The sequence below is a fragment of the Salvelinus fontinalis genome, chromosome 34 (genome assembly GCF_029448725.1).
Source record: "Salvelinus fontinalis isolate EN_2023a chromosome 34, ASM2944872v1, whole genome shotgun sequence".
In the NCBI taxonomy this organism is placed as follows: Eukaryota; Metazoa; Chordata; class Actinopteri; order Salmoniformes; family Salmonidae; genus Salvelinus; species Salvelinus fontinalis.
In genome coordinates this window covers 4,506,164-4,650,342 of record NC_074698.1, presented here as the reverse complement: position 1 = coordinate 4,650,342, position 144,179 = coordinate 4,506,164, and the positions used below count along the sequence as shown (strand labels likewise).

The 144,179-nt window shown below is 44.6% G+C and overlaps 4 protein-coding genes and 1 long non-coding RNA gene across 6 annotated transcripts; 3 read left to right on the top strand and 2 right to left on the bottom strand.

The window, feature by feature from the left end:
• The first annotated feature begins 19,012 nt into the window (after positions 1-19,012).
• On the top strand, positions 19,013-40,678 carry col1a1a (collagen, type I, alpha 1a). The gene is made up of 47 exons (XM_055896994.1): positions 19,013-19,229; positions 21,619-21,810; positions 22,333-22,355; positions 22,606-22,641; positions 23,805-23,897; positions 24,568-24,639; positions 25,191-25,235; positions 25,734-25,787; positions 26,326-26,379; positions 26,558-26,611; positions 26,807-26,860; positions 27,111-27,164; positions 27,269-27,313; positions 27,466-27,519; positions 28,108-28,152; positions 28,287-28,340; positions 28,904-29,002; positions 29,128-29,172; positions 29,342-29,440; positions 29,601-29,654; positions 29,851-29,958; positions 30,662-30,715; positions 30,985-31,083; positions 31,290-31,343; positions 31,486-31,584; positions 31,939-32,046; positions 32,336-32,389; positions 32,506-32,559; positions 32,761-32,805; positions 33,044-33,250; positions 33,483-33,644; positions 33,973-34,026; positions 34,252-34,359; positions 34,764-34,817; positions 34,950-35,003; positions 35,378-35,539; positions 35,726-35,833; positions 36,130-36,291; positions 36,481-36,588; positions 36,887-36,940; positions 37,060-37,167; positions 37,445-37,498; positions 37,637-37,744; positions 37,850-38,132; positions 38,381-38,571; positions 38,705-38,947; positions 39,357-40,678. Exons 1-47 carry the CDS (start codon positions 19,148-19,150, stop codon positions 39,501-39,503), a joined length of 4,350 nt encoding a protein of 1,449 aa, XP_055752969.1. The 5' UTR covers positions 19,013-19,147; the 3' UTR covers positions 39,504-40,678.
• An 8,180-nt stretch (positions 40,679-48,858) lies between these two features.
• Positions 48,859-110,067, top strand: LOC129832891 (neurabin-2-like). Its single transcript, XM_055896993.1, has 11 exons — positions 48,859-48,999; positions 51,816-53,340; positions 88,869-89,001; positions 92,542-92,662; positions 92,776-92,880; positions 96,465-96,600; positions 102,978-103,121; positions 103,287-103,340; positions 103,483-103,712; positions 106,113-106,209; positions 106,397-110,067. Exons 2-11 carry the CDS (start codon positions 51,883-51,885, stop codon positions 106,448-106,450), a joined length of 2,532 nt encoding a protein of 843 aa, XP_055752968.1. The 5' UTR covers positions 48,859-48,999; positions 51,816-51,882; the 3' UTR covers positions 106,451-110,067.
• Positions 110,068-122,460: 12,393 nt separating this feature from the next.
• On the bottom strand, positions 122,461-126,332 carry LOC129832890 (uncharacterized). Its single transcript, XM_055896991.1, has 4 exons — positions 125,932-126,332; positions 125,256-125,387; positions 123,692-123,829; positions 122,461-123,526 (listed from the first exon to the last, which is right to left on the bottom strand). Exons 1-4 carry the CDS (start codon positions 126,160-126,162, stop codon positions 123,332-123,334), a joined length of 696 nt encoding a protein of 231 aa, XP_055752966.1. The 5' UTR covers positions 126,163-126,332; the 3' UTR covers positions 122,461-123,331.
• Positions 126,333-128,550: 2,218 nt separating this feature from the next.
• On the top strand, positions 128,551-132,561 carry LOC129832889 (uncharacterized). Of its 2 annotated transcripts, XR_008756017.1 has the most exons (3): positions 128,554-128,755; positions 128,985-129,271; positions 130,171-132,561. It is a non-coding gene; the product is annotated as an uncharacterized LOC129832889 (long non-coding RNA). The 2 variants fall into 2 exon arrangements; XR_008756016.1 differs by having other exon boundaries at positions 128,551-128,755; positions 128,985-132,561.
• A 2,533-nt stretch (positions 132,562-135,094) lies between these two features.
• On the bottom strand, positions 135,095-141,418 carry LOC129832888 (26S proteasome non-ATPase regulatory subunit 3-like). Its single transcript, XM_055896990.1, has 12 exons — positions 141,312-141,418; positions 141,040-141,204; positions 140,197-140,387; positions 139,845-139,982; positions 139,518-139,654; positions 139,150-139,340; positions 138,766-138,869; positions 138,062-138,176; positions 137,861-137,980; positions 137,614-137,717; positions 135,961-136,167; positions 135,095-135,358 (listed from the first exon to the last, which is right to left on the bottom strand). The coding sequence occupies exons 2-12, from the start codon at positions 141,197-141,199 to the stop codon at positions 135,281-135,283; spliced, it is 1,545 nt and encodes a 514-aa protein (XP_055752965.1). The 5' UTR covers positions 141,200-141,204; positions 141,312-141,418; the 3' UTR covers positions 135,095-135,280.
• Positions 141,419-144,179: the final 2,761 nt, after the last annotated feature.

The following is a 144,179-nucleotide window of genomic DNA, read 5'->3' as shown; positions in this document are numbered from 1 at the left end:
CGTCATCAAATTGCTCTCTGTCGACGTGGCTGTCCCTGGGTTTGGCTTCATATTCTCCCTCTCCATGCTACTCCAGTGTCTTCCCTGACCAACAAAAACAAAAGGCAGAGAAGTACACTCAGAAATGATCCCGTTTGGGAACGTTGAAAACCTACTGTGTGGGGACAACGGTAGTTCGTAAAGCTACAGAGCTAAGGCTTACCTTACTTCAACCATGAGAGTTCTACAGTTCCCTAATAACAAATGACTGACAAAGGACTGTACCGTGGTAAAATGCATCCAAAGTTTTCAGGAAATGCAGTTAACTTGGGGCGCAGCTCAAGCAGGACTCAAATTCACAACCCTGCGTCTGAGAGAGACAGCGCTTACAGAGGCCACATAGGTCAACGAGCACCTAGCGCTGTGGTGTGAATGGTGCATGGTTGTTCACACCTCAAGCCGTATGTACTGTAGACACTGATGTTCATGTTTACAGACCTTGCTAATGGCATTGGATGCCACCATTTAATGCTCTACTTATAGAAGGTTAAGCTGCCCCCCCCCCCCCCCCTCTTCAGTGTTAGGTCCAAGCACATCTATACCTGTGGTTATACATTTTCCTTAAAAATCACCTTAATGCAGTTCTCTCTGTTAGTACTATGACCATGTTCGCTTTTGTACCCATTATTTCTCTTGGTGCTTTTCATGTCTGTCACGCCCTGACCTTAGTTATCTATGTTTTCTTTATTATTTTGGTTAGGTCAGGGTGGGACTAGGGTGGGTATGCTAGTTTTGTATTGTCTAGGGTTTTTGTAAGTCTAGGTGATGTAGGTTTATGGTGGCCTGATATGGTCCCCAATCAGAGGTAGCTGTTTATCGTTGTCTCTGATTGGGGATCATATTTAGGTAGCCATTTTCCCTTTTGTGTCCGTGGGTTCTTGTCTATGTGTAGTTGCCTGTTCAGCACTCATTTGTATAGCTTCACGGTTTTGTTTTGTTATTTTGTTAGTTTTGTTCAGTGTTCGTTCTTATAATAAAGAAGAATGTACGCATACCACGCTGCGCATTGGTCTCCTCCTTTTGACGGCCGTGACAATGTCACCTGAATATAGCCTACATAAAACCCTAATGTCTGAGTTTAGCTGCCTTAGCTGTGTTAGAACCAGCCTGAGGTGTGTATTTTATAAAGCTAGAAAAGTAACGGGGAATGCTATAGCTAACGAGCGAAGATGTAGTTGACCATTCATTCAGCCATTTGTCAACTGAATGGCGTCAACTCTGAGTTGCAATAGGACAAGCCCAAGTTTAATGATAGGGTAAGGATGTACAAGTCAAATCAAATCAAATCAAATTTTATTAGTCACATACTCATGGTTAGCAGATGTTAATGCGAGTGTAGCGAAATGCTTGTGCTTCTAGTTCCGACAATGCAGTAATAACAACAAGTAATCTAACCTAACAATTCCGCAACTACTACCTTATACACGCAAGTGTAAAGGGATAAAGAATATGTACATAGAGATATATGAATGAGTGATGGTACAGAACGGCATAGGCAAGATGCAGTAGATGGTATAGAGTACAGTTTATACATATGAGATGAGTAATGTAGGGTATGTAAACATAAAGTGGCATAGTTTAAAGTGGCTAGTGGTCCATGTATTACATAAGATGGCAAGATGCAGTAGATGATATAGAGTACAGTATATACATATACATAAGAGATGTGTAATGTAGGGTATGTAAACATTATATTAGGTGGCATTGTTTAAAGTGGCTGGTGGTACATTTTTACATAATTTCCATCAATTCCCATTTTTAAAGTGGCTGGAGTTGAGTCAGTATGTTGGCAGCGGCCGCTAAATGTTAGTGGTGGCTGTTTAACAGTCTGATGGCCTTGAGATAGAAGCTGTTTTTCAGTCTCTCGGTCCCTGCTTGGATGCACCTGTACTGACCTCGCCTTCTGGATGATCGCGGGGTGAACAGGCAGTGGCTTGGGTGGTTGTTGTCCTTGATGATCTTTGTGGCCTTCCTGTGACATCGGGTGGTGTAGGTGTCCTGGAGGGCAGGTAGTTTGCCCCGGGTGATGCGTTCTGCCGACCTCACTACCCTCTGGAGAGCCTTACGGTTGTGTGCAGAGCAGTTGCCGTACCAGGCGGTGATACAGCCCGACAGGATGCTCTCGATTGTGCATCTGTAGAAGTTTGTGAGTGCTTTTGGTGACAAGCCGAATTTCTTCAGCCTCCTGAGGTTGAAGAGGCGCTGCTGCGCCTTCTTCACAACGCTGTCTGTGTGGGTGGACCAATTCAGTTTGTCCGTGATGTGTACACCGAGGAACTTAAAACTTTCCACCTTCTCCACTACTGACCCGTCGATGTGGATAGGGGGGCTGCTCCCTCTGCTGTTTCCTGAAGTCCACGATCATCTCCTTTGTTTTGTTGACGTTGAGTGTGAGGTTGTTTTCCTGACACCACACTCCGAGGGCCCTCACCTCCTCCCTGTAGGCCGTCTCGTCGTTGTTGGTAATCAAGCCTACCACTGTAGTGTCGTCCGCAAACTTGATGATTGAGTTGGAGGCGTGCATGGCCACGCAGTCGTGGGTGAACAGGGAGTACAGGAGAGGGCTCAGAACGCACCCTTGTGGGGCCCCAGTGTTGAGGATCAGCGGGGTGGAGATGTTGTTACATTTACATTTACATTTAAGTCATTTAGCAGACGCTCTTATCCAGAGCGACTTACAAATGTAAGATGATGTTACCTACCCTCACCACCTGGGGGCGGCCCGTCAGGAAGTCCAGGACCCAGTTGCACAGGGCGGGGTCGAGACCCAGGGTCTCGAGCTTGATGACGAGTTTGGAGGGTACTATGGTGTTAAATGCTGAGCTGTAGTCGATGAACAGCATTCTCACATAGGTATTCCTCTTGTCCAGATGGGTTAGGGCAGTGTGCAGTGTGGTTGCGATTGCGTCGTCTGTGGACCTATTGGGTCGGTAAGCAAATTGGAGTGGGTCTAGGGTGTCCGGTAGGGTGGAGGTGATATGGTCCTTGACTAGTCTCTCAAAGCACTTCATGATGACGGAAGTGAGTGCTACGGGGCGGTAGTCGTTTAGCTCAGTTACCTTAGCTTTCTTGGGAACAGGAACAATGGTGGCCCTCTTGAAGCATGTGGGAACAGCAGACTGGGATAAGGATTGATTGAATATGTCCGTAAACACACCAGCCAGCTGGTCTGCGCATGCTCTGAGGACGCGGCTGGGAATGCCGTCTGGGCCTGCAGCCTTGCGAGGGTTAACACGTTTAAATGTTTTACTCACCTCGGCTGCAGTGAAGGAGAGCCCGCAGGTTTTGGAGGCGGGCCGTGTCAGTGGCACTGTATTGTCCTCAAAGCGGGCAAAAAAGGTATTTAGCCTGTCTGGGAGCAAGACATCCTGGTCCGCGACGGGGCTGGTTTTCTTTTTGTAATCCGTGATAGACTGTAGACCCTGCCACATACCTCTTGTGTCTGAGCTGTTGAATTGCGATTCAATTTTGTCTCTGTACTGGGACTTAGCCTGTTTGATAGCCTTGCGGAGAGAATAGCTACACTGTGTGTATCCGGTCATGTTTCCGGTCACCTTGCCCTGGTTAAAAGCAGTGGTTCGCGCTTTCAGTTTCACGCGAATGCTGCCGTCAATCCACGGTTTCTGGTTTGGGAATGTTTTAATCGTTGCTGTGGGTTCGACATCGTCAATGCACTTCCTAATTAACTCGCTCACCGAATCAGCATATTCTTCAATGTTGTTGTTGGACGCGGTGCGGAACATATTCCAATCCGCGTGATCGAAGCAGTCTTGAAGCGTGGAATCAGATTGGTCGGACCAGCGTTGAACAGACCTGAGCGCGGGAGCTTGTAGTTTAAATTTCTGTTTGTAGGCTGGAATCAACAAAATGGAGTCGTGGTCAGCTTTTCCGAAAGGAGGGCGGGGGAGGGCCTTATATGCGTCGCGGAAGTTAGTATAACAATGGTCCAGAGTTTTGCCAGCCCTGGTAGGACAATCGATGTGCTGATAGAATTTAGGGAGTTTTGTTTTTAGATTAGCCTTGTTAAAATCCCCAGCTACGATGAATGCAGCCTCAGGGTGTGTGGTTTCCAGTTTACAGAGAGTCAGATAGAGTTCGTTCAGGGCCATCGATGTGTCTGCTTGGGGGGGAATATATACGGCTGTGATTATGACCGAAGAGAATTCCCTTGGTAGATAATGTGGTCGATATTTGATTGTGAGGAGTTCTAGATCAGGTGAACAGAATGACTTGAGTTCCTGAGTGTTGTTATGATGGTCACACCACGTCTCGTTAATCATGACGCACACCCCCCCGCCCCTCTTCTTACCAGAAAGATGTTTGTTTCTGTCTGCGCGATGCGTGAAGAAACCAGCTGGCTGCACCGACTCCGTTAGCGTCTTTTGAGTTAGCCATGTTTCCGTGAAGCAGAGCACGTTGCAATCCCTGATGTCTCTCTGGAAAGTTACCCGTGCTCGGATTTCATCGACCTTATTGCCAAGAGACTGGACATTGGTGAGTAGTATGCTAGGGAGTGGAGCGCGATGTGCCCGTCTCCGAAGCCTGACCAGGAGACCGCTACGTTTTCCCCTTTTACGGCGTCGAGTAGCTTCGCCGGCTGGGATCAGGTCCATTTTATTGGGTGGAAGGCAAAACACTGGATCCGTTTCGGGAAAGTCATATTCCTGGTAGGAACGGTGGTTAGTTGACGTTAATCGTATATTCAGCAGTTCCTCCTGACTGTATGTAATGACATCTAAGATCACCTGGGGTACCAATGTAAGAAATAACACATAAAAAAACAGAATACTGCATATTTTCCAAGGAACGCGAAGCGAGGCAGCCATCTCGCTCGGCGCCCGGAAGTAAAAATGTTGGATGTTGTACATGACCTTATGTCCCATTTAGGTCATCTACTTCCATTTACCATGGCAACCAATGCAACCAATGCAAGAATCCTTTCTGGACATTTTTTTGGGACAACATAATGACATCATTGATCCAATTAAGACTCAAGACATCCAAGCTGCTTTGTGCAGACATCACCAACAGGAGTGCACAGAGTTCACCCTTTCTCTCTCCCTCATCCCCGTCCTAGTGTGTCTGTAACATTGGGAAAGACCGTGCCTGGTACCTGTAATTGGAGCAGATTATTTTTAACTCTGCGTTAATGACAGATGCTTTACAGTCTCCCAAATTGAAGTGGCTTGAAAGGGTGCGATTTCGCCCCCGTTCTCCCCACAGCCTATAATTTGTCTGGAACGTGAGGGCCTATCAAAGAGGATCCACAGGGATGAAAAACAGACAGTCTGTGAGAGGAAAACGGCTCTACCTCTACCTCACCTGATCATCCACTTCAGTTACTGACGGAACAAGGGATGGGATTTGATTCAGTGCTCGTGGCCCAGGAGGCCATATGCGACGCGGCAGAAAATGGTCAGTGCTGAGACGGGGACTTTTCCAAAGAATCGTATTGGCTTACATTGGGATTTAAACCAAAATCTAACAGGACAAGTTGAAAATAGTCAGCCAACATTAGGCTATAGGAGACAACTTTGTGCCTTGGAAACCAATTTGCAAAAATCTTATGTGTAACATGTGTAGGAGTGCTACTACAAATGTAGGAACCAGTTTACAGCACATTTAGTAGTTGTATGTTAAAGTCTGGTAGCGGTTCACTGTGCTTTGTGGAGTAGCGTAGAGTCCTGACACAGTAAAAATGGTGGCGTCTGGTAGTAGCCTAATCGCAGCCAGAACACCTGCTGTGTAACAGAAGCCCTCGTTGGAAGCAGGCGCCGAATGCCCGCGCCGAATGCCCGCCCCTTAACTCTTAACATAAGTTTGTGAAGTGTGTCTCACAGCTAGTATCTGCTGCCTGCCTGCCTGGAACATTAACCTCTGCAAAGCATACCCTGGTGCATCACTTTCACAAGTCCCTCACTTATTTCTCTGGGCACACTTCTAATATCGTCAAATGTGGTCAAATATTCCACTTCTGACACCGAAAAGGGAAATGGCGGGTGGGCCATTCAAACCAACAACCTGCGGACAGTTTCAGATGTTTTGGCTCTTGCGAGGTTGCTAAGCATTTCAGTAATGGTTGCTATAAAACATACCCGTATCTATGGGCAGACGGGCACTGAAAAGGCAAAGATGGGAAATCATTACTTGTGATGAATAGGCATGAGCACTCTATAGGTATTAAAGGCCTGATTGCTACATTTCAAATAGCTTTATTTCACCTGGCAAATAACAGGGATCCTGCCAACCAATGCTGTACATTTTCCCTTCAATGCCTTCTGTTCTCTAGACGAGGGCTCATGAGAGGCAACATAATTCATCAATGGATTTAAGGACCTTTCACGTCTTCATTACTGAGTGAAATGCAAGCGTTCCAATAGTCATAATTACCTTTCTTTCCCCATGTCCTTACCCGCATGAAAAAAATACTATAGTATACTATGGTATAAATACTGTAGTGTTTTTGTGATCGTTTTTATTTAAAAAATTACAAATGGGATGAGTGGAGAACATAAGAACCTGCACTGCACTAACGACGCGGGGTCATTACTGTGGTACGAAGGAAGCTCTACAGTAAGGTGCACCACACACTGTAAATGGAACTAGCAGGCCCCCAATGTGATGAAGGGGCTGCACAGCGTCCATTCTAAATTCACATTTTCCATACAGGGCCGCGTAACGGAAGTCATTCGTGTTCAAACATCTGCAACAAGTGACACTTGAAGGGTTTCTTTGCAGCAATATGACAATGAAGGCCTGATTCACACAGTCTCCTCTGAACAGTTGATGTAGAGATCTGTTCCTTGTACTCTGTGAAGCATTTATTTGGGCTGAAATTTCTGAGGCTAGTAACTCTAATGAACTTATCCTCTGCAGCAGAGGTAACTCTGGGTCTTCCTTTCCTGTGGCGGGCCTCATGAGAGCCAGTTTCATCGTAGTGCTTGATGTTATTTTTTCATCATAGTTCTTGAAATTTTACGGCTTGACTGACCTTCATGTCTTAAAGTAATGATGGACTGTCATTTCTCTTTGCTTATTTGAGCTGTGCCATAATATGGACTTGGTATTTTAGCAAATAGTGCGATCTTCTGTACACCACCCCTACCTTGTCACAACACAACTGATTGGCTCAAACGCATTAAGAAGGAAAGAAATTCTACAAATTAACAAGGCACACCTGTTAATTGAAATGCATTCCAGGGGACTACCTCATGAAGCTGGTTGAGAGAATGCCAAGACTGTGCAAAGCTGTTATCAAGACAACGGGAGGCTACTTTGAAGAATCTAAAATCTATTTTCATTTGTTGAACACTTTTTTGGTTATTCCATATGTGTTATTTCATAGTTTGTCTTCACCGTTATTCTACAATGTAGAAAATAGTAAAAATAAAGAAACACTTTTGAATGAGTAGATGTGTCCAAACTTTTGACTGGTACTGTGTGTGCGCACACACACACACTTCATAGATTGTTTTAACTGCTCATAGAAGTGTGGTAAATGTGTACATTTTCCTGTTTGTTCAAAATAAGCTGTTCAGTTACTTACTACTCTGCGCCTCAGTGACTGCCAGCAGCGCCGCAGGTGCATAAGCCATGCAAACATTGCTTGGATTGTTTTTCCAGCTATTTGCTATGAGGGGAACTGCCCCAAAGAAATCACAGGATTTCATAGCAAAAATTATAACAGCACAAAGTAAATGGATCGTCCTAGGGGCGCTCAAATGTGAGTCCCGTCAGAACTTCTAGGTCTGCTCTCCCTCCCAATAAGCCTCTTGCACCAAATGATGTGAGACTACATCTGCTCTATCAGGTACAGATGGCACTAAACCAAAAAGCAAATTGTAATTGACTTATAATCATAACAGTCATGGGAGCCTGGGACATGATAAACCGGACATCTACAACCGACAAGAGTCGAAGGACAGAGGGATACACTAGCTAGAACTTTCTCATCGCAGGTCTGTTAGGACAAAAAAGCATGATGGTGGCTGGCCAATTTGATTGTTCATCAGGTTCTACTGTGGGTGACAGTCGACACAACATGTCGACCTAAAACAGAATAAAAAACGGGTGTATCACAAAGCATGATCAAATTAATTAGCCAGCTAGAGTAATTTTGAGAAATAGTTTTGGGGTTAAATTTTGGGGTTAAATTAACCAGTTATCTACATTTGCTAGTTGGTAGCTTGCTAGCTAGTTAACTACCATGCCAATTTTAAGTCTTTCTAAACTCATATCTGATTAACTCCGACATTTTAAGTTATTTTAAAGTGAAAGTTAGCGCATCATGCTTTGTAACATTATGTTTTCAGTTAGGGATTATGTGTTTTAATTTATTGCATTGAAATGCTTGTTGCGTTCGTTCATTCGTGAGCTGGCTGCTTTTTCTAATTAGTAGGGTCGAATCTTTTTTTTTTTTAAACAAGTGCCATTTTGTGCCGCAGTGTTAATTCGGTTTTTGACATGCATAGGTGAAAAAACTGTATTTATGCTGTTGTAGAAATGCACACATGACTTCATACATCTTCTAGAAGAAACTACTGGTAGTTCAAACACTTGTATTATATTTCCGTCATGCTGCTTGGTTGACAACTCCAACCACCCCGCGCCCCGGATATTCAGCCAATCAGAGGCCGCCACTGTTCTGATGACACCTTTCATGTGGTTACTTCCCATCTTTTGAGAGATGAGAAAATGTTCCTCATTGGGTAATTACAGGTTCACATTACTGTACAGGTATGTTTCATTTTTCAACATTAGACAGTTAGCAGAAACTTCCAACTAGCCATTGACGTGGCGCTTGAACCCCTCCGCACAGACGCAAAGAAAAGAAAATCTTAGGTAACCTCGCTCCTCCAACAGACACAAAATGCCCTATTTACTGGTGCCCTGGTTCCTGTCTTGCAGATGTTCGTAAACTACATGTTGTGTGTTTAAACATATTATTATTAGCCCCCCAGTAAATGCGCATTTTCACCCCCCTCCTCCCCACTGACATCCACTCGCTGCTTTTGGCAAACATATGGCTCCTGCAAAACTTCAAACGGCAGGCTTCCGTTCATAAAAGCAACAGGCTTTGAAGAGAGGCACCTTTAGGGTTGTGGGTGCCGAGGGAAAAGCTGCATCAGTGTATTCATTAAAGGTCTCTTATGGAGGTAATGAAAAAGCAACAGTCCCATTTTCATCACTTGCTGTGCTGGCTTGCTCTGTTCTGCAAGTCTTTGGTCTCCCTCGTGGAAAATGGTACATAATTTAAAAAAATCTTTACCTCAAGCTTCTCTGAAGTGCAAGGTAGACTGAAAAGAAGCTACATTTGTGTGTTTTAATGGTAGCATGTAGCCGCTGTACGCTCATACAGTGCAGTCAACTCCTGATTAGCAAAGATAACCTTGTGCCTAAAATCTTGCCCTAGCCATGCTAATGTTATTGACATACCTGTAGCCTCTCTGCATTATTGCTTCATTCAAATGTGCTTGCTTACATACTTACTACATCAAATCTTTCACGAGTAAGACGCAAATAAGACGAAAGTGCTATGTTATAGAAGAGGCACTTGACAATCTTTATACTGTGCACGTGTACTTAAAAATGATATTTAAGTGGTGAATTTGGCTCGAAAACATTGTGCTGACCAAGAATCAGTCGGAGCAATATTAAGGAGTCACCCTCCTAGGTCTGAACAATGATTTGTCTTCAACTTTGGGGTAAATGGCAAACCATAGAAGGGTATGGTGTGTGTGTGTGTGCATATGGCAGTTGGCAAACTAAACCCCTAAGTTTGACTAGTAGCTTGGCATAACCAACCCTGCTCTTGTGCGCTGTCCTTAGAGGCCCCAAATGTAATCATCTGTCCTTCTTTAAAACCCGTTCCTGCAGTGAAATGACCTAGTGGCCTCATGGGTGGAATGTTAATATTTTTCATCATTTAATTTAATTAATAAACAGTATTTCAAAAAGGCTACCAAGAAAGACTCCAAGAAACACCTGTTTTTTCCCGCTGCAGTGAAAGGTTAATAATGTGAATAAATCAAATATCCCCTTGCCCTTTGTTTCTTTCTGTTGTAAAAACAAAGTATTTTCCCCCAATTAAGACTAATGCTAATCTTATGTGCTTCTCTGGCACTCATATGAATCCAGTCTCACAACTTTTCCACTATCTTGCGTCCAACTTAACTCAAGAGCCGGATCTCTATCGGTGGCTATTGTATCGTGTCAACTGCGTGAGGAGTACTAACCTTTCTGCAATGCAGTAGAAATGTACACAGCGACAGTTCATCCTCTCCCTCTTTCCAGCTCTCTAAGAGTCTGAGCCAACCCGACACAGTGGGACTCCACCCTTCTTAACCACCAGTATGAACGGTACAAGACACTGACCACGAAACAATAGATTACAAAGAGTCCTGTCAGGCTAGCCGGCCCTGTAAATGAATGTTTCTATTTCAGACGCTGGTTGCCCTTTGGCCAATGCAAGGCACCAGCAGTGCTCTCGGGATAGCTGAATCCCTTACAAATTGGGATGAGTGAGAGTAGGTGACTAACTGGTGTGTGACTTTGTGATACTGCAGTAATACACTGAATTAGTAATCCATTTAGCATATATGGCATTTTGCATAGTGACCTACTTTCAGCCATTTTGGCAAAAGGTAAAGGTGTTTGACCACTTGTGGCCTTCACTGCACTTTACATAAGCTCACTAAAGAATGAACGTGTTAAAATGGCCAAATAGTGGGAAATGCAGTATAACCTTTTGAATTCCACAGGCCCCTTGAGAGTAACGAAGCCAAAGAAATAAAAAGCAACAAAGCCAACAATCATAAATAGACAGGAAAGTTAAACGGGTTCTACAGTATCTTCTCCTTTCTTCCGAACTTCAATTCCTCCCTGATCCTGTGTTTGCATTCCAGTAATGCTCGCGGTTGATCTGCTGGCAGGGCCATGCTCAACAACAGAAAGTTTCTCTGCTCCATCTGGCATCAACCGGCACGTCAATCAACACTCACATACAGTACATTCAGCAAGTATTCAGGCCCCTTGACTTTTTCCACATTTCGTTACAGCTTTATTCTGAAATGTATTAAATGAATAAATACAAAATCTCAATCTACACACAGTACCCCATTTTTGGCAAATGTATTCTAAATAGAAAACAAATACCTTATTTACACACAGTTGAAGTCGGAAGTATACATACACCTTAGCCAAATACATTTATACTCAGTTTTTCACAATTCCTGACATTTAATCCTAGTAAGAATTACCTGTCTTAGGTCAGTTAAGATCACCACTTTATTTTAAGAGAGTTGAAATGTTAGAATAATAGTGATGAGAATGATTTATTTCAGCTTTGATTTCTTTCATCACATTCCCAGTGGGTCAGAAGTTTACATACATTCAATTAGTATTTGGTAGCATTGCCTTTAAATTATTTAACTTGGGTCAAACGTTTCAGGTAGCCTTCCACAAGCTTCCCACAATAAGTTGGGTGAATTTTGGCCCATTCCTCCTGACAGAGCTGGTGCAACTGAGTCAGGTTTGTAGGCCTCCTTGCTCGCACACGCCTTTTCAGTTCTGCCCGCAAATATAGGATTGAGGTCAGGGCTTTGTGATGGCCACTCCAATATCTTGACTTTGTTGTCCTTAAGCTATTTTGCCACAACTTTGGAAGTATGCTTGGGGTCATTGTCCATTTGCGACCAAACTTCCTGACTGATATGTCTTGAGATGTTGCTTCAATATATCCATATAATTTTCCCTCTCATGATGCCATCTATTTTGTGAAGTGCACAAGTCCCTCCTGCAGCAAAGCACCCCCACAACATGATGCTGCCACCCCTGTGCTTCACGTTTGTGATGGTGTTATTCGGCTTGCAAGCATCCCTCTTTTTTCCTCCAAACATAACGATGGTCATCATGGCCAAACAGTTCCATTTTTGTTTCATCAGACCAGAGGACATTTCTCCAAAAAGTACGATCTTTGTCTCCATGTGCAGTTGCAAACCGTAGTCTGGCTTTTTTTATGGCGGTATTGGAGCAGTGGCTTCTTCCTTGCTGAGCGGCCTTTCAGGATATGTTGATATAGGACTCGTTTTACTGTGGATATAGATACGTTTGTACCCGTTTCCTCCAGCATCTTCACAAGGTAATTTGCTGTTGTTCTGGGATTGATTTGAGCTTTTCGCACTAAAGTACGTTCATCTCTAGGAGACAGAATGCGTCTCCTTCCTGAGCGGCTTTTCGCACCAAAGTACGTTCATCTCTAGGAGACAGAATGCGTCTCCTTCCTGAGCGGTATGACGGCTGCGTGGTCCCATGGTGTTTATACTTGCATACTATTGTTTGTACAGATGAACGTGGTACCTTCAGGCGTTTGGAAATTTCTCCCAAGGATGAACCAGACTTGTGGAGGTCTACAATTTTTTTCTGAGGTCTTGGCTGATTTCCCTATGAGGTCAAGCAAAGAGGCACTGAGTTTGAAGGTAGGCTTTGAAATACATCCACAGGTACAACTCTAATTGACTCAAATTATGTCAATTAGCCCATCAGAAGCTTCTAAAGCCATGACATCATTTTCTGGAATTTTCCAAGCTGTTTAAAGGCACAGTCAACTTAGTGTATGTAAACTTCTGACCCACTGGAATTGTGATACAGTGAATTAAGTGAAATAATCTGTTCGTAAACAATTTTTGGAAAAATGACTTGTGTCATGCACAAAGTAGATGTCCTAACCGACTTGCCAAAACTATAGTTTGTTAACAAGAAATGTGTGGAGTGGTTGAAAAACGAGTTTTAATGACTCCAACCTAAGTGTATGTAAACTTCTGACTTCAACTGTAAGTATTCAGACCTTTTGCTATGAGACTCGAAATTGAGCACAGCTGCATCCTGTCCCCATTGGTCATCCTTGAGATGTGTCTACAACTTGATTGGAGTCCACCTGTGGTAAATTCAATTGATTGGACGTGATTTGGAAAGGGACACACCTGTCTATATAAAAGGTCCCACAGTTGACAGTGCATGTCAGAGAAAAACCATGAGGTCGAAATAATTGTCTGTAGAGAAACTACCGAAATACAGGTGTGCCAAGCTTGTAGTGTCATACCCAAGAAGACTCAAGGCTGTAATCGCTGCCAAAGATGCTTCAACAAAATGGGGGGGGGGGTGTCTGAAAAAGGGTCTGAATACTTATGTAAATGTGATTTTTCTGTAAAAACCTGTTTTTGCTTTGTCATTATGGGATATTGTGTGTAGATTGATGAGGGGGGAAAAAATATTTAATCTATTTTAGAATAAGGCTGTAACGTAACAAAATTTGGAAAATGTCAAGGGGTCTGAATACTTTCCGAATGCACTATATAATATTCAGCTTTATGCATCAATATAATGAAGATGTTCGAAGTACAGATGTAGGATCTTCATTTGAGCCAGTTTGCTAGAGCAGGAAAATAATCCTGCAGCACCAGAAAATGTGAATTTTTATGTGGATTATAATTTATTTAATGGAAATGTTTGTAGGGGTTGATACATTTTTTGTACGGGCAATTCAAGTATGAAATGACAGTGAAATGACAAACTTCAGAAGCATTTTTAAATCTCAACAAAAGTGATCAAATTAAGATCCGACATCTGTAGTAATACCTTAATTCTCGTTTTCATTGTATTCTTTGTTAATTATAGAATACCGTTTCACTGCAGACGATAAAAGTACAGTATTCAACTACAAATAATAGCATAACAGAGATTATACAGTGTGAGGCAATGAGTCATAGTAAGTCGTATTGGGTTGCATTCTTCCCCTACCAGGCCTACTGAAATGGTAACGACGTCATCATAAGAGTCAAGAGTTACAGCGTTGAAACACAATGAGAGAGATCTGAAGTCTCACATGTTGTATGTCAAGTTATTTATCATGAACTCGATGAAAACTGATCTTCACCCTTAGATGAATAGACAGTAGTGGTATGCAGTGTGTATGGGATGGACCCTCAAATGTCTTCCTATTTGTAGTCCAGATAGTTAAAAACCCTGAACTCAATATTTGTATGTCTCAGATTAGGTCAGTTCAGTCAAAGGGCTGATTTACTGATGATAATTGAGGTCTTGCAGTGCCATTGGGTCCATCTTGCATTCCTCTCCTTCTTTCCAGGTTTGCAGAGATTCCTACTCATTTTCGTTTTTTATGACGTTGCCGGGGACCACAAAGAGGATGGGACCCTTTCCAAGAGGGAACAGCTGCGGTGAAACACCAACCTGCGCGAAGCTGGTGTTTTCAGAGGCATCCCCTCAGTCTCTTGAAAGGGCAAGGAGGGTCCCATCACCTGCTTGCTCAAGACTGACACCCGCCCATCAACCAGTCTCCGTGTCGTTTCCTTCAACAACAGTACCAGTAGTTGATTAGATTCATTAAATGGAGCAACACGAGGGTACATGGCTGTGCTTCAAGGGTTAGGGAGCAAGGCTCGTCATGTTCTGCGTTTACATAGGTGGCCTAATTCTGATAGGTTGTCCCACTAATTGCTTTTTGATCAATTACAACAGCTCTTTTGACATTAGATATTTGTCAGAGCTCAAAAGACCAATTAGTGAAAAATAAGATCAGAATTGGGCTGCCTGTGTAAACCCAGCTTTAGAGGACCACGTGGCATAAAACAGCAAAGAATGGCACTCATAGGAATCTGATCATTAGTTTATTTGTAGATGGGAGTTCTACCTTGGATGGTTCACATATGGGTAATTCCAAGGTAACAGAGTGATGCTGAGACTCACTTTAAAACGTACTGCATGTCAAACTAAAACCAATGGTTGCAAAGTTAAACAAACCAACTCTACGCACACGGACAATTTGTATCAATTTCCATAGACATTTTTTACAAAAACACATTTACTTGAAGAACAGTGCAGATGCAAAGTTTGGCAACAGAATGATGACAAACAGCACAAACTGTCATTCTGTTATCAGATTTTGCATCTACACTGTGGAATTGCCCATATGTAAACTGGCATGCATGTGTAAACGGCCCTTTACTCAAATACTGTACTCCATTAATTAACCTCTTGAAGCTAGGGGGCAGAACTAACGTTCCCAATGTAAGCTGCCTATTTCTCAGGCCCAGATGCTAGAATATGCATATAATTGACAGATTAGGATAGAAAACACTCTAAAGTTTCCAAAACTGTCAAAATATTGTCTGTCAGTATAACAGAACTGATTTTGCAGGCGAAAACCTGAGGAAATCCAACCCGGAAGTGCCTTTTATTTTGAAAAATCCCTGTTCCATTGCCTGCCTTTCCTTAATTTAAAGGGATATGAACCAGATTCATTTTCCTATGGCTTCCTCAGGGTGTGAACTGTCTTTAGACATAGTTTCAAGCTTTTATTCTGAAAAAATGAGCGAGATTTATCAAAACGCGTCAGTGGATAGCTGAATGTCCTTCGATTAGTTCATGTGCGCGAAAGTTGTAGCTCGATATTTTCTTTATCTCTTTTATTGAATAGTTTACCGTCCGGTTGAAATATTACAACCTGAGGATTGATTATAAAAAAACGTTTGACATGTTTCTACGAACTTTACGGATACTATTTGGAATTTTTGTCTGCCCTTCATGACCGCTCGAGCCTGTTGATTTCTGAACGTAACGCACCAACCAAATGGAGGTTTTTGGATATAAAAATAATATTTATCGAACAAAAGGAACATTTATTGTGTAACTGGGAGTCTCGTGAGTGCAAACATCCGAAGATCATCAAAGGTAAGTGATTAATTTTATTGCTTTTCTGACTTTCGTGACCAATCTACATTGCTGCTAGCTGTTCGTAATGTTTTGTCTAGTGATCGATAAACTCACAAACGCTTGGATTGCTTTCGCTGTAAAGCATATTTTCAAAATCTGACACGATAGGTGGATTAACAACAAGCTAAGCTGTGTTTTGGTATATTTCACTTGTGATTTCATGAAAATAAATATTTGTAGTAATTTTTGGGGAATATGGCGCTCTGCAATTCAGCGGTTGTTTACGAAAATGATCCCGTTAAAGGGATCCGTGCGCCAATTAACATGCCATTTTTACCCAACGTGCTCCTCTGTGGTTTTTGACATTATCATGCAGGCTTGGGGTCAATGGCATCTCAATTCAATCACTGGCATTGCATATCTAAGTGAAGCTCTGCAGCTCTTACAAGTCACATGTGAGGTGTTTTGGTTGGCCAAGAGAGGAAGATCCATTTTTAATGCTGGTTCTTGACGATGGCGAGATCATTGAGGCCTCTGCATTCTCTCTGCCTCGCTCTCGCCCTCTGACTGAATGGTCAAAATCACAGCCCTTTTCGTTGCAGATTCCCATCGCTCTTCATGCCGTCTTTCAATTTTCAAGTTTCAATTTTAGGTGCTGATTCGATTTGGAGAGTTTGGGCGAAGATTATTCCAAAAAAAGAATAACGCCTCTCCGTATGGAAGCATAACCTCAATTTATGTCGTACATGACTTTTACACGACCCTGTGGTCTGTCATAAATAAACACTTTTGGTGGTCTAGGCCTAGACAAGCCAGTCAAGGAAAAGGTGCACTATACGTAATTGCAGTAACCAAATGCGTAGTTGCAGTTCAGTCTTTGTTGTTTAACATTCAACATATTCGGTCTTCCATCAAATTACGTTTATATTTTTTTCTGCTGATCGACAAGTGACGCTTACATTGCACCATCAAAAATAAAGCAAGAAGGCTTACATTTACACCATGTAGGGTATTTTACGCACGTAAAACAAAAATCACAAAACTACGATGAATTTCATTGGTCATTGTAGACGTACAGCCTATCAAACATGCGGTTGATCTGAATGAAATTATCTTTAGGAAGGATAATTTGGTCGTAACGGCCATCTCCTTCACACAATTGCCGGGTGGCTCGCCATTGGCCCTGTAGACTGTCATTGGACTGTACGGCAGTCCATCCTAAATGCCACATATCCAAATGGAGGGTTCATTCACGCAAAGCTAGCTCCCCTTTCTTACAGAATTTCCATCATTATGAGAAGCCAATCATGCCCCGTTCTGTTTTTAATAATGGTACAATGCACTTGTAATTTAATCCCACATACACCTGCTTCAGAACTCGAAATGATGAGGTGGCGCTTTCTATCTCAGAGAAAGCCTTCCATCGTCATCCTCGTAATTTAAAAAAAGACAGACGCATTTCTTGGATAATGTGAAGGCATGTGATGTGAGAGAGGTTCAGAAGTGAAGGGAAAGAGCCGGGATGGGATTGAGAAATTCTGCTCAAAGCTGCAACGTGTCGGCAGTGCAGAGAAAAGAATGTACTGATGCCAAAAAAAGAGGTTTTATTCTTAAAGGAAGATGTAGGCGCGTCTATGGAGAAGTGTCTGTCTTTCTGTGCGTAATAAATCCATTATGGGCGTTACGGAACAGTGCATCTGGCGACCTACAATTACACAGTAACTAATATCTCATTGTATTTATTTGCTATATGTGCATGGATGTTGTACGACACCTTCCGTCTGGGGAGTTCGGATGCTTTTTGACTCTTTATAGCAGGACTAACAACAAACTTGAGACAAAAGGTCCGAAATAATGACGTTCTTTTTCGTTTGTAAACGAATTCTTCCGTTGTTGAATTGCAGGGGAGTTTCCACATCTGTTTCAGTCATTATAACTTTTTTTTGTTGCGTGTTTATGTCTGTGCACAGACGTTCTGCAGCATGCACATGACCAGTAGACGTAGAAGAGTTGACGGTTTCCATCCAGAGAGAATCAGGTATATATTCTTCAAACAGGTTATAACCAGGAGTTAATTGACGGTATTCTCCTCAGGCGACCTGTGGTGGGAATGATGCCAAAATGAAAGATGCGCTGGCAATCCACAGGCATTCCATTTTCCGATCTCCCATTCCACGTATACCTTCCCGAAGCCGATCCCATATCGCATGAACTATACTATGAACAAATGTGAAATTAAAAACGTTAAATTCCAGCCCAAAAAATACTATTGCCTAAACGGTGAGTTTCCAATGTTCCAGCCCAAAAAATACTATTGCCTAAACGGTGAGTTTCCAATGTGCCAGATAGCGACAGTGCACACACTCTTCCCCTAAAATGTAGCTCAGTAAGGCCTAGCAGCCAACCTTTCATCAAATCAAGATCCGTATCGATACGATTGGCTACATGCAATAGGTTATCGAAAGCCTGCACACCTCTCCCAATATGATCGGTCATAGAACTTCAAACCACATTTACTTCAAAAACGAAAATAATCCTAGGAATTACATTCGATCTTGCCCCACATCTGGATTCAATCGATGAGCAATTTCACGTTAAACAAAAATGTAGGCAAACGTTTCCGATAACTACATTTCGATCAGAAATATCCTAGGCCTAGACACAGATGTACAGGCCTGCTAAGCAACAGCCAGTCCATCCTCACAGAATAATACAATTGCAACGAAACCACAGCTCCTGAGGGAACAGTGCATGCCCAATGTCGTGTCCACGTTGATGTGGCACCTTTAACTCGTGAAAGTAAGACTGTGCTACAACTGCAAAGCATTCAATATTGACAACAAAATAACATCTGCCTGGAAACACACAAGCGGGGTAAGGAACATCATTTAAGTCCCTTTCCTGTGCACAGCTCGTTTCTATTTAATTGCAACCCTGAAGAATCTACCGACAGTGAGCTAGCTATCCGGGCCCTCCTCGCCAATAGACTTTTGGAGATGCCATGGCCTGTCGTCTGTCTATGCCGGGATAGGGGATGTTTTATTTTTTATTACAAAACCTCCACCTTTTCTACAAAGATCAAGTTTCCTGAGACTTTAAGGTGAAAAATGTGCCTACGACACCCCCTTTGCACTGATGGAAGGAGGGACTTTTGTTTTATGAACATGAGCATGCTGGAGATTTCTGGTGTGGCCAGCACCTCCCCAAAAGTTTGGAATATAAAAGGCAGGGCAAAAAGTTTCTTTAGGCAGTAGGGACTTTTCTGCGGGGTCTGGATTGGAAATACAGAGGACCGGACCCTACTTGTATGATTGGAGTCTAACGGAAAAAAATAACTTCCCCCCTCGCCTCAAAGAGTCTACATGTCTAATATTTAGACATGTTCAGCTTTGTGGATATTCGGTTAGCGCTGTTGCTCAGCGCAACAGTGCTTTTGGCAAGAGGACAAGGCGAGGACGATCGTAAGTGTCTCTTTTTAGTCTCTCCTTGCCTCTGGTGTCTATTGTCTTAACGAAGTTGATATGGAAAGACGGGGTTGAAGGAGAACGGTGGTTTTAATAGAAAAAAGGTTTGGTTATGACTGAGCCATGCAGATACATGTCCATATTAGGATACCTTTCTGTTCTTTATCTGTGGTAAATGTTTATTGTCTGGTCAACAGTTTTTTTTGTGGGATTCATAAGGATAGCCTACCTCTTGCAGCTTGAGCAGAGTGTATGTGCATCATTGCTTGTGGGCCTTCTCGTGCTTGATTGCGCGTGCCTTTGGAACGAGTTGGTACAGGTTCCAAGGCTTTCCCTTCCACTCGTTATTTGATGCCCTGGAGGTACATTTTAACAGTTGGAAATATGTGAACGCATGTAAGGGATAGAGGGGAAGGCTACAAGGCATGCCAACTCTCTGCCCATTGGGTTGGGTGGGATTGAATGGGCCTATATGGCTCAACAGTCTGGAAATAAAGGGTAAATAATTCGTTGCCTGAGGCTAAATGTCAGCCATGTCAGCCATGTAGAAAAGGAACAGGGTCATTCCTGAACGATGGTAATCTTGAACCTCGAGTTTTTCTAAATGGAATATATCCTAGTATGCAGTCATTCATCACAGGTAGGCTATATTTTTACTTTTGTGGAAAGAATACAGTGACCTACACGTTGAAGGAGAGGGCAAAGCATCATCATGCGCAACTTCCTTTGAATAGTTTCAAGCTCAGTTATTTGGCATAGGTAGCTGCTTACAAAAAGTGTATTCAAAATAGAGATAAAGTATAAGAAACTAAATGCATTACCTATATACAAACTACATGATCCGTTTTAAGTTATTGGATGTATGGCGTCACCCTACACTTGAGTATAGGGTTTCTAGTTGCATCTGGGGCGTACAGATGTGCAAATTGGCTCTACGGTCCTGTACCGCCACCATGTGGTTCTGAAATGCAACTCCACCAACATTTAAATGTTTTCGATGCGCCCCCTACCATCCCCTTTTCATTTTTTTAAATAATTGAAAACACATTCAGACTTCGGAAACTTTCCACTGAGGTATAAACTCTGGTGGTTGCCAAACCGATAGTTTTCCGTTATTTCAGCAGCGTTTGGAGGACAGCATTGACGACGTGGACCTTTTCCACTGACTGTTTCGCCCGCTACAGTCAAATTGTAGCAACTCCCGTGGACCAACATTGTTGGTTTGGACACAGGTAGTCGGGCCCACGGCTAAACGAAGACCACAAATTCGCCATCAATACAATACAATATAATATTGGCTATTTAGGCCTAGTTCGAGCGCTAGCTGGGCATACTTTGGGAATGCAATGTCTGGTTGGATATCCAACAATAAATAAACAAGCTCAAAACTAATTTTCAGAGGTAATCAAGCCTGATGTCTATACTACAAAGCCGGATCAATTACTTAGCCATCTAACTTTAATAAAATAAACAAATACTTATGATTTTCTTAATGATGCAGAAAATCAATAAGTTATTTCAGAATTTTTTGGCAAGTTATCCGGGTAACTAATTGATCCGACTTTATAGTATACCCCCTCAGGGCTTACTATTTTGCGGGTGGGTATAATTTGTCGAACGTTATAACAGGAATCTGTTCCAAAAACGTCGTCATGTACAAGGATGCCAAAAGACAACGCATACAAAGTAGCATGATCAATTCACTTAGCTAACTAGCTGCCGAATAGGCATCAACTCACCATGTAGCTTATTCTTAATGTTCGTCCATAGGCTACCAGAGTGAGGACAGACATTTTTCGGAATAAACGTACTGAGTGAAAACGTTGTTTTTTTGGCAACCTTGTTATTTACGAAGTTTTTGTAACATATTCCTGTTGGAACGTACCACAAATTATACCCACCCTTATTTTACATTTCAACAATATTTGTCAACATAAATGTAGGAAATAGACCTTACCTTAATCGTTTCCCAGGCCTTCTGTCCTGTTGTTCATTCTAATCAAGGCATTACAAATACATTTGTGATTTAGCACAGCGTTTCTTAAATCCAGTCCTTGAGTAACACCGTCAGCACACATTTTTGTTGTTGCCGCTGACAAACTCACCCGAATGAATTTGATGAGGGCCTAATGATTAATGTTAGTTGACAAGTTGAATCAGATGAGCTTGTGTGGGGCTACAACAAAAAGTTGTACTGTGGGGGTAATCAAGGACTGGAGTTAGGAAACGCTGATTTAGCAGACACTCTTATCCAGAGCGACTTGGTGAGTACATACATTTTCGTATGCATCACCTGGTCAAAGCGTCATCACATGGGTATCCGTGCCTTCTAAGTCGACATTGGAGGCAAGCGTTCTAAACCATTTCATCTCTGCATCTTTCTCAGGCACCGCCGGCAGCTGTACGTTGGACGGTCAATTCTACAACGACAGAGATGTCTGGAAACCCGAGCCATGCCAGATCTGCGTGTGCGACAGCGGCACCGTCATGTGCGACGAAGTTATCTGCGAGGACACATCCGACTGCCCCAATCCAGTGATCCCCCATGACGAATGCTGCCCCATCTGCCCCGACGACGGTACGCCGATTTCCTTCCCGACGCAACGAAGTTTACGTTTACAGGCGCAGGCACTCTCAGAATCAGTTTTGACAAGTTTTTCGAGGCCTCAGGGGGACTGTTCGGCTTTTACTTTTAAGGGGTTGGACAGCATTTGATGGATGGCCAACGAGGAATTAACTTGGATTTACCTTTTATTCTAATCACACCAGTCATGTTTTTCCCTTTTCCTCCGAAATGGGATGGGATCCTATTCAGTGCTTCAGGCACATATAATGCGCATGTCCAGTCTGGTGCCACTGCCACCTCCTAACTACCCTTGGCCTTCCTTTCAACTTTGACCAAGTCTCAAATTGGGCATTTGTGTACACTTTCATTAGGCCTAGTTCAGACATTGTAGGCCCCTATTTGTTCTAAATCTAATAACATAGTCTTTATGTACAATTTAAATGCACCCTACAAATATTTAATTTGTTTACTGTTCAGATCATTTCAGATATTTCACATTTGAATCTAATTGTTGTTTTTCTGTTGCTACCATAGGCTTCCAGGAGCCAAAGGTTGAGGTAAATATGATATTATGATCCTTGTTGTTATTAACTATTAGATAAGGCTATTATAATTAAATATGCTATTATTGTTAACGTTTAAAGTGTACTTTACATGTATTTTTTGGATTGTTGATTCATTATAAACACATCATTGCAACAAAACTATTTTTTATCTTGCACTGCAAAACTAGTAAGGCCATAGCACAATAAGAACCACGTGTTAAATTACAACCATAACCTAATGCTGCTATTTCCCCATCAATAGGGACCCCAGGGTGATCGTGGAGCCAAGGGAGAGCCAGTACGTTTCACTTCCTTATTCCTATCATGCTTTGTATTCACTTCCTGGGGGCCAAAACCTAACAAACATGAGATTCATGCAGAACTTAAAGTCACAGTCTTTCACTAAATCCTCCATTTGATAGAGGTGTGTGGACGTTAAAGGTTTGCACCTATATCCCAAGTTAGGATTTGGCCCTCTGGTGTCTTTTTGTACTTGTGTGCCTCTTGTCTCAGTTTTAAAGGACAGGCCTAGCATCTTGCACATATCACTCATAATGACTGTTGTACTAGCTCGTAATACTCATAGCAGAGTTTTGGCCTGTAAGATATTAGCTATTAGGAGATTCTGTTTGTATGTTGGTAATGTCTGACATGAGGTTCGATTATAATCGAAGGCAATGGATAAACATGTACACCCAGAGTCTTTTGGAGTTTACTAGTGGAGCTAATTGGCTAAATAGTCGACCACTATCTTCATTAATTAAACATCAATTCATGTTTTTCAATGGGTATACATGTTTTACTTCATCCAAGCCCAACCTGTCTAGATACCCATTTGGTGACTAGTATTTTGAGATATGTGTGGATTTGCATATGCAGATATATTGTGCATTTATTGAACAAGACATACAATTTCTTATCTTGAATAGTTCTACTCCATTTCAAATTAATTTGAAGAATAATGTGGTTCTCACAATATCTGGGACAGTGACTGGTTGGCCCTAACCAAATACTTGAAGTGGGTACAGTGTAGTGTTACCATCTTTTATGACTTAAGGTACTTGGGATTGTCTTGTAAGTGAGACCATGCGTGTAATTTTATCTCTGATCAATTGGATGGATGGACAGACTGACTGACAGACAGACAGACTGGTAGATACTTATATAATTGGATGAACAAATAGCTTGATGTATGAAAGGACAGGTAGATAGCTCGACTAATGTCAAAGTAATCTGAAGGTATTACAGATGTGACCCATCAAGTTGCTTGTATTATACTAGGGGCCTATATGCCTTGAGTTCACCCCAAACCCTAGGCCTATGTTAGCCTTCCCCTTGTCACTCTTCACTGATGCCTTATCTCCCATAGATAATAACGAAGCCCTTTTCTATATTCAATGACTACTACGTCTCTGTGATAGTTCATCCCTAACCAGCTTCTCTCTCTCGTCTCTACTGCAGGGACCTGCTGGTTTCCCCGGCAACAATGGTATTCCCGGCCAGCCCGGCCTTCCTGGACCCCCAGGCCCCCCTGGACCCCCTGGTCTTGGCGGAGTAAGTATCTCAGGCCAAGATGGGCGTTTAGCCTACTTAGCACTGACCCAGAGTCAGCTTTGACCCAGGTTAAAAGGTTATGCGTTATACAGAGGAAACTGATCCTAGATCAGAGATTAGGGGCAGCTTCTGTTGGGGGTTAGTAACTTATATTTAAAAAAATGGGAGAAAGTGGCTAACTCTGACTGCTGGGTGGAGAACACACCAACACCCTCTTATGATGGCACATATCTTAACCTCACTGATCTCCTTATAGTCTGGACAGGCTCCAAATGCAGTGTTTGCACAGTGAATACAACAGGAACTATTGTGCTAGTCTATTCAGAATGGAAATCTCCAAATCACAATGATAAACCTCCCAAAAGAGTATGGGCAAGAGCACGGGAGGTGTGACACTAAGCTATTCTGGTTAGAGTGCAGTGCAGTCTGTATTTCAGCACCAGGGCAGGTGGACAGCGCCCAGCCAGGATTGGGCAGCTAGGAAACGCCAGAGAGGTAGTCACCCTGTGGATATGAACAGATCTGTCATTGATATGGACAGGCCTAGTGCCTTGCATTCTCTAGCCGTGCTAGGCCCATCCATATGCTGTATGTCGAGATCACTGTACTGTTCTCATGTTTCCCAATACTGACTGACTGTAACACATCTCTACCTTGTGTCTCCCTATAGAACTTCTCCCCCCAGATGTCTGGCGGTTTTGATGAGAAGAGCGGCGGTGGCATGTCCATGCCCGGCCCAATGGTACGGGCATACAACTACACAGAGCCTGTTGGCCTAGTAGCATCACTCACTCCTGGTATCTGTTTTGTGTATAGACACTACCAAAAAACTATGGCACATGAGAGACTTTTTCTCAGCAGAAGTCCTGCAAATTGGCCTCTGTGGTACTCCATATGTCACGACAAATACTATCCCATTAAAAAAATATATATTTTTTTTATGTCTTATGGTACTTCCATATTCCATAAATGACTAGCACCACGCAGTACATGTTTGAGATATCTGCATAACCTTTGACTCTTCCTACTTTGTCACTTCAATAACAGCATCAATTCCCCTGTTACCACTGTGTAGATGCCTTGAAAGGTTACTGATACCACGGCTCTAATATCACTCATCATGTTGCGACTGTTGGGCATTAGAATGTATACTTTGGGAGGACTTTAACCCTCGCCCATCCAACCTTTGGTTGATCCTTTGGTCAGTTGGCTCCTTCTCAAAGATATATTCAAATGGGAAGACTGTGACTGGTCAATCATTTACTGATCGTTTCTTTTCCTTTTGATTGACAGGGCCCCATGGGTCCCCGTGGTCCCCCAGGACCTCCTGGCTCAAGTGTAAGTATCCTTTCCCTTTGTGTTCTAGCTGTTTAAGTAACATATGTCACGTAGGGGGGACCCCGGGTCAAAGGTCCAAAAAGAGGTCAGTTTATGACTCTAGGTGAATTGCATGATGGGAGTTGAAGTCGCTCTCGAAGTTGTTTAATTGTAGGTGTGTTTTTTTGTTAAGCATATATGGCTGTATGTTAACTTAGTTTAATTTGATAGGTTCCTGACCATTTCTATTTAGTATCTGTTAAGTTCTTGTCATTTTATTTCCATTTTAGTAAGCTGCTAGTCTGTCATTGGCTTTACTTAGTTGACTATTTGTCCTGCTTTTTGTCCTCCTTTCTTTTTTTTTTAACATTCCGTTTCAGTCTTCGATAACTATAATGACCGTGGGAATGTTTTACCCACAGGACTTATTGGCCATTGTCAACAAAACTAAACTACGCTGTTTTTTGTTGGATGAATGAACATCAAAGTCTGACATGATCTCTTTGTCTCCCCCTACAGGGACCTCAGGGTTTCACTGGCCCCCCTGGTGAGCCTGGTGAGGCTGGTTCTTCTGTGAGTATCTCGTTCCGGGAATATTCCAGAAAATGACACGCCACCATCTCAACATCACCTCAGTATCTGAGTCCCTCGTAAACACACACTTTGAGCTAAATTCTACGCCATATTCTGCAGGGCAATACAATGCCAAAAAGCTGAAAAATAGCTCAACAAACAATAACTACGCTTAAAAAAGACTTCCAAACAACCTCCAGACTACTAAACCACCCATTACCTGCTGCATAGTTCTTGCTCTGTCCTGATGCTTGGAATGGAGTCAACTAAGGTCACAGGGTCACCAATGTATGTTAAAATACCCCCCCCCCACACACACACACACACACAACACAGACCCCCATCACCACCTTCCAATAGTATTTTGATTTAACTACCTATTAGGCAATCAAGTTTCTAGATGAATGACAAATGATCCTAGATTATTTCCATCACTGACAAATTGTAATGATATTTCTCATATCAAGATAACTCTCTCTCACACACACACACACACACACATACACAGCCTTCTCACCCAGTGGTTTATCTCTTACAGGGTCCCATGGGCCCCCGTGGTCCTGCTGGTCCCCCTGGCAAGAACGGAGATGATGTAAGTCACCAAGATATCCATAATTAAAATTGACCATTTACCATCTATGTCCCAGGACAATTTCTGGGTAAGATATTCATATAGGGGATGGATTTGGATCATCATTTATTCCTCACCTTGTCTCCTCCTCTCCATCCCACTCCTTCCTTCCTTCCTACCCTCCTCTACTCCCATCCAGGGTGAGTCTGGCAAGCCTGGTCGCCCCGGTGAGCGTGGAGCTTCCGGCCCACAGGTGAGTCGCAATGTCATTCAAATGTCACTCCGTACTCCATCCATACACTCACTCTAGAACATTAGTCTCAAGCGCAATAGCACCTAATAGTCAGACACCATGAGACATATCATGTACTTAAAGGAATATTAAGCCATCAACTGCACTGATAACATGTCCCGTTATCTTTTTCTCTCTTTCTTTCTCTCTTTCCAGGGAGCTCGTGGATTCCCCGGAACCCCCGGCCTTCCCGGCATCAAGGGACACAGAGTGAGTCACCGCACCCCCAAACTGTCTTGGTAGAGGTTACTCTCCAGAACAGATCCAGGATCCGCTAAACGTCCCTATGCCTAACCTTAATCATGAAGGGGATGCGCGCTAAACTGATCTTGGACCAGTGTCTGGTGGCAACATCAGCCTATACTTCCCAAATAGCAGCAATACAATCTGCCCTGTTTTCCTCTCGTCTAATATTGTCCTCCATCTCTCTCTCTCTCTCTCTCTCTCCTTCCTTCTCTAGGGATTCAGCGGTCTTGATGGAGCTAAGGGAGAGTCTGGCCCTGCTGGACCCAAGGTGAGACCCCTTCTCCTCCATCTCTCCTACTAATGTTGAAATCACACACAATTCCCCTCTCTCATCCCCCCCATTCACTGACCTGTCCGTTTGTCCTTCCTCAGGGAGAGGGTGGTGCATCCGGTGAGAACGGAGCCCCTGGAGCCATGGTGAGTCCCACCCTCCATTTTGTCAACAGTCCTACACGAGACAATGAGTGCAGAGAGAAGATCCCGCTGGTTTTTAGCATTCCGCAATACGGTGGCAATGTGAATGGCAGCCATGATTACTTACCGTGCCGATATCTGTCCCTCTCTTTTAGGGACCCCGTGGTCTGCCTGGTGAGAGAGGCCGCTCTGGTCCCAACGGAGCTGCTGTAAGTCAACCCCAAAACCACCCCCTGTAACCAGTGGTGGAACAAGTACCCAATTGTCAGACTTGAGTAAAAGTCAAGATACTTTAAAGTATTTTGACTTCAGTACTTTACACCACCCCCTGTAACCATAAACAAGGGGTGCACTATCACCATCACCACAGTTGCAAGAGACACTATTCCTGTAGCTCAAGGGTCATCACGTCTCCCAAGCGTTTTGCATATTTCAGATGTTTTACTGGTCAGTCCAGGGCTAATTTGTTGGAAACAACCACTCTTACTCTCAATCTACAAAAGACCTCACAACCTGATTTACGTGAATGTCCTATATTGTGGGACATAAGCTTTGTACTGCCTTGTATACTGGCCTCAGTGGGAAGCCATATTTCACATGTTCTTACAATTCAGTATATCAGTTACTTAGTTTTACAGTGTCATGTTGGATTCTGACATTGAAGGGTCAGCCATTTTGTTTGTTTACAATTGATGTTTATAGTTCAGCCGTATTGGTATTGGACTCTGAAGGGTGATAGCTAGTTGCACCTGACCCTGTTGTGCCTCTTTCTCTCTTTGTATCTTTCTCTCCTGCAGGGTGCTCGTGGTAACGATGGTGCCGCTGGTGCTGCTGGTCCTCCTGTAAGTACTAACGGCAGCTATCTATTCACGCATAGACAGTACACAACCACCAACAGAAACACAAGCACGCTTATGCAGTATTCATCATTTAGACTGTAACTCAATCCTCTCTCTCTTGTTTTCTTGTGTTCTAGGGCCCCACTGGCCCCGCTGGTGCCTCCGGTTTCCCCGGTGGCCCTGGAGCCAAGGTAAGATGTCAACTTGCACCTATCCATGTTCACACACCTGTATACCATCTCCCTGTCTATCCTCCACCCTCGACCCTCACCTCTAGCTCTTTCCCAGGGGGCAGTATTTGGAGAGGTAGATGAGATTTTAAAAAAACCATATGAACAGCTGTTGGGTTGGTGCTTATCTGAAGGATGGCTATGAGAAGAAAGAACCCTCTGACTGCAGGACAGTCTTGCTGTTGCTGTTATGTCTTCATGGATCACTGTAATGAGCTCGCGCTGCCAAGCTGTCCACTTTCAGATATTTAAACACATGACCCCCTACAGGGGTAATCTGGGGTCAGAGGTCACATTGATTAATATGGGGTCATGATGTGGACATCATTTAATTGAACGGCAGCATAGTACAGTACTACCATAAGGAAGTACTAGGGAGTAGGGTAGTACAGTACTAGTACAGTAGTACTTAACTTGGTAGCAGTAGTACTACTAGAGTAGTACTTGTGTAGGGTAGTACTTAGGGTAGTACTAGTACAATATTAGTTCCAGGTTCTTGCCCTGACCTATCTTTACCCCAACAGGGAGAGGTTGGTGCCCAGGGAGCTCGTGGTGGCGAGGGACCCCAGGGATCCCGTGGAGAGGCTGGTAACCCCGGACCCGCTGGCCCTGCTGGCCTTGCTGTGAGTCTCAGCTTTAGAAACCTCTAGTGAAATGCACCTCTGGACTGTGTTGGAGGCTTTAAGTTAAATGTGCTATCCTTGTGAGAGACGTTCCCCTCTAACCCGTTGGTTTGTGTCTCTTGTAGGGAAACAACGGTGCTGATGGAAACCCCGGTACCAAGGGTGCCCCTGTAAGTATACACCTCACCCCACTCATCAGTGAACTTTTGGTTGTCATTGGGTTGTCTTGGTATTTGTTAGTTCAACTTTGGAAATAACCAATATGGTTGTCACTGACTGGTCACTCAGTGATGATGAATCCAGGAAGTATAATGATTGTCTCTCTGCTGCCTCCTCCAGGGTTCTTCTGGTATTGCTGGCGCTCCTGGCTTCCCTGGACCCCGTGGACCCCCCGGACCCCAGGGTGCTGGTGGAGCTCCCGGACCCAAGGGTAACACTGTAAGTCCAGCTCTCACTGACTTCCATGACTAGATATTGTACAAAAAAATTAAAATAAATATATGTTATCTTAATTTATATTGATGTTGTAACTTGGTCAGAATGCACAGACCATGGAGTGTGGATTCTGATAATGATGTTTGTTATTTCTTCAACCTAGGGTGAGGTTGGTGCTAATGGAGCCAAGGGAGAGGCTGGCGCTAAGGGAGAGTCTGTAAGTACACCTTTTGACTTCCTCTTTGGTCAAATACGATCCACCAAGTCGCCCGTAGCACGTACTCTGTCCGCACATGCTCAGTCAGCAGTCCGCATGTGTCTGAACTCCACCACTGTGTACTGATCCACATCTCAGCACAATGCCTTGCCACCCTCCATTTCTCTGACCTTCATCTCGTTTCTCCATTACCCAGGGCCCCGCTGGAGTCCAGGGACCCGCCGGCCCTGCTGGTGAGGAAGGCAAGAGAGGAGGCCGTGGTGAGCCCGGTGCTGCTGGTGCCCGTGGAGCCCCCGGCGAGCGCGTAAGTACCCCAGATAGTCAGTATCCTCTCTTCATCATACTGTTCTCCTGTCCTTTACATGTAGGCGTCCTCCCCCCTTCCCCTTCTCTTTAGGAGAGAGAGAGGAGGAAAGTATGCTATAATAACGGAACTAGCCCGGCGTTAGAATCTGTTGACCAATATCTCCATTTCACTCTCCTCCTATCTCCTACTTTTAGAATAGCCTCCCCCCCCCCTCCGCCTCACTAAACTGTGTTGCAGTCCTCCAAATCCACAATACTCTTGCTCCACTGTTTTCCTATTGCGTTACTGCCTCATACCCATCAAAATGATATAATTTGAACCATCCAATATAATGCTTTAAATCAACTATAGGAACTGAGTCAGTAGGAGAGTGCTATACAAGAACTTGGACATTTGTCTTTTTATACATTGCTTACTTCCTCACAGTACAGCTAGTATTGGCACACGCATACACAACGATGACATCTATACCACTATTCCATCACATAAGCATTCATAAGTCAACGTGATTATTTACCTCTTTTTGGAACCAATGGCTAGCTCGTAACCTAATTTGGCCACCAGAGGGCTGTGATTGCTGAGCAGTAATGTTACTGAATGGTTGTGTTCTGGTACTGAGGTAGCAGGAATGTTGTGGTGCTGACGGAGTGACAGACGGTGTTGTGGTATTGACCTGTGTTGTGTTTGTCGCCCCCTACAGGGTGGCCCTGGAAGCCGTGGTTTCCCTGGTTCTGATGGAGCTTCTGGCCCCAAGGTGACTACACACACACACACATATACCTGGAACAGACACACACACACACATACACATATACCTGGAACAGACACACACACACACATATACCTGGAACAGACACACACACACACATGTTCAAATGTATATACCACAGTGCACCTCCAAACGTTGCTACATGCTATGGCCACTAGCTAAGTACAGCAAACTCCTCTCTCCACCCTTCTCTTTCCATCTCTCTCTCTCTCTCTCTCTCTCTCTCTCTCTCTCTCTCTCTCTCTCCATAATAGGGTGGCCCTGGCGAGCGTGGTGGTGCCGGAGTTGCTGGAGCTAAGGGTAACACTGGTGAGCCTGGCCGCAACGGCGAGCCTGGTATGCCTGGATCCAAGGTGAGTTAGACAGGGGACCGGTCTCAGATCCCAGGACATTTGTTCTACTCTATCATTGTTGGATAATTATTCAACAACTACGGTAATAGATACTATCAAAATGAAACCCACATATTCATGTTAATATGGCATGTCAAGATGTGTATGCTGCCTATGTTATGTGCCTGACCTTTGCCCCCCCCCCCCCCCCCCCCCCCCATCTCTAGGGTATGACTGGTAGCCCTGGCAGCCCTGGTCCCGATGGCAAGACTGGCCCCTCTGTAAGTTCCCCAGCTACAGATTCACCTGACTCTCACGACACCAATTCAACGACACTGAAAGACACTGATGCAGATGAAGACCTATGGCTACTTCCACCGATTATCACTGTGGTCACTGACTCTCTGCCCTCTCCTGTGACAGGGTGCCGGTGGTCAAGATGGTCGCCCCGGACCTCCCGGCCCCGTTGGAGCCAGAGGCCAGCCCGGAGTCATGGGATTCCCCGGACCTAAGGGAGCCGGAGTGAGTAACCCTTCTCTCTCGCGCTGCTCTTTTTCGGGCACAGTCATTATCGGGCTAATTCGAGAAATGAGATCTGAAATTGAGAGGTAACCCAATGTATACAGTGGAGGCTGTTGAGGGGAGGAAGGCTTCTAATAATGGGGGTGGAATGGGAGTCAATGGAATGGTATCAAACATATGTGGTTGATACCCTTCCATTGACTCCATTCCAGCCATTCCTGTGAGCCGTTCTCACCTCAGCCGCCTTCACTACAATGTATGACATGGTTGTCCATAGCCTAAAACCTAGGTTTCAGTGTACAGAATTGCTCTCTGATGGGAAATGAGCTAATGGGTATTTGTCTTTTCCTGTAGGGTGAGGGTGGCAAGCCTGGTGAGAGAGGAGTCATGGGACCCGTTGGTGCTGTTGGCGCTCCCGGCAAAGATGGTGATGTTGGTGCTCCTGGTGCCCCCGGTGTTGCCGTAAGTGCACTTCCACCCTCCAGCATCCCACAATGCTTCACTCCCATTCTCCCCAAAGCTTTGAGGACAACGTTCTTCAGCATTACCCGCACTGCGTCACACTGGCACACAAACGAACACTATCTCTAATACAAGCCAGCATGGAATCTCCTAGGAGACTGCAAAACCACTCTGTTTGTTTTTCCTTACATGATATGGGGGTAACCCCGTCCACTACAAAGGTGTAGCACCCACCATTATGCCGGTCACACTGATTTTCCTAACCGACTCTTCTCCTCCTCCTTCTCAGGGACCTTCTGGAGAACGAGGCGAGCAGGGAGCCGGTGGCCCCTCTGGATTCCAGGTACAGCACTGAACTATGGGAAATGATCAGCACCTGACCAATCACAGACCCTCCTCCTACTTCAGGACCTCTGACCCTTGCCTCACCTGTCTCTCACTTGTCTCTTTGTATAACAGGGACTTCCAGGACCCCAAGGTGCTATCGGTGAGACTGGCAAGCCCGGAGAGCAGGTAAGAATACTACAGGACTACAGCACCTTTGGTGTTGTCACTCACTGCCCCATGCCTTGTCCTTGCTACTCATCACTACATGGCACTTGACTTCCTGTCAAGATATGGGACTCGACGCAGCTGAGCATTGAGCATCACAAATGCAGATCTCAAATCTCTAGTCGTAATCTCTAATATCTTCTCCTCTCTCTCTCTCTCTAGGGTCTTCCCGGTGAGGGTGGTGCCCCTGGCTCCGCTGGATCCAGAGTGAGTATCCCAGAATAATAATGACATCACTTCCTGGGTGATGGACTGCCACAGCTACACTGTGGCCTAGCGACTTAGCCAAGCAAGACAACGGCTAACAGCTGTAGCAGCAACAGCCTAGCGCCCAGCTGACCCAGGCTAAAGACATTAGCATTGGCGTCGAATAGCATCCTTCACCTTATATACACGTGATGCTCCAGAACCAAAGCTGACGCCCTCTCTTCTCTCCGTACCCCAGGGTGACAGAGGTTTCCCCGGTGAGCGTGGTGCCCCCGGCCCATCTGGACCCGCTGGTGCCCGTGGCTCTCCAGGCTCTGCTGGTAACGATGGTGCTAAGGGAGAGGCTGGTGCTGCAGGTGCCCCCGGTGGCCAGGGACCCCCTGGCCTGCAGGGAATGCCCGGAGAGCGTGGTGCTGGTGGTCTGCCAGGTCTGAAGGGAGACAGAGTGAGTACCGGTGCCACCCTTCACTTATCATCCTCCATGCCTAAATGCATGTTCATCAGTGGGCCTTGACTTCATACTTCTGTGGCACTCGGTGGCATACCCTCCATCCATCCAAACGTACACTTGCATTACAGTGGACTTGACTTGAGTCCAAAAAAAGCTCTCATCCGTCTCTGTAATCTGCATAACCCACAACTTACAGTACTAATTCAGCTACTCTTGTGTTTGACAGGGTGACCAAGGAGTCAAGGGTGTTGATGGCGCCGGTGGTAAGGATGGCGTCCGTGGTATGACTGGCCCCATCGGACCCAACGGCCCTGCTGGCTCTCCTGGTGACAAGGGAGAGACTGGCGCTCCTGGACCTGGTGGACCTTCTGGTGCCCGTGGTGCACCTGTGAGTACCTCAGTCCCACCCGGTTACCACCTCACCACAGACATGACACAAAGACCTAAAAACATAGCTCCCCATGCATCCACACCACAGGCATCTCTCTATGGGTGTTAGTCTTGAAGCTTCAAATGGAGACCACGTCGACACAATGCACGAAGAAAAGCTCAACCGGTGCCTGAACGTACTGAGCACCAAAGCAAGCAGTAAAGAATGACACTTAAGTAGAAATGAAGGTGTATAGAAGAAAGAACTGACCCACACTCATATGATGCTAGTCCCCGACCTTTAACACACTCCTGACCTGACTAACCCTAACCTTCTCCTCTCCCAGGGTGAGCGTGGTGAGTCTGGTGCCCCTGGACCCGCTGGATTCGCTGGGCCTCCTGTAAGTACACACACACACACACACCTCTTTACCTGTCCTCATTTCACACAGAAATCAGTTGCCAGTTAAAACGGACATCAGTTGTCAATCAAGATGATGACTCGCAACATCTTGCACACTACTACGATTCTAAATGGATTTCATTGACATTAAAGGAGACAGGCTTATCTTACCAAAGCATCCGGTCTAGATGAACCTCCACACTTCTTCTCTCTTCTCCTTCAGGGTGGAGATGGTCAGCCTGGTGCTAAGGGAGAGGCTGGAGATAACGGTGCCAAGGGTGACGGTGGTGCCCAGGGACCCGCTGGACCTACTGGAGCCCCTGGACCTCAGGTATAACACGTGGGACTGACCACTGGGTACGCACCCTGGACCATCTTAAATGGTCCTCTGTAGCACAATTGGTAGAGCATGGCAGTTGCAACGCCAGGCTAGTGGGTTCGATTCCCGGGACCACCCATATGTCAAATGTATGTATGCACGCATGACTGTAAGTCGCTTTAGATTAAAGCATCTCCAAAATGGCATATACTGTCATATTATTATTATACAGTTCTTTATTGATATGCCGTAAAGTCATTACACAAATTAATGGCACTAGCATAGCCCTACAATGGTAATATCAGCGACTTCAGCTGTAGTGTTGTTTATATTGGTCTACCCGGTAAGACCACCGTATCACAGAGATGTTTGTATTGCTCTTGCTTACTGACGGAAGCACTGCTGTATCCACACAGGGTCCCGCTGGAAACACCGGAGCTAAGGGCGCCCGTGGTTCTGCTGGTCCCCCTGTAAGTAGCTGTGTATCTCATCCTCCCAACATCTCCCGTCTGTCTGACCGTAAAAGATGGCGTTTGTAAAGTAGTATCATGCTTCCCAATCTGATACACTAGGTTGACCAGTGCCTCTCTTTCTCTCCGTAGGGTGCCACTGGTTTCCCCGGTGCTGCTGGTAGAGTTGGACCTCCCGGCCCATCTGTAAGTTCTTCTATCTCTACCACCATTCCATTCACACTGCACCATCCTCCATCGGTATACCAGTCAATACCCTGGCTGTGGCCATAGGTTCCAGATTTAACCATAGGCTAACACTAAGCAAGCAAACGGCTCGATAATAGCTTAAAATGGCAATCCCACAATGCAACAGCACAACTATCAGTACAGCATATTATTGTGCAACCAACCCGAGACATAACGGCATTGCCTGATGCCCAAACAAGCAATCTAGCTAGGTGTTAGCTTAGCATTTAGCTGATCACAATACTGTCATTGATAACAGCCACTGATACTGGTGTATTCGGGTCAACCTCAGCCTCATCTCATACTCAACCATCCTCTCCTCTTTCTTTCAGGGCAACAACGGACCCCCCGGACCCGCAGGCCCTGGTGGAAAGGAAGGACAGAAGGGTAACCGTGGTGAGACTGGCCCCGCCGGTCGTCCTGGTGAGCTCGGCGCTGCCGGACCCCCTGGTGCCCAGGGAGAGAAGGGACAGCCTGGTGGAGATGGTCCCAATGTAAGTACCCCTTTTTTGGGGGGGCCGTCACCCTAACAAAGTAACACTCTGACCGCTACACTGACAAGCGAGAACAATACAAATACTCCTTTTGGAGTGCACCTGTAACACACGCCGCAGGAGTTTAGATCTGACGCTTTAGAAAAGGGACACCTCGATGACCTGTTCTCTCTATCTCTCCTACAGGGACCCCCTGGAACTCCCGGACCTCAGGGTATTGGTGGACAGCGTGGTATTGTTGGTCTGCCCGGACAGAGAGGCGAGCGCGGTTTCCCCGGCCTCGCCGGACAACTGGTCAGTGCTGTAGACAGCTACTTAGAGAACTTAAATGCCGTTAGGCTTTTGCTTAGAAGACACAGTTCATGGTGGATATCCCTAGTTTATCAATGAGGCATTGATTGGATAGTCTACAAGCCTGCCGCAATGATGCTAAAGGCCCTCTGTGCTATCTCTGCCAAGATGGCAGCCGACAAGTGCAGCGCTCTTGCAGTAGCTTATTCATACAGTTGATTCGTCATTGCTCTACTTCAGTAGTGGTTACTCTCGTGTTGTGGTTGAGGTCTAACCCGGTTCTCTGTTTCCTGCTTTAGGGAGAGCCTGGCAAGCAGGGACCTGGTGGCCCCTCTGGTGAGCGTGGACCCCCCGGACCCATGGGACCCCCTGGACTGGCTGGAGCACCTGGCGAGTCTGGTCGCGAGGGAACTCCTGGTAACGAGGGATCTTCTGGTCGCGATGGTGCTGCTGGACCCAAGGTGAGAGCTATGCTCATACACATGTCCTCAAGACAAATTCAACCCTTCACTTTGGGAACCCGCCTGTTTGGTATACTGTAGACAATCTACACCATTACACGACTACTTGCATGGCTGAAATAGGCATCACATACTGCAACGTATTGGGATCTCTTGACCCGTCTCTGTTCCTCTCTGTCCTGCCTATAGGGAGAGCGTGGTGAGTCTGGTGCTGCTGGTGCTTCCGGTGCCCCCGGACCCCCTGGCGCCCCTGGACCCGTCGGCCCTGCTGGAAAGTCTGGTGACCGTGGAGAGTCTGTAAGTGTCCAGATCCTCCACCATTACTCCCTTAGACTAACGAGGAATACATAACTAGGCGGCAATTCGAATTTGATAATGTTCAGAGACTGTGTGTTAAACTGTTGTAGCCTCAAAATGGCCGCCTATTGCAAACTAGTTAAGGCTGTAGAAGGGGGTTGAGGGCTTTGTTTGTAGTACTGTTAGAATACAGCAGATACTGGAGCTCCTAGTAGTTGAGCTACATAGCCTTTATGACATGCCAGTTGGGATTATCAATTGAATTGATTGTCATAATCTCTTTCTCTCTCTTCTTCAGGGTCCTGCTGGCCCCGCTGGTATTGCTGGCCCTGCTGGTCCCCGTGGTTCATCTGTACGTGTATACTCCATCACAGATTCATAAAACCATCACCATGACTACAATGTCTGCTCTTCCACTCTGAGTCTGAGGAGAAAGGGTATACTGAACACACCTGTCCTTTTCTCACCCAGGGACCCGCTGGAGCTCGTGGAGACAAGGGAGAGGCCGGCGAGGCTGGAGAGAGAGGCATGAAGGGACATAGAGGATTCACTGGCATGCAGGGCCCCTCTGGCCCCTCTGTGAGTACCCCTACTGATTACAAATCGACAATAATAACGACACACAAGTGACTCCAGCAGAAACAAGGGGAAATGGCTACCCTTTATCCACGTGCAGTACACAATAAATGGCTAGATTCGGACATGCCCGCAAAAGGCACAAGGAAGAGATATTTCTGCATGAAGCCGAGATATCACAAAACCTAGCAAGTGGGGTGGGGGCGGGGGGGTCAACCTTCTCCCTGTATCATTGTTGTTTGATATAATAGGCACCTAAATCGATTGTTTCTGCCCACAGGGACCATCTGGAGAGTCAGGACCTGCTGGAGCCTCTGGCCCCGCTGGACCTAGAGTGAGTATGACCCACATTATGACAACGGTCACACTACTATCAGCACAGCAACGTGCTGACTGTGGATCACTTCTCTGGTGACAACATGATGTGGATAGTCTCCACTGTCGTATTAAGCTATGGCTCTCCCTACACTAGGGACCTTCTGGATCTGCTGGTGCCGCCGGTAAAGATGGTATGAGCGGTCTGCCCGGCCCCATCGGACCTCCCGGACCCCGTGGTCGCTCTGGAGAGATGGGACCATCTGTAAGTCACATCAACCACTTCAAAATCAACATGTTTTGCTCCTTGTACTCCTCTTATTCTTCTTTACATCCTATCTTGGTTGTCCTTTGTTTCCTCCACATATAGGGACCCCCTGGCCCTCCCGGTCCCCCTGGCCCCCCCGGACCTCCCGGCGGTGGATTCGACATGGGCTTCATTGCTCAGCCCGCTCAGGAGAAGGCCCCCGATCCCTTCCGTCACTTCCGCGCCGACGACGCCAACGTGATGCGCGACCGCGACCTGGAGGTAGACACCACCCTCAAGAGCCTGAGCCAGCAGATTGAGAACATCCGCTCTCCCGAGGGCACCAAGAAGAACCCCGCCCGCACCTGCAGAGACCTCAAGATGTGCCACCCCGACTGGAAGAGCGGTGAGTTGGAGAGTCATAGACCCATTCTTGACTACGGTTGCTCGCTCCTTGTTAGTCACGAAATTGCCTGGATTTGAGGAAAGCATGGAGCTGCATTGGTTCTGTCACGCTTGAGCATAGGGTGTAAAGACGTCTTCAGTAGACACATGCTCTTTTAGTTTCTGGTGAGTCTTGCGGTCATTGTAGTATCGTAACAGCAACAATCACATCGGATGTTCTTGACGCGATCCACTCTCTTCTCCGTGCAGGCGAGTACTGGATCGACCCCGACCAGGGCTGCACCCAGGATGCCATCAAGGTTTACTGCAACATGGAGACCGGCGAGACCTGCGTCTACCCCACCGAGGCCGAAATCCCCAAGAAGAGCTGGTACACCAGCAAGAACATCAAGGAGAAGAAGCACGTCTGGTTCGGCGAGGCAATGACCGATGGCTTCCAGGTGAGAACCTCGGAGCGACAAACTGGGCTGTTTGAGAAAAGAGGACCATAATCGCACCGTTCTCTTGGGTGATGAGTCCTTGATGCTAACTCCAAACCATGCTAACTCCATCTCTTTCTCCTCTCCCCTACAGTTCGAGTATGGCAGTGAGGGTTCCAGCGCTCAGGATGTAAACATCCAGCTGACCTTCCTGCGCCTTATGGCCACTGAGGCCAGCCAGAACATCACATACCACTGCAAGAACAGCATCGCCTACATGGACCAGCAGTCCGGCAACCTCAAGAAGTCCCTGCTGCTCCAGGGCTCCAACGAGATCGAGATCAGAGCCGAGGGCAACAGCCGCTTCACATACAGCGTCACCGAGGACGGCTGCACGGTGAGTCCTCCTTCCTCCTGTTACATACTCTCTGCCGTATCTTAGCCTGTGTCCGCTCAGGAACTGTTCGAGAAAGAATCCTTCCTCTCAGGAATGGTTCAAGAGAGAATTCTCTCCTCTTGAAGGGGTAGTTGATGTAAGACTGTGGGTATGAGCAGCAGTAATCTTGTTAAGGTGAAAATGTAAAGGGCTTTTGAGATTATGGTGTTAGTATAGGACAAGGGTCACTAGTTGGAAGCAGATGAGGGGCTTTGTGATAGTATCTGAGATGTTGTTCCTCATAACTCGTGTATTTCCAGGAGGCATCTTTTGAAAGGGTAAAGGGGGAGGGCAGGGAATGATTTAAATTGATTAGGAAACGCAACTATGGATTCTGATTGTGCCGTTGTCCTCTTCTTTCTCATCACAGTCGCACACCGGTGCATGGGGCAAGACAGTCATCGACTACAAGACAACGAAAACATCCCGTCTGCCTATTATTGACATCGCTCCTATGGACGTTGGTGCACCCAATCAGGAATTTGGCATTGAAGTTGGCCCAGTCTGCTTCTTGTAAAAAAGTAAATCTGGACTTGAAATTGTTTGTGTGTATGTCGTTTTTTTTCTCTAGCAGTCATCCCTCTCAACCCTTTTTTCTATGCATTTAAAAAAAGAAAACTAGAGTTTCATTTGGCCGTTCGAATGGTCCACTTGCTTAAAACTGCACTTCTGAAGACAGTGGTTGTGTGTCATCAAGCTTTTTTGGGGACCACTATTACCACCACCATCAACACCGAGGATACTTTAGAAGACTCAATGGTTTTACTGGCAAAAAGAAAATAATATATACTTGTAAAGTGTAAAATCCCCCCTGGAGTTTGACAGAAAAAAACATCCCAGATACAGGTGACTTTTTTTTACCACTGCGGAAGGACAATGAAAAATAAAATGCTTTGTACCACTTTCAGGTGATGTCAAATAAATCTTAAAAATGACAGTGAAGTGTCTCGTTGTTGTACCCACCTGGTGAAGCAGTTGTTCCTTCTGAAGTCACACGAAAAGCAGCATGGGTTCAACTTCTTTTTTAATCTTATGGCTACCTCAAAAAGGAAATCCACGTTACCCAGTGTTGGTGAACCCCCAGGTTAGATTTTACACGGCAGAAGTATGTTTGAAAGTAACAGCTGCAAAAGGTGCTATTCTTCATGAGGTCCTGTCAATTTAGGGTGATCGAAATTGTGCTATTATGTTGTCGTTCTTGCTTGCAGGACCTTAGGTGCTAAATTAGCAGATTATCTTGATGTCAGTCATAAAAAGATGTGTTTCAAGTATTGGCTAAGATCTCTGCAACAGAGGCGTAGCAAGAGGTATACTGTAGTTACGATGCACACGGTCCTGTCTAGTGTAGAATGAGCAGGTGGATTTGTTGTCTGTTTTGTTTTTAACATCTTTTGACACTTTTTGGTTGTTGTTTAGTTTTTAAATCCCCCCTTTTGTTGTCCAATTGCTTCTAGCAGTACCCCTCTTTCACCCCCCCATTGTTATAGTTTATTGTTTTTTCTTATTTCATGGAAGGGTTTTGGAAAAAATTTAACACCGAAAAAAATGAAATATCAAATTATGAGAGAAGCAGACACACCGTTGGGGGATTAAAACAAGAGGATCTGTACCTATTTTGTATATGTATAAAAATTTGAGATGTTTTTAATTATTTTGGATGCTGAAATAAAGCATGTTAAGTGGTCTACCTTATGTTTGTCAGACATGATCTTGACTATTCCCTTGACTGCCCAATGGACTTGAATGCGGCACAGCTTGCACCTGTTACAGTTGTTTTGACTGAAAGGAAGATTAAAGAAAATCTCAGAAATGTTTGCCTCTGAAAATTCTATGCTTCTCAGAATCAGGTCACATTTAAGGTGGAACCATATCCAGGTCAACAATTAGTCTAAAGTAAAAACACATGGTGGCCATTGTTAGTATTAAAGACAGTTCAATAATACAAACACAGCACAGAAGCTGGATACTTCAATACTCTACCTTTACGACATATGCTAAATGGTTGAATCCTTTTTCTGACTTAAAACCGCTCAGTGCAAAATCCAGTTTGAAAATGCCCCACGCTGTTCATGTCCTTTCGACAGGGTTGATTTTAAATAGATATTCCATTCTGTCCTACCAGGGATGACCATAACCGTCCACATTGGCGCGCCCTTGGAGACAGCAGCGGTGCCCGAGACCTGTATGCAACAAAATCTATCGTGCCCACAGTTTGCGCATTGATGTTTACGCACGATCGGCAAAAGCAAAACCACTCCACAATTGAAATCCAATTTCTTTCAAGCATAGTTCATCCGAAATAGAAAAATAAATACAAAAGGATAATCATCCGTAAGACATTCTCTCTGATAGGCATTCAGTTGTGGAGACCCAGCACCGTAGTCTAACCGTCTCTGCCTTTCAGTGGCACACAATTCAGGAGGGCTCTACTCTACCAGTTAGCCCCGAGTTGGCTTTACAAAGGGCCCGTTTGTCCACCCTGTTGTGTCAGAAGGTAGCAGCATAGTAGGCGGCCACCCCCAAATTCCGGAGAGGGCTGGCTATAGGGGTTTGAATTCGTCTGTAAATTCCAACTTTTGGCCTCACATTTCTCGGATATGCAAGATAAATATTAAGCAAAAATAACGTATTTTTGGCGAAATATTCTAGGCTACAAAATACTTTTAGTACGGGTAGGCTAGTCTGTTGTTTTGTTTTTCCTGCTTATGTGCAGTTCTGGAGATGGGGTGGTGGCCTTGGGTAGGGGTAAATGGAGATTTTGAAAGAGAGGGGGTGAAGAATCATGAAAGAATATTCTGAAATTTGATAATTCATTCCACAAATGAATGTACTTGTAATTTCCCTCTAAAATTATCTTTATAACAATGTTATAACCATTGTTCAATTAAAAATAAGTAGGTTATTTTCTAAATATTAGTTTTCCTAACCCCTAACCGTAACCCCAAACCCCTGAACCTAACTCTGACTCTAACACCTAACCCTAAACCTAATTGTAACCCTAAACCTAACCCCTAAACCTAAAAATAGCCTTTTCCATGGGGGGACTAGCGAAATGTCCCCAAATTATTGTGAGGATTTCTGGTCCCCACAAGGATAGTAAAACCACGCACGGACGCACGCGCGCACACAACAGAGAGAGAGAGACAGATAATGTAATGTTTACTGTTAATTTGTATTGTTTATTTCACTTTTGTATAATATCTACCTCACTTGCTTTGACAATGTTAACACATGTTTCCCATGCCAATAAAGCCCCTTGAATTGAATTGAATTGACAGATAGTTAAAGCCACATTCTGCATGTGAAATTCCAGTCATTGGAATTGATGAGATTATTACTGTCTTGCTTTATCACAAAACGTGCTTGTTTTAGTAAAGTGTGTTGTTCTCATTACATGTCATTCCCCAGGCTCAGATTTTAATTTTTTGATTTAACCTTTATCTAACTAGGCAACTCAGTTAAGAAGAAATTCTTATTTACAATGACGGCCTACTGTATATTGGCTATAGAAATTAAGTAGGCCAACTATTTACATTGCATGCATTTGCCTTTGCTTTGTTGTTTCCATGTTTTGTTAGTGACCCACTCTTTGATTCATGGTGAGCATGTTGTTTTTGTGCTGTTTGGAGAGTGCACCTATGTTTTATGTCACTAGAGGGAATACTGCCATCTGGTGGAACCAGGTGGTTCAGGTCATTTGAGCTCGGCCGAGTAGCACTCTAAAAACAGTAGATGTATCCCTGAAACAATAGAAAACAAAGATCGTGGAATAGATAGAATGGGGACTTCTAGTCTTGCATCTGTATTTAGAGGTTATTGTTATCAGATATTAGAATATATTCGATTTTATTGCACCATCCTAGGTCCTTATAGCTCTTCTGACCCGAGCAAAGTATTGCCAGTCACTGTTTGGTCAGTTGCTTTTCAGAGGCCATTCATTTTCAATGGGAGTAAAGCGATGAGAAGCGATGTGAATGGGGGACCATTGGGCGATGCGATTAGGGCATGAACAGAGCGAGACTTGGGGATAGATACACTTTATGTATAAGACTCTGCGATATCGCAGCGCAATTGACCAATCGAAGCTCACTATAACTTCCAGACCCTACTGGATCGGCTGTTGATACCTAGGCTAGCACTATTGGGCATGCTGTCAGTTCGCTAGAAACGACATGACGAGCCAATCTGGACAAAGCTAGCGTGGCTAGGCAAAGCATCGCTGCTTGTGGATCACAGCCGTGAGAATAAACGTATTTTGGCTTGATGCCTGACAACATGTGCACCGCCACCCGCAGTAGCTATTGAGTCATTTTGGCTGTCACATGCATCACATGTTGCCTGCGGAGGCTCCAGTCGTTCACCACAGTGAGTCTCCAGACTGAGAGACAACAGGCAGCACACATCTGGGTCATTACTGCGCTGTGTGTGTGTGTGTGTGTGTGTGTGTGTGTGTGCAGCCACATTACCACAGGCAGGGGAGGCGTTGCCATGGAGACTCCTCCACAGCTGTGTGCGTGCGTGCGTGCGTGCGTGTGAAGGCCACACTTGAGTTGAGAGATTCAAGTCCTCAGCTGCAATGAATCTCCTTGAGAACGAGTGCCTGCTGTGAGCCAACCTGCTGCAGATGCAGTGGTCTGGACCCTACAGAATATGGTTCTGGTGGCACTTGGCTGCAGCGTGCTGCTTGCAACACCACCAGAATTGTGGGTTTGAATCTTGAATAGGGCCACATACACAGAATATGTTTGATAGCACAAGTAGCTTTGCAGCTAATACTCATTTTATTATACAATGTGGAGGGTGGATATTCCAATGATGGTACATAGAAATCATTTAAGCCCATCCATATTAATGATACATCTGTGCATCTTCTCACTGTCTCACACTGTGTGATTTTAAGAACCCAGCTCTCTTTTGTTATCCAAGCTGGAGAAGAGAAGGGGTGGCTGGTTTGTTGCTCTGCCATCTGCTGGCTGCAAATGGTCAGTAGCAATAAATCATTACATTTGAGCATGCTGAAGATATTCATATTACCACTACCATTATTACTACTACCATTATTACTGTTACCACTGGTCCTATTATCAATCGTTAGGAATGATGTTCATGGTATATAGTGAATGTGTTTATATATAGGGTTCAGTCAAGGCAACATCTCTTACCATCCTGCCTCTTCTGTCTGCAGTAAGTCAGCGGTGTTGAGTCATTGGTTTAGTGAGCTGGGGCTGCATCCCAAATGGCACACTATTCCCTAAATAGTGCCCTTCTTTTTCCAGAGCCCTATGAGCCCTGTTCAAAAGTAGTGTGCTTGTAGGGAATAGGGTGTCATTTGAGACTTTACTCTGCTGTATTGACCCATGGTTAACCCCAAAGGATGATCATTCTGTCACTGGCGATGGAGTGAAATGATCTCCATGTGTATTGTTTTCCAATGGCAAGTCAGTTAAGAACAAATTCTTATTTACAATGATGGGCTACTGGGTTAACTGCCTTGTTCAGGGGCAGATTTTTACCTTGTCAGCTCGGGATTCGATCCAGCAACCTTTCAGTTACTGGCCCAACACTCTAACCACTATGCTACCTGCCACCCCAGTGTAGACTAGACAGATGGAATCCCGTTATACACTGGAAGGTAAAACATGTACACAGGGTTATTTTAGAACATAGTTTTCTCACCATGTCTTCTTGAGGGCTCTGTGCCCATCAGGTCTGTTATTGGAGTGTTTTACATGCCCAAGGACCATTGTGGTGACACTGACAGGAAGAATCACCTAACCCTAACCGAACAGAAAGAAAGGCAAGGGCAACACGTATAAGAGGCTAGGGTAGGCCTTCTCAAAGTGAAATTATAATGGCTGAACATGAAGATGGTGTTTGTTCTTTAAATAAACAATAAAAAAGGATTGACAGCACTGCAATGCCTTTATAACTAAAGTCTTACCTGAAAAATACAGTATACAGTAAATTCGGGAAAGTATTCAGACCCCTTGACTTTTTCCACAGTTTGTTATGTTACAGCCTTATTCTAAAATGGATTCAATTGTTTTTCCCCCTCGCCAATCTACACACAATACCCCATAATGACAAAGCAAAAACAGATTTTTATACATTTTTGCTAATTTACTACAAATAAAAAAACGGAAAGATTACATTTACATAAGTATTCAGACCCTTTACTCAATATTTGTTGAAGCACCTTTAGCAGAGATTATAGCCTTAAGTATTCTTGGGTATGACGCTACAAGCTTGGCAGACCTCTATTTGGGGAGTTTCTCCTATTGTTCTCTGCAGATCCTCTCAAGCTCTGTCAGCTTGGATGGGGAGTGTCGCTGCAAAACTATTTTCAGGTCTCTCCAGAGATGTTCGATCGAGTCTGGGCCCTGGCTGGGCCACTCAAGGACGTTCAGAGACTTGTCTCAAAGCTACTCCTGTGTTGTCTTGGCTGTATTCTTTGGGTTGTTGTCCTGTTTGCCCCAGTCTGAGGTCCTGAGCGCTCTGGAGCAGGTTTTCAACAAGGATCTCTCTGTACTTTGCTCCGTTCATCTTTCCCTAGATCCTGACTAGTCTCCCTGTCCCTTCTGCTGAAAACCATTCCCTCAGCATGATGCTGCCACCACCATGCTTCACCATAGGGATGGTGCCAGGTTTCCTCCAGATTTGAAGCTTGGCATTCAGGCCAAAGAGTTCAATCTTGTTTTCTTCAGACCAGAGAATCTTGTTTCTCATGGTCTGGGAGTCCTTTAGGTGCCTTTTGGCAAACTCCATGCGGGCTGTCATGTGCCTTTTACTGAGGAGTGGCTTCTGTCTGGCCACTCTACTATAAAGGCCTGATTGGTGGAGTGCTGCAGAGATGGTTGTCCTTCTGGAAGGAACTCTGGAGCTCTGTCAAAGTGACTATTGGGTTCTTGGTTACCTCCTTGGCCAAGGCCCTTCTCCCCCGATTGCTCAGTTTGGCCGGGCGGCCAGCTAGGAATACTCTTGTTGGTTCCGAACTTCTTCCATTTAAGAATGATGGAGGCCACTGTGTTCTTGGAGACGTTCAATGCGGCAGACATTTGCTGGTACCCTTCCCCAGATCTGTGCCTAAGCACAATCCTGTCTCAGAGCTCTACTTTACTGTGCTCTGACATGCACTGTCAACTGTGGAACCTTATATAGACAAGTGTAAGCCTTTCCAAATCATGTCCAAACAATTGAATGTACCACACGTGGACTCCAACTAAGTTGTAGAAACATCTCAAGGACGATCAATGGAAACAGCATGCACCTGAGTTCAATTTTGAGTCTCATAGCAAAGGGTCTGAATACTTATGTAAATAAGTTTTTTTCATTTTAATACATTTGCAAAAATATCTAAAAACCTGGTTTCACTTTGGCATTATGGGGTATTATGTATTGACTGATGAGGAACCATTTAATTTAATCTATTTTAGAATAAGGCTGTAACGTAACAAAATGTAGAAAAAGTCAAGGGGTCTGCATACTTCCCAGATGCACTGTATAGCCTATGGTATTCTTTCTATAGAGGGTGAGTGAGCAAATCACAAGGGTAAGAGCCTATGAAAAGATGCCTATATTTTAGTCTCATAAAAATATCCATAACATTACAATTTCCAAAGTGTCTCCAAGTGCAAAATGATGACTCTATCAATTTATGAACCATAAAACAATGACATCCCTCATAGATTACAAGTTTCTCTCTAATCCTGCATGTTTTTATAATGTTCAGTGGGATAGGCCTGCATTTTAAGAGATGGCTTGGTTTATTCCTTATTTTTCATTCATTTTTACCAGGTTAGTCTCATTGAGATAAAAATACATTTTTCAAGAGAGACCTTCATTAAAATACATTAGGGCTCCCGAGTGGCGCTGCGGTCGAAGGCACTGCATCTCAGTGCTAGAGGTGTGACTACAGACCCTGGTTTGATTCCAGGCTGTATCACAACCGGCCATGATTGGGAGTCCCATAGGGTGGCGCACAATTGGCCCAGCGTTGTCCGGGTTACGGTTTGGCCGGGTTAGGCCATCATTGTAAATAAGAATTTGTTCTTAACTGACTTGCCAAGTTAAATAAAGGCAAAAAATAAAAAATAAGTCCATTTTTGCAAGTAGCCTGCACTCTTAGAAAAGATACACTGTCTAGAACCTTAAAGGGTTTCCCCATAGGATTCTACATGGAACCCAAAAGAGTTCTACTTGGAACCAAAAACGGTTCTACCTGGCCAGTTTTTTCACACAAAACAATGCCACAGATGTCTCAAGTTTTGGGGGAGCGTGCAATTGACATGATGACTGCAGGAATGTCCACCAGAGCTGTTGCTAGAGAATTTAATGTTAATTTGTCTACCAAAAGCCGCCTCCAATGTCATTTTAGAGAATTTGGCAGTATGTCCAACCGTCCTCAGAACCGCAGATGACATGTAACCATGCCAGCCCAGGACCTCCATATGTGGCTTCTTCACATGTGGGATCATCACACTGACAGCTGATGAAACTGAGGAGTATTTATGTCTGTAATAAAGCCCTTTGTAGGGAAAATAACAAATTCCGATTGGTTGGGCCTGGCTCCCCAGTGAGTGACTGCGCCCCTTCCCAGTCATGAGAAATCCATAGATTAGGGCCTAATGAAATTATTTAAATTGACTGATTAAAATCGTTGAAATTGTTGCATGTTGCATTTATATTTTTGTTCAGTATACATCAATAAAGGAAATGGACACACTTTTAGACAACATATGTTTCATGTAATGAAAATGCACTTTAACGCCTGATGCCTATCCGATAAAGATCTCATCTAGATTAGGCTTTCTTAGACCCCCTAAACCCATAAACGGCAAAGAGATTTTTGTTGTAATCTAGGAATAAGGTATTAGGCTCAAGAGAAATCCTATTTATCCCTGAATTTAAAAAGCAGCTGCCCGTGGCAAATGGTGCTTGCATGGAAGTGAGACATCCCTCAAAGGATTTGACTACAAACCAAGTGAACAGAAACTCGTCACATTTATCACCATCGCATAAACGATCTGACAAAAATTAATTCGGGGTGGATAATCCTATGATGAAGTGTCAAAATGAAAGTGGTGCCATTTGGAGGTGCCACTGTCTGTTGTTCACTGTGCACACATGCAAATAGTAATACAGGCCTAGCATACCATCCCGTCAAAATAGTTAATTGTGTTTTTGGAAGATGTGGTGATTGCTTTTGAATAGAGAGCATTAACCATTGTTCTTCTTGTGTGTTCACAGATTTCCTCACGAGGTCGCTGCCGACAGTCACATTTTTGTTGCATTACCAAGGAACAGCCTAACAACCAGTAAAAATGTTTACTGTTCTCTATAATACCGTTTTATGATGTGTGTAACGTTTCATTGGGCTATACTTTGATAAAATGTATTTCAGATCGACCTATTCGAAAGTGTAGCTTTTGACGTTTCGGTCACCAGTAGGCTTAATGGTCTTGCGCTATAAGGGGCTATAAACCCAATGACACACAACAATGTCACTTGTAATTATTTGTATGCTGAAATTAGTATTTATTTTTATAGAAACGTCATTTTATGTAACGTCGGAGCTCCAGTCCGCCCACACGAGTCGCCGCTCAACTCCATCATAAATCGTGGAGTTGAGTTTAATCGGCTATAAACCCATAGGTCTAGCAGTCGGTTCAGTGGGCTAATAAATAATCCATAGGTCTAACCGTTCAATTGTTGTCACGATTTTCTTTTGTCGCCAATAGGACTACGAGTGGCATGTCTCTTACAAGATAAAATAGGGGGGGAATCTAAAAGTGTATTTTGTTTTTGCTCTACATCAAGGGTTAATTAAGGGTGCCTGTGATGCCATATGCTGTTGGTGGGGAGGATGGAGGGGAGTGAGGAGGGGGGGGAGAGAGAAGGCATCAGTTCGCTACGCTCGCAAGGGAATGAGAAGCGAAAACAGAACGTGGACACAATGGATTCTCTAATAGACCGATCGTAACTTGAACCAACCTCTGTGAAACACGGCGAGCAAGGTACGGTAACCAAACCTAGTAAAGACTTAACGCCATTTCCTTTTTTGCTTTTATCTTGCTCGTTTTGTAGAGAAAGAGAACTGTTATTCCGACTGCAGAAGATGCAGGAAGCGACATACAGCCATCATGCAAGCGAGGTGTTCGAGGCCCCTAATTTCCGCAGGGTCCTAATGTTTTTGACAACACGGAGTTTTGACGGAAGCTCATATGCTATTGTCGGGGATGTTTAATGAAAGTGCATTCCACAATAAATGTCCTGTATAGACATAGTTTGTTGAGCAGTGCCAGCGTTTATAGCGAACAGACTAAACTAAAGCGCTCCGCAATCCTAACTGTCTGTCTCCCTGGTAGGCTATTCGTCACAGCAAAAACCTAGCATAACATGACAGTCCATGATGTGTTTATTTTAGATGCTCCGTTGCACATCAGACAAACTTTGCTACATTTGACAGAGTACCTATTTGGAACTTGTCGTTTCCTGATACAATGTATCGTACCGTTGTTGGACTGTAGCTGAGAAAATGGCTATTTTGTGTCAATATGACGGAATGGTCTATACGCCGAGAAGATGAGTCACTGACAAAATAGCATACTCTATGCCTAAAGAACTACGGGTAGATTTTGTTAGTGTTTTGTATAGGGTGACCTTTGTGCCATCAATCCATATAGGCTGTTGCAATAGGTTATGCCATTCATGGAAATAGCAATGATCAAATGCGGATATCCGGATTCTCCGTCCGATTTCAATTAGGCCTAATGTTGAATAGATTCTCATCGTAGGCATATTTAAATCCAACTGACATCATACATGACATGTAGGCTACAGCAGTCTGCATAACATAGTATCCTGCTACCATGTGTAGTGGTAGCAGGATACTGTGCTCTCTTTGTCAATAAAATTAGAAAATTAATGGGATAAGTTGTCGCTCTGGTAATATACAATAACAGGTAACTGGATCAATGCAGCGCTGCTGATTGAAGAATACAGGCATTGTGGCTGTTATTTGCATAGGCATGGTCCAGCTTGATATTTTTTACATGATTTGCAACAACAATTAGGCATATTTAGTCTTTTACATGGTTTGACTTACACTATATATACGAAAGTATGTGGAAACCTTTCAAATGAGTGGATTTGGCTATTTCAGCCACACCCGTTGCTGACAGGTGTATACAACCGGGCACACAACCATGTCATCTCCATAGACAAACATTGGCAGTAAAATGGCCTTACTGAAGAGCTCAGTGACTTTCAACTTGGCACTGTCATAGGATGCCACCTTTCCAACAAATTTCTGCCCTGCTAGAGCTGCCCCGGTCAACTGTAGGTGCTGTTATTGTGAAGTGGAAAAGTCTAGGAGCAACAACGGCTCAGCCGTGAAGTGGTAGGCCACATAAGCTCACAGATCTAAAGCGCATAGCGCGTAAAAATCGTCTGTCCTTGGTTGCAACACTCACTACCGAGTTTCGAACTGCCACTGGAAGCAACGTCAGCACAATAACTGTTTGTCAGGAGCTTCATGAATTGGGTTTCCATGGTCGAGCAGCCACACACAAGCGTCAGATCACCATGTGCAATTCCAAGCGTCGGCTGGAGTGGTGTAAAGCTCGCCGCCATTGGACTCTGGAGCAGTGGAAACGCGTTCTCTGGAGTGATGAATCACGCTTCACCATCTGGCAGTCCGATGAATGAATCTGGGTTTGGCGGTTGCCAGGAGAACACTGCCTGCCCCAATGCGTAGGAATGATGGTCTTGGGCTGTTTTTCATGGTTCAGGCTTAGTTCCAAGGAAAGGTAATCTTAACGCTACGACATACAATTACATTCTAAACAATTATGTGCTTCCAACTTTATGGCAACAGTTTGGGGAAGGCCCTCTCCAGTTTCAGCAAGACACTTGCCCCCATGCACAAAGAGAGGTCCATACAAAAATGGTTTGTCGAGATCGCTGTGGAAGAACTTGACTGGCCTGCACAGAGCCCTGACCTCAATCCCATCTAACACCTTTGGTAGGAATTGGAACGCCGACTGCGAGGCAAGCCTAATCGCTCAACATTAGTGCACAACCTCACTAATGCTCTTGTGGCTGAATGGAAGCAAGTGCCCGCAGCAATGTTCTAACATCTAATGGAAAGCCTTCCCAGAAGAGTGGAGGCTGTTGTAGCAGCAAAGGGGAAACCTACTCCATATTAATGCCCATGATTTTGGAATGAGATGTTCGACGAGCAGGTGTCTATATACTGTTGGTTAAATAGTGTATTTGAGTGAGCTTAAGGACATTGGATTTGTATTCCTCTCTCACCCAGACTCGTGGCTCTGATTGCATGAATGAGGATTATTGTAATACAGTTAACTTTAAAGTGGTGTCTTTCTACTTTGCAGCAGCTTTTGCTGTCGGTGGGGAGACCTGAAATCTTAAGGCAGCTGAGAAAAATCCTAGCAATCAAAATTATATAATGACTAAGGGATACAGCATAAGTTGGATTTCTGCCAGGCCTACTCCAATTTGCAATCTGGTGTTATTGTTGTAAACCCGAGACTAGGTATATAATATATATTTCATATCCTTCACTGCAATTCTCCTTCTTAAGTGTAGGTGAATAGATAGGGGATTTTCTGCGCCCCAGGCTATTCCCTATTTACGTCAGAGTAAACCTCCCTCACACCCACGTGTGTAGCTTTTTATTTTTTCACTAACCCGCTCTCTCTTCCCCACTATTGCTAAATGTGGTTCTTGCATTTGTGTCTGTCTACCCCATGTGCAAGCAGACTCCCTCAGTTGTAATTGAGTGGTTTTGTTTGTTTTTCTCATCCAGGGGGAGGAAGACCGACAGAGGAGCTATGCTGTTACTTCCAAGTCTCAGTGGCTCAGTTTGATTAACCATGATGAAGACTGAACCCCCATCGGCGGGCAGTGCCAGCTCCACCCTCCGGAGCCCGTCCCCCCACAGGAACGCCTACGAGGCGGGCATCCAGGCTCTGAAGCAGGCCCACGACGCCCTGAACAATGCCACCAATGGGGACGACGCTGTCAAGGATGGCAAGCCGCCCCGGCCTACCGGCAGGGGCCGCCGCCAGTATGGTTCTAATGTCCACCGCATCAAGAACATGTTCATGCAAATGCAGTCACCTGGCGACGAGGACGACCCGTCCAAGGCCAATGACCAGGCGGTGCGGCTGTCCCTGCCCAGGGCCAGCAGCCTCAACGAAGATGTGAACCACAGCGCCCTGCTCAAGCTGGGTGCCACGGTCTCCGAGCGTGTCAACCGCTTTGACCCCAAGGGCGGCGAAGTTGGCGGGTCCCGAGGGGCATCAGCAGGGTACTCCAAGTTGCAAGAGACAAGGAAGATCTTCGAGCAGCGCCAGCTGCAGGAGAAGCAGTCGGCCACCAACCGCATCCTGCTCAAGAAGGAGCGTCCAGTTTCGTCCGCTGTCCAGGACAGCCGGCTGGACGTGGTAGTGCGCTTCAACGGCAGCACTGAGTCTCTGGACTGCCTGGATACGGTGGGGGGAGCCGGTGAGGCGGTGTCGCCCACCGTAAGCCAGCTTAGCGCTGTCTTCGAGAAGGGGGACCTGAGGAACAACCTGCACCGGCCCTCCTCCACGTCCCCGTTGCCCTCCCGAGAAGAAAGCCCCACTCCGGTAAAAACAGCAGAATGCCTCAACTCTGAAATCATCGCCAGGAAGGTGCAAGTCTTGCCTCCAGGCAGTCAGGAGGATGGGACCAGCCAACACTTGGACCAGGAGGGTTCCCCCAGAAGCCCCAGGAACAGAGCAGCTCCCCAAAATGATGACGGCTCCTCAGGAAGTACACGAACAGGGGATAGGACCTCTTCTGCTTCTACCGAAGCCAAGTCTGAGAGGGAGAGAGGGAAGGAAGCCAGGGGCTCAAGTACCAGAGGCGAGCCTAGCAAAGAACCCATACCCGGGGACCAGGAGGACTCCTCTGCACCCGAGGCAGGAAGCCGGCTGGTGCAGGCCGAGGTCCATGCCTCACTGGAAAATGGAGAGGCCCCTGGGGGCCCCAGCGACCTGGCAGGGCGGCAGGAGGGAGAGAGGGGCCACAGGGAGGAGCCTGGGGAGGGGCCCCAGTGTGAGGGACAGGAAGAGGATGGCCTGGAGGAGGAGTCTCGTAAGGATGATTACTCGGAGGGAGACCTGGTGGACATCAGTGCGTACAGCGGCATCGGAGAGGACTCCGGCGGCAGCCAGCTGGATGAGGATGAGGAAGATGAGCCTTACGAGCCAGAGTCAAGCTGCTCTGAGGTCCCGGGACTGCCTGCCGAGGAGGAAGCACCGCCGGAGAACAGGAAGATCTGCTTTAGCACTGGACCAATAAAGGTGAGTCTCTGGTTCAGGTGGGCAGAAATGAGTAACAGTTTATCAAGAGATGATAAGGGAAGAGACATCAATACTGGTCTGAAGTGAAAATCAGAAGATGTCTGTAGTGGTAGACCATTATTTCTACCTGTAGGCATAGTACTTGAGTAGTTTTATTATTTGTTTTACAGGAGTATTCAGAAGACTAAGCTCTCTGATTTAATTTGTGTATAAGCCATAATAATGGTTGGTTGACACTGCCACATTTACCCCCACAGGTTACAGTGGCCTACATCTCTACACTGACACATTTGAATGACTTAGCATTTCCTGTATTGGTGAAAACAACTTGTGAAAGCCTGTGCAAAGATCAGCATCCGCATGCTTCCTTCCACCTTCAAATCAAATGTTATTAGTCACATGCTTCATAAACAGGTGTGTACTAACAGTGAAATGCTTACTTACATGCTGACTACACTGCTCGCGTCGCAAAATAACGAGCGTCTGCGTTTCCAAGGGTTAAAGTAGAAGTCAGTTCTATTTGTGACGCAGATCGCGGTGCAAGTCCTGCCTCTCCCATTTCCTCATTGGTTTAGAGAAGCAGATACCCACGTGCCATCTCCTCATTGGTTATATCCACGTGGGTGACTGAAATACGAATGAGGTCGGTGGCGGTAATGCACCTAACGCAATATAAAGTCAAGAGAAGAAAAAGTTAGCTAGCAACAGCAAGCTAGCTAAATAGGACAAATTAGCTAGCAAGTGCAAGCTAGCTAGCTAAATTGCCATAAATGTTTAATGCTTTTCGACCTGTCCCCAAATTGGTGTAATTGGTTCAGCATTTGTTTTGATATTTTAACCTGCGTGTCGTGATCGCGTTTGGTGTGGGGGGACAAAATACATTTATGCACGATGGCGCACGCGCGCAGCCTGTTTGGGTTCCGTGTTAGGGGCCCTTTCCAACAATGCAGAGAAAGAAAATAGAGAAATAATAAAGTAAAACATGTAATAATAGATACACAATGAGCAACAATAACTTGGCTATATACAGTTGAAGTCGGAAGTTTGCATACACCTTAACCAAATACATTTAAACTCAGTTTTTCACAATTCCTGACATTTAATCCTCGTAAAAATCCCTTGTCTTAGGTCAGTTAGGATCACCACTTTATTTTAAGAATGTGAAATGTCAGAATAATACGAGTGATTTATTTCAGCTTTTATTTCTTTCATCACATTGCCAGTGGGTCAGAAGTTTACATACATTCAATTAGTATTTGGTAGCATTGCCTTTAAATGGTTTAACTTGGGTCAAATGTTTTGAGTAGCCTTCCACTACCTTCCCACAATAAGTTGGGTGAATTTTGGCCCATTCCTCCTGACCGAGCTGGTGTAACTGAGTCAGGTTTGTAGGCCTACTTGCTCGCACATGCTTTTTCAGTTCTGCCCACAAATTTTCCATAGGTTTGAGGTCAGGGCTTTGTGATGGCCACTCCAATACCTTGACTTTGTTGTCCTTAAGCAATTTTGCCACAACTTTGGAAGTATGCTTAGGGTCATTGTCCATTTGGAAGACCCATTTGCAACCAAGCTTTAACTTTCTGACTGATGTCTTGAGATGTTGCTTCAATATATCCACATAATTTTACTTCCTCATGACGCCATCTATTTTGTGAAGTGCACAAGTCCCTCCTGCAGCAAAGCACCCTCACAACATGATGCTGCCACCCCCGTGCTTCATAGTTGGGATGGTGTTCTTTGGCTTGCTAGCCTCCCTTTTTTCCCTCCAAACATAACGATGGTCATTATGGCCAAACAGTGCTATTTTTGTTTCATCAGACCAGATGACATTTCTCCAAAAAGTACAATCTTTGTCCCCATGTGTAGTTGCAAAACGTAGTCTGGCTTTTTTATGGCGGTTTTGGAGCAGTGGCTTCTTCCTTGCTGAGCGGCCTTTCAGGTTATGTCGATATAGGACTCATTTTACTGTGGATATAGATACTTTTGTACCTGTTTCCTCCAGCATCATCACAAGGTCCTTTGCTGCTGTTCTGGGATTGATTTGCACTTTTTGCACCAAAGTACATTCATCTCTAGGAGACAGAACGCGTCTCCTTCCTGAGCGGTATAACGGCTGTGTGGTCCCATGGTGTTTATACTTGCGTACTATTGTTTGTACAGATGAATGTGGTACCTTCAGGTGTTTTGGAAATTGCTCCCAACGATGAGGTCTTGGCTGATTTCTTTTGATTTTTCCCATGATGTCAAGCATAGAGGCACTGAGTTTGAAGGTAGGCCTTGAAATACATCCACAGGTACACCTCCAATTGACTCAAATTATGTCAATTAGTCTATCAGAAGCTTCTAAAGCCATGACATAATTTCCTGGAATTTTCTAAGCTGTTTAAAGGCACAGTCAACTTAATGTATGTAAACTTCTGACCCAGTGGAATTGTGATACAGTGAATTATAAGTGAAATAATCTGTCTGTAAACAATTGTTTGAAAAATGACTTGTGTCATGCACAAAGTAGATGTCCTAACCGACTGGCCAAAACTATAGTTTGTTAACAAGAAATTTGTGTGGTTGAAAAGTGGTTGAAAAATGAGTTTTAATTAATGACTCCAACCTAAGTGTATGTAGGCTTCTGACTTCAAATGTACAAGGGGTAGCAGTACCTAGTCGGTGTGCAGGGGTACGAGGTAATTGAGGTAGATATGTACATATAACTATGAATAAAGTGACAGATGGTAAACAGTAGCAGCAGTGTATGTGATGAGTCAAAAAAGTTTGTGCAAAAAGCGTTAATGCAGTTAGTCCGGGTAGCTATTTGGTTAACTATGTAATTAATTATTTAAGAGAGGTGCAATAGAGGACAACAACACAGAGTTACACATGGAGTAAACAATAAACAAGTCAATAGCATGGTAGAAAAAAAGAGAATCTATATACAATGTGTGCAAAAGGCATGAGGAGGTAGGCAATAAATCGAATAATTACAATTTAGCAGATTAACACTGGAGTGATAAATCATCAGATGATCATGTGCAAGTAGAGATACTGGTGTGCAAAAGAGCAGAAAAGTAAATAAATAAAAGCAGTATGGGGGTGAGGTAGGTAAATTGGGTGGGCTATATACCGATGGACTATGTACAGCTGCAGCGATCGGTTAGCTGCTCAGATAGCAGATGTTTAAAGTTGTTGAGGGAAATAAAAGTCTCCAACTTCAGAGATTTTTGCAATTCGTTCCAGTCGCAGGCAGCAGAGAACTGGAAGGAAAGTGAGGTTTTGGCTTTAGGGATGATCAGTGAGATACACCTGCTGGAGCGCGTGCTACGGGTGGGTGTAGCCATCGTGACCAGTGAACTGAGATAAGGTGGCACTTTACCTAGCATAGCCTTGTAGATGACCTGGAGCCAGTGGGTCTGACGACGAACATGTAGCGAGGGCCAGCCGACTAGGGCATACAGGTCGCAGTGGTGGGTAGTATATGGGGCTTTGGTGACAAAACGGATGGCACTGTGATAAACTGCATCCAGTTTGCTGAGTAGAGTATTGGAAGCTATTTTGTAGATGACATCGCCGAAGTCGAGGATCGGTAGGATAGTCAGTTTTACTAGGGTAAGTTTCGCGGCGTGAGTGAAGGAGGCTTTGTTGCGAAATAGAAAGCCGACTCTAGATTTGATTTTGGATTGGAGCTGTTTGATATGAGTCTGGAAGGAGAGTTTGCAGTCTAGCCAGACACCTAGGTACTTATAGATGTCCACATATTCTAGGTCGGAACCGTCCAGGGTGGTGATGCTAGTCGGGCGTGCGGGTGCAGGCAGCGAACGGTTGAAAAGCATGTATTTGGTTTTACTAGCGTTTAAGAGCAGTTGGAGGCCACGGAAGGAGTGTTGTATGGCATTGAAGCTCGTTTTGGAGGTTAGATAGCACAGTGTCCAAGGAAGGGCCAGAAGTATACAGAAGGGTGTCGTCTGCGTAGAGGTGGATCAGGGAATCGCCCGCAGCAAGAGCAACATCATTGATATATACAGAGAAAAGAGTTGGCCCGAGAATTGAACCCTGTGGTACCCCCATAGAGACTGCCAGAGGACCGGACAACATGCCCTCCGATTTGACACACTGAACTCTATCTGAGAAGTAGTTGGTGAACCAGGCAAGGCAGTCATTAGAAAAACCGAGGCTACTGAGTCTGCCGATAAGAATATGGTGATTGACAGAGTCGAAAGCCTTGGCCAGGTCAATGAAGACGGCTGCACAGTACTGTCTTTTATCGATGGTGGTTATAATATCGTTTAGTACCTTGAGCGTGGCTGAGGTGCACCCGTGACCGGCTCGGAAACCGGATTGCACAGCGGAGAAGGTACGGTGGGATTCGAGATGGTCAGTGATCTGTTTGTTGACTTGACTTGGCCCCAATCCTTGGGGATCTCAGATGATACGAAGGAGAGGTTGAACAGGCTGGTAATAGGGGGTGCGACAATGGCGGCGGACAGTTTCAGAAATAGGGAGTCCAGATTGTCAAGCCCAGCTGATATGTATGGGTCCAGGTTTTGCAGCTCTTTCAGAACATCTGCTATCTGGATTTGGGTAAAGGAGAAGCTGGGGAGGCTTGGGCGAGTAGCAGCGGGGGGCGGAGCTGTTGGCCAAGGTTGGAGTCGCCAGGAGGAAGGCATGGCCAGCCGTTTAGAAATGCTTGTTGAAGTTTTCGATTATCACGGATTTATCGGTGGTGACCGTGTTACCTAGCCTCAGTGCAGTGGGCAGCTGGGAGGAGGTGCTCTTGTTCTCCATGGACTCCATGGACAGTATCCCAGAACTATTTGGAGTTAGAGCTACAGGATGCAAATTTCTGCTTGAAAAAGCTGGCCTTTGCTTTCCTGACTGACTGCGTATATTGGTTCCTGACTTCCCTGAACAGTTGCATATCGCGGGGACTCTTCGATGCTATTGCGGTTCGCCACAAGATGTTTTTGTGCTGGTTGAGGGCAGTCAGGTCTGGAGTGAACCAAGGGCTATATCTGTTCTTAGTTCTGCATTTTTTGAACGGAGCATGCTTGTCTAATATGGTGAGGAAGTAACTTTTAAAGAATGACCAGGCATCCTCAACTGACGGGATGAGGTCAATATCCTTCCAGGGTACCCGGGCCAGGTCGATTAGAAAGGCCTGCTCGCAGAAGTGTTTTAGGGAGCGTTTGACAGTGATGAGGGGTGGTCGTTTGACCGCGGACCCGTGGCGGATACAGGCAATGAGGCAGTGATCGCTGAGATCTTGATTGAAGACAGCAGAGGTGTATTTGGAGGGCAAGTTGGTCAGGATAATGTCTATTAGGGTGCCCATGTTTACGGATTTAGGGTTGTACCTGGTGGGTTCCTTGATGATTTGTGTGAGATTGAGGGCATCTAGCTTAGATTGTAGGACTGCCGGGGTGTTAAGCATATCCCAGTTTAGGTCACCTAACAGAACAAACTCTGAAGCTAGATGGGGGGCGATCAATTCACAGATGGTGTCCAGGGCACAGCTGGGAGCTGAGGGGGGTCGGTAGCAGGCGGCAACAGTGAGAGACTTATTTCTGGAGAGATTAATTTTTAAAATTAGAAGTTCGAACTGTTTGGGCTAAGACCTGGAAAGTATGACAGAACTTTGCAGGCTATCTCTGCAGTAGATTGCAACTCCTCCCCCTTTGGCAGTTCTATCTTGACGGAAAGTGTTATAGTTGGGTATGGAAATCTCAGAATTTTTGGTGGCCTTCCTAAGCCAGGATTCAGACACGGCAAGGACATCAGTGTTGGCAGAGTGTGCTAAAGCGGTGAGTGAGACAAACTTAGGGAGGAGGCTTCTGATGTTGACATGCATGAGACCAAGGCTTTTTCGATCACAGAAGTCAACAAATGAGGGTGCCTGGGGACATGCAGGGCCTGGGTTTACCTCCACATCACATGAGGAACAGAGGAGTAGTAGGATGAGGGTGCGGCTAAAGGCTATCAAAACTGGTCGCCTAGAGCGTTGGGGACAAGGAATAAAAGGAGCAGATTTATGGGCGTGGTAGAATAGATTCTGGGCATAATGTGCAGACAGGGGTATGGTGGGGCACGGGTACAGCGGAGGCAAGCCCAGGCACTGGGTGATGATAAGAGAGGTTGTATCTCTGGACATGTTGGTCTCAATGGGTGAGGTCGCCGCATGTGTGGGAGGTGGGACAAAGGAGGTATCAGAGGTACGGGGAGTGGAACTACGGGCTCCATTGCAAACCAAAACAATAACTAACCTGAACAACAGTATACAAGGCATATTGATATTTGAGAGAGACATACAGTAAGGCATAAAGTAATTGCAGGTCTTGATTGGGAGAGCTAGCTAAAACAACAGGTGAGATAACAGCAGCTAGTCAGCTAACACAGCAACAGCAGATAAAATGGCGATGACTAGGCAGAGAGGGTCGGATTAACTACACACAGAGCCTGAGTTAAAACACAGAGCCGACAGATAAAACACAAATAAACAGAATGGAGTACCGTGAATTAATGGACAGTCCAGCAGGCATCAGCTATGTAGCCAAGTGATCATAGTGTCCGGGGGGCAGCCGTAGATGGAGCAGGGAAGCCGCCACTACGCTAGCACGCGGCGTTTAAAGTTAGTAGCCCGGGGGTGGTCTGCTCAGACGGAGGTGGTCTGCTCAGACGGAGGCCGGTTGAGGCCACAGCGGATGGGGTATTCGTCGGCAGACCAGACGTGGTGGTGCGGCGGGGCGCCGTGTCGACAGAGAATCCAAGCCAGATGGCGAAAGAGGTATTGTAGAATTTTGTTTGCTAACTGGTGCTAGCTTCGTGGCAGTGGCGCTAGCTGCAAGCTAGCTGTGAGGATCAGAAGTAGTGGCTCATGGATTACGGAAGGAATCCGGCGTTGTTGTGGAGAGACAGTCCGATGCTGGTAAATTGGTGAGTAATATCCAGGCTAATAACAGGGCTGGTGTCTGTGCAGAAGGTAAAAGCTGCTAGCAGTGGCTAAAAATGACTAAATAGCTTGTAGCTGATTGCACTGTCTTGTGCACACATTATTTGTATGTCGCTCTGGATAAGAGCGTCTGCTAAATGACTTAAATGTAAAATGTAAATGTTGTGATCACTGCCGGTATAACCGTATACCCCGGTATGGTACAGAAACGGTATGAAAATCTGGATACTTCCCAACACTTCACGGAGTGCATCAGAGATAGAAGCTAATAGCTAGATGTTGTGGTTTGGATTTTGACTTCCGGATATCAGTCCCACTTATTGGTCTAGCTGTTTGAACACAGCAGCAGTATCCAGAACAGCGTTGTCAGCAGGTAGCCTAGTGGTTAGAGTGCTGGGCCAGTAACCGAAAGGTTGTTAGATCGAATCCCTGAGTTGACAAGGTCAAAATCTGTTGTTCCCCCCCTGAACAAGGCAGTTAACCCACTGTTCCTAGGTCATCATTGTAAATATGAATTTGTTCTTAAACTGACTTGCCTAGTTAAATAAAGCTTAAATAAGAAATACTGCAGAACACATTCAGCACTATTGTGTGAGCTGCTCTATGTATGACTAAGTGACTGACAACTTGTGAAATCTCTTTTTGGCTTGGTCAGCATTCAATCATTTGCTTGACACTGAGGGCCTACCCTGTAGTCCTGACAGCAGGATAGACTTGTTCCTCCTGCCTTGACACTAGACGGGTTCATCGTTCCATAGCTTAATTCCTCTAAGATCTGTATGTTATATCAAGGTATCTCAAAAAAGCCGGGCGTATGTAACGGATGTGAAATGGCTAGCTAGTTAGCAGTGGTGCGCGCTAATAGCGTATCAATCGGTTACGTCACTTGCTTTGCGGCCTTGAATTAGTGGTTCCCCTTGCTCTGCAAGGGCCGCGGCCTTTGTGGAGCGATGGGTAACGACGCTTCGTGGGTGACTGTTGTTGATGTGTGCAGAGGGTCCCTGGTTCGCGCCCGTGTCGGGGTGAGGGGACGGTCTAAAGTTAAACTGTTACACGTAGAAAACAGATTTTTAAATTCCTAATGCTGACTGCTGCTCCAATGATATGTAATTTCCGGCCAGGTGTTCTCATGGGCTTCAGTCTGAACCACAACTACATCGTTTACATAAAATTTGAAATGATGTAGGTAGGTAGATATTAGCTCTAGGCTACTGCATATTGTCATTATGAAATGTCAGATTAATATGCCAATGGCCTTTCTCTCCTGTCCCTTGGTGACTTGCCATTAAATGCCACCAGCAGGTAGTGTGGATTTCATCTCCCCACCATGCACAGCATGCTAACCAACCGGGTAACCACCGTATCACTGTACCTATATGTTATGTGAGAGGGATTTTCAGTAGCAATTTTTGCCTTTAAAATATATCTTCACCTCTTCTCAGTCAGTGAGTGTCTGAGATTTCATGTGATGGGGCACAATAGATTTGCTGCATAGCCTTGTAATCCTAGTAAAGGATTGACTGCTTCGCAGTAGGCCACCCTTAAGCACAGCCACTTGTGACACGTGTAGTGGCATGCCATGACTTTGCTGTCACAGCAAGCAATATCCCTTTATTCCTCAGTGGCGGAGGATAGAACGCTATCATATAGGCTAGTCCATCATAGTGTAGAGTGGAAGGTTTGATTCAGTTAAATCTACTAGACCTCCTAGCTCTGCAAAGCCATTGCTGTTGCACTTTTGAATATTACACTGAATTGATCTGACCTGTGTAAGAACAGATGACGACAGTTTGGCATCTTATTTGACCTTTCTGACCTATCGACCCTGTTATGGCTTTAACTCAACCAAGGGTGTGGCTTAACCATGACACATTTACTGCACCTGGGAGTTCAAGCTGCGGTCAGCTTCCATTGTTGATAAACTGTGCTGTATATGAGTGTCTTGTTTTGTCTGCAGTGGTGCCTGATACTTACGCATATTCCCATACCATGGGTGACTGACTGACTCCTTCTCTTAGCCAAGGTGAGGGCACTCCGTGAAGAAAATGAATTTCAGTTAGGCGTTCAGCAATCCATGGTGATGACTTGGTGTATCGCCCGTGTTGTCCTCTTTGCATAGATAAGGACAGAACAGGCAGGTCTATTCTCCTCTCAGTCAGCTCTAGAGTTTCTGGGTCACAGGAGGTCTGCATCCCAAATTGCACCATATTCCCTAGATAGTGCACTGACCTGGTCAAAAGTATTGCACTATAACAAATTAAATTCCGACATTGGGCCTCATTATGGGAAAAAATGCCATCGTTGATGCATTTAATCACCATTTGATTTCAGCGGGTATCTCTTTGAAATAACTTCTTGTAAGCCTATTCACAATGATATTGGGCGGGATGCTGATTGGGGAAACTTGCTGAATGATCAGAGAAAGTATAGTCGAAGCTTTTCTTTTAGGCTATTTACAGAAAATAAAGTCCTGGATGCTTTGCTAGCAATAGACAACAAGAAATCCACAGGGGCCGACCAATTGGATCCTGGGCTGCTTAAGTGTGCAGCGCACATCATTGTTGGCTTTTATTTTATTTATTTTTATTGTCAGGAAATATTCCAAAAGTATGGAAATCAGCTCTTGTGCTGCCACTTCATAAGGACGGGGATAGTAGTGATCTTAATCATTATTGCCCCATTTCAAGGCTTCATTGTCTAGCTAAGATTCTTGAATCCTTGGTAAATGTACAACTTTGCTCTTTTTTTATCTGAGAAATGTATTTACGAATGTAAACCAGTCAGGGTTTAGACCTGGGCAGAGCACTGTTACAGCAACCATATTAGTTGTTAATAATATTCTCAATGCTTTAGACACTAAAATGAAATGTGCTGCTTTGTTTGTGGACCTGCCCAAAGATTTTGATACTGTTGATCATGCTATTTTATTGAATAAGTTGTCCTCGATAGGCCTGAGCTCTGACGCCTGTTCATGGTTTCATGATTATCTTAGTGACAGAACTCAGGCTATTGTGATTGATGGGACTAAGTCTGAATTTCTTGAAGTACGTGAAGGTGTACCACAGGGGTCGATTTTGGGACCTGTTCTCTTCACTATTTATAAAAACACCATTGGTCAATCTGTATTTTTTTTTAAACTTAATCTATATGCGGATGATACTATTATCTATGCTATTGACTCGACTTTTGATCTGGCATTTTCAAAACTACAGTCAGATTTTATAGCTATGCAGGAATCCCTTGCTGATTTTAACTTAATACGGGCAAACTAAATACATGTTGTTTTTAATCTGAAACATTCTTACGGGAGTTTAACTACATGTTCACTCGTTAGATGGTTCTCCAATCGAACGTGTTCCCGCATTTCGATTGATATGGATTCTACATTTTTTTTAAACATATAAATGAGCTGGTTAAGAAGATAAGGCTGATTATTCAGTCAACCTTTTTATCTGTTCTTGATTATGGTGATATTATTTATCAATGTTCAGCTGCTACTACTCTTAAACCTTTGGATGCCATTTACCATAGTGCCCCTCATTTTGTTACAGGTGACAGTTTTGCTACTCAGCACTGCATCCTGTATCAAAAGGTTGGCTGGACTTCCCTGAAGACCGTAAATCTGTACATTACTCCCTTTTCATTTACAAGGCCCATATCCATCAACTTCCTTCTTATCTAACTTTGGTGTTGAAGTATAGATGACATAAAAATACATTTAATCTTGATGTTCTGGTGCCGTTCGGGCGTTTTTAAAGTATTGATTGAGAACTTATTGGTTGAGGATGTAACTGTTTTTCTGGGAGATTTGTGATGTTTTATTTATGGCCGTGATACAGCCTGGATACAGCCTGGACAGGGTGTCTGTAGTGACGCCTCAAGCACTGAGATGCAGTGCCTTAGTCCACTGCGCCACTCGGCAGCCCTAGGGCTGGGTGGGGGGGTATGTCGCCTCGCTTGGTAGATCTAGCTTATGCATTCCAAAGGAAATTACTTATCTTAACAAATTACCTTCTCATCAACATCTATCCATAGCATCGGGGTATAAGCGGTATAGAGTCCCATAACCTGGTCCATTGTCCTGTACAGTGCCACAGTCTAAGTAGTGAAACAGATTAGCGGAACGCCCTAGTGGTTATAAATAGAGGTCTACCGCTCTGAACGTTCCCATAATCCACTGCTTGATTCTTAGAGCCCCTGTACTGCCGTGCGGGGTTATTTAAAGACGTCTCCCTGTGTCAGGATGCTAGGGTGGCGCTGCAGGGGGGCAGGTCTGGAGGCCACTTAGGTTAGGTAGACATACTGTGCCATAGGCGTAACGCTGCCGTAACGTGGATCTTTTCTTCTGTTTCTCCCCGTTACGCAGAGGCCCTTATCTTTCCGATGCAGACTGCAGCCTTTCTGCAGCCTTTCTGTTCACATTTTGATCGTTATCAGTCAAAAGTTTCTGCATTCCATGACGGGCTTTTTATAGTCTTAAACGAGCAGCCTTGGTTACAATGTTGCCTAAGGCTAAGGAGGGGGGGAGGGCGTCAATAGTGTCAGTAGACAGGAAGTCTTAACGTCTACAGTTCCGGTCCCCTCGTCACCACCTGATGATGACACCGATAATGTAATTTGTATAAGAATGTCAAAAGGGTGAACCTCTCATGACTCATTGTTTGGGTTAAGCTAGTTAGTAGCCTATAAGACCAGTCACCAGACAGGACCAATGTACTGAAGTTCTGTGTTTGTGACATATAGAAGGCTATACTCAGAGTTCCAAATCCACAGCGTAGCCTAGGCTACAGTCTAAATGTCCTCTCAGGATGCTGTATATAGCATTTTTTACATATTAAAACACACATTTAGAGATATGTCCAGCATTTGCGGCTATGCTTGCAGATGTGCATAATATGCTGCAACCCTAATCAAAAAGTATTTAACTCCAAATAACAAAAACCTAGCTGTAAGTTGTTGTAACATTTAAACTTAAAACATGTTTTTCATTTTTTTGCACTGCATGGATTTTTTATTTTTTTTTATTTTACCAGGTAAGTTGACTGAGAACACGTTCTCATTTGCAGCAACAACCTAGGGAATAGTTACAGGGGAGAGGAGGGGGATGAATGAGCCAATTGTAAACAGGGGATTATTAGGTGACCATGATGGTTTGAGGGCCAGATTGGGAATTTAGCCAGGACACCGGGGTTAACACCCCTACTCTTACAATAAGTGCCATGGGATCTTTAATGACCTCAGAGAGTCAGGACACCCGTTTAACGTCCCATCCGAAAGACAGCACCCTACACAGGACAGTGTCCCCAATCACTGCCCTGGGGCATTGGGATATTTTTTAGACCAGAGGAAAGAGTGCCTCCTACTGGCCCTCCAACACCACTTCCAGCAGCATCTGGTCTCCCATCCAGGGACTGACCAGGACCAACCCTGCTTAGCTTCAGAAGCAAGCCAGCAGTGGTATGCAGGGTGGTATGCTGCTGGCTACCGGTGCGGTTGAATACAGCAGTGCTGTATGGTGCACTCAAAATGTACTGTAGGTGATTAGCCAGCGTAGGCTACTGCCCAAACGTTGCTCTAATAGACCTACATGTTTCTCCTTAGCATGGTGTTTTGTTGGAGGTTTTTGGGAGGGGGGATATTCATTGTAAAGCTTTAAAAACCGAAGCCAGACTGCAACATTTTAGAACCTTAGCTAGGACTGTGACGTGTCTGTACACTTTCCCTCCACTGCGAGCGGTAAACGGGACACACGATAGCAGCGCAATTGACGTTGAATTCACAGACGCGCGCGCATCAGGCTGTTATTTCATAAAGTAGATAACTCATTTATACTCGCTTGTGTGTCCTGTTGTAATTCATACCCACGTGTAAATCCTTTATCTTCTAACATTTTGAAAACCAAGATTACATTTTCTGTAGGCATGAACATTTAGCGACAACACCTTTAAACATTTCGGTCTGGTAGAAGATTTGGTCAGTGCGGTTAGTGATGATATGATACAGTGCACTGGCTGGCTCGTGTGTGTGTGTGTGTGTGGCAATGAACTGCCGTTTGGCGTTCAGCACGTTGGCAGTGCTTGCTATGACTTGTACTGCAGCGCAACGCGAGCCGTATTGAAGCGGCCCAAAATGAATTGACAACCTATATCATTGCGCGGGCCAAATAGTAATGTGTCACTGGCCGGATCCTGTCCACGGGCCTTGAGATTGACACGTGGTCCAACTCGATTGTCCATATGTCTATGGGTGGACTGTGTGATGGCGTTGAATGGTGAGCTGTGTGTGTTTTGTGTCAGTGAGTTTGGAGAAACTGGGTGTATAATATTAAAGAAAAGAAGGAGAACAATAGCATGCCTGAGCAGCACAGCAGACTTCCCTCGCCTCAGTCTGCCATTCCCCTCTCCCTGGAGAGAAGGATTATTTAAAAAATCTGTCTCTCTCTTTCTTTCTCCCAAATCCTCAACAGGAAATAGGCTATGCCGTGAGTCCCATTGTGCCAGTTCACACCCAATACACATCAGAATGACAGCATAGCCATTTCATTCTTTGTTTCCACAGTGTGTGGTATTTGTTTGGTTTGTTTCCCCAGACTTTGCCACAACAAACATTTGGTACCGCCGTCTGACATGTTTGCTCTTTTGCCGACAGCGGTTTGCATCCAAAAGGCAGGAGTTATTAGCAGAATTCTTGAAGACTGCTTCCGAGTTCCGAGTAGAACCTTCAAGAACAGGAATCGGATAGAGAGAATGTTCCATTTCTTCCAATTGTATTGCTCACAAACAGCCCATTATTATTCTCCACTATCCAGTCTGGTTTGTCTTTCACTCTTTCTATGCCACTTCTAGACTACCAATGGCCTTAACTCAATTTAAACAGATGCTATTGTATTTGTTCCGGTTCAGTTCCCTAACCTTGGGAGTCTCTCTCCAGTCTGCTAACAGTGTTCTGTCTGTGTGAATGATAGCTCCTAATGATCCTAATTATCTGCGAACCTCATTCCATCACTCCGATACTTTTTGAATTGCCTGCTGTTGTAATCCTCCATTAAAGAATTGGGAGGGGAGTCAGTGGAAGCTTTGGAACAAATGAGGATATAGCATGACTTCAACGTTACCCGTAAAAGCCAATGTAATTCGACACAGGTGTTAGTCTACTGTTTGTTTCTGCCCACTGGAAAACCACTGGTTTGTGACGCTCCTCATCCATTGTTACTTTATCGTCTTTGTCTTGTGCCTTCATGTTAGAGAGAGCCTACTCCTCTGCGGACGCTCACGCCCGACTAGACCCTGAACTGAAACATGCTTAGAATGAGGGAGGAAGAATGTTATTCCTGGCCGTGAGGCGGCCATCTTGGTAGTGGTGTAGGCCTATGCGACTTGCCCCATTTTATGGAAGTAGAGGCATTTTTACTGTACACTCACACAACCTCACAAACGCTCTGACTTCAGCGAAGTACTGTACCCCCCAGTCAGTGTATGGGGCCAAATGAACCGGTCTTGGCTGTGCTTCAGCACTCAATGTGATGATGAACATCCTACTTCTCCCCGGATTCATTACGCTGCTGACTGTAATGGTACAGTAACTCACCTGATTTTCAAAGCGGCGATCATTGAATATGGTGTTATGAAATATTAACTTGGGCTTGGTTAAATCACAACCCGAAACAGGAAGGCTTTGACAGCAAGCAGACTCTGTTTTTCCCCTCAGGACTTATTCTCCAGTTCTACATAGGCCTACTCCAATCTCTTCCACCTCCCGTATGTTCCCCACAAAACAAATCTACTTTCAGGTGCCGTCACAGAAGCCGGACACGAAGCCAGGTCACATGGAAACATTGTAAAGCGCACACAGCTTTTGTACATGTATCATGAGCAGTAGGTAGCCCAGTTGCTAAGGACTTGGACCGGTAGGCGAAAGGTGGCCGGATTGAACCCTGGGCCGGGCACTGCAAAAATGTGGGAATAGTTTGTGCAACTGGAGGGCTGCTGGGTTCAACACATGTTAAAAGACATCGGCCCTACCGTTATGCCCTTTTGAGCGAGGCTCTTAACATGCTCTCCATCCAGGTGTGCTGATCCTGTGCTTTAAAAAAAAAGCAATATAGGGTGTGTCTGAGTGCCTCGCCGTTGGGGTGAGATGGGAACAGCGTTTTAACCATATGACTGTGGACGTTCAATCCAAGGCTCTGTTTATTTTATAGCCCCAGGTATAGGCAGTGTTTTAAGCACTGACTGCCATAAGCCATGACTTGTTTTATCTTCATTTGAGTAACCTCCCATAGTGATCTCTTCTCAGTGTTCTCTCCCAGTTAGCAGAGTCTGACATTTAGAGGAGGAGGATGGGGAAAATGGATTGTTTGTGCCACATCGATTTAAAGAGGCTGGAGTGCCATTTTGGACGTTGCAGGGTCTGAATTGAGCTGGGATGTAAGTTTGTAACCCTTTACATCTCTGTCATCACAAAGTTACAATGAAACGATTGTGTAATAATGATCAATAGGCTACCCAGCGCCTCTTGGCTCTCATTGTAGCAAAAATAGTTATTCCCTGTAAAGTTTTTTTCCTATAATTTCTCCTTAAAATAGTTAGCCTTCAGGCCTCCCGAGTGGCTCAGTGGTCTAAGAGATTCTGGGTTCGAGTCCAGGCTGCGACCGGGAGGCTCATGGAGGGGATATCCTTGTCTCATCGCGCACTAGCGACTCCTGTGGCGGGCTGGGTGCAGTGCACGCTGACCAGGTCGCCAGGTGTACGGTGTTTCCTCCGACACCTTGGTGCGGCTGGCTTCCGGGTTGGATGGGCATTGTGTCAAGAAGCAGTGTGGCTTAGTTGGGTTGTGTTTCGGAGGACGCATGGCTCTCGACCTTCGCCTCTCCCGAGTCCGTACGGGAGTTGCAGCGATGAGACGAGACTGTAACTACTACCAATTGGATACCACAAAATTGGGGTGACAATACAAACAAAAAAAATACAAACAAAGAATAGTTAGCCTTCATCAAGCCTCAATATCTAGCAGCTTTCTCACATTTGAGTTAAATGTAACTGGTCAAGGAAGTATGACAATGTGTTTTGGCTCACGTTCACTCAAGTGGCCCACGAAAGCACCTAGCCTTATAGAAAACCTCCCCAGTGAGCTGTGTATGTTGGTTAATGATAAGCCCTTGTGTAACCCGTTCAACTTGAACCCCACACTTACCGTGGCACGACGTGAAGCTAGCCACATTACTGCTTACGTCTCTATTCCATAACGGCAACGCTTACTAGTGTATACAGGGAAGGGTGGCCATGTTGGAATCCGAGATTCAGAAATATACTTTGCAAGTGTAGATCAATAACCAAACGTTGTTATGGCGGTCTTTAAATAAACAACCTATTGTAGTTTGATGACCATGTGAACACGGTAAATCAAGCCATCAGTCTCGGGGAAGGCTTTGACCTTATTAACGGTTGTTGATGTGATTGTTGCCCAGGCAACACCGGTCGCTGCTGCCCTTCTTACTTTCTGTTTCAGGATCAGATTTCTACCAAAGGCCATGACCGTTATGAGCTAACAAGCAAAACAAATCTCTGCAAATGAATCTACTTCAATGACATTTTACACTGAATGTTCATAATGGTTTTGTTCTCTCTCTCTCTCCCGGAGAATGGCTTTCACCTGTCACTCTCTATAATGTGGCAACCTTCATTTTCATTTGTTTCTATTTCCCTCCCGATCTCTCTTTCCTACTCACACATTTATATTAAGAATTTCGTGTCTGTGGCGCATTCATGGGTTTTTCTTCCTCTCCCCTGTACGTGTACACACACACACACACACACACACACACACACACACACACACACACACACACACACACACACACACACACACACACACACACACAAACACCTTCTTTCTGACACCATATTTGTCTGCTAGGCTGTCTGACACAACACATTCAATGCATTCCTGCACAATACCCCCGTGCTTAATCTGCCTCTTTACCAAGATATCAACACCAATGCCATCTAAAACAGAACTTGCTTATGGCTCACATTTTAGTTTTTCTTCCTCAAAGAAACACGCAGGGTTGCCAGTACTGGACCTTTCAATCCACCATTTCTAAAGTGCTTGGGTTTGATTTAGCCTAGTTCTTATAGAGGCTGTCCAAGGATGGTCACAGTAGGGGAACAACTGGCAACTCCCTCACTAGTTATGACTCACACCCTGGTCTCTGTCTCAACATGCTCCAGAAACTTGATTCAACCCTGCTGCTTTCATTCATTCTTTGTTTTTCTAATGCTCTCTTTATTTTGCTCTCTTTTTTGTCCTTTCTTTCTAGCTCTGACTGACTGCTTTCTCTCTTTATCGTGTGTGTCTTTCTTTCTTACTCTTCCTCCCTCTTGAGTCAATTCAAACGCCATTTATTTTCTAGGGGAATTTGGAATTTCTATCCACACCATGAATTGACCGAATTGAAATGGAATCGAGTCCAACCCTGAAAGATGCGTATAGTCATTTCACTCCAATGTCACAGTTCATAAGAATCCAGTTTAATCGTTGCACCTGCAGAAATGCATTGTGAGGGAGGCTTTTAGCCCTTTGGATGCACGCTTAGCTAATGACTTTCTCAGACACACAAAGAAGCTAGGCTAGAGCATGCCATTAGTGTTATAGTGTTTTCTCTCCGACATGTTTTCCTGGTGTTTGGGAGAGACGCCTACGAGGGCACTTGGAAGTGTGAACCGCGCCAAGGAGGAAAGGCGAGGAGGATGGTGGAGTGGAAAGAGGAGGAAGGGAGGGAGGGAGGGCAATGGAGAGAATGTAGAGTGCAATTAACGGTGGATGAGTTTGGTGGGATGGAAGGAGGGAGAAGGGGCGAAGGACAGGGGGGGTTGATTCAGGATGTCTCTCCCAGACTGCAAAGTCTAATGAAGTGCACAGTGCATACTCACTCACGCACATAGCCAATCAATTTCTCCCTCTCTCTTTTACACCCATCCTTCTCTCAGACAGTTGATCACTTTATCTGAACCCCTGAAACATGTCTCTCTCTCTCTCTCTCATGTATTTATATATATATATACCCTCATTTCCTTTTCCAGCCTCTCTCAGCCCTCTTCAGCTCCCCTCCATAGATCGACTCTGGCGGAGAGGCTTTGTTGTGGTGGTGTGGCAGCCTGGAACTCCCACAGCCTCCATTTTTTTTTAGAAAGCGCTTATTATTTGCCTTCAAGCTGTCTGCACTGTCTCCTCGCCTGTCACTACAACTACTCTGCTCTTTCGGTCACGCTGTAGCTACGGATTAGCTGGTACCGCTGTTGATCAGTTTGTGCTCACTTTATTACTTATGCAACCCTGCAAATCTAGGCCTATAGTGCATCCCTTTTTAATAGGACTTTTAGGTTGAGATTTCTCTCAATCTTTAAAAAAAATTTTTTTGTTGAGGCAAGGTCTTTAATATCTAAACTAGAATAAATTCCATCCCTGTTGAACCCCACTTTTTGTAGTTTTTACGTATTTCTGCCTATTTGGCATGGCCTTAGTGAAGAGAGCCTTAGTATATTACAGACAAACCATGATTGTATTTGTCGCTGCTGGGGCTTCTATTGAAGTTTAAAGTGAACAGTAATATTTTTTTGTTTTATATTTTCATTTAAACTTTCCTTTTAAAAGTGTTCCCAACATCTCTGGTGGTATTCAAACAAAACTTAAGGAGAGTTGCTTGTTTGGTCTATGAGCTCACAGTAAAATTTTCAAATACATCTACTGTGACTGTATTTATCCAAGTGTGACTGGCTCTCGTTCTTACACAACCCTCTTAATTCAGCTTCCCTTCACTTAGATCTCCACTCTTGTGTAAGACATTTTGGGGGCATACTGTATGTGACACGTGTGCAAATGGTCAACGCGAGAAGGGATTCATTCTAGCTGATGCCCATTACAATGGATGGCTGTCATGTCAGTGTGATCACCTTGTAGATGAACACTGAATATGTATCAAACCTATTGTTGATCGTCTGATTTCTGCATGTCTAGTTTCCCAGGCCATCATCTCTAAAAAGCCTATGTACACTAAATGTAACTAAGACGTGATGAAAATGCTCCTGCATAAGTAATCAGGTCTATAAAAACATGTTGGGTCCTCCCATCCATCCTCCCACTGCCCAGGCAGCTCTGTTGCTTTTATGGTTCTGCAGTTTCCTTCCAGTTTCTCAGAAACAAGGAACACTAGTTAAACAAAAATGTTCTCTGGAAGTCAGCTAGCTAGACATGACAGCCGTTGTCACATCTTGTGCTGTGATTCCAATGTCGATGTCCCAAATGGCACCGTATTCCCTGTATAGTTTACTACTTTTGGCCAGAGCCCAGTGTGGAAAATGGTGATGATGGCGTGGAAACTGTCAATAAACAGTGAAGTGTTTGTTGTGAACTTTTAGAAGTGAGATTTTCACTGGGGCGGTTACTTTAACCATTTGTTACTAGTATCACCTTGTTACAGGTTGTGACGACACAACGGCCATTTCAAAAGCCAATCCAACAGGAACCTTTCGACGTCAAGGTCTAATCACATGACTTGTGAGGGCCGAGGTCATGAAAGACTTAGCAAAATGACCTTGTTTACGAGAGCCGAGGGCAGGCAGGAAGCAGCAGTTAGAGCTGAAGAGAGAGAGCTGTGTTCGTGTTGCACCGGTGACGCACAGCTAAGTTTTACTGTCACTTAGCTAGCTGAGCTACAAGAGGCCCGGGAGGAGGAGGAAGTGCACTGAAACCAAGGTGTTTCGGTTTTCGCACCAGGCAGCGCAAAACAGAGATGTATAGCTTGGGTATTACCGCAACCAAAGTGTGATAATTGTTTCTGTGTAGAAATAGCTCATTGACTCACCTCAGAGAGAGAGAGAATGAGTGTCTTATGCTAATTCTAAATGTCTGTCAATTTTCAAATTCAGTGCCCTGTTGTCACCCAACACTGTCTCTTCTTCAGACAATGTGGATCTGAAGTCGTGTTTTGTTCTTACTTCCTGATTGGTGTGGCAGTTCTGTTCTACAAATGCTAGAAATGTGTTACACTGAAAGTGAATTATGTTCAAGACCACTGTGCCTCCCGGGTGGCTCCTGCGCCACCAGAGTCTCTGGGTTCGTGCCCAGGCTCTGTCGCAGCCGGCCGCAACCGGGAGGTCCGTGGGGCGACGCACAATTGGCATAGCGTCGTCCGGGATAGGGAGGGTTTGGACGGTAGGGATATCCTTGTCTCCTTGTCTCAGTATGTAAAATGTAAAAAAAAATGTATGCACTCTACTGTAAGTCGCTCTGGATAAGAGCGTCTGCTAAATGACTAAAATGTAAATGTAAGTGAGCCTAGCTGACTTTCGCCTCATTCTTTTGACATTAGTGTAGATGTCTTTTCTTCTTCTTTTTACCCAGTAGCAGATAAATAGTGGATGTGCGCTCCACACACACTCCATTGTGACGTGTAAAGTCTGTGCCATAGCAATGATCCCCAGTAGCATTGGTAGACAAACTATTTCCCTGGCATTTAGTGTCTGTGCAACACTTTAAGACGGCCTCTGCCTGGCGAATGGCTTTTCTGGACGACGTTGTGACTGTTTGGCCCCAAAATGGCTTCCGTCAGCGAGGAATGTCACTCTGGCTCAGTCGCCTCCGGTGCTGTTTTTGCTCTCACACGCCATGGCTAAAAGACCCAGATGAGGAGAAAGAAGAGAAGAGGAGACAATGAAGAGACCCTTTTAAGATGAGCTTTAATCGTGTGTCCTGTTTTTCTACCTATCACATTCATCATTTCCACGAATGACCTCTTCTCCGATGACAGCCGAGCTTTGCCGTTTTAGTGTTGAGCTCTATTATGCTAACTATTTAGCATGAGTTGCATCTCTTCACGTGACGGGCAGACTTTGAATAGACTTTTGCAGTTCTTCTGGTTGTCTTGTTCTTGTTTTCTCTGCAGGATGGTCCCCGAGGGTTGTTTGGTCTCAGAGAGGAAGTACTAATGCTGCTGCCACAAAGGCTATTTTCCTCTCCTACTCCTCCTCCGCGTGGGAGAAAATGGCATCTGTCTTTGGCTGGAAACACAGGGAGTTGGTTGTGAAGAGAGGCACTCCGGGTCAGGCTAAGGTGGAAAGAGACAGAAAACGAGAGAGCGCTTTTCTGTCTTTCGCTCTCTCGCTTTCTCTTCACGTCCCTTTGATAGTCCTCCACTGGCTAGAAGCCTGTGGAACTGTTAGAAAGAAAGAGAGAGTGTGAGGGAGAGAGAGAGAGCGAGCACACTGCCATCTCTGTTCTCTTTCACTCTCGCCTTCCCTCTTTTTTTTTGCTCATGAGATTTGTGCCTCTCCCTGCCCTCTCTGCCACTCTCTCTTTTCCTTCCCTCATTCCATCTTTTCTTTTTCTTTCTCTGTCAACCTCCCTAGTTCTCTGTCAGTTGGTGCCACTGTCTCCCCTCTCGCTTTCTGTCACCCCCCCCCCTCTCTCTCTCCCCCTCGACACTCCTCCTTTTTACTCTGTCCTCCTCTCGCTTCTCCTCACTCAATCTCTCTCTTTCTCCTGCATCCACCTCACTGCGTATCCATTCAAAGAAACCATTTGAAAGAAATAGTCTCATTGGAACGGCCGCCACCCTGCCTCTGGGTGTCAAACTCATCAAGCCCAGAAAGCCTACTCGCTACTCCGGCATTATGTATGCGTCGTTGTGTATGCCTGGTGGGTCATGTTTTTCTTTGTTCATGTGTTGGTAATTTTGTTCCCGATCCACAGGGTACAGGAGGGACCATTTTTGCCACTGAGCGGGTGTGCGTGCGCTAGGTTAACTGTTTTCTAAATGGGATTCCTGGAGCTACACATTTAGCCACCAGCTGGGTGGTTGTGGAGGGGGAGAGGAAGGAGGGATGGGGGAGGGCAGTAGAGATGCAGTGGTTTTGGGAGAGATATCGTGATTGGTTGGTTTGTTGTAACTGGTAGATGCTTTTGGGGTGGGTCTTTCTCTCGCTCACTGGCATTTCACTAGTTCAGTTCAGTTAAAGTAGCTGTATGTTTGCTAGTAGCGGTATGCTAGAAGCACTGGCAGTTGTCTCACTAACATAATAGTAACGGCAGAGATTACAGTTAACACAACAGTAGTAGCTACTAGCAGCTGTGACCTCGGAGGCAGTAGCCAGTCTCAGTCAATGGGACAGAGAGGCTGAGACCGAGAAAGTGCCCGGGGGGGGGGGGGGTCATGGTGGGCGGCATGCCGTTGACCGTGACCCTTTTCCCTCCACGCCGTTATGGACAGTAACGCCCGCGATCGTCCTCGGTCCAGCAGCCAGAGAGAAGTAAAAGACCTGTGAGGATCGAAAGGGCCGCGGGCATAATCAGGCTTTTACAGCCGCTAAAGCTGAGATGGAAGTGTATACTGTATGGAAACACACACATACATGCATACATACATTGTAGTAACCCAATGTGTGGACAGTTCTACAGCTAGTGTTTCCCTGTGACATAATGTGCAGTAATAGTCCACTACCAGCAGACCACAGTGGATCATACTGCTGATAGGTAGATGGCACACTACAGTACACCAGCAGCAGGGTTATTTATGGGTGTTCATCTTTAAAAGGCTGCAGGCTGAGAAGGACATGACCTCTAAGAGAGAGAAAGAGCGAGAGGCAGAGCTCAATGGCTGCCCTGTTAGCGAGGGATTCACACACACAGCCCTGTCAGCAGAAGTGTGTGTGTGTGTGTGTAGGTCTGAGAGAGAAAGGGTAGACCATGTCTGTGTTCTTAATGTGTATCAGTGGCCGACTGGCCAGTGTGTGTGAGAGAGTCTTCGTATTTTTATGCAAGTGTGCGTGTAGTTATATATTTTGGTGTGTGTAAGTCCTCCTCCCTTCTCTCTAAGCTTATTGGACGACCAGGGTGCTCTGTGGCAGCAGTAGCAGAGCTGTTCTGTGATTGGTCCAGCTGCTCCAGCGGCGGGTGCTGTCTCCAGTGGCGGGGTGACGTCAGTACTGCTCACTGGGTCAGCATTGCGAGAAGGAAGGAGAGTAAGGGGGGGGGGGGTGATGAAGGAGGGAGGGGACACTGCAGTATTCAGAACCCTTCCAATGCAAGAACGCATGTTTCTTCTTCCCAGGTTGTTTCACTCTCAGAAAGGAGGGAAGATGGCGAGAAGAGAGGAGACGTTCATGTGAACTCTCTCTTCTGCGGTACCACTACTGCTGGTAGTAGTAGAAAGTCGAGGGCCTGCTATTTTGAATGGCAGAAGGAGTGGGGGACATTTTGTGTGGGGGGGGGGGGGTTGACTGTTGTGGCTTCTGCTGTGTTGAATTCTTGGTGGGCCAGGCTTGTCGTTTGAAACGATGCCATCAAGATAGAACGTGGTTAACTCGAAGGTGTTGGCCAGGCTCACACCGTTAGGAAGATGGATAACCGGCCTGCCAGTAAAACACTTAATTCCTTTACGTTTAAAAAAAAACTCTAAACGGATAGTGTTCAACTCTGCACGTTGACTTGGTGGGTGCTTCTGACCTGCAGTACTGTGTCCATTCATCATGGTGGAGGTGGAGGCTCAGGTACCTCACCGTTTACAGCCAGATTCTCGCTCTCATTGTATTTCTCTCCTTCCCCCTATCTACTACCCAGTTCTCTCTCTGTCTCTCTCTCTCTGTGTGTTTCTCATTTATATACAGGGCTAATAGCAGAAATAAAGAGTGCTCTATCCTTCTTCATTGTCTCCTTCCCTCACTCCTGGGGTGAGGTAGTGGGTTATTAGAACAGAAGGAACGCTGCATTCCTCTCTCTCTCTCAACATTGTTGATTAGCAGGGAGGAGAGCATCACTCCCTCTATTGCTCTCCTCTCTCTCCCTCCCTCCCTCATCAACCCCCCCCCCCACACCCCTGTCTTTCCTCACGCTCATTTTGTCTCTCCCTCAGCACATTTCTATAGGTCCAATCATTTCTAGTTGTCGTGTCTGTGTGCCCAAGCAGGGTTAAACAGATTGACAAGCGAGTCCCCTGTATTCTGTCTCTTGTGTGTCTTCCTGCAGAGATGAGAGGGAGCAGTGCAATGTGCTAACAGTGTAAAGCCCCATATCCACCATTTCAATACTGTTATATTGGATATAAGAGTCATGTTGATTGGACATGCGTTGATTATGTGACAGAGATGATGGTGATGATGGTGCTTGTCGGTATGATGACGAGTCTATGGTGGCTGATTTGTGACGGGCATGACCGTTGTCACGTGACGGTGATTGTGTTGCCGAATGACTCGCGTTACCGAGTGTCATGTTCAGCTGCATCACCTTATCCATCAACGGAGGGGTGCTCTTGTCAACCGACATGCAGTGTAATTACAGGGACATGATGAGGGGGTAGCTTCCACCCCCGCCGTCTCTCATCCTCGTACAGCTGGGGTGTAAGTAAGTAGCCTTGCATGAGCTTTGGTTTGTGCGCTCCAGGAATGCCTCATAGGCTCCTATCTCCTGTTTCTGTAGCGTGAGGAAGCTTGATGTGCAAGTACACCCCCTGGACAGGATGCTATACTACCATAGGGCCTTAACCTGAATCTATCTCCTTAATGCTGAGCGCCAAGCAGAGCCTCATCGGGTCCCATTTTTACAGTCTTTGTTAAGACTTGGTCGGGGATTGAACTCCCAACCTTCCAATCTCAGGGCGGACACTAAGCACAAGGCCACTGAGTTGGCTACAGCTGGGGTGTATACCGTCATTTTGGGGCGGCAGGTAGCCTAGTGGTTAGAGCGTTGGGCCAGTAACCGAAAGGTTGCTGGATCGAATCTCCGTGTTGACAAGGTAAAAATCTGTCGTTCTGCCCCTGAACAAGGCAGTTAATCCACTGTTCCCCGGTAGGCCGTCATTGTAAATAAGAACTTGTTCTTAACTGACTTGTCTAGTTAAATAAAGGTAAAAAAAAATCTAATGTGATTGGTTTATTGATTGGTGACCACTATAATCAGCCATACTTCATGGGATCAATAACATTTATTTATTTAAGCTTTGGTCTTTTAACCCCAAATGGGTTTTGGAACATTGGGAGATCTGTTGTCGTTTGTGGCCTCCAGGCTTGGGCCAACACATTTTTGGGAGGCAAAGCACTCTGTGACAAATGACCTTTATGTAATGTAAAACCAAAGAAGGTTAATTGAACAGGAAACTGAAGGTCACTTTGGCCCGATAGGCTCAGACAGAGTCGTTAGCTAGTGCGGTTTAGCTACTATGTGTCATGCATTTGTCTGGTTTGAGCCCTGGTATGAATCGATATTCAAGTCAGCCAATATTAAATACAGTAAATATCTCAACACATTATTTATAGAAATGCTTTCCTTCAGCGCAAAAAAAAAAAGATGTTTTTGCTGTAACCGAGCCATGTTTGTTTGGTTTGAATCTTGCCCGAGACAGATTTCGTCTCAGACCTGGTCTTTTCTCAACCCTGGTACCCTGCTCTGGCAAGCTCCACGTGTCGATGACAATGACAGCCAGAAGCCCTGCAGCTAGTCTGCTTCTTCTCCTCTCCCTCCTCCTCCCTTCACAGAAAGAGGAGCGTCTATCCCTCCCTTCATCTGTTAGCCTGGGCTTGGGGAAGTGGACAGAGTGGGCAGAAAGGGAATATGGGATATTCTCCTCCCATGTGGATTCCATCCCTTCAGCAGACCAGAGCTCGGTCTGTCGTTAACAAAAAGCCTACTGCTATTACGTATTTATAATGTGATATAATAGAGACGATTTAATATAGAGTATTTCCTACGCTTCCTGTTAATCTAGCAGTTTGAGATGTATGATGGAAATGGATCTAATGAATGATTTAGCTAGCTGAGGGTTTGGGCTACTATTAATAACTCATGATTGAATAGCTCCTAGCTGCTACCCTGCCATGCTTTAACATACTATGACGTGCATGTCTCCTGACATATATCCCCACTCTTACATGGGGAAACTGCTGTAGTGCCTGCCGTGTTCTCCGAAGACTACATTTCCTACTGCTAATCGAATACTTTACAATGCCATCTGATGGTAATGGAGCTAATGAATAGTCTGTGCTGGTGTCAAGGATCTTGATAGCCAAGGGATGGAACATTTACTGTAGCTTGCGTGGCTATCTCCGTGATGGCTAGCTATGTAGCTAGCTGCTATGTTTACTGTAGATAACGTGCATAGGTCCGACTGATATGCAGTGGCACACAGTATACTGTAGGCTATAAAGTATCCTGCAGTGTTTATAAGTGTTTCAGGGGATCTCTGTACACAGTATGTGTATATAATAGTTTTTGAAGCCATCTTTTGAGAATGCGTCTAGGGAATGGTTTGATTTAGTCTCCATGTCATTTACTGGCACATCATCCTTCCACAATAGACTGCTCAGTCCCTCCCTCCTGGCTATGGTAAGATGCCATAATATAATAATATCTGCTGTACAGTACAACACGAGTAATTCGCAGAAAGGCACACGGGCCCGTTATTGTATTTCAACTGCGAATGGACGTTCTCAAATGCCAACTGGTGTGTGCATCTGTCTGAATAGTTGAATTGACGGGAATAGTGCGCTGTGTGTCTCTGTAGGCCTACTATACAGGCTAGGATGTATAACGCTTTAGACCAGTGTTTCCCAAACGGTGGGTTGCGGCGGATTTCTTTGACTTGAGTCACAAGGCTGGGCACTGGGTGTGTGTTTTCGCTTTATTTGTGGCGTACATTTCAGGAAAACACCCAAAAGCTCTTGAAGATACAGCTTTAAAACGTTTGGAAACATGCAAAGACAGTCGCGCGCACACACACACACACACACACACACACACACACACACACACACACACACACACACACACACACACACACACACACACTGGAAGAGAAGACTCCTCAATTCCCCCCCCCCAGTCTGACAGTGGAAACACACACACCGACACGCACGCACACACACACAGGCCTGTCACAAGGGAGGTGGAACAGAAGCCGATCAGTATCTACCACTTCCTGTCGTCATGTTGTGCTTCCTGTCCCTCCCCAGTAGTGTCTGAAACTGTTCCAGAGTCAGTCTTGAGCGTAGTCTACTGAATTATAGACCTATGAGCTTGCTAGCAACTCCTTAGCGACAAGGATTTTGTTGTTGCCCATCACCCTTAGCTGTTAGGGGTAGTGACACATGAACCCCCTAGATACATAAAGACAAACTGACGCTAAGTGTGTGTGTGTGTGTGTGTGTGTGCGCGCACATCTAGACAGGAAAACATCTTCATCAAAATAGTCTCTCTCCTCACCCGCCCATCTCTCCCCCCCCTCCCTCTAAACCCCAGCAGCGTGGACCCCATCCCCTCCACTGTTAAAAACCAGCATGTCTCCTCAGGTTCATTATCAGATCACCAAGTGGATTATTTAGCTAGGCAAACAGCCTCCTCCTCCCCCTGCTGTGGTAGCCGTTAGGCATAACAACGTTAGCCTAGGATGCTAAGGCAACAATGTAAAATATAGGCTGGGATGAAGTTGGCGTTTTATAATGTGGGATTTGAATAAAAGGCGCAGACCTGTTTTCCCTTGAGCAACGTATTTGAAAGAATAATTAAAATGTACACTCAGCAAGGGAGGCTGCAAATTGGAAGATCTTGGCAGATTTGAACTGCGTTGCCTCCTCATTATGTATGATGACGTCACTGCCGAGTCTACCCGTTTAAGCCAGATACTGCAGTGCACGTGTCAAACTCATTCAATTGAGGAGCCGAGTGTCTGCGCGTTTTTGCTCCTCCCTTGTACTGGATTGATGAATTCAGGTCACTAGTTAGTCAGGAACTCCCCTCGCCTGGTTGCCTAGGTCTCAACTGAAAGGAAAAACCTAAAACCACCAGATCCTCCATGGAATGAGTTTGACCGCCCTGCTGAAGTGTTATTAAGATACTATGTACATGTGGACGTGTTCATGTTCCTGTTGGGATAATGGTGTCCCCTCCTCGCTGCGTTCTGTGTGTGTGTACAGTATTGTCAGTGACCTGCGTCTCATTGAGGGGACAGTACAGAGCAGAGGCGAGGACGTCCTCTGTGACGAGCACTGTTAAGGCCGACTGTGTGTGACGGCGACGCGCTCTCTCAGATTTTTAAGAGGGATAAACAAATGATTGGCGATTTACACACAGATGAAGAAAAATGATTTGTTAAAGTACAACGCGTAATCAAGATAAAAGCCTGATGGGCAGAGAAGTTACTGGGATGAGGCTTTACGTGGAATATCCAGATCTTATTTGGGGTTTTGAATTTGAAGGAGTTGAAGCTGTCTCAGTGCCTGAGGTGTTCAGGGGAGACTGTTCCACAACAACAAAAAACGGACCCCTGTAGAAGATGGGAAATTGACCTAGTCGTGTATGGAAACGGGGGGTGTGGAAACTCTGTGGCAGTAGTTGTGGACCCCTCTTCTCTCCACATTCCCCTCCCTCCATACCATCTCTCCCCCTATGCTGTGTTTCTCTTAGCCGTTCCGGTGAGTATCACAATCGCTGCGGGTTGCCACATGCTTTAATCACATGCATGAGCCCTATTGCCCAAACTGATTGCATTTGTATGGCGTTCCTCCGCGAGGGATGCTGAAAATACTCTAGTCACATTCCCTGTGTCCACAGGCCTGGCTGAGAGCTGTGTGTGTGTCCATGGTAACCAGGCAACAGTGTCAAACATCGGCGCCCATGCCCAATTTACATCGCTCTGAAGGCGCATGAAACCATATGCTTCTTTTTTAAGGGAAAACAGCTAGTGAAATACAGACTACGCACACACTCTGCCCCGCCTCACTGGAGTCTAAACTGCTGACTGTGCCAGAGCTTTTACGTACATTCGTCCGTCCGTGGTGTTCGCCTTTTTGAATGTCTCGCTCTCCCTCCACTACTCCCGCTCCAGCCAGCCACCACACCCCCCTCCACCCCACCGCAGTACACATACAGCTGGGCGGAGCCAAGAGAGAAGGTACAGGCTATGCTATGGTTGTAATTGCTATGCTGTTAGCATTTGCAACATGCTATGCTGCTGCTAGCGTAGTGCCCGCCACATGCCAGCTAAATCCTGTGGAATGGCTGAGAGGCAGGAACCTGGAGATGGTTAAACACAGTGATCAGCCCAGCCCACATTCCTCACTGTCGCTGCGTCCAAAATTGCACCCTATTCCCTATACTTTTGATCTAGGCCCTTAGGACCGTTCGGGACGCAGTCACTTTCTACCCACCTCGCTGTCCCCTAAGTAACCTGCTAAAGGTAGGGGTCGCCCTGAACCACAGATCTAGGTTCAGATTTACCCTCGTTCTTCATCTCACCCGTTAGGGAGATTGATGGAATAATAGCTGATCCTGTATAAGTGGTTAAGAGCAGCTCCCACAAACTGAACACAACCAGGACATCTGTTTTATCCTCTATCCTTCTCCTCTCCTTCCTTCCTCATCCCCCCCTCTCTGTTTTCTTTCCTTCTCTCTCCCTGAATTGGGTTAGTCCATGGCAGTATAAGACATCTGTCTTCCCTACTACTTACTGAAGCTACATACCATTTAGAATACACTGTATAGTAAGAACGAATGCAGTAAGCAACATGCTAGGCTCATCCTACTGATAATGTGTCATCTAATGCATAATTACGTTGATTCCCGCCATTCTTTCATTTTGGTACAGCGCGTCCCCTCAGCTGACTACCAGCTAGCTGTTGTCAAACACACGTGGATCTCGAAAAGCTGAAATTGAGTATGACATCCTGGCATTTTAAAGCGTAGTACATTTTCGATATGTCACACTATAAAACGTTCTATTTTTGCATACCCAAAATGCCTTAGAACGCGAGTACGGGTATTCGGACACGACCCATGTGTCGCTCTCCCTGCCACAGCTGGCCACTTGTATCAATGTACAGCTCCAGGGGGACGGCAGGCGGGCAGGACAAACAGGACAAACTGCCAGCTAGGGATGAGGACTGTCCAAACTGGTCACATCAGAGCAGGGCCCAAAATTCAGACTTGGTCTCATACTATACTGTCAAAATGATTTATTCACATCTGTGTGCTATACAATAGCCTGCACATCTACATGGATACATTATCTGAAAATAGTTGGCTACTGTAACTATCTTAGCCACCCTGAGTCACTACAATAACTTCACTCATTTTTTTACTGGTTTGCATTTGGTTGGTGTTTTATGGCTGTGAAATCATGCTGGGCAGCTGTGTTCATTTTCCACGGGTCATATCTGGATCTCTTGAGGTCATCTGGAATTTGCTCTCTCTGTCCGTCCTCATTCTCATGTTGTATTTATGCTGGTAACCACTAGCCATTTTATAATAGCAATAAGGCACCTCAGGGGTTTGTGGTATATGGCCAATATACCACGGCTAAGGCCTGTATCCATATCCATAATATACAGAACAAAAATATAAACACAACATGCAACAATTTACAATAAGGAATATAAGGAAATCAGTCAATCGAAATAAATCTATGGATTTCACATGGGTGGGCCTGGGAGGGCATGGGCCAGCCAATCAGAATGAGTTTTTCCCCCACAAAAGGGCTTTATTACAGACAGAAATACTACTGCGTTTCATCAGCTGTCCGGGTGGCTGGTTTCTGATGATCCCACAGGTGAAGAAGCCAGAAGTGGAAGTCCTGGGCTGGCGTGGTTACATGTGATCTGCGGTTGTGAGGCCGGTTGGACACACTGCCAAATTCTCTAAAATGACGTTGTAGGTGGCTTATGGTAGAGAAATTAACATTACATTATCTGGCAACAGCTCTGGTGGACATTCCTGCAGTCAGCATGTCAATTGCATGCCCCCTGTGGCATTGTGACTGAACTGCACATTTTAGTGGCCTTTATTTCTACCCAGCACCAAGTGCACCTGTGTAATGATCATGCTGTTTAATCAGCTTCTTGAGATGCCACACCTGTCAGGTGGATGGATTATCTTGGCAAAGGAGAAATGCTCACTAACAGAGAAATAAGCATTTTGTGCATATGTAAAATGTCTGGGATCTTTTATTTCAGCTCATGAAACCAACACTTTACATGTTGCGTTTAGATTTTTGTTCGGTAATATATGCCATTTAGCAGACGCTTCTATTCAAAGTGACTTACATTCATGTGTTGCATACATTTGACCTACGAGTGGTCCTGAGAATCGAACCCACTATACTGGTGTTATGCTCTACTAACTGAGCTACTGTAAAAACCACTCTCTGTCCGTCCTCATTCTCATGTTACAATCATAAGGCCCATTACAGCTCTGAAAGCCATTACTTAGCTTTTGCCCATTTTATAGTTTGAGTACAGCACATTTTCTAATTGACTCTCTATAGGAAGATAGAGAGATTAGTATAGAGATCGTTGAGCTGGTCGGCTTGTTCATATCGAGTGAGGGAGGGCGGTATCTTTTATGTTTTTCCCGCTATGGAAGCTTCTGCTGATTTAGACCATATTGTGAAAGTTATTGTAGATGATGTTTTCAGATGTTAAATTAGATGTTCACTATTTAGCTGAGCAATACGCCATGATAGCGGAGACACTGAAAACACACCGTTTTTTTTCAATGTGTGCCGTGCACGTCTTAAAAAGCGCGTGAGTGTATGTGTGTATGTGTATATGTGTACAATTAATTCCCTGAAGTCTAGACAGAGACGCTGAGACTGAGAAAAATAACTGCCCTCTTACTGCAGCCTAGGGAGAGAGAGAGACAAAGAGAGATAAGAGAGAGAAACTGGTGTCAAACTAACATTTGCTAAGCTGCGGGTTGCTATGGCGATGGGCACCATGTGACCACGGTGATGGTATTCACACAGAGTGGGGAAACTGTTGAGAGAGAGAGTGCAGGCGAGAGATTCTTGAAAAGCAGAGAGTTGAGATTACAATGCATTTGATAAAATATTGATGCTCTTAGGCAGAGAGAGTGATGGGATGTGTGTGAAAGAAAGGGCCTATTGGATATTTAAGGATTTTAATGGTTTTATTTATATTTTCTCTCACAGACCCAATCCTTCTATCTCTCTCTCGCTTTAAGTATTCACAGTCTTTGATGTGGCAAGCTTAAATAATGTAAGTTCAGGAGTAAAAATGTGCTTAAGTTAGATGGACTCTGCAATCTAAGTGTTTAACATTTTATTTTAGAAGGACTACCTCGTCCCTAAACCTCACACGTACCATTGTCTGTAAGTTCCCTGAGTCGAGCATTGAATTTCAAACACAGATTCAACCACGAAGACCAGAGAGGTTTTCCAATGCCTCACAAAGAAGGGCACCTTCTTTGGGTGGTGTATCAATACACTCATTCACTACAAAGATACTATAGGCGTACTTCCTAACGCCGTTGCTGGAGAGGAAGGATTTCACCATGAGGCCAATGGTGACTTTAAAACAGTTAGAGTTTAATGGCTGTGATAGGAGAACTGAGGATTGATCGACAACATTGTAGTTACTCCGCAATAAATGTTAGAGTGAAAAGGAAAAGTGTACAGAATACAAATATTCCAAAACATGCACCCTGTTTGCAACAAGGAACTAAAGTAAAACTGCGGCAAAGAAATTAACTTTATGTCCTGAATACAAAGCGTTATGTTTGAGGCAAACACAACACATCACTGAGTACCACTCTTCATATTTTCAAGCATGGTGGTGGCTGCGTCATGAGTATGCTTGTAATCAGCAAGGACTAGGTAGTATTTTTTTAGGATAAAAAGACACGGAATAGAGCATAGAGCTAAGTACAAGGGAAATCTTATAAGAAAACCTGGTTCAGTCTGCTTTCCAACAGACACTGGGAGACAAATTCATCTTTCAACAGAACAATAACCTAAAACACAAGACAAATATACACTGGAGTTGCTTACCAAGACGACATAGAATGTTTCTCGGTGGCCTAGCTACGGTTTTGACTTAATCGGCATGAAAATCTATGGCAAGACTTGAAAATGGCTGTCTAGCAATGATCAACAACCAACCTGACAGAGCTTGAACAATTTTTAAAAGAATCATGTGCAAATATTGTACAATCCAGGTGTGCAAATCTCTTAGACTTACCCAGAAATACTCACAGCTGTAATCACTGCCAAAGGTGATTCTAACATTGACTCGGGTGTGAATACTTATGTAAATGAGATCTTTCTGTATTTATTTTTCAAGAAATTAACAAACATTTCTAAAAACATGTTTTCACTTTGTCATTATGGGGTATTGTATGTAAAAATATCAATTTAATCCATTTTGAATTCAGGCTGTAACACAACAAAATGTGGAATAAGTCAAGCGGTATGAATACGTTCTGAAAGAGAAAGGGGATACCTAGTCATTCGCACAACTGAATGCTTTCAACCGAAATGTGTCTTCTGCATTTAACCCGACCCCTCTGAATCAGTCTGGTTGTAGTTATCTAATAGGTCTTTGCTGGTTGCTACATAGAGCCAATCATATGATATGTGTTAACACACCTCCGGTTTATGTGCTATAAAATGGCTGTTCCTTTTCTTATGCTAGTTATGGTGTAACTTATCCAGAGCTGTCTTTAGGACGAAATGTTTCTGTATTTTAAACATCTGGATGGCAGTGCTGGGTTTTCTGCAGCTGCAATGAGCTGTAAAATCAGAGGCATAGTTTGTAGGCTTATTTTCCATTTGGGGGGTGTTATGCAAATTCGATGTAAATGAAGCCCCCATCAGTTAAATACATGTTGATTACGGTTGGGCTTGGTTCAGTGTGGCTTTGTGATAAGTAGTCCGTCTCTGGGTGTAAAAGAAAGCTAACAAGTGTTGGTATTTTACTAGGGGTAGTGATCTGGCTCTCTCAGTAGTAAATATGAATCTTCTGCCTTTTTGGAGCAGGGGGACGTGGCACACCTACTAGCAGCCCTGAATAGAGCGGCTGATAAGGCGACGTCTTTCACTTGACAAGAAGACGCATCGCACTCCTACACTTTATTTAGGTGTATCTGTCATCATGTTTAAAAAATAAAAAAAGTAAAAAACATTGTACTCTTTTGATATTGATTCCTGCATTGTTGGGTAGTTAAGTTAATCATTTCACTGTACATTCAGTGTACTAGTGTCAGGTCTCTGCTTCTTTTAGTAAGAGCTTATTGAGGCACACAGTGTTCATGTCACTCTATGGAAAAGTGAAACTTGAAGAGGAGATTCGAGGACTTGAACCAATGCTGAATTCCAAATCCTTATTATTGCCTCTTCTCTTTCTGCCTCTCACACAGTCAATCTCAATTTCCCCAATAAAAAAACCCCACACGGCTTATTAAATTCTCCCCTGACCGGCTGATGAACTCAATTCCCTTGTTGCCTACTTTGAATTATTTCTCACATCTGTGCCCCCATCTACCTTCTTCTTCACTCTCCTCCTATGAGCACAAGATGTTGAAAATGTCTTTCATCAAAGTTTGCTCGCTGGGCCTAGATAACATAGAACGGGACTAGGCCACTAGGGGATTTGGGGTTAGAATTTTAGCAGTACAAAATCCTAAAGGTTTAGGGTTGCGTTTTATCCTCTTAACCTCAGCAAGAGAATATCTACCTCATTTATACTTGACCCTCTAAGCACGCTTTCGGATAACTGTTGTCGTTGTTAATTTTGTTGGTGGGTTGTTTTTTTTTATACGATGGAAATGAATGCATATTAATAATGTTGTCATGGCAACCCTGGATCAGATCAAATAACTTGATTAAAGGATTCCTCCCAATTTATGATATGAATAATACATGTGGAACTCCATGACGTTGTGCGTGTGTGTGCGTGCACGTGCACAATCCCGTTTCAAATATTAAACCTCATCCCTCTGAAAGCAGAACGCATCTCAAAACATGCCCCTACCTCTCCAGACCTGCCCGGACACCTATCTAATGCACTAATGCAGGACGGGAGGTTATGAAAAATACATCGCCCTGTTAAATAGAAATCACCCGAGTAGCACTAAAATACACCCCACCTAACTGCTCACTGGAGCACCCTCACCACTGCTCTCCACACCCACAAGTTGCCAGCGTCGCAGGGCACACCAACACCACCCAGAAGTATGTCCTCGCTGCCAGAGGGAATTTGGCTGGCTGCAGAGGGAGGAGAGAGGCCTTAAAAGCACATGCGCGCGCGCGCACACACACACGCACGCACACTCTCTCCTCTCTCTATCGCACACACATTAAACCAGATAGACTTTATTAGGTTGGATGATAAGCCATTAGCTCAGTGAGAAGCCATGAGGGTGTGTGTTTGTATCAGCGGGCCGTATATAACACCACCCCTGTCTGTCTGGTTATTGGAGACGTCTCCTTCCGCCCTGTTAGTGCCTTGGCCGCCTGACTCTCCTTTTAGATCCGGGTAGAAGTCTGTATGCCTGTTAGCACAGATTTAGGATCAGCTTATTCTTCCTGTAGTCAATCCAGCATTGGGGAACATCCTGCGCGAACACATGCCACATCTATTTTTCTGGGCAAAAGCACTGTTCATAACACAAACTGTTCACACCGGGTGTGCTCCCCACAGTTTGGGAACCACTGTTCTAGAGGAAATGTCTTCTCTATGGGAAACCTTTTGTGTTGTAAACTTTGTGTGTTGGTGAGTGTCGAACTGACCTATGACCTTTTGTCTTCTCTTGGCAGGTGTTCACCACGTACTCCAACGAGGACTACGACCGGCGTAATGATGACGTGGACCCCATGGCGGCGTCGGCTGAGTACGAGCTGGAGAAAAGGGTGGAGAGACTGGACCTCTTCCCTGTGGAATTAGAGAAAGGTAAATGGCTCTGCATGGCTCAGTCGGTAGAGCCTGGCGCGTGCAACACCAAGGGCTATGGGTTCGATTCCTGCTGGGGCCAACCATACGTAAAATGTATTTCAAATTTATTTATATAGCCCTTCTTACATCAGCTGATGTCACAAAGTCCTGTACAGAAACCCAGCCTAAATCCCCAAACAGCAAGCAATGCAGGTGTAGAAGCACGGTGGCTAGGAAAAACTCCCTAGAAAGGCCAAAACCTAGGAAGAAACCTAGAGAGGAACCAGGCTATGAGGGGTGGCCAGTCCTCTTCTGGCTGTGCCTGCTGGAGATTATAACAGACCATGGCCAAGATGTTCAAATGTTCATAAATGACCAGCATGGTCAAATAATAATAATCACAGTAGTTATCGAGGGTGCAGCAAGTCAGCACCTCAGGAGTAAATGTCAGTTGGTTTTTTAGCACGTCCGGTGAACAGGTCAGGGTTCCATAGCCGCAGGCAGAACAGTTGAAACTGGAGCAGCAGCAAGGCCAGGTGGACTGAGGACAGCAAGGAGTCATCATGCCAGGTAGTCCTGACGCATGGCCCTAGGGCTCAGGTCCTCCGAGAGAGGGAAAGAAAGAGAGAAGGAGAGAATTAGAGAGAGCATACTTAAATTCACACAGGACACCGGATAAGACAGGAGAAGTCCTCCAGATATAACAAACTGACCCTAGCCCCCTGACACATTAACTACTGCAGCATAAATACTGGAGGCTGAGACAGGAGGGGTCAGGAGACACTGTGGCCCCATCCGATGATACCCCCGGACAGGGCCAAACAGGAAGGATATAACCCCACCCACTTTGCCAAAGCACAGCCCCCACACCACTAGAGGGAAATCTTCAACCACCAACTTACCCTCCTGAGACAGGGCCGAGTATAGCCCACAAAGATCTCCGCCACGGCACAAACCCTTTTTAAATGTAACCTTTATGGTTAGCAGATGTTATTGTGTTTGTAGAGAAATGCTTGTGCTTCTAGTTCCAATATTACTTGGTAGATAGTGCAGCAAGATCTAACAATTCCACAACAAATGCCTAATGGAATGGAATGGAATAAGAATATACACTGCACAAAAAAATAAAGGGAACACTAGATCCTAGATCTGAATGAATGAAATATTCTTATTAAATACTTTTTTCTTTACATAGTTGAATGTGCTGACAACAAAATCACACAAAAATTATTAATGGAAATCAAATTTAACAACCCATGGAGGTCTGGATTTGGAGTCACACTCAAAATTAAAGTGGAAAACCACACTACAGGCTGATCCAACTTTGATGTAATGTCCTTAAAACAAGTCAAAATGAGGCTCAGTAGTGTGTGTGGCCTCCACGTGCCTTTATGACCTCCCTACAATGCCTGGGCGTGCTCCTGATGAGGTGGCGAATGGTCTCCTGAGGGATCTCCTCCCAGACCTGGACTAAAGCATCCGCCAACTCCTGGACAGTCTGTGGTGCAACGTGGCGTTGGTGGATGGAGCGAGACATGATGTCCCAGATGTGCTCAATTGGATTCAGGTCTGGGGAACGGGCGGGCCAGTCCATAGCATCAATGACTTCTGGGAAATGAAGGCTATTCCATGTGAGAAATTGCCAAGAAACTTGAGATAGAAGCTGTTTTTCAGTCTCTCGGTCCCAGCTTTGATGTACCTGTACTGACCTCGCTTTCTGGATGGTAGCGGGGTGAACAGGCAGTGGCTCGGTTGGTTGTTGTCCTTGATCTTTTTGGCCTTCCTGTGACATCGGGTGCTGTAGGTGTCCTGGAGGGCCCCCGGTGATGCATTGTGCAGACCGCACCACCCTCTGGAGAGCCCTGCAGTTGTGGGCGGTGCAGTTGCCATAATAACCATTATATGAAGTAAATTTGGAGTCACCTGATAATATGGTGTGTGGTCCTCCCATTACAACCTGGGAAACCATGCAGTTTATTAGGCTACAGATTTAAATAAGTTATGATGAACTTCAGAGTGGTGAAAGTTCACGGTGAGGAGCTTGATGCTGCTTTCCAATAAATATTGCACTGTACCTATCTACGAGCTGCTGGCTAGAGCGCACGGGCCACGACCAGAGTATTGTTGTCCTTGTTGATCTTTTTGGCCTTCCTGTGACATCGGATGCTGTAGGTGTCCTGGAGGGCAGGTAGTTTGCCCCCGGTGATGCATTTTGCAGACCGCACCACCCTCTGGAGAGCCCTGCAGTTGTGGGGGGTGAAGTTGCCGTACTAGGCGGTGATACAGCCCGACAGGATGCTCTCAATTGTGCATCTGTAAAAGTTTGAGGGTTTTGGGTGACAAGCTACATTTCTTCAGCCTCCTGACTAGGCAAGTCAGTTAAGACCAAATTCTTATTTATGACTGCCAGCGCTGGGCCAATTTGCGCCACCCAATGGGACTCCCAATCACACCCAGATGTGATACAGCCTGGAATCAAACCAGAGACTGTAGTGACGCCTCTTGCACTGAGATTTTTTATTTATTTATTTATTTCACATTTATTTAACCAGGCAGATGCAGTGCCTTAGACCGCTGCGCCACTACGCTCCACACGACTGTCGCTTTGGAGTTCAATAGCATAAACCAATACAACAGAAAGACGACTAGAGAATTAACTGTAAACATTTAACTAACTATTAAAGTTACAACTAATAGCTAAACATTTTCAATGAAGTCTGTAGTTCCCATTAAATGGCTTCAACTAGCTAGTTGAAGTCTTTGAGTAACCTTTACTCTTTTTCTCACAAATCTGCTAGCCACATATATTTACATGATGAGCAAACACATTAGTGGTCACTTAGTGCTTAGTGGTCGCTAATGAATTCAGAGTCGCCCGTTATCTCCTTATTGGATTTATATTACACTAGATTAGCCGTGGCTAATTGGGTTCTAATATGGATAATGGCGTAGTAGTTTTAGCTAGCTACTGTATCTTTAAGTCAAGGTCCCCCATTTTTATTCCATTTATTTCCTTACGTCTGGAAGGTAACATATTTATGAGGTTAGAGTTCAAGTGGGCCTTCTCGCTTCAGCAAACAAAGGAAAGGAGGGGTGCTCAACAACGACAAAAATCATGAGAATGGCTTACCAAGAAAAACTTCCAAAAGGACTAATTCAAGGTAAAAAAAAAAAGGAGTTGAAGCACTAAAACAAAAAAGAGCAGAGATTGATTTATTTTTTTCTCACTTTAATCCATTGTACAGGATGCGAACAGGTGACTGACGTTTCGACGTCAAGCTGACGTCTTCCGCGGAGTGACCTGACCATTTCATTTAGCTCCTATTTCTAGCTGAGTGGCCCATTGAGACACAACAATGGGTCCTGTACAATGGATTAAAGTGAGCAATAATAAATCTCTGCCTTTTTTTGTTGAGTGCTCCAACTCCTTTTTTACCTTGAATTAGACATTTTTAAACGTTTTTCTTGGTAAGCCATTCTCATATTCATGAGGTTATTGTAGTATTTGATTAAATACCATTTCCCCATATCCTATCTCCTATCCCCTCCTCTCCACAGATGGGGACGGTCTGGGGATCAGCATCATCGGCATGGGTGCCGGGGCTGACATGGGTCTGGAGAAACTGGGCATCTTCGTCAAGACGGTCACTGACGGAGGAGCTGCGCACAGAGATGAAAGGTTCTGAACAATCTGTGTTTCAGCAGTGTATCCCAAAATTGTGCTTTTCCCTTGCTCCTCGTCCTCTTTTCCCATTGTTCACTATCACCCCCCCCCCCCCCCCCCCCGTGCAGGATCCAGGTGAATGACCTGATTGTGGAGGTGGACGGGACCAGTCTGGTGGGCGTGACCCAGGCCTTTGCTGCCTCCGTCCTCAGGAACACCACCGGCACTGTCAAGTAAGAACCCTCACTCAATAGCTGTCAATAAACACTAGGTTTCAACATCAAGCTATTGTTACAGTATATATTGTGTATTTACTGCACTCTGGTCAAATATGGTTCAACAGTACCCTGACAAAATCTGTTATGAGAAACTAAGCATGCGATTGGAAGGAAGGGGGTCTAGATACAGAACTTTATGAAGACTGGTGATAGGGAACCAAACACACTATTGCTCCCAAGTACCATAACTCCACCTCCCTTCAGACCAGTTCACAATTGCGATCCCCCTCTCCCCATTCCCCAATAGGGCTAGGCGGTATACCGTATTTTATGATATACCAGTATTGATGCAGGGACAGATTTGGGTTTTTACTCCTTCTATACCGTTATTTGAATGTTTGATTTGTTAAATGTGATACGCCATGTCTAATGTCAATTTTTAATAGTTTACTTCGCTACTTGAGTCATCTCTCTCCACTCTTTCTCTCCATGCCACTTTCCACACAGACCTAGCCACGCCCCCTGTCACTCAAGGAGCGCATTTGATGTTCCTCGACCAAGAGACACTTGCGTTCAGTCTGCATGGTCAATGCAGCACATGCAACAATGCTGTTTTCACTAAGCTTCTTCATATAAATCCACTAGCATTCTATATTGACACTTCGTTTGTGTTTCTTACATCAGCAAACAGCTAGTTTCAAATTTTTTTTAGCAAGTTGCCCTAAATCTTGTGAGACGCTAATTGTTAGCCGCTAATGCTAATAGCTAGCTAGCTAATACATGTACTGAGTAAGAGCAAACGTAGCTAGCTAATACAGCCGGATAATACCAGTAATGGTGTAGACCTAAATCAGCATGTTGTTTGTGCAACAGTATCTTCTAAATCAAAGGGGAAAATGCAAAGCAAGAATGTTAGCTACATGAAGTAGCTAAGATAAAACATGCAATGTCGCCAAAGCTGATAGGGTCCCCTAGGAAACACTTATCAATACTTTAGTTCCTACCCTGTCACAATAACTACTCCTTGGCATTTTAATTCGTTGTCATTTCAAACAACACTGTATTCAAAGTGCCCACTATTATATTCTAGCTATAGAATTAGAATAGTAATTATATTTCCATGATTCCAACAGTTTTGCTCTAATTCGCAAGTCAAATCGCAATTGCAATTTACTTAATTTTCTATTAACGTATCTTTACTTTTACTCAAGTATGACAATTGGGTACTTTTTCCACCAATGCAATGGAGTGCAGGAAATGCAGAAAATATAAAAGTGCTGAAATTTGTTTTGGTTGAATTGAACAGTATAAAACAATCAGAATGGAGAAAGACTAATTGAAATCACTTAGGGTGTATATGTTGCCACCCTAGGATCACTCACTACTCATAAAGCAAATGTAGAACTTTTACTATTCAAAAACAAAAAATACCATGATACCGTCCAATTTTTTTTAAATAACGTGATATAATATTTTGGCCATATCGTCCTGCCCTATTCCCCCTCATCCCTTTCCTGCATTATTAACTGCCTGTGGGGGTCCTTGTGTTAATTGGCGGGGCAGTTTGACTGTAGTGTAGCTAGGCGAGCAGAGATGTCTCTCCCTGTCTTCACATCACAGACACCCAGAGATGGGAGAGCCTGATTAATACATGAGCCTGGATCCCAGGGAGATAGTGGAGAGGCCGGTGTCGGTGAGGGAGCGGCGAAGCTATTTATAAAACAGCCTGGTCCAGCCTGATTTTTGGACCAAGCTCAGGTTGCTGTCTAACACTACGGACTGTAACCAAAGGAGGGAGGGGTGCCCCAAAAATGACATTGCCTACCCAATCGGACTCTTGTCTCCCTTTGTGGAAGCACCTTTTTTCAAAGTGAATTTGCAACCTATTGTTCAGTTTTGTACCCCTGTTTTAATCAAAATCCAATAAATGGATTTGTCTCTAGACAATGTCTGTGGAGAATGCTGGTGTTTGACCTCATCCAAAGGCAGATGGGTTTGTAAAGATGATGGATACTTGCGGATTCACACGTACAGACGGTTCCAGACTAGGCCTGGTTGTTTTCCACGTCGCCTCATGTCCTGCAGGCTGGATGGAGAGTGTCTCTGAGCTTGTGAATATTCATTGATTCGCATCTGTCGATCGCCCTCACAGGCTGCTGAGGGGTTGCACTGACAGGTGGTGATGTTTTGACTGGTCCAAAATTAGAAGCGCCGTGTCTTTTGGTGAATATGATTCAGCATAGTCACAGAAAATAGATGGCGTGGTTTGTTTTGAAAATGCTCGAGAGGTTAGGTGTCGTATTTGCGTGACATCTTTTCCCGTGCACAGCTTGGCTTTTCCACATAGTGGTTAGATTCCTAGTCACCATTTCTTCCGCCCTTTTGACCACTGAGTTATTTCTCCTCCGGCAACGAAGGGGGCCTCTAGTGGGTTCTTAACCCTCACACACTCACAACATCACGGAATCCCCGCTCACACTGAATTCCACAGTGGTGCCGGCGGTCCCGTTGAAGGATGTAGCTACCGCTCTCTGGGGTCTCATTGAGCATGTGTGGTCGTCTAGTCTCAGGCAGGGATACAGATTGGTGACCAGAGGGTTGTTAGTTTATATCTCACTTAGGGTATTTTTATGATGTAGTGATCCAATGCCTTTTTTTTCTCCCTGCAGTAAACCATATTAGGATGTACAAAAATATCACGTTATAATAGATTTAGAAATGATTGTTTTCATCATTTTGTCTAGTGCACTTACGTCAAGGAATATGGTATTCTGTTGAGAGAATCCCTTTTAGTAAAACGTGGTATTAGCTACAGCAATATGTTTTTCTTTGTGTCTCACGTGTCAATGTGCATCTGGCTGCTTCGCACACATGTTTGAGTGTGGAAACTGATCTCCGGGCAGGCGTCCAGTTGAGGTCTTTCCGCTCGATCATTCCATTTGACAACATGTGACAGCCAGAACTGGTGTCGCGGTCGTAAAGGGTCCCATCTGCAACAGGATAACTGTCAGACAGTTCTGCTACGGCTGAAATGTCTCTGTAGATGCTTCAGTCACACATTCTATGAAACATGCATGTCCTCTCATGCTCTCTGGTCCCCAGGACTGACATTTGTTTATTTTATTGTTATTTGTGATACATAGAAAAAGGCTGTGTCTAAAATCGCAATCTATTCCCTGTGTAGCGCTCTGGGCAAAAGTAGTGCACTAAATAGGGAATATGGTGCCATTTCAGACACAGCTATAATCTTCTCTTCTGATGGCGTGCCACTCTTATTCACTGAATTGTCTTTCTCCCTCAGCACGATCTTTATCACATTTTTTTTTTTTACTCGTTACAAATTTTCCTTGATTCTCATTAGTGATGTCAACTCATCCGTCCATGTGCAGTGAGTGTCATGTTCCTTCCAGGCACAAGCTGTCATTTTAATTGCCCGTCAAAAGTTGCTGCCCTGGCTTGCATTTGTTTGTAAACTGGGGGATATTTTATCCCTAGGTTTACCTTTCTACCCACTCAATTCTACCCTAGGTTTCCCATTGGCTTCTCCTTGACAGACATGCCTTTCCCGCTCACCCCGTTGGTCGTTGTTGCCCATGCAGGTTCATGATTGGCCGAGAGAAGCCAGGCGAGCAGAGCGAGGTGGCCCAGCTGATCCAGCAGACCCTGGAGCAGGAGCGCTGGCAGAAAGAGATGATTGAGCAGCGCTACAGCCAGTACATGGAGGAAGACGAGGAGGTGAGGGGCTCACAATGGCTGTCCCAAATGGCAACCTGTTCCCTTTCTAGTGCACTACTTCTGGCCAGTTACCATAGGGCCCTGGTCAAACACACACACACACACACACGCATGCCATGAAAAAGATTAGTTCAGCTTATCCAAAACATCTTCACTCCTTCCATCAGTCAACAATATGACTAAACAAGATGGCGCTAATGAAGCGTATGACACTTCCTCCACACCACTATCAGATGTTCCATCGGGCTCCCTTCACAATGGAATAATAGAACTGTCATTCTAGAAAGAACACTCCTTGTTCACCTCCCCTTCACTTGATCTAACAGGACTGGATAGGTTTAAGCAATTTGACGGAACCTAGGTGCCACGTAGTGCTTTATACCTGCCCAGTCATCTCAGATCTTTGAAAGGGGGCTGAAATAAGGACATACACAGTAGGGAAAAGCGTTGTGGAATGAGACCCAGCCCAGCAATTTTCTCAGTTCCTTGTCTCCCCTCAGTCTCTTCCATGGAGAGGAAATGCTTGAATAATTGAATCTGTCGCCTTGTTAAATTCAATCACGTTCAGTAGATGTCTGGGCTTGGGTGTGAAAGACGGACAAGTGCGGGCCAGATGCCACGACCCAGGTCTGGTATTCCATCACACTGTGTCTCCCCATCAGAGCAAGCCCCCCTCCCAACAGATCTGAGCCTGCATCAATGGAATTTCCTGCTAAAGATGCATTACCATACACCTCCTTTCTGATCTGTTTAAAAATGAATAGTTCTTGTTATTTGGCCTTGTTTTTATTGATAGGCATCGTTAGATGGCACTGTCCTATGTGACTCCGGCTCATCCCTCAGTCTCTGCACTTTGTTAGTTTCTCCCCCAACTCTGGTTGGCTATGCAACGTTCAAACGGTGTAAACATTTTCAGCACGTTTTGAGAGTTGACATACATCAGACAGTGTTGTTGTGACAGGCGCGTTCAGGGCTTTGATGCTTGGTCCAACTGGGAGGGTTCAGACGAGCAGACAGCCCAAGGTTGGTGGGGGGGGGGGGGGGGCATTCCCTCAGAGAGAGTGACTCATTGGTATGACAAGGTTAGGAAAGCTTTGTTGGGACGTTGTCTCAGGCGGCTGTTGTTAAAGGAATATTTGAAATGGCTGTGTGTCGGTCTGTGTGTTGTGTGTGTTGTGTGCATGAGATGGGAGATGTTAGGAGTGAGCAGGGATGGGTGTCGTTAAGATTTTAAGGCTATTACTACTCTTACCGATACTGCTTATCGATCCGGTACTTTAAGGGTATTCTTATTGGTTCTTTTTTACGGGGGGAAAACGAAACAAATGAAGAACAGAATTAACATTGCTTTATTTTCTGAAATGGAAAATAAATCAACTATTATTTACAGCAAAAGAAACGGTAATGTTTTGAACAAATCACAATTATAGACTCTAATGTTGTGATGGAAATGTAAAACAAATGAAATAAACAATATTTTCCTGCAAAATAAAATACAGTGGTATAGAGCAACACTGGTGGCGCCTGCAGGTAGGCTGCAAAAGGACTAAGAGTTCTTAGCAGTTCTTCTGGAGAAAGATCAACATATTTGCCTTCTCTGGCAGAAGTCGGGACCTCTCCTGGCTTATTGTGTTCCCTGCTGTCGAAAATACCCTCTCACTAGGGGTGGAGGAGGCTTGAGCACAGAGGTAGCTTGTTGCAATGTTTGTGAGGGGCAAAGTAGCTCTATTCTCCCACCACCACATCACAGGATCTTCAGCCATAGGGATGGGAGCCAGGCCTTTGTAGAGCTCCATCTCTAGGTCAACACGCTCGCTGAGGGTGAGGGGCGAGGTGTCCTGTTGGATTGTCAACCTCAACTCCCTCTCTCTCTCTCAACTCTGAGAACAGCTCCTCCAAGACACTCCTTGTTTTTTACAATGGAGGGACTGTCTCCTCCATTTCCTCGCCTTCAGACTCCTCCTACTGTTGCTGGTGCACTGCTCCGGCTCCTCTGACAGCCCTGGTGTTGCTCCTGTCACATTGGCCTCAACAGTTGCCTTCCTCAGCCTGTCCCAGTTGGCGTCACTCACTGGCCTCCCTTTAAATCTGTGGTCCATTGCTGTGGCCTCATGCAGGAAGGCTTGAATGTCCTCATCCTGATAGCGCTCTGAGAGGTCCTCCCACACCTTCTCTTTGATGGTTGCCACGAACGTTGTATCTTCATGCTTCACAGTGAAGTGCTCTTCCAGTGTTTGGAGGATGGGTTTGATCTGTCCACAGGAGGCATTCGTTTCACATGACACACACAGTGTGGATGTATAGAGGATTATCATGAGCTGGACAAACTCCTCAGCCTTATGGAAGTCCTCCTCCTTCAGACGGTCCAGGTTGTCCTTGTGTAACGGATGTGAAATGGCTAGCTAGTTAGCGGGTACGCGCTAGTAGCGTTTCAATCAGTTACGTCACTTGCTCTGAAACCTAGATGTAGTGTGCCCCTTGCTCTGCAAGGGCCGCGGCTTTTGTGGAGCGATGGGTAACGACGCTTCGTGGGTGACCGTTGTTGATGTGTGCAGAGGGTCCCTGGTTCGCGCCCAGGTCGGGGCGAGGGGACGCCATAAAGTTATGCTGTTACACTTGGTCATTGCTTTTTGCAGTTGTGGGTCCAAGGCTGCTGCTTGGATCGCTGGATACTGCTCCATGAATCTCTCATTAGATAGAGAGTTCCATCTGGTCTTGACATCAGGGATGAGTGAGTGTTGCGGAAGGCCTGGAACAACAACAAAAATCAACATGCGTTTAATTACCGCACACTTGAATATTGAATTAAATTGTTAAATGTGGGAATTTCTAAATAGTACTTTAATAGATTGAACTGGCTTCTTACCAAGGAGCTGCTGTTTTTCCTTCAAGACTGTTTTGGACATCGAGGATCTCTTGAACCACACGAACACTGCTCTGATTCGGGCTGCCCATTTTTCAATTTGTCATTTTGTAGATTTTCTGCACTGCCAGATTCAATGTATGCTCAAAGCATCCTATTTTTAGGATGTGTAGCCTCTTGTTGGCAACATCCAGATTGCCAGCATTATCAACAGTCACAGCTACAATCTTGCTCGGCTCTATCTCAAACCCTTCCAGAATGTCTGAGATCTCCTCTGCCACAGATTTGTACACTGCCCTGGTGTGGCGGACCTTCTGTTTTACACTGCCCTGGTGTGGCGGACCTTCTGTTTTACACTGCCCTGGTGTGGCGGACCTTCTGTTTTACACTGCCCTGGTGTGGCGGACCTTCTGTTTTACACTGCCCTGGTGTGGAGGATCTTCTGTTTTACACTGCCCTGGTGTGGAGGACCTTCTGTTTTACATTGCCCTGGTGTGGAGGACCTTCTGTTTTACACTGTCCTGGTGTGGCGGACCTTCTGTTTTACACTGTCCTGGTGTGGAGGACTTTCTGTTTTACACTGTCCTGGTGTGGAGGACTTTCTGTTTTACACTGTCCTGGTGTGGCGGACCTTCTGTTTTACACTGTCCTGATGTGGAGGACTTTCTGTTTTACACTGTCCTGGTGTGGCGGACCTTCTGTTTTACACTGTCCTGGTGTGGCGGACCTTCTGTTTTACACTGTCCTGGTGTGGCGGACCTTATTTTTTACACTGTCCTGATGTGGCGGACCTTCTGTTTTACACTGCCCTGGTGTGGAGGACCTTCTGTTTTACACTGCCCTGGTGTGGAGGACCTTCTGTTTTACACTGTCCTGATGTGGCGGACCTTCTGTTTTACACTGTCCTGGTGTGGAGAACCTTCTGTTTTACACTGTCCTGGTGTGGCGGACCTTCTGTTTTACATTGTCCTGGTGTGGAGGACCTTCTGTTTTACACTGTCCTGGTGTGGCGGACCTTCTGTTTTACACTGTCCTGATGTGGAGGACTTTCTGTTTTACACTGTCCTGGTGTGGCGGACCTTCTGTTTTACACTGTCCTGGTGTGGCGGACCTTCTGTTTTACACTGTCCTGGTGTGGCGGACCTTATTTTTTACACTGTCCTGATGTGGCGGACCTTCTGTTTTACACTGCCCTGGTGTGGAGGACCTTCTGTTTTACACTGTCCTGGTGTGGCGGACCTTCTGTTTTACACTGTCCTGATGTGGAGGACTTTCTGTTTTACACTGTCCTGGTGTGGCGGACCTTCTGTTTTACACTGTCCTGGTGTGGCGGACCTTCTGTTTTACACTGTCCTGGTGTGGCGGACCTTATTTTTTACACTGTCCTGATGTGGCGGACCTTCTGTTTTACACTGCCCTGGTGTGGAGGACCTTCTGTTTTACACTGTCCTGGTGTGGAGAACCTTCTGTTTTACACTGCCCTGGTGTGGCGGACCTTCTGTTTTACACTGTCCTGGTGTGGAGGACCTTCTGTTTTACACTGTCCTGGTGTGGCGGACCTTCTGTTTTACACTGTCCTGATGTGGAGGACTTTCTGTTTTACACTGTCCTGATGTGGAGGACTTTCTGTTTTACACTGTCCTGGTGTGGCGGACCTTCTGTTTTACACTGTCCTGGTGTGGCGGACTTTCTGTTTTACACTGCCCTGGTGTGGCGGACCTTCTGTTTTACACTGTCCTGGTGTGGAGAACCTTCTGTTTTACACTGTCCTGGTGTGGAAAACCTTCTGTTTTACACTGCCCTGGTGTGTCGGACCTTCTGTTTTACACTGTCCTGGTGTGGAGAACCTTCTGTTTTTACACTACCCTAGTGTGGAGGACCTTCTGTTTTTACACTGTCCTGGTGTGGCGGACCTTCTGTTTTACACTGCCCTGGCTTGTGTAGTTCATGATAACAGTGAGATAGTGGTCCTGACAGAGGCGGGCCCACCCGTCTGATGTGATGGCCAGCTTTGGCACGTCCTTCAGCTCAGTGATCACATTGGCCTAAAGCCCTTGGACTCCAATGTTGAAAACTGGGTGTAGGCCTTTCACTATGAACCTGTCACTCAGTCATCCTCCCACTAGCTGCCAGTGTGAAGGGTCTTTGGGCTGGTCGTTGGCTTGGACCAGCTGTACTAGAGGGTTGGAGTGGGTTGGTTCATTGTAACTGCAATTTTAACAAAGTTGCAAAATCTTTAAATGGGTGATTGTTTAGCTATGGGTGCATTCATAAATTCAATCAGCTGGCTGATGGTTACTTTTGACCATGGACCCATGCTCGCATAATTGTTTTAACTCCGTGTGTGGGCTCTAGGCTGCTAGCATACATGCAAAAGCTAGATCGGCCAACAAGAGCTGAACTATGAGCTAGGCAGTCGTAAACTGTGCATTTCTCTGCCTGTACATGATGCACTTTCGATAGCTGTTTGGACAGATTGCTCGTGTTTCCGCCCTTACAAGCAAAAGTCTTGTTGCACTTGTGGCAACGAGCATTGTCAGCGTCGACTCTGGTGAAGTGTAACCACACTTTTGAACGTGTAGCTCTCTCCGCCATTGTCACTAATTAAGAGCAGGGTGCTGTAACGTGTGAGAGACGCGCGAGAGGGATCTCTCTTCTGGATTGGGAATAGCGAAATTGCATCATAGACAAATGTCTTATTTTTATTGCAAATTAGAAACGGTTGGTGAGATAAAATGTGCAAGATAACGTTTATGTAGCAATAATGAATAGGAAATGTATTTTTTAAATTTCTCCAGTACCGAAAGCAGAACCGATAACATCGAAGCTTATTGATACTACGGTCTTTCATAATTTAGCCCCGGGGCCCGTTTAATACCGGGTTTCGGTACCCATCCCTAGGAGTGAGTGTGTTAGAGTTCAGTGTGTGTGAAGGAAGGGGGAATTTCCTTTTATCTAACAGAGGTGTGTGTGTGTGTGTTTTGTTATTGACCTCACCAGGTCCATATAGACAGAACAGTAGAGTGGGATTTATTGCACCAATCAACATAACAATTGATTATAGTCAAATTTGTATGTAGACTATTTGTCAACAAAGATTCACATCACTGCAGCCACAGAGTCCCTTGACAAGCTTTGCCTTCTGACAGGCTTCCCTGGTAAACACAAAATGGTGGTTGCCCAATTCTAGGGTGTCAGTTCTGGCCCACTATCGTTCTACTCCTTGAGGGCTTTTTCCTCTAAGCTCAACTTCACCATCTAGTGGCCATTTGAGGGTAGAGGGAAAACATTGATGAGAAATAGAAATGGAGGCCTATCCTGTGAGGACCCCCAAAGAACCTTGGTTCCCCTTTGGTAAAACCATGTATTTACTTCACATGGTAGTTACATGGGCAGGTATGGTTTCTGTGTGACCATTGTTGGTTCACAACCAGACAGAAACATGACAGGAATGTCTAAATGCACTCTCTGAATATATGGTGAATATTCTCTGAATCTTCTGAATGTCCTCCAGACAGGTGAGTATGCCACGGACGAGGAGGAGGAGATGAGCCCCATGTTCCCCAACGCCATAGAGGTGTTTGACCTGGCGGAGAATGAGGACATGCTCTCCCCCATGGAGATGGACCCTGAGAAACTGGCCCACAAGTTCAAAGAGGTGAGCAGGGAGGCTTGATGCCAAAGGCAAATGTTCATCTCGAAATGAAGAAAATGTTAAATTCAATTCAACTTCTTGTTGAGAGAGCGTATGAGATGAGACATTGTGCTGGAGTGAGCCATGGTGTCAATTGTTAACCTCTCTCTCTTCTCTCTCCCTCTGTAGCTTCAGATAAAGCATGCAGTCACTCAGGCTGAGATTCAACAGCTGAAGAGAAAGGTTAGACCTGCTCCAAAATCAATTACCCAACAAACATGGGACTTGTTTCACAGACCCACCTTGACCCGGGACTAAAACGCACAGTTCAGGAGTGAACTAGAAGTATACAGGGATAAACTTTACATTTTCTCCCCTCATCTAGCTGGCGCATGCAGAGCAGGACAAGCTGCGCTGGCGCATGGAGCGTGCCCAGCTGGAACAGAGTGTTCGGGAGAACAAGGAGCGCATGGAGAAGCTGGAGGGCTACTGGATGGAGGCCCAGAGTCTGTGTCAGGCGGTGGATGAACACCTGAAGGAGACGCAGGCCCAGTACCAGACCCTGGAGCGCAAGTACAGCAAGGCCAAGCGCCTCATCAAGGAATACCAGCAAAAGTAAGGCTGATAAATAAGGAGGATTCTGGGGTTTGTAGGAGAGAGGAATGAAGGATTCTGGAGTTTATAGGGGGAAGAGAATGATGGGGGGCTTCTGGGGTTTGTAGGAGGAAGAGAGGGATGGGGGGGTTTGTAGTAGGATTGGGGTTATGGGGTTTATATGAGAAAGAGGAATGGAAGATTCTGGAGTTTGTAGGAGGAAGAGAGGAATGGAGGATTCTGGGATTTGTAGGAGATAGTGCTGAGCGATTAACTGAAATTGCGGGTTTTTTGTTATTAAATGACCTACGTTAGTTCAATCACTTATTTTTTTTTTTTTAGCTCAACGCGCCGTTTTTCTATCGAGAAATCAAGAACGATGTGAGACTCTGGGCTGAAGGGAGTTGTAGTTTTCATTTAAGCAAATGAGTTCACCGCAGAAATGTGGTAATTAACTGCGATGACTATAATCAATTGCCTGTTCTTTCCGGCTCGGACAGAGACGGATACACACAGACCGCACGAGAGAGGATGATGGATAGAGACATCTCGTGAGGTTGCGCTACCTAATTTGATAGTTGTAGTATTTGGTAATAAGCAGTCTTGAAAGTATGACTTTCCTACTTTGATGAATGTAGCATTATGACTAGAACTATTCCCTGGAGGGAAACGAGGTACAACATACTATGGGGAGTTGATCCTTCGGTTTAAAGTCGTTTTTTGGGGTAACTGTACTTTACTATTTATCTTTGACAACTTTTACTATACTACATTCCTGAAGAAAACAATGTACTTTTTACCCCATACATTTACCCTGACACCCAAAAGTGTCGTTACTCGTTACATTTTGCTTAGCAGGACAGGAAAATGGTCCAATTCACACACTAAAGAGAACATCCCTCGTCGTCCCTACTGCCTATGATCTGGCGGTCTCACGAAACATTGTGCCCCTGGCTATTCGTATTTAAACACAAATAGGAATGGGGTTGCCATAACGCTGGGGAAAATATATTACATTTCACTCGCAGGAAGCTAAGCATGCTAGCTGACGTTAGCCAGGAGTTCATTTTAGCATAATCTAGGCTAGCTAGCTTATTTGACCGCAGCATGGTCCATTTTAGAATAACCAAGCAACTTAACACTGCGTATAACGTTACTAAACAAGAGAGCTACCCCAGCAACTCCACCGTGGGAATAGCTAGCTCGCCTATGCGTGTTAGCCAACATGGCTAGCACGCTATGCAGCGCTCGCTTAGCTAGCCAAGTCAAGAAAGTCCACATAACCGAGGTGGGACCGGACCCTTCATGAACAAGTCTGGGAAGAGTGGCAAGCGGTGCTTGACCGAGTCACACAGACCGTGGTTTGCGCGAGGGCCGCCTGAGCGGGCTGCAAGCGGAGACGAACTATACATATATCGTGAGTATCTTTCAGAGAAATGGCTTAGCCATCGTCGTCCCGGGCGTTTTCTTAGCCATCTTAATTATCGCACCAGCAAATTGAAGAATAACAAATCATTTGTGATTTAGAAAACGTATGAGAACAAATACAAACTTCAGCACACAACGTCCAGAGGATGAGCACGCTCTACCACTATGGGACAGTTTAGTTGGCACAACGTAAGACGGTCTCGTTTTCTAATTGTTTGTTTTAGTAGCGTGAATCATTCCTGTTCATACTGAGCGGAATAATTGAAGGAATGAATCCGACCATACTTATCACCAATGGAAGGCATGCATTTCATTGGCCTTGTCAGGCGTGATTGTAGATCCTTAAACTGAAATCACGAGAGTGCGACTCTATAGTATGTTGTACCGAAGTTTACTGACTGAAAGGGAACTAGTAAAATTATTTTTCGTCAGACAGCTCTTCAGCATACTGAAGGTTCGTCAGACAGTACAGTATGGGGAGCACAGAGAACGTTGGTTGGCTGGCTGGCTGGTTGCTATTGCCTAATCAGAGATGAGATGATGACTGAATTAAAATCATCAAATCATCAAATAAAAACTAAATAATATACACTGAAATATTGTATTATTTCATAGTAATTCCCTATTTTTCTATTGATGTCTACCCAATGTGCACCTGGCAGAGACAATGGAACGTTTTTCAATGTTTCGACAATTGAATGTTCACTATATTTGGTTTTGTCGAAAAACGTGATCGTTTTTTGTATAATTGAACCGAAAACGAACCGACTTCAAAACAGCACTAATCGCTCAGCACTTAATAGGGGGATGAGAGGAATGGGGGGTTATAGGGTTGTAGGAGGAAGAGGAATGGGCGTTCTGGGGTTTGTAGAGGATTTGGGGATTCTGGGGTTTGTAGAAGGAAGAGAGGAATGGAGGATTCAGGTTGGAGGAAGAGAGGAGGGGGATGGATGGGCAGGATTCAGCCTAACCACGCCACGCTATGTGTCTCAGGGAGATTGAGTATCTGAAGAGGGAGACGGCTCAGCGCAGAGCCCAAGAGGAGACAGAGGCCACTCATAAGGAAGAGGCAGACAACCTCCAGGACAAGGTGTTGTATATTTAGGTTCCACTGTGTGTGGAAATATTTCATAACATTCTCAATAATTATGTAAGACAATTTGCTGTGGTTAATCTAGACGCATAGCATGAAGATGCTACTGAGTTATGATCATTCCGCCTTGGGATTTTGTGTGTAATAAAAGCCCCCCCCCCCTCTCTCTCTCTGTCCTCCTCAGATCACAGACCTGGAGACCAAGGTGGATGCGCTGAAGACCTCCGATCCCTCCTAAACCTCTGGCAGAGAGAGGGAAAGGAGGAACAATGCCTTCACACTGAGACTATCCTTTTTCCAATCCACGCTTTCCTTGACGGATTGTAAGAACGACAACAGAAGAAGAAAATAATGGAGGAAGGAAGACTTTAGGGGCAGCAGTTTTTTTTGGGGGGGGGGGGGGTTCAAAAGACACCTGCAAGCGAAACTGGACGAAAACAAATCATGAGGTCTGTCATTTGCTTCGAGCCCAACAATCCCTATATGTTCCTTATTCAGAACCTGGAGTCCTTGTTGCATCGAACCACATTCAACTAGTTAACTACCCAATTGATCAATCTGTGAAGGGGGTCGCTTGTCTTCTATGCTCTTCTTTCCGTCTTATCACATGTAAAATAACTAACCAGGAAATACAGCCCCTGCTGACTTAACGCTTCTGTACTAGACTTGCCGGTTCAATAATAAACTGGATATGGGGACCAGAATTGGACAGGAGAAACTAATATGACGACAGAGATCCTCAAATACTAGTGTATAGCCTACTGGTGACAGACGGTGTTTCTGCTGTGTGGCGTGATCTGTCTTGATTTCTACTAACTGAACAAAAGAAAATGGCCGCTTCCCCTTTTTGCTCAAATGCTCGCCTTGTATGATGGAGAGACTCGGGTTGGGTTCAAGTTCATTTGTACAGTGATGATATGCTTGTTTTGTATATATTCTTTACATATATTTAAAATGGCTTGAAAAGCTTAAGCAATGTTGGGTTGGGGGTGGGAGGGCGTTGAATGGAATCGACGTGAGCATCGAGAAGATTGGGTACCCAGAAGATGGGTCTAATTCCAAGTGGGTGTAGGCCACGCAAAGTGGCACGTTTTCCTTTTTATATTAGCAAAATGGCAAACAGGGTGCGAATATGTGCAAGCGTAACAGTTCAATGTGTTACTCGTGGTTTTACTTGCGTATGTCTCACCTTGGGTTCTGATAACGTAGAGGGTCAGTATTATTTGACGTTGTGCTTCGCTCTATATCAATTTCAGAATCCGGGGTTTTCCCCGCCCCAACCAGGAAGGTCTTAACTCACGCTCTAACGTTTGAGTCTGGAATCACTTCTAGTTTAGCAAAGGGGTTGAAATTTAGCCCCCCAGATCGGTATAGCCCTTTAAATTTGAGGACTGGATTTGCAATATTTGTGTAATGTTGGGGTAACTAGAGCCATGGGATAATGTTGATGTTACATAGCAGCTTTATGAAAGAGATCGACGGAGGCAGGGGGGAATGTTCCAGCACGCCTCAAGTTCCTATCTCCTTGTCTCCATTTCTTAATTTCATCTGATCTGAAAAACATAGGGAAGGTAAAAGCAAATCAGTGTGTCTGATCTGATTCCTACCAGAGGACCTCCTGTCAGCTGTCCAGTGTATCTCAGGTCAGTGCAGATTGAGACAGGAGGAGGAGGATGCCACTGGACTACTGAAGTGCAGTAAAAGGTCTTTGTCTGTAGACGCGATGCTCTCACTTGAATCTCCAATAATACCAGTCAGCTGCCTTGCTCCCGCTGTGCTGCTCATGTTTGTTAAGTGTCTTATCTAAGACTAGGCATTTGGAACTTCCTCTCATTACTTCTCTGTCCCCTAGTAGCACAAACAGGTCAGACTCATTTGCCCCCACTATGTATTCATTTTTTCTTCTTAAAAATGGCCCAATTATTATTTTAACCTTGTATCATTTTAATTGGGTTTTAATGTAAAATGTGTATTTTAACTGAAAACTCTTGTCAAGTACATCTGTTTTCATGGGCCCAATGTTACTGTACATCTCTGTGATGTTGCAGTACTGATCTAAACCAGGAGGTGCCACACTTTCAGTGAGTTTGATTGAGAGAAGGAATACCAGGTCATCAGGTAGTGGCTAATTCCTGGTTTACCATCTCTGGAATAAGCTGACAGGTTTTCTGACCATATTTTGCAGTATTAGGTAATATTGGAGTCGATGTGTGAACAACTTCCACATGCTGAGAAGTGGTAGTGAACCGAGAACTTAAAAGGGACTTAAAGGCCCAGTGCAGTCAACATGGTTTACCTGTGTAAAATTATATATTTCCACACTAAGGTTTTAATAATACTGTAAAATTGTGAAAATTATGATAATGCCCTTTTTAGTGTAGGAGTTGGTTGAAAAGACTGCCTGTGAATTTCGGCCTGTTTTGGTGGGATGGGGTTTTGGCCTGTCCTAATTAGTTAATAGAATTCCAAACATCCTAGTTTTCAGTTTTCCCCTCCCCACTCAGACCACTCCCAGACAGTCCTAGAAAAAGTATTGCTTGAGAAATTGCTCTTTGCTAAGAAAGAATTTTGTTTATTTTTTGATTTTTAATTGAAAACAATCACAGTAAGGTACTTAATTGTGACCCGGAAATGTTCCGATTGAGATAAAATGACTGCATTGGACCTTTTTTTAGAAAAAGGAAAAACATTCAAAAAAAGTACTTTTTTCTGTGTTTGTCTTGTATTGAAGCATCATTGGCCTACTAACTCCATACAGTATGCTTGTATAGGATGCCGATCGTAACATAGTGAGTGTGCCAGTACGGAACACACACGGTCCACCTTAGAGATAAGCAGTGCCTCTCATCTCAAGACCTTTAAATCCACTCTCCCCAATGGTATTATTGCTACTTTGCGCTTGGCTATATGCGGAATATGTTTACCTTTTTTTTTATCCATCTTCTTAGTGAATACCTTGCCTACAGTTGTGAATCAAAACTGTTGACCTCTACTAACCAAACGAAAGAGAACTGCGTAGAACACATTCGGATAGATACGATGTCTGTTAATGTATGACTCTCAAATGGACCTAACCAAGGGACTTGCCTGTAAAGTCTTCATCACAAACCGGACTTCTCCTCACAGATGGCAGGCAGACACTGGACAAGTATCATTTAACTACAAACTAGACTCAATTTTAAACATGTTCACAAAATAACATTCCTGGGCTAGCTATGCTGTCAGTAAAGTTACAACCATGGGAAATATGTCAGAAATGGGCTAGTTGACCAATGGAAATGTCTGGGTGAAAAAGGGATGTGGTTTACTGAAGTGGATCCTTGAATTTGACACGTTTTAGCATCTTTATGATTCCAGTTCTGATAGTACCCCCTCGAGGCAGTATCAGAATGCAGTACATATGCTGGGAAATGCATGTTCATATCTGTACTTCAGAATTGGAAACCACGCCGATGAGGCCATGAAACAGGAGCTCTGTATTATGATCTGGACCAGAACAATTGTATGGTTTCTCTCTCATCTTTTAACATTCCATTGTACATTTTGTCATTACTCTGATTGCATGAGATTCAATATGCCAGACAAATGCTGTTGGAAACTCATTCTGGATCTCAGCTTCATACTAGAGACTCTTGCATTATTGACCATGGCGCATTAGTACAGTGTAATAGCTTTGCCCTCCTCTGAGGGGAAGAACACTGGTTACATTCCTTTTGTAGTTTTTTTTTTTAAATCATTGCCTTGTGGTTTGCAAACACAATGAGTAAGTGGGGGAAAAAATTCCAGAAATTCATCATGTTTGTCTCTCACATAGTTTACTGTCATTGTTAATAAATGCAGGTGTGTTGAACAAGAGCTCAAGGGTCATGTTGGCTTGTTTTGTGTTTATAACCTGTTGCACCTGCAATACATCACTGAAAGGGGTGTCGTTTTGGTGAATGAAAGGTTTATTAATGTTAGTGTCTGTTTTTAAATTTTATGCACTGAATTTGTTCACAAAAGTCGAGAGGTTCTAAAAGATTAGAGGTTATTTCACTTTTCAAATCAAACTTTATTTGCCACATGTCCCGAACACAACAAGTGTAGACTTTACTGTGAAAGGCTTACTTACAAACCCTTAACCAACAGTGCAGTTCAAGAGGAAAATATTTACCAAGTAGGCTAAAATAAAAAGTAACACAAGAATAACAATAACGAGGCTATAAACAGGGGGCACAGGTACAGAGTCAGTGTGTGGGTGTAACGGATGTGAAATGGCTAGCTAGTTAGCGGGTACGCGCTAATAGCATTTCAATCAGTTACGTCACTTGCTCTGAAACCTAGAAGTAGTGTTTCCCCTTGCTCTGCAAGGGCCGCGGCTTTTGTGGAGCGATGGGTAACGATGCTTCGTGGGGGACTGTTGATGTGTGCAGAAGGTCCCTGGTTCGCGCCCGAGGTCGGGGCGAGGGGACGTACTAAAGTTATACTGTTACATGGGGGCACAGGCTAGTTGAGGTAATATGTACATGCAGGTGGGGGTGAAGTGACTATGCATAGGTAACAAACAAACAGCGAGTCAAAGCAGTGTACAAGGGGGGTCAGTGTAAATTGTCCTGTTGCGATTTTTATGAATTGTTTAGCAGTCTAATGGCTTCGGGGTAGAAGCTGTTGAGGAGCCTTTTGGTCCTAGACTTGGTGCTCCGGTACCGCTTGTCGTGCAGTAGCAGAGAAAACAATCTAACTTAGGTGACTGGAGTCTCTGACAATTTTATGGGCTTTCCTCTGACACTGCCTACTATATAGGTCCTGGATGGCAGGAAGCTTGGCCCCGGTGATGTACTGGGCCGTTCGCACTACCCGCTGTAGCGCCTTACGGTCAGATGTCGTGCAGTTGCCATACCAGGCGGTGATGCAACCGGTCAGGATGCTCTCGATGGTGCAGCTGTAGAACCTTTTGAGGATCTGGGGGCCCATGCCAAATATTTTCGGTAACCTGAAGGGGGAAAGTTTTCTTTTGTTTCCTCTTCACGACTGTCTTGGTATGTTTCGACCATGATAGTTCGTTGGTGATATGGACACCAAGGAACTTGAAACTCTCGACCCGCTCCACAACAGCCCTGTCAATGTTAATGGGGGCCTGTTCGGCCCGCCTTTTCCTGTAGTCCACGATCAGCTCCTTTGTCTTGCACACATTGAGGGAGAGGTTGTTGTCCGGGCACCACACTGCCAGTACTCTGACCTCCCTATAGGCCGTCTCATCATTGTCGATGATCAGGCCTACCACTGTTGTGTCATCAGCAAATGTAATGATGGTGTTGGAGTCGTGGGTGAAAAGGGAATACAGGAGGGGACTAAGGACACACTCCTGAGGGGCCCCAGTGTTGAGGATCAGCGTGGCAGACATATTGTTGCCTACTATTACCACCTGGGGGTGGCCTGTCAGGAAGTCCAGGATCCAGTTGCAGAGGGAGGTGTTTAGTCCCAGAGTCCTTAGCTTAGTGATGAGCTTCGTGGGCACTATGGTGTTGAATGCTGAGCTGTAGTCTGAACAGCATTCTCACATAGGTGGGCCTTTTGTCCAGGTGAGAAAGGGCGGTGTGGAGTGCGATTGAGATTGCGTCATCTGTGAGATCTGTTGGGGCGGTATGCGAATTGGAGTGGGTCAAGAGGGTCTGGGAGGATGCTGTTGATGTGAGCCATGACCAGCCTTTCAAAGCCCTTCATGGCTACCGATGTGAGTGCCACATTGCGGTTATCATTTAGGCAGGTTACCTTCGCTTCCTTGGGCACAGGGACTATGGGGGTCTGCTTGAAACATGTAGGTATTACAGACTCGGTCAGGGAGAGGTTATAAATGTCAGTGAAGACACTTGACAGTTGGTCCGTGCATGCTTTGAGTACACGTCCTGGTAATCCGTCTGGCCCAGCGGCTTTGTGAATGTTGACCTGTTTAAAGGTTTTGTTCACATCGGCTACCGAGAGCGTTATCACAGTCATCCAGAACAGCTGGTGCTCTCGTGCATGCTTCAGTGCTGGTTACCTCGAAGCGAGCTAAGAGCATAAAAGGCATTTAGCTCGTGTGTTAGGCTCATGTCACTGGGCAGCTCACTTCTGTGTTTCCCTTTGTAGTCTGTAATAGTTAAAATTATTTCCTCATAGTGGATCCTTTTCAAAGTTTCTTATAGGAGCTTTAGGCTAATAGTTGGCCTAAAGGTATCACAAGGAACATAGCCAACACATCCAACACATCCACATCCGAATTATTGCTCTTACAGTCACAGCACCATGCCTATATCCTTTCCCCCCCATGTTATTCCCAGCCCCCGCGCTCTTCAGGAACAAAACTACCTTGCGGTCATGCACAACATTAGGTTGCATGACGTAATACCGTTATAAAGTCTGTTACTTTTCATCAGTCATCATTAGTGTTCTTCCATGTAGCTGAGACAGACGTGGATGAGAACTTCAAGTGATCAATAAGGTAGGCTTAGTCCTTGAAATACATGTAGGCCTGGGATTTCAAAAGTTAACATAACATCTGATATTGATAAACATATTAGTCCTATATATATTATCACTATTAATAATAGGCTACCTACAGTGGTTGCAGTATAGAATAGCACCTAGCCTATCAGGTGCAGGAGGCCATTCTCGTTATGACTTTATGACACCTGCAATTGTGGAATTCAGGGTGCAGTTCAAACGGGTTTGTACTGGTCGTACATGTTTTATTTAGCAAATATACCCTTTCTATATCAACAGGAGAGAGATAGAATAGGAGAAAGAGCCAGTAGTCCAGCCAAAGACAGGACTAGCAGTGGAAAGACAACATGTTCTCAGAGCCTTTTGTATTATTCTTTATGTAAAACCAAGTTTGATATTTTAAGTTTGGTATGGTTGCATAAGACAGATGGTTACTTAGTATGGTGATTGGTCAGGCGTATAACGCGAATGTCTAGCAACCCAAAGGTTGTGAATTAGAATCTCATCATGGACAAATTTAGCATTTTAGCTCATTAACTTTTCAACAATTTACTACTTTTTAGCTACTTTGCAACTACTGAGCATGTTAGCTAACCCTAACCTTACCCCTTTTAGCTAACCCTTCACCTAACCTTAACCCTTTAACCTACCTCCTAAACTTAACCTTACCCCTAGCCTAGCTAACGTCACTGAGCTAGATTTCGTAACATATTTTACATTTTGCAAATTTGTAAAATATAATATGAACTATAATTTGTACATATCATACGAAATGGGTGATGGACCAAATGTATTACATACTATACAACATTTAACCTACCATACTAAATGGAGTGTCTCGGATTTACATACAGAATATTAAGAAATGCTCTCAGACCAGGTTTGGAAAGAAGCTAAGCTAAAATGACAAAACTGGTTCTTTCCTACTGTAATATAATAATATGAATTCATTCTCAACATTTGAGTTGACTGATTATTGGAAATAGCACATCCAACCTCCTCTACTGTCACACCCTGATCTGTTTCACCTGTCTTTGTGCTTGTCTCCACCCCCCTCCAGGTGTCGACCATCTTCCCCATTATCCCCAGTGTATTTATACCTGTGTTTGTCTGTTGCCAGTTCGTTTTGTTTCTTCAAGCCTACCAGCGTTTTCCCCGTGCTGCTGTCTTTCGCTAGTTCCTGTTTTCTAGTTTTCCCAGTTTTGATCATTCTGCCTGCCCTGAGCCTGCCTGCCATTCTGTACCTTTTGGACTCTGCTCTGGATTACTGACCTCTGCCTGCCATTGACCTGTCGTTTGCCTGCACCCTGTTTTTGTAATAAGATTTTGTTACTTTGAAACTGTCTGCATCTGGGTCTTCCCTTGAGCCTTGACAGTACGAACTGGCCATGACAGACCCAGCAGACTCGGACCAGCTCCGCAACGTCGTCTTCTCCCAAAGAGCCAGCATTGGAAGGCCCAAGGACTTGCTTTGTGGTCTTATGGAAGGGTTCCAGACCTTGGCCGAACACCATGAAGACATTGCTGGAGCAATTCTGCGGGTTATCTGTCAGGCAGTCTACTACGACGATAACCTCCCAGCCCCTCAGTAATCTGGCTGTTAGCAGTGCGGCCTCCCCGGCCATCCCGGTTTCCCGAGAACCCCGCTTCCCTTCCCCGGAAAGCTTCACTGTAGAGTCGGGAACCTGTCGGTTGTTTCTCGCGCAGTGTTCTCTCATCATCGAGCTGCATCCCTCCTTCCCCTCGGACCACTCGAAGATAGCGTACTTCATCACACTGATGTCCGGGAGGGCTCTCGCCTGGGCTATGGCTGTGTGAGAACAACAGTCGGCCGTATGCTTCAGTCTGGAGGAGTTTGTGGCGGAGGTGAAGGTTTTCGATTCTCCATTGTCCGGGAGAGAGGCTGCCCGGAAGGTACTCCAGCTTCGGCAATACTCCCGCAGCGTGGCAGACTATGCAGTGGATTTCTGCACGTTGGCAGCTGAGATTGCCTGGAACCCGGAATCGTTGTTCAACACATTCCTGCACGGACTATCGGAGGAAGTGAAGGACGAGCTAGCAGCCCGGGAACTACCGACGGATCTCAGCTCGCTCGTTGACTTGACCCCCTGGATCGATGGGCGGCTACGGGTACATAGAAAGGAGAGGAGGTCCGATTCCACTCGCACGCCCAAAGATTCCACCTCACCTCCGAGGCATCCCGGAAGTCCCCGACATCTCTGTGGCCGAGAGGACCCGAGGCTACCCGAGATCCCCCGAGAGACTCTGAAGTCTGCCGATTCACCTTTTCCCGAGCCGATGCAACTAGGCAGAGCTAGGCTGTCCCCAGCCGAACGTCTACACCGGCTTCACACAAAGAGTTGCCTGTATTGTGGGACTACTGGTCATTTTAGTATCCTCCTGTCCACTAAAAGACCAAGCTCACCAGTAGGGGCGAGTACTCTGGTGGGCCATACGGAGAACTTTCCACTCACCTTACTCGCACCACTTAACCATGCCATCCTGCTGTGGGGGAACCAACTCAACCCCTCTCGCTAGACGGGCGCTGGACTCTATAAGCCGGGTCACCCACAATACCATTCCCATCAACCTACGAGTGTTAGGGAGCCACAGCGAGGCAATCCAATTCATGCTAATTAAGTCTCCTCAGGTTCCCGTGGTATTGAGATTCTCTTGGCTCTAGCCCGTTCTGCCACGCCCATTGCCTGAAGTCAGCGCAGCCTGCCCTGCTACGTCTTTCTGTGGGCTCAGAAGTTGCCCCGGACCACTCCGCCATTCCCGCGGAGTACCAGCACCGCCGGCAGGTTTTCAGTAAGTAATGCCACTTCACTTCCTCCACACCAACCCTATGACTGCGGGATTGACCTTCTCCCAGGCATCACACCGCCCTGGGGACGAATGTACTCTGTCGGGTCCGGAGACCAAGGCTATTAGAACCGCTACTTTTTCTTTATTTTCACTATTTTCTACACTGTAGAAATATAGTGAAGACATCAAAACTATGAAATAACACGTATGGAATCATGTAGTAACCAAAAAAGTGTTAAATCAAAATACATTTTAAATGTGAGATTCTTCAAAGTAGCCACCCTTTGCCTTGATGACAGCTTTGCACACTCTCTGCATTTTCTCAACCAGCTTCATGAGATAGTCAAAGTGTGCAAATCTGTCAAGGCAAAGGGTGGCTACTTTGAAGAATCTCACATATAAAAGAAAGTGACTGGTACTGTATATACTGTATGTGAGTTGAGTAGTAGATCAACGTTATTTGGTTCAACCTGTAAAATACTTCTAAAAACATATTATACTGTATTTTTGTTGAACACAGATGACCAGAGTCCAGTTTGGCAGACTGCCAGATAGTTTTGCTTGATAGGAATACACATTCTCCTGCCAGTCCTTTTTTAGCTTAATGGAAACTTTGAGGAATAGGAGGTTGCCTTTGAGCAGAAGAGGGTAAATTTGATGTAGGACTTAAACCACCTGACCAGGGAGATGCGAAAGGGTGGCTCACTACTACAGGTCCCATGAGCCCACTTCCCGCTCCTCTTCTAGGAGGTTAGTTCTCCAACCATACTTGTATCTATTGATTACTGTATATACTGTATGATTTGAGTATGCCTATCACATATTCCTATCACTTATTATGAAGGTCTAAATTGAATGTACTGATACATTCCTTAATTACCCTAAATCATACACACTATAGACAAATTCCAAAATAAAGACATCTGTCCTCATTTTCATGATTATTACATTCAGAAAAGGTGATAGTAACCACAAAATGAACACCATTGGAAATTGTAAAATGAATTAATCAGAGATCAATAACACCGAAGTTATCAATGTCTGTGTTTGATTTAAAGTTCCTAGGCCTCGTTTAAAAGGGAGCATGAAGGAGAGGCTCCCATCACGGAGCCCCTAAAATACATCTTTGGTATCACAGAAGACATAACTCTGCAGTCACTGGGTGACTCTTCCTGTAGTTCACCTGAATTGACCAGAGCTCTTGTGCGGGAAGCTGTGCATCAACTTAACTCTGCCCTCTTAGTAGTCATCTCCAATTCACCTTCAGGGAATTCTTCCCCACTGATGAGTGATGGGCAGTATGCCATGGAGGTTGCTGAGAAGATGATGCGTGTGATCTCTGACAATGATGCAGAAGATTGGAAAGGAAGTGGCAAAATGCAAGATCACTCCATGTGAATCTGATCAGGACATTGAGTCCTTCCTTGGACCAATGACAGGTAAGAGATGAGATATCTACTGCAGCCCTCATCCTCAACATACAACATCCGTTCTGCCAGTCACATTCTACCAAAGGTCCCCAAAGCACACACATCCCTGCGTCACTCCTCTTTTCATTTCGCTGCAGCTAGCGACTGGAACGAGCTGCAAAAAAACACTCAAACTGGACAGTTTTATCTCCATCTTTTCATTCAAAGACTCAATCATGGACACTCTTACTGACAGTTGTGGCTGCTTCGCATGATGTATTGTTGTCTCTACCTTCTTGCCATTTGTGCTAATGTTTGTGCTGCTCCCATGTTGTGTTGCTACCATATGATGTTGTCATGTATTGCTGCCATGCTATGTTGTCTTTAGGTCTCTCTTTATGTAGTGTTGTGGTGTCTCTCTTGTCGTGATGTGTGTTTTATCCTATATTTTTAGCCTTTTGGTAGGCCGTCATTGTAAATAAGAATTTGCTCTTAACTGACTTGCATAGTTAAATAAATGAATTTAAAAAAATCTCCCAACTGGATGAATTCACTGCTTCAAGCGTTTCTCTTTTTGCTTGCGAGTCATCCGATGTCAGTCCGTGGGAGAATGCAACCAGCACCAAAGCCCATCTGGTCTCCTAATCCCAAGCATCAGGAAACTATCCAGTCAGAGCTTCCAGAGAAAGCTTGGGGGAATTTCTTATGTACTCCCGAGAAAAATGTCTTAGAACACCCTCTCAGAACTCGGAGCCATGCAGCAAAGCTGCTAGCCAGACCAAGATGGCCACTATGGTAGAGGACAATGTCTCTGTGTCGTCTATGAATGTTGATTCAGAGACATCTAAAATCATAGACACATTTGTGGCGGATGCAGAGAGCTTTGTAAAAGGCATTTGAAGCTGATGACAACATGGAGCAGTCAGATTTTGTAGACAGCATTATGGACTGGGTAAAGAATTTATCAACACAGTCACAACACAGAGTCACCTAGCAGTGAGGACAGCATTTTATAGAGCACCCCCACAGCTTCCTCTATGAGTATGGACACAAAAGCCTGTGATGCTTTTGAAATCATAGTAGATGGCGTGAAAAGCCTGTTCCAGACCACAGAGTCCTCTGGTACTATAAGGCCTACAGACTCGGTCCTTCAGGATGCAAACAATTCAGAGACCTCATCCACAGACTCAGAAAAAGGTGTTGTGTCTGAGATGAAGATGTGGTCTGTAGCACAGATGATTTGCCAGCGTCTTCAGAGAACGCTGGGGTGTTTTCTCTCCCATCGTGTCAAAAGCAGTGTTACCATGGCTGATGCCAAAAAAGGTCTCCGATTTTGGTCATCATTCAGGAGGAAATTTCCAGGTCTGAAGAAGTGAAGACCTCTGGGAAGTTCGCCCAACCACATAACATTTTGGGAACTAGGATGTAAAGTGTGGCGATGGCTCAATGTGAAGGCAATGAAGAGCTGGAGCACACTTCCTACAGGACTGCCACGCAAAAGAAATACCATGCTGAACAGAGACGCAATAGATTGAACGTCACTGAGTGCGTCCCATTAGTTTGCACCAAATAGATCAACGTTTTTTCTGTGATTGAATCAACATTATATCAGCCCATTTCAATGCAACAAAACAAATCTAACTTTTCAAGATTGAGTCTGTGATTTTGTTTTATTCACAGCCAGAGCCAACTGAGTAGAATTCTATTGACGGGGGTAGCCCATAAACGGTCTTTGTCACCCAGCGAGTGAATGCACTTTTCAGATCAGAGCCTCGGGTGTGCACATTTGTTGATATACTTTGCTAGTTAGCGAGTTATTAGCCCAGTTATAGATAAGTATAGGTCAGCAATGGGTAGTTACCGCTTCCTACAAGAGCACAACATGTGTTGGATACGTTTGCCTTTGAAAAGCAAGGCAGGTAAAAAAAAATTGAGAATGGCAGGTAAAAATATTTTGATAATGGCTTGAATATGCAAATAAGCCTATAGGCAGAGGGGTAGCCTACATTGTCTAATTCTCTGTATGATAATAATAATTCATTTCATTTTGTAAAGTGGTTTCTTACATAATACAACACAATACAATGCAATTTACAGTCACCTATTTGGCCCATGGTGTTAGACCAAGTCAAAAATAATTCATGTCTATCCTTTCATGATGTAAAAACGTTTTTAAAAGTCTCATGCAATGTAGGCCTGCATTGAAAATCATAAGTCAAAAGCTATTTCCATGTGAAAATGTTATGGGATTTACTCCATTGGTTTTGCTAGGCATACATTATGCTCAAATAGCCACAATAGCCTACTGTCTAAAATTGTAAGGGTACAGCCTGTGTTCACTGTAAATGCGCACCGGAAGTTGCAAAAATTCTCACAAAGCTCAAGTTTCCACTCACAATAGTTTTTTTTACCCCCCTTTTCTCCACAATTTCGTGGTATCCAATTGGTAGTTAGTCTTGTCTCATCGCTGTGACTCCCGTACAGCCTCGGGAGAGGCAAATGTTGAGAGCTGTGCGTCCTCTGACACACAACCCAACCAAGCCGCACTGCTTCTTCACACAATGCCCACTTAACCCGGAAGCCAGCCACACCAATGTGTCGGGGGAAACACCGTACACCTGGCGACCTTGTCAGTGTGCACTGTGCCTGGCCCGCCACAGGAGTTGCTAGTGCGAGATGGGACAAGGGCATCCCTGCCGGCCAAACCCTCCCCTAAACTCGGACGATGCTGGGCCAATTGTGCGCAGCCCTATGGGTCTCCCAATCGCGGCAGGCTGCGACAGAGCCTGGACTCGAACCCAGAATCTCTATTGGCACAGCGGTGCAGTACCTTCGATCACTGCGCCACTCGGAAGGCCTGACAAAGACCAACAATTTGCTCAGTGCCCCAAAGAATTTGAGGGAACATTGCTCCCAGGGACTCCCATTCCTAGTGAGTTGCCTGTCTATAGTTGTCCGATTGTACGAAGTACAATTATTGATGTGAATGATGGTGCAGTCCCAGACCCTCCAGTGGGTGGCGAAAACTACACCAGTGATGGTTAACACAATCCTGGATGTTGTAAATCCAGCATGACTGCATGAAGTCATCTCCAAGAGTCAGATCCTCACTCTGTCCCAATATATAGTTGATGAACACCGAAACCGGATTTTGAAACACAGAAACCTGTTTGTTAATGGAATCAGTGGCAGCGGGGAAAAGTGTTAGACATTTTTTTTCCCTCATCGTGAAAGTCGATAGAACAATCTGGGAAGCTCTTTTCCTCCGAGCCTTTGCTGAAATGTCAGTGAATAAGTTGCTGTTCCCTCTTCTTATCCCTGCTTCTTGCGAAAGCTCTGCAGTCTCCAACAGCTCTTCACAGCTCTACGACAACATTGTGAATTCTGTTCACAACGGTCCATCGAGTCATGGACAACAATGGAAAGCAAGCAACATCTGACTCATATGTTCTCCCCACGGAGTCCGAGGTTGAGAAACAGAGATGCCGTTCTTCCTCAGACTGAGTCTGTTCATTTGAACTCGAAGGTAGACAAGCATAGAGGTTCTGGTTAAAATGTTCCTGTTACATTTTAAAACACTTTTATTACAACACTATTGCATCACTATTATCTAAGTGTTGATCGTGGATATGCTGTTCTCTTGCCACACCATATAATAATCCAACAATAACATTATTCTACCTCAGCTGCTAATGACCAGCAATGTGTACGAGTTAGAGAAATGCGCTAACCATATTGTCCATTTTTAAAAAGAAAGAAAATCAAGAAAGATATATTGTAAAATGTTAAGAATATACTGTGGATCTATATCAGTGTACGGTTATACTGTATACAAGTAGTAAAAGGAATAGTGACTAGTTAGGAGTGCGGTAGAGAGGTCTATAAAAATACATAGAGGCAGCAGTGGTGTGGGTGGGTGGGTGTGCGTGCGTGCGTGAATTTGTGTTTGATGTGGGAATGCAGTGTCAGTGCAAATAATCTGCAAATAGCCTTAAGAACAGCCAGGGGTTAGCTGTTCAGCAGTCTTATAGCCTGCAGGTAGAAACCGTCTCTGAGCCTGTTGGTCCTGGCCCTAATGCTCCGAGACCACCTGCCAGACGGTAAGGGAGAAAACAGTCCATGGCTGGGGTGGCTGAAGTCTCTGGAAATCTTCTGGGCCTTCCTCAGACACCACCTGTCTCAGTCTCCAGTATCTATGCTGCAATAATCTATGTGCCGGGTGGCTAGGATCAGTCTGTTATATCTGGTGAAATTCTCCTGTCTTATCTGGTGTCCTGTGTGAATTCAAGTATGCTCCCTCTAATTCTCTTTTTCTCCCTCTCTCCCTCCCCTCCCGGAGGACCAGAGCCCTAGGATCATGCTTCAGGACTACCTGGCCTCATGACTCTTGGCTGTCCCCAGTCTACCTGTTCGTACTGCTGCTCCAGATTCAACTGTTCTGCCTGCGGATAGGGAACACACCTCTTGACACGTACACCTACCAGGAAATTACTCTATAGGTGACTATATTGACTAATAACCCTCTTGTTCTGGAGTCTGGTCAAGCGGTAACACTCTCGATTCCCAGACCACACATTGTGACGGCCCTGAATTTGTCGGAACCATCTGTGCTTATCCTTCCAATTAGGGCGCTTTCTGCTTGAATTCCCAATTAAATGGCCAGCATCAGTCGCGAAAAAAGGGGTTGTGAAGGTGGTGCAAATGAGGATGTGTTCAACCCTCAGTTCCGAAGCCTCTTTACTGTGTTTGTTTTGTTGTATTTAAAAGTGTGCTTTGTAGCCTTGTCTCAAGTTTAACCAGGATCGGATCCACTAATTTCTTCCTTTGGACTGCACATCTGTTGGTCTCGGCTGCTTCGTAGTGGCCTTTCTCTGCTGGAGATCTGTTAGCGGATTGGATTTTCCTGACTACAACCTTTTTTGCATACGGTATTTCATTTGTTTGAATGTTATTTATACTGTATTGATTTGGGGTCAGTTGTAGTTGAAGACTACTGAGATTTGATACTCTTTATGGTTGTGTAGTAAAAGAGTTTGATATTTTGATTGTATGATTGAGACTGGGTTTAAGCTACTTTTATGAACAGACAAACATTGCGTGACTAAGGTCACTTGAGATCACTGAACTCCTTTACCGGGCTGGACTCTTTTAGGCCCGAGGTACAGGACATTTCTGGAGGAACCAGAGCTCATTGTTTGTTATATTATTATGTGTGTGTGAGAGAGATCATTTATGTTGGTAATACAACCAATGCAAAAGAACAGTTGTTTTGAAGTTATTCCCTAAGTTTTAAGGGTTTATGAAAAGTGTATGTCCATACTGACTTTTACATGTGCCCTTTGTATTGGTGTAGACTTGACGGACCAGACGGGACTCATTCCCTCACAAACAAAAAGGAGAAAATCAATATTTTCTCTGGTAGGCACAACCTACCTGGCACCCCTACAAACAATAACCTCAAGTCAAAACCGTTACAACATGCCTTCAAGGCGACGGGATCAAGTCGCAACTCGGCCGGTCGTCTAAAACCCTTCCTCACTGTTTGTTCTATACATGTCTCCCGACTTCCTACTGTCCTGTAAAAAATATATATAATAAATAAAACAAAGGGAAGGAGATCAGTGATCCTGGTATATAACATTTGTTTTACCTCTCTGCCAAACCACATACAATACAAATATTTTGACACCCACCAGAAAATTATTCTAGGGATGACTGTATCAATCAATAAAAAAACACATACAGTATAAATACATTAAATAAATAAATACATGCATACGCAAACAAAATAAATTAAAATACACAAACAAATATCCCAGTACTTCATAAATATAAATATTTTTTTAAAGTATAAATAAGTATAAATAAGTATCAAACAGTGGCCATGGTTTATCGCACATTCGAGTTAGTGGGAGTGCAGGTGGGGACTTGCCACTATCTGGCAGCTATCAGTGTTGCTTTATCTCAAGGAAACTCTTGAGACAGCAATCAGAGGTGTCGTAGGTTGGCAGGACAAGCTAAGAACTAAACCCTCATGGAGAGAAAGAGAAGAAGAAACGCCGGCAGTCCTTGACCAGTTGCTATTGTACCAATTGATGGGGAACAGAACAAGGCCAGCGACCTGCAGTTATAGGATGAGGACCAGATCTTGGCAGATAGGGGATGGCACCAAAACCAATTGTGTAGTGTCCCCCTCTCTCAGATCAAGTGCTCCGCTTGCTTCATGTTTTCAAATGTCCCATTTGACCTTGATTGACAGAATAGATAGAAAGACTGAAGCAGGCTCGAATAGATATTAAATATGTTTCAGCCAGGCGACATCACTACGCAGCTGCCTTAGATGTCCAATAGGCTTCTGGCACGGACGACCCCACTCCGGTCCTCCATCCACGTCTGCACAGGTTTTGCTGCTGCTGTAGAGTGCAGCCCAGGCACTTTGTTCAGCTGCTCTGTCCTGGCCTGGAAGTCAGGTGTTCGACGTTGCGCAGGCTGCGTTTCAGGTTCTGTGTGAAGTCACGGAGCTGCAACAGGATAAAGTGAGTGGCAACCTGAACCTCGTAGTCCCCTGGGAGGAGTGAGGCCAGTCCCGAGGCCTCATACTGGGCCACACTGCTCATCTGGCCCGGCTCCTGCATCTGAACAACACAAAAGCACACACATACAGAAGGTTATTAACCTAAACGAACATCTCAAGTGTGACGATATGAGTGTAGGACCTCTATGATCTTGTGCCAGTGTGCATGCATGGGCAGATGTTTCTACTTCCTATTACTCAGGGAGTTTGTGTGTGTCAGTCTCACCTTGTTGACCTGGGCCAGCAGGTCTCTGATGTCAGCCAGGAGTCCTGTCACCTTTTCAGTGGTCACACGCTCCTTCAGCACACCCAGCACATCCTGATACAGCTGCAGCCCCGCAGACATACTGCTCAGACACACCTCCTGTAGGCAGAAGCACACAGCTGGTCAGTCAACTAAAATGGACCATGGCCAGTATGCTAGGACACAACGCAATAAGGAATCGGGTCAGAACTATTCATGTCAGCTTCTATCTGCAACATTCAGGAGAACCGTAGCATTGTTTCCCCTTCACACACACAAGTGGAGGCTCCTCAGAGGAGGAAGGGAAAGACCATCCTCCTCAGTGAGTTTCATAAAAATACAAATTAGTGAAACATTAAAGGTATCCTTTTTAGATAACTATACAAAATATATTCACGTCACCAAATAATTGATTAAAGCGCACTGTTTAGCAATGAAGGTCTACAGTGGTGTTAGGTTCTAAGTAAACAGAGTAAAAACTAACAGACAACTAGGAAAAGCTCAAACTAAGTTTATTCACCCAATGGGTCAGACAGCTGAAAAGACAAAGACATATTCCCACCAGCACAAGTATTTACACCCCACTTTAGGCGGAGTCTCCTCCTTTTCTCTAAACATGGCGGGAAGTTAAGTGACGTGTGCAATAAACTGTTCCTTCTCCCTTCATGTGACCTGACCTCGGCCCCCATTCCTCACTAATCCACAGTTATCCACCCTTATCAGTGACCGCAACCATGTGATTGCCTTTTCCCTCACTTAGTAACTCTCCAAGCCCATTGCTCATATCCAACCTCCGTTGACCCAACCATATACATTCCTCCTACATATAACCATTAACTTCTGGTGTCGCAAGTATTTCAAATTACAACCCAACAGCCTCAACAGCACTTTGCAGGGTTGCACCATGGTGTAGCTGGAGGACAGCTAGTTTCCATCTTTGTCTGGCTACATTGACTTCAATACAAAACCTAGGAGGGTCACGGTTCTCACCCCGTTCCATAGACTTACACATTAATTATGACAACTTCCTCCTACCTATCAGAGCTCTTGCAGCATGAACTGACATGTTGCCCATCCAATCAAAGGATCAGAGATTGAATCTAGTACTGAACGCATAACCTACAGCTAGCTACCTACCACTGCAGTGTATAAAATGCGGCGAGTAGTCGACTCAGAGAGAGACAATAGCTGGACAGTTTTGAACAAATGAATTTCGTCAAAAATTAAGGCGAAGCAAAAGAGAGAGAGACATATTTCGTTGTATTTTTTTTTCCACTTTTACTTGCTTAGCTAGCGAGGCGGCTCTCGACCTGTGCAACTACGTTGTATAGGTTGTAGCAATATCATGATGGGTATATGGGGGGGGGGGGGGGGATTGTATCATGTAGTAGTCTAAACCTATTGATGTTACATTGAGCTGGGTGAATGGAATATGAATGACAGTCATCCAATATGCTGTAATAGAAATAAGGCCATGCTCATAAAAAAAAAAGATCGTCCTCCCTGATCTTAAACGGCAGCGGCCGGCACTGACACACACACTCACCAGGGTGAAGTCGATTTGGTTTAGGGGTCTGCAGACAGTCTTTAGTTCTGGTGCTGCGGGGATGCCCAGGGAGGTCACCATGGACTGGTACGGTATGTTCCTAGACTGGCTGGACGGGTCAAGGGTCAGGCCCTAGGAGAAGAGGAGAGGAGTGGTTATAGAGCTGGAGCCAATGTAATGCATACATGTATGTCTATGGGTTGACTGCAGGTCAAGCAGAGAAGTTGGGGTTAGTGCACTTTTGGAATCTGTGGTGTTAGTGGTCATGACAGGTTATAAAACCAAACCACAGCAAGTTTAAATGCACAAAGAGATGCATTTGTTTTGCAATTTAACTAAACCTACCTGTATATTTTCCTAAATTTGCCTGCAGCTACAAGGAATGATTGCATTTACTAAATTTAGCAGCAGCTAAATGTGATATTGATCTTTGTTAGATACATGCTTTGCATTCTTCAATGCAAATATGTAATGTCGTGTGCTAGGGTTTGTTTTACCCAAAAACAACACAATGTTTGCATGATCTAACGGTCAACGTGATTTCAACTCAAATCGAGGATTATTAAAGACCATGCAAAGCTGCGTAATTTTACCCATAAAAGTTTGCGATAAATTACATACAGTAAAGACCATACACACCACGTAAGAACAGGGCATCGTCGCCCAATAGACTTACCGTGATTTTGACACTGGACCCGTGAACCACAGGGATGTTGACTAATATTTTTTCGACCAAACTCCTTGCGTCCATTGACCTCTCTGGAATGTGTGCGGACCGGACCAGAAAAGCTAAACAGCAGAGCAGACCTACAACTTGGAGAAATAAAAAACAGCTGCAGAACGACTCTATGACCATACAGATTCTGAACAAGTTGAACTCTGGTACAGCCAGTGCCGCGCAGAACATTATGCAAGAAAGGGGAGCGTGCCAAATATAGTGCGTTGAGGTACGCAGTAGCCCAATAAAAATGCCACAATAAAAATGGAGACAACCACTCAAAATATGTCCAAGCTATTATGATTTTCTTCAGACAATTTTAACAAAATATTGTTTCCAAGTTTTAAAAAAGTTGCATCGAGAAGAACAAATACACTAATTAATAGTGTCCTAGTCAAATGTATTTATAAATATATCATATAAAATATAACTTACTTTTGAGAGTGTTCATTCCGTGTCAGTATGGTTAGTCTATTTTGCTAAATATGTAGGATTTTTTCTTATCTCCCATTTGAGGGAGACTTGAAGTATTTATATGAATCAAGTATGTTTCATGGGAATTTCCACTGAAGGGTCATTGTACTGGAGGGTCATTGTAAACCTGCAATAGTGAGTGACTAATAATTTGGGCTCTATTCAATCTGATTTGCGGAAGTCGAGCTTTACAGCGTGGTTGAAATGTAAAGGAAATGTTTCTGCTTTATTCACCGAATTCACGATAAACCTACATATGTAGTAGGCCCAATCGGAAATTAGGCTACCTTTACATTTCTATCTGGGAATCTGTAACGCTTCAGTTTTACATATTGAATAAAGCCATTAAGAGATAGAAATGCTACTTCCTGATGACCTTGTGATCTTGGCACGCATTCAAAAAATAAGAACATGAGCAAATATATAATGCATGTGATTAAAACTGTGCTTATGATTAAAAAAAAGACAACTAGCCTATTAGGCTTTCAATACAGAAACTATATATAGGCTAAGCCTAATTGTTGTATTCTGCTGTTTTACATCTATTATAACGCTATTATTTTTTATTTTATTGGGCCAATATTGTATTTCCTAGAGCTTATTGTAAAGCACTTTGAGCTGCATATTATGAATCAAATAAATGAAACAAAGCTATTAATTGCCTAATATTGATTGGATCCATTCTGCACTCTCCATCTACTCTGTCCTACCCTGTGTCCCTCCACCTTTTCACTTGGCTGTCACTGTCTGGACTCACTGTAACTCCTGCCCTACTAGACTCCCTAATGTTTAACTGTATGTGTTCAAACCCCATGTATTAAACAACATTTTATCTGTAAAGTGTGTTGAGACTTATGAAATGCACTTTAAATAGGCCTAGCTGGTGACTTGACTTATAGGCTATACTTCTTATTATTTTACCCTTTAATTTACATTTGTGGTTGGGAAATGAGTTCTAGCCTATAATTCAGAAAAATGTCACATTCGTTTATTTGTTTTTTAATTCAATAGCCTGAAGTGAACGGTCACGCTGCGGACAATAGGCTATGATTGAAAATAGCTATATGCGCTCTACAAAACAGTCGCACATCCAAACACACTGCACCGAACGTTCGCACGTGTAGCTGTGTTGACGTCATGGCGAGCCCAAGACTGAAAAAACCTTATGGCATTTTCAGTGACGTTCATGTAGGGCTACATTACTCCGAAAAAAATACATGTACATAATTTCACAACTCTAGTTGTAGCAATTCGACATGTTATGTATGCTACTCTCTGAGTAGGAAACTAAGGAAATAAGGTTGGGTTACCTAATGCTTTGTTCCCATTTCATTTCCTCAGAACAATTGAAGACTAATATCCCCGTTTGTGAAATCCTTATTTGCGCAAGTAAATTAGTCTTACTTCAGGATTTGGCCATTGTGCAATGACATCAAGCTCACACGTATCTTGATTACAAGGTATGCTCACTTGTTCTCTTGACTACAAATCCCTTTCTTAGGTAATAACTGACCTCATTCCCAGCGTCTTAATTAAGCAATAAGGCCCGAGGAGATGTGCTATATGACCAATATCCGTTAACATCGCGTTAACAGCCCTTAGCGGTGGTATATTGGCCATACATCACAAACCCCCGAGGTGCCTTATTACTAATATAAACTGGTTACCAAGATAATTACAGCAGTAAAAATACATGTTTTGTCATACCCGTGGTATATGGTCTGATATACCACGACTGTCAGCCAATCAGAATTCAGGAATCGAACCACCCAGTTTATAATGTACCATTTATCATGACGTTTATGAATAGCTTATATCCTTTCTAGAATTGGCATGACAGCGCTATAAGCTAGTTTTGATTGCATAAATTCTTTTCTAATGTAGGATTTTTTTTCTTACATTTGTTGTGCCTACCAGCAATGCTAAACTGTTGAATATAGAATGTATCATTATGACTGACCCCCGTGTTCAAGAGCACATGGTGCCGCGCGGTGAAACACCGCTTCCCATTAATTTTCATGGGGAATGCACACTAGATAACCGTACATTGCCGCGTGCCGCTTACGCCGCCCATTGTGACTCGCTTGTGGGCGTGCTGGCAGCATATGACAGCAGCACGTTAGATTGTGCGTCAAGAATTCAGCATAGCATGTTTGTATGAAGGTTAGAAAAATAAAAACAAGTTTGTATGAACGTATGGTTATTAAATGGGTAAATAGTTCAATAGTAATATCCTCTAAAACACTCTGGTGACAAACAAACTTTGCCCTGTTTCCAATTGTCCACAAGGCTGGGAGAACCTATTCAAGTAAGTAAATACATTTCGAAAATGTAAAATAAACGATGTATTATTACCTAACTAGCTACAGTGCAGGCTAACTCAAATGAGCTGCCAAATGAGCTAGCTGTTCAACTTCACATACTGTACAGATAGGTAGCTGGTGATATTTAATTAAGTTAACTAGCTAATATGAAGTTAGCTAGCTATCTTTATGTATTTATCTCTGTAAAAAAACTAACTCCAAATGCATTTGCAGGTAGCTAGCTAACAGCCATGGAGGAGGGTGAAAGGATAACAGCCCCAACTGTCAAAGTGAGAGAGGAGGCTATTCTGGATAGGGCAGGTACTTTTGTGTAGTTCCTGTCCCAAGTATGGACGGAGATAATAGTAACATACTATTACAGTGCAGTGTAATTTGAGTATAATGAAGTCTGTGGTGAGGTTTTCTCTTTAGATAAAGAGAGCTATGAAAGCCTGTCTACATATGAAGAGGTCCCAATGAAGAGCAGCGGTTCTCAGTCCTGGTCCTGGGAACTCAAAGGGGTGCACATTTTTGTTTTTGCCTTAGCACTGCAGAGCTGATTCAAATGATCAACTCGTCATCAAGCTTCAAGTAGTATTTATGTATTCATTTGTGACTCTATCCTTGATATGATCCTGTTATTGTCACATGCTACACATGCACATACAGTTGAAGTAGGAAGTTTACAAACACTTAGGTTAGAGTCATTAACTCGTTTTTCAACCACTCCACAAATGTCTTGTTAATAAACTATAGTTCTGGCAAGTCGGTTAGGACATCTACTTTGTGCATGACAAGTAATTTTTCCAACAATTGTTTACAGACAGATTATTTCACTTATAATTCACTGTATCACAATTCCAGTGGGTCAAAAGTTTACATACACTCAGTTATGTAAACTGAACTGAAAAAGCATGTGCGAGCAAGGAGGCTTACAAACCTGACTCAGTTACACCCGCTCTGTCAGGAGGAATGGGCCAAAATTCACCCACCTTATTGTGGGGAGCTTGTGGAAGGCTTCCCGAAACGTTTGACCCAATTTAAAGGCAATGCTATAAAATACTAATTGAGTGTCTGTAAACTTATGACCCACTGGGAATGTAATGAAAGAAATAAAAGCTGAAAGAAATCATTCTCTCTACTATTATTCTGACATTTCACATTCTTAAAATGAATTGATGATCCTAACTGACCTAAAACTGAATTTTTACTAGGATTAAATGTCAGGAATTGTGAAAAACTGAGTTTAAATGTATTTGGCTAAGGTGTATGTAAACTTCCGACTTCAACTGTATGTGTGTTCATGCATCTATCAATCCAATGTTATCATGATTTATTGTAAGGGATATTATACTTTAGTAATCCACAATGGTCTGGTGATGTAAAAGTCTAATAATGACATTATCTTCCATTTTCCTAGTTACCTTGTAACTGGAGATTCCTTCAAAATGATTGCCTAGTTACCATGTAGGATACTGCACGGTTGGGTGACCAGGGCCATCTGGGACTACCTCCTGGAGGAATTCAGGCGTGTGAAGGCTACCTGTGTTCTGCATAACTTCCTGAGGACGGACACAAGGACAAGGAGGGGATCTGCAGCTCGCCGCCGTGTGCCAGAGAAGTCTGCTGCTCTGCAGGATGTTTCAAGGATGGGGTCCAACAACGCAGCAAGAGAAGCAATCCGTGTGCGGGAGATCTTCACCTCCTACTTCTTCGAAGAGGGTGCTGTTCCATGGCAACACCATAGACTACACTATGCACAACCAAAGGCTTTTTTATGAGTCATCCACATTGCAATAAGAGTATTATTCAATTTACTTAGCTATGTCAACTGCAGTTATTCAATTCACAGTTTCTCTCCCTTTGATTTCTACTTCTCAGGTGAGGGTGCTGTTTAGGTAAGGGTGTGATGTCTGTACAAAAACAAAAGACTATTTTAAGTCACCCATATTGATAAAATTTAGAACAATTAGACACCCTATAACCCACACCTAAACACTCATGTATCAATCTGATGGATTGTGTTGTGCAGTAATCAGGCTCAAGTGTATAACTGGCTCCTTCCACCTTCAAAGAATAGGCAAGAGGGCCAACCATGGAGAATAGTAAGACACTTCATTATTTCTATAATTACGCTATATTGTTTGTCCTTGTGTCCGTTCATGTTTTTCAGCATAAAGTACTCTGAAGCCACTTCGTGTGGACACCAGGTGAGACCACACAGATTCCTGATGAACACTCTTTAGCTACCTTATTTTCTCAATAACAGTCTCTCTCCTTCAATCTTTTCAGTCTACTGAGGGGGAATAGGTTTTGTCGTGCCCCCTTCACGGCTGTCTTGGTCTGCTTGGACAATGTTTGTTTATGTGGACACCAAGGAACTTGAAGCTCTCAACCTGCTCCACTACAGCCCTGTCAATGAGAATGGGGGTGTGCTCGGTCCTCCTTTTCCTGTAGTCCTCCTTTGTCTTGATCACGTTGAGGGAGAGGTTGTTGTCCTTCCACCACACGGTCAGGTCTCTGACCTCCTCCCTATAGACCACAGGTGTCAAACTCATTCCACGGGGGGCCGAGTGTCTGCGGGTTTTCGCTCCTCCCTTATACTCGATTGATGAATTAACATCACTAATTAGTTAGGAACTCCCCACACCTGGTTGTCTAGGGCTTTATTGAAAGGAAAAACCAAAAACCTGCAGACACTAGGCCCTCCGTGGAATGAGTTTGACACCCCTGCTATAGACTGTCTCATCGTTGTCGGTGGTCAGGCCTACCACTGTTGTCATCAGCACACTTAATGATGGTGTTGGAGTCATGCCTGGCCATGCAGTGAACAGGGAGTACAGGAGGTCTGAGCACGCACCCCCGAGGGGCCCCCTTGTTAAGGATCAGCATGGTGGATGTGTTGTTACCTACCCTTACCATCCAGTTGCAGAGGGAGATGTTTAGTCCCAGGGTCCTTAGCTTGGTGATGAGCTTTGAGGGCACTATGGTGTTGAACACTGAGCTGTAGTCAATGAATAGCATTCTCACATAGTTGTTCCTTTTTGTCCAGGTGAGAAAGGGCAGTGTGGAGTGCAATAGAGATTGCGTCATCTGTGGATCTGTTCATGCGGTATGCAAATTGGAGTAGGTCTAGGGTTTCTGAGATAATGGTGTTGATGTGAGCCATGACCAGCCTTTCAAAGCATTTCATGGCTACAGATGTGAGTGCTACGGGTCGTTAGTCATTTAGGCAGGTTATCTTAGTGTTCTTGGGCACAGGGACTATGGCGGTCTGCTTGAAACATGTTGGTATTACAGACTCGGTCAGGGAGAGGTTGAAAATGTCAGTGAAGACACTTGCCAGTTGGAATGCCAGTTGGTCAGCGCATGCTCGGAGTACATGTCCTGGTAACCCGTCTCGACCAGCGGCCTTGTGAATGTTAACCTGTTTAAAAGTCTTACTCACATTGGCTGCGGAGAGCGTGATCAGTCTTCCGGAACAGCTGATGCTCTCATGCATGTTTCAGTGTTACTTGCCTCGAAGCGAGCGTAGAAGTTATTTAGCTCGTCTGGTAACTTCTTTCAATAAAGTATTTGTCTCTGCTGGTTAAAATTAAGTCTCATTTGATATAATACTACACCTATCCTGTGTTTATCAGATCAATCCAGATGAAGGAAATTAGATTGTTTTTTAAATTCTATTTCTGTATATATTAATGACAAATCAGCCTTTAACTAGCTAAATCCTGTTTCTAGTCTATTAGTTACAATGTGTAACCATTGATGTCTCAGTAAACTCAACAAAAAAATAAACGTCCCTTTTTCAGGACCCTGTCTTTCAAAGATGATTTGTAAAAATCCAAATAACTTCCCAGATCTTCATTGTAAAGTGTTTAAACACTGTTTCCCATGCTTCTTCAATGAACCATAAACAATTAATGAACATGCACCTGTGGAACGGTCGTTAAGACACTAACAGCTTACAGACGGTAGGCAATTAAGGTCAGCAGACCCACACGCAAAGGCAATTTACCGCTTGCTAGTGCACACGAGCCATGATCCCTAACATTATCAATAGATTTTGCCTAACGCCTTAACATTTTCATCTCAGCGATTAAGTAATCAAGCACGATGCTCTAGAACCATCATTACCTTGCAAGGGGCTTTTTACTGTATGTTTGTGTCCCAATAATCTCTCCCTCCTCCTGAAGTATGACTCATTCACTAGTCTGCAGATATTGAAAAGCACTGGATTGGTGTTGGCATGGGCATTGTTCACTTTGCTTGATGCATTTTACAGGAAGTGACTGGTACAGGACTGCATTATATGACTGGTTTATATAGTGCAGTCAAAGTATTCAGAACCCTTCTTCCACATTTTGTTACAGCCTTACTCTAATGGATTCAATTAAATGTTTCAATCTACACAAAATAACAAAGTGAACAGGTAAAACATTTCGCAATTTCTTACAAATACAAATTAAATACCTTATTTACATAAGAATTCAGACCCTTTGCTATGAGACTCGAAATTCAGCTCAGCTGCATCCTGCTTCCATTGATCATCCTTGACGTTTCTACAACTCAATTGGAGTCCACATGTGGTAAATTCTATTGATTGGACATGATTTGGAAAGGTCCCACAGATGACAATGCATGTGAGAGCAAAAACCAAGTCACGAGGTGGAAGGAATTGTCCATAGAGCTCCGAGACAGGATTGTGTCAAGGCACAGATCTGGGGATGGGTTTAAAAAAAAAAGAAGAAAAAAAAAGTCTGCAGCATTTAAGGTTCCCAAGAACACAGTGGTCTCCATTCTTTAATGGAAGAAGTTTGGAACCACCAAAACTCTTGCTGGCCGCCCAGCCAAAACTGAGCAATTGGGGGAGAAGGGCCTTGGTCAGGGAGGTAACCAAGAACCCGATGGTCACTGACAGAGCTCCAGAGTTCCTCTGGAGATAGGAGAACCTTCCAGAAGGATCATCTCTGCAGCACTCCACCAATCAGGCCTTTATGGTAGAGTGGCCAGACGGACGCCACTCCTCAGTAAAAGGTACATGACAGCCCGCTTATAGTTTGCCAGAAGGCACCTAAAGGACTCTGACCATGAGAAACAAGATTCTCTGGTCTGACGAAACCAAGATTAAACTCTTTGGCCTGAATGCCAAGCGTCACGTCTGGAGGAAACCTGGCACCATCCCTAAAGTGAAGCATGTTGGTGGCAGCATCATGCTGTGGGGATGTTTTTCAGAGGCAGGTATGGGAGACTAGTCAGGATCGAGGGAAAGATGAACGGAGCAAAGTACAGAGAGATCCTTGATGAAAACCTGCTCCAGAGCGCTCAGAACCTCAGACTGGGGCGACAGTTCTCCTTCCAACAGGACAAAAACCCTAAGCACACGGGAGAAGTCTTAATGTCCTTGAGTGGCCCAGCCAGAGCCCGGACTTGACCACGATCAAACATCTCTGGAGAGACCTGAAAACAGCTGTGCAGCCGACGCTCCTCATCCAACCTGACAGATTGAGAGGATCTCCAGAGAATGTGAGAAACTCCCCAAAAACAGGTGCCAAGTTTATAGCGAAATACCCAAGAAGACTCAAGGTTGTAAGCACTGCCAAAGGCACTTGCACAAAGTACTGAGTAAAGGGTCTGAATACTTATGTACATGTAATATTTCAATTATTTATAATTTGGCCAAATTTTCTAAAAAACTGTTTTTGTTTTGTCATTATGGGGTATTGTGTGTAGATTGAGGGGGGAAAAAATAAGGCTAACGTAACAAAATGTGGAAAAAGTCAAGGGGTCTGAATACTTTCCGAATGCACTATTATACCAGTCATTTCTGTTAAATCCATGAAGCTAATGGAACAAAAGATATAAATTGGGATACACCCTACGGGGCAGGAGAAAGAGGTAAATTAAGAAATCAGAGGAAGGAACAGGAGCCGTGAACAATGAGGTAGAGACAAATCTAACTAGTTGAGCTCAACATCACACAGTTCTAAAGAGGGACAACAAATTAATTGATTTCCTCAAGGTATTTTGAAATATGAGTTTCCATATCTGCATTTTAGAAAGGGCTGTTGTCAAGATATTGAATTGCATTGCGCAGCAAGAATAACAAATCAAGGAGCCAACATAATTCCTGACAGAAAAGCTTAAATACAAGCTGCTCTGTGCCAAAAGGCTCTTAGTTTGCTAGACATTCACTGTACAAATGAGTGTTCCCCAAATTATAAATTAAATTGACAAAGACTTATTATGTGCTGGCCTCAAACCCAATACAGATACACAAAATGCTTCTCCCAGCAAGTTAACAGTGACACGCAAAGTCTAAAAGTAGGGACAACGAGGACCAGTGGTAGGTTTGAATGGAAGTGTTCTTATTGTATGTTAATGCTAACATACATATATAATGTTAGAAATAGCCTTGTGCCTGCAGAGAAATAAACAAAACAACTATTACAAGAGGGAGGAGGAAGGATAGAGGGGGGAGAGAAAGGGTAAAAAAACAATAAGGCATCCTTGCACTCGTTCCTCTCAGAGGATCATGGGAAACTGTCATCGTCATCTTCCGCCATCTCCTTGGCGAACTCCAGGTCCTGCTGCTCCCGCTCTCTGCGCTCCTGAAATGTAAATAAACACACTAAAGCTGCAGTATGTAACTTTTCGGGAGACCTGACCAAATTCCCACAGAAATGTGTTATAGAGCTGTCATTCTCATTGAAAGCAAGTCTAAGCAGTATATCTGTTCTATGTGCCCTATTTCTATGCCTCCCCATTCTGAAGTTTTGTTTTTTCATCTTGAAAATTGGTTTTGTACATCAGCTTCAAACAGCTGAAAATATAATATTTTGGGTTATGGAAAATATATTTCAGTGGTTTAGATGGTACAATGAATCTCACAAACTGAAATTAGGCAAACTATTAGACTTAGCAACCAGAAAATGGTGGAGTGATTTATGCATAATGCATCTTTAAAATGATTAAGTTTGCAAATAGCTAACATTTTAGAATGAGTTAGCATTTAGTCTGAAATTCTAGTCCCAAATATAACATTACAAAACTAGTTAACACTGCCCCCTTGTGGTCATAACAGGAAAATATAGTATACTGGTAGTTCAGCAGCACAGGTAAAGAACAATTTCATATTATCTCCTACAAAAGAACCCCTACGACAGTCAATTTCAGGGGCTAATACAAGGAGTAGTAAAAAGTTGGTACACACCTCTGCTGATTCTAGGTCCTTGTTGTAAGCCTTGGGTGGAAACCTCATGGCCTTGACAGACATGTTGTGTATGTCCAGGCAGAAGGAGATCCTCTGGTGGAAGGCCAGCTGGGGCTCCCTGGTACCGTAGATGTCCATGGTCTCTTTAGACTGAACATAGCCCTTCTCATGGTTGATGCTGGCTTCGATCACTCCATCACGGATAGCCTGGAAGAGAGGGATGAGGTTGGGAGAAAGAAAAATCGGTAAGAGACTGAGGTAGTTTCCCTTGCCACCATGTCACCTGTGGCTTAGGACAGTTGAGGACTGCATTCATATTTATCACACACAAGTGATGTGCTTTTCTATTAATGCTCTTTAGGAAATCCTTGTATGAGTTGATGTAGAGCAGGCGGTGGGGATAAATCATGAGCTTAAGGTACAATATATACACACACTGAACAAAAATAAAACGATCCCATGTTTCATAAGCACAAAAAGCTTATTTCACTCAAATTTGTTTACATCCCTGTTATTGAGCATTTCTCCTTTGTCCATACACCTGACAGGTGAGGCATTATCAAGAAGCTGATTAAACAGCATGATCATTGCACATGTGCACAAAGCCACATGTCTCAAGTTAAGGGAGTGTGCAATTGGCATGCTGACTACAAAAATTTCCACCAGAGCTGTAATGTTAATTTCTCTACCATAAGCCACCTCCGACATTTTAGACAATTTGGCAGTAAGTCCAACCGGCCGCACAACTGCAGACCACATGTAACCACACCAGCCCAGGACCTCCACATTCGGCTTCTTCCCCTACTCAATCATCTGAGACCAGCCACCTGGACAGCTGATGAAACTGTGGGTTTGCACAACCGAAGAATCTCTACACAAAATGTCTCAGGGAAGCTCATCTGCATGCTCGGCGTCCTCACCAGGGCCTTGACCTGACTGCAGATCAGCATCCTAACAGACTTCAGTGGATAATTGCTCACCTTCCATGGCCACTGGCACGCTGGAGAAGTGTGGTCTTAACGGATGAATCCAGGTTTCAACTGTAGCGGTTAGATGGCGTGTATGGAGTCATGTGGGCGAGCGGTTTGCTGATGTCAACGTTGTGAACAGAGTGCCCCATGGTGGCGGTGGGGTTATGGGCAGGCATAAGCTATGGACAACGAACACAATTGTATTTTATCGATGGCAATTTGAATGCGCAGAGATACCGTGACGAGATCCTGAGGCCCATTGTCGTGCCATTCATGCACCACCATCACCTCATGTTTCAGCATGACAATGCCATGTTGCAAGAATCTGTACACAATTCCTGGAAGTTGAAAATGTCCCAGTTCTTCCTTGGGCTTCATAGTTAGACATGTCACCCATTGAGCATGTTTGGGATGCTGTGGATCGCCATGTATGACAGCGTGTTCCTGTTCCCGCCAAGATCCAGCAACTTCGCACAGCCATTGAAGAGGAGAGGGACAACATTCCACAATCAACAGCCCGATCAACTCTATGTGAAGGAGATCTGTCGCGCTGCAGGAGGCAAATGGTGGTCAAACCAGATACTGACTGGTTTTGTGATCCACACCCCTAGACCATATAGACTCCAATCTGGGCTCGGATCGCGGTCCACCAATTGAGTATGGCTGTAGTAGATCATGTTACCTTGGCCACTATGAACTCAGCATCCTCTGGACTGTCCAGCTGCAGCTTCTGAGCGATGTCTGCCAGGGATATACGAGAGTAGGACAGGCTGATCATACGCACACCTACAGGGAGAGAAGGGGTTAAATATAAACAAGTCAGTCAGGTACTAAAAATGAAGAACCATGACCAAAAACTTTAAAAGAAGAGGAAGCCATCTGAGAATGTGGAAGAACAGCCTGAAGTGAAAGGCCTGCTGGTCACTGACCCGTCTTGATGACATTGTGTCGCAGGCGGATGATCAAGGTGTAGGTGCCGTCTGCCTGGAACTTCTCTCCAAACTGATCCAGGGCCTGGTTGAACTTGGCCAGGTTACCCGTCCTGACAGCTGAGTGGGAACAGAGACCAGGGTTCACATCTTACTCATGCTTAAGACTCATTCTCATGACCCAGCTTGCCGGCAATTTACCCTGGGTGAGCAGGAAGTAGGGTGCTAGTGATCTCTTCAGGGGAGCCTGGCGGAACTGCAGCCTGTCTGGTATCTCCCCAAGTAACAGCTCCACCACAATCAGCAACTTGTGAACCTGATAGGGAGAGGGAGAAGATGTGAACAACCTGACCTTTGTGGCATACAGTGGGCTATTTTATTTGTTAAGCACTTCGAAATGCATCCTATGAATTATTGAAATAGCATTAGCATGTGGGTCTTGGCAGATGAGATGTAGTCATTGTGCGCGTCTCAGTTGTTTGTTTGTGTGTGCAGGTGTAGTGGAGAGAAAAAATAAATACATTTAAAACTAAATATTATTATTTTTTAAATGAAATGCATCATCCCCTGTAAGAAATGTGCTGTACAAATAAAGTTTGATTGACAATATGTTGTCAGGCAACACACTACAGGAAATTCTAGTGACAACTTTGAAACCTTAATAGTTTCTCCTTTTTAATAAGGTAGCCTAGTGGTTAAGAGCATTGGGCCAGTAACCAAAAGTTTGCTGGTTCAAATCCCTGTGACGACTAGGTGATAAATCTCTCGATGTGCCCTTGAGCAAGGTTCTTAACCCTAATTGCGCCATTAAGTTTCTCTGGATAAGAGTGTCTGCTAAAAGACTAACATGTAAAATGTGTGTGCAAAATGTAATAATTGCACAACTGCATGCTGGGTGTACTAACTGTCTGTTTGAAGCCCACAGCTGTGTGTTGGGGGGCCTTCCTCAGGGCGTTGGTCAGGGTCCTCCTAGCCTCTGTGTACTCCAGCTGGATGGCCTTGATACGACCTGGAGGGTTGGAGGAAAGAACGATCAGAGTGGAAAAGCAGCAAACTAGGCCACAACTACAAATTCTTTCATATTCTGAGGCAGTTTCTTATAGTCATTCCAAAACCTGTAGAGGCCTGATAAACATAATTCAATTGAATGTGATTAAACTAAATAACAACTTCTGATGTCTTCAACTAGTAAAATGTATACAGTTTTATCCCGGGTGACACCTTATGTCAACAGAAATTGATATGCTTAGGGCTCCTTCCCAGTCCCTCTCCTTCCCAATCCCTCTCGCCTGTGTAGTAGAGGTAGCGGGCCCACTCGTTGTTGTTGGCCAGCTCAGGGAAGACTGACTTGGACACCAGCTTCTCAGCCTGGTCGTACAGGTTGTACTGCAGGTAGTTCCTCAGCAGCAGGTTGAGAAGCGTGGCCTGGCCGTCGGCGTCGTGCCGCAAGGTGGCCGTCCTCAGGCGCGTGTGCAGGAAACTGAGAGAGAAGGGTTTTTAGTTTAAAATCGATCGAAGGCATTACATATTGACTTGCATAGGTTTAAACTGGCCTACTGCCTTTTGAAACAACCTCCATCTTTCCCGACCGTCATCCTCGCTATGGGTTTAAGTCAGAAAAAACAAAAACAGTCAGTGAAAGTGTTGGTGGGCTTACCTACGCACAGTGTCCAGCTGGTTGAGGAACTCGTAGACGCGGGAGTGGTAGTAGTAACACTTAGCAGCCACCAGGTCCAGAGCACGCCGGTTCTGAGGTCCGATCTTCTGCAAGAGCTCATCTGACACCTTCTGGGCCTACAGAGAGAAGTGAGAAGCTAACAACCAAGACAGGCAGTCGGGAATTAACCCAGACATAATTTCTTTCTAAGGACCACCGTGTGGTGACCATTATATATACCAAAGGGAATTCAGAGCTCAATACAACATAAATATGTACTGTGCATGCATGAGAGCGAGAGAGTGTGTGTGAACTCAGTCAGCCCACCTCTGTGTAGCGTTTGTTGTTGGTGAGGTAAACCAGCAGGAGCAGCTGCAGGTAGGCCTCCGCCTCAGGGATCAGGGGGGTGGCAGCTGCCTTCCCTATACGGGGCCTGAACTGGACATCTCCCTCGGTGTCCATGGGCTGAATGGATGCAATAGATGGAGGGGAGAGGGTGTGGGTAGAGGAGGGAAAAGGAAAGACAGAAGCGTACAGAAAGGGATCAAATGAGTCAAGTTGCCAAAGGAGACAGAGATAAAGGCAATGAGTAATAGTTCATAGTCAAGGTTTCTCAGCAATAGAAGTTGTAATAGTAGTACCAGTCTTTTCTATCTGATACTATCTGCACTCATCATACCTCCTCTAGGAAGCTGAGTAGGAACTCTTTGCCAGCGGCGTTGGAGGTGTAGAAGCCAGACACAGCCTTGTGTAGCACGTTGGGGTTGAGGCGGCGGCTGGTGGAGGGCAGGGCGCGCAGGGCCCTCAGCACAAAGCGAGGCTCCTTGCCCGACACAGCCTTCTCTATCTGCTTCACATGCTCCTTGATGTCTGCAACGGGAGAGGTGGGAGTAAGGTCATAAGGAGAGACTTATGGACGAGTGATAAAAAAAACTGACAGCTAATGTCAGTTCTTTCACTCAATTCAAAACTGAAAAGATTTGTAAATACAATGACCTGGCAAGCTAGGTAGCTACAATTGGATACACAAGAATATAAAATTACTGCTTTGACAGGTTACGGCAGTAAAGTGATTTCCAACTGACACGCATTGAAGTTAACATTGCTAGCAAACTGATTAACTAGCTAGCTAGCTATGACTAGGGGATTTCGTTGTTAGGCACCCAGATAGCTAGCTAGCTAGCTAACGTTAGCTACCTAGCTAGTTACTAATACAGCGAGTGAATAAAGTCAGACCAGAGTTAACGCAGTTAGTCAGAACATATAGTAAAAGGCTAACTAGGTCAGCTAATTACATTCTCTCACGATAGCTGCATTTCAACAAGTATTGCCAATTAAAACTGGCAAATTGGCTAGCTAGTTACATTGACTAACAACAGCTTGCTAACTAACATTCCATACAGTAACGTTAGCTAGGTAGCAAAAACCCGAAGCAGTTGCAATATTCCGTATCTGACATTGAGTTTGAATATATCCTTTTCCGTATTTGTGTTAAACCGCAGCTAACCATCTAGCTAGCTACCTTCAAGTGTGAGGGTATCAAGTTCCTTGGGTTTCTTTTCTGCAGTAGCAGAGTCCTCCTCCGGCATCTCCACATCCTGCGGCTCGGGGCCCGCATCCTTCTGTTTCTCAGCCTTGGAGTCCTTGGTTTTCTCGCGTCTCTTGGCTGCTGTCTCTTTCATACTGTCTGAAATGAAATGTGCAAGTAAAAAAACAACTTACCTATCAATAAGCCATGTAAAAATAAACCACGTAGAAGTCACAGTTAGTTATTTGACTCCATTCAACACTCACATTTTTCTCGTTGGCAGAATGACTGGCAACTATTGTGAGACGCAAAGGATTATGGAGACGTACCATACTAGTTGATGATGATAATATCGAGCAGTCAAAAGTAATAGATAGCTGAATAAAGTGATCATTTTCACTGTAACGCTACTTTTAGTACGAATTGTTGCTTGATGTAGATATAAAACAGGGTGATCTGGTAATAATAATACTTTTCTTAATCCAATTTAAAGAGATATTGAATTTGTTTAGGGCTCCACTCATCTTCCTTAATAATCCAAACCATTTATGTCGAGTTTTGATCAAATAAAATATGTATTGTAGGCCTATAGTGCTTTGACAGAGTTGTAGCCTATGTTGTCATTTATATGACGTCCATTTCTCGCATTGACACATATATACTGAACAAAAACATAAACGCAACAATTTCAAATATTTTACAAAGTTACGGTTCATAGAAGGAAATCAGTCAATTGAAATAAATGCATTAGGCTCTAATCTATGGATTTCAAGATTGGGCAAGGGCACAGCCATGGGTGGGCCTGTGAAGGCATAGGCCTACCCACTTGGGAGCCAGGTCCACCCACTGGGGAGCCAGGCCCAGCCAATCAGAATGATTATTTCTCCCCACAAAAGGGCTTTATTACAGACAGAAATACCCCTCAGCACCAGAGAGAAATAAGCATTTTGTGTGTATGGAATATTTCCGGTATCTTTTATTTCAGCTCATGAAAAATGGGACCAACATGTTGCATTTATATTTTAGCTCAGTATACATCCTTAGTGGGATAATTTACTTTGTGAGCCAATCCACTTACAACGTTTATGACCATTGAAAACGCTTAGGCGCACACATACAGTAATTACACTGATTGCAATTTCAACATTATTTATTTGATCATCTGAGCACTATGATGATCCCACTGCAAATTCCATGCATGCCACAGAGATCTACTGTAAAGATACCAAAACCAAAGGCAAGAGATGTGTCATAAAGTTATATAAATCACAACTCCCTTGACAGTCTTGAAAGAGAAAAGGGAAAGGATAGATCAGGGATTGTTTGCACAAGGGGGTAAACATGAATGAGCCGTTACCATGGAAATGGCAAAAGTGCTGGCATGCCAACAGAGTGATGAGAGACACATTAAAGGCTGGGAGGATGGTGGGGGAGGTAGCGGAGGGGGGATGCAGTGATCCCGTCCCATGCTGTGCCATCTCCTGCCACCATGGGGCTCTCTCTCTCTCCAATAAGAAGGGGACATGCGATCTCCCACAGACGGTCAACAAACCAAAGCCAGTTCCACCCACACGAGCCCAGAGTGGCATACGGGACAACATGAATGCTGTGGGTGGTGTATGTGAAGTATGTGTGTGTGTACCTAAACGGACTGCAGAAGGGGAGACCCACTACCTGTTCAATCATACGAGCATATGTCACTTATGGACTCTGCATTCTTGAATTGTTGGCATTGTTTTCCCTCACATGTCTTTCGGACGGTCTTTCATAATTTGACCATTTGATAATAATTGTGAACCCTTGTAACGAATAACCATATATGTGCATTTGGAAAATTCAGATTATATTAAATATTTGTATTGGGAATGTGTATACAACATCAAGTGTCATTATTGAAAGATAATGTCATCACACTTTTCAGTTTCAAATATATTTGCTAGTTTGATTGAAAAAAAATGTCTCCATACTTTTAATAATGGTTCATGAAGTCTCCTTTTTTTCAAAACACACATTGTTTTTGTCTGTACAATTAATGAGCTGCCTTCTCCTCTAATAACACTGGAAAAAAAATGTAACACCACATGTAAAGTGTTGGTCCCATGAGCTCAAATATATTATATTATGTGGATATATTGAAGCAATATCTCAAGACATCAGTCAGGAAGTTAAAGCTTGGTCGCAAATGGGTCTTCCAAATAGACAAGGCATACTTCATAAAGTTGTGGCAAAATGGCTTAAGGACAACAAAGTCAAGGTATTGGAGTGGCCATCACAAAGCCCTGACCTCAATCCCATAGAAAAATTGTGGGCAGAACTGAAAAAGCGTGTGCGAGCAAGGAGGCCTACAAACCTGACTCGGTTACACCAGCTCTGTCAGGAGGAATGGGCCAAAATTCACCCAACTTATTGTGGGAAGCTTGTGGAAGGCTACCCGAAACATTTGTCCCAAGTTAAACAATTTAAAGGCAATGCTACCAAATACTAATTGAGTGTATGTAAACTTCTGACCCACTGGGAATGTGATGAAAGAAATCAAAGCTGAAATAAATCATTCTCTCTACTATTATTCTCTCTACTACATTTCACATTCTTAAAATAAATTGGTGATCCTAACTGACCTAAGACAGGGTATTTTTACTACGAATAAATATATATTGGAAAATTATGGAGAAAAAAAACATTTGTAGACTAGGACTATGAGAGTCATTTTTGGTGACTTTTCAAAGGACCTTCTACTCCAAAATTAATGAAAATAAAATGATATTGACACCATCTAAAACAGAGAGCGCTTACTCTTTTACCAATGTTATGTTACATCAGTTGGGCTAAAAATGGTAAAGCTTATTGCTAATAGCACACCTGCCTGATAATATGGACCATGTATCGGCTATGGTAAAAGAGTAAGCGCTCTCTGTTTTAGATGGTGTCAATATCATTTTATTTTCATTAATTTTGGAGTAGAAGGTCCTTTGAAAAGTCACCAAAAATGAATCTCATAGTCCTAGTCTACAAATGTATTTTTTCTCCATAATTTTCCAATATTTACCACCTAAACCCTAATCTTTGAGAACTAACAATCACCTAAATAAAAGCTAGACAGTCAGGGAAAACAATTAATTTAGCAGTATTCATTT

Bases quoted from the DNA above. Each gene is read 5' to 3' on its own strand.
- LOC129832888 (XM_055896990.1), bottom strand. From the start codon at position 141,199: ATGAAAGAGACAGCAGCCAAGAGACGCGAGAAAACCAAGGACTCCAAG. The intron at 139,655-139,844 runs GTGGGCTGACTG...TTCTCTCTGTAG, and splicing joins ACAACAAACGCTACACAGAG to GCCCAGAAGGTGTCAGATGA. The intron at 138,177-138,765 runs GTTAGTACACCC...TCTCCCTATCAG, and splicing joins CTGTGGGCTTCAAACAGACA to GTTCACAAGTTGCTGATTGT.
- LOC129832891 (XM_055896993.1), top strand. From the start codon at position 51,883: ATGATGAAGACTGAACCCCCATCGGCGGGCAGTGCCAGCTCCACCCTC. The intron at 103,122-103,286 runs GTGAGCAGGGAG...CTCCCTCTGTAG, and splicing joins TGGCCCACAAGTTCAAAGAG to CTTCAGATAAAGCATGCAGT. The intron at 103,713-106,112 runs GTAAGGCTGATA...TATGTGTCTCAG, and splicing joins ATCAAGGAATACCAGCAAAA to GGAGATTGAGTATCTGAAGA.
- col1a1a (XM_055896994.1), top strand. From the start codon at position 19,148: ATGTTCAGCTTTGTGGATATTCGGTTAGCGCTGTTGCTCAGCGCAACA. The intron at 29,655-29,850 runs GTAAGTACACCT...TCCATTACCCAG, and splicing joins CTGGCGCTAAGGGAGAGTCT to GGCCCCGCTGGAGTCCAGGG. The intron at 36,941-37,059 runs GTACGTGTATAC...TTTCTCACCCAG, and splicing joins CTGGTCCCCGTGGTTCATCT to GGACCCGCTGGAGCTCGTGG.
- LOC129832890 (XM_055896991.1), bottom strand. From the start codon at position 126,162: ATGTTCTGCGCGGCACTGGCTGTACCAGAGTTCAACTTGTTCAGAATC. The intron at 123,830-125,255 runs GTGAGTGTGTGT...TTCTGCCTACAG, and splicing joins ACCAAATCGACTTCACCCTG to GAGGTGTGTCTGAGCAGTAT. The intron at 123,527-123,691 runs GTGAGACTGACA...TGTGTTGTTCAG, and splicing joins TGCTGGCCCAGGTCAACAAG to ATGCAGGAGCCGGGCCAGAT.